Source organism: Engraulis encrasicolus, chromosome 14 (assembly GCF_034702125.1).
Source record: "Engraulis encrasicolus isolate BLACKSEA-1 chromosome 14, IST_EnEncr_1.0, whole genome shotgun sequence".
Classification (NCBI taxonomy): Eukaryota; Metazoa; Chordata; class Actinopteri; order Clupeiformes; family Engraulidae; genus Engraulis; species Engraulis encrasicolus.
Window position 1 is genome coordinate 1,864,979 of NC_085870.1, and position 127,500 is coordinate 1,992,478.

Below are 127,500 nucleotides of genomic sequence, written 5' to 3' on the forward strand. Positions count from 1 at the left end.
ACAGCCGACTGTCACCCGCATGTCAACCAGCGTCAAACGCATGTCAATCAGCGTCAAACTGCTGTCACCTACCGCCCCCTTCACCCAGGCAGGTTGGCACACTGTGCTAATCGCTGCCACCCCCAGCACGGTGCCAACCTGGCGCCAGAGCTGGATTAATGCACAGGCTGGATATGGCTGTGGCCTAGGCCAGTGTTTCCCAACCAGGGGTACGTGTAGCACTAGGGGTACGCGAGCACACTGCAGGGGGTACGCGGAAAAAGGTAATAATAACATATATATTGAGTGTAGTCACATTGGGATAGAGGAACAGAGTCTGAATGAGGACGAGGGGGTACTCATCATATGAAAAAGTTGCTAAGGGGGTACGCAAGACAAAAAACGTTGGGAAGCACTGGCCTAGGGGCCTAGGGGCCAGTAGTTTTGGGTAGGGCACATCCAAAAACACTTGTTGCAGGTGCCAGACAAAAAAGTCAGACTGATGAAAAAGGTAGGTCTGCACACTGCCGATCAGCTCCAAAAATAAACTTTATTATTTAGAAAGCAACGTTTCGATCATGCTGGATCTTCATCAGGCCTAGGGGCCCCCACCTGCCAGGGGACCCCTGATTGCCCAAAAGTGAAAAATTACAAAATTGGAATGAGATACAATCTTGAAAAATTGATCCACCATGTTGAGAACAGTTGGCAGACACGTTATCCTGAATTTCTAGCTCTTGATTATGACCCTGTCTACGTACATTTTCGTGAAATTTGCCTTCTGGGGGGCCCCACAGCAACCTGTAGCCTAGGGACCCCGGGCCATCTTATTCCATCCCTGCCTGGCGTATAATGCCAACCTGGCACATCATGCCAACTGCTCTACCGCTGTAAGCCTTTTGCCATGCCAGGCAGGTCTGGCACACTGTTTTGGCAAAGGACACGCTCAACTTCTTGGAAAAACGAAAGTCTTTGGGTGCGCAATAAAATCAAGAAAAATCCGCACTCACAAACTTCGTCTCATTATTTATTTATATTACCACCATGTCCAAAAAGCAAACGCGTTTCGGCTATCAAGCCTTCATCAGTGCGTGGTACCAGGTCTGGCACACTGCACACGACAGCCTCACACCCCCCTCATATCACACCCCAAGCAGCCTCTCTCCCTGTGGCATCCTCCTCCTCTCTTGTCTTCTCTGATATCCCTTCTATTCCTCCTCTTCTCTTCTCTTCTCTTCTTTTCTCTTCTCTCTCTGAAATCCCTTCTATTCCTCCTCTTCTCTTCTCTTCTCTCTCTGAAATCCCTTCTATTCCTCCTCTTCTTTCCCATCTTATTCCTCCCTCTTTTCCTTTTCCTCTTTTCCCTTCTATTCCTCCTCTTCTCTTCTCTTCTCTTCTTTTCTCTTCTCTTGTCTTCTCTTGTCTTCTCTGATATCCCTTCTATTCCTCCTCTTCTCTTCTCTTCTCTTCTTTTCTCTTCTCTTGTCTTCTCTTCTCTCTCTGAAATCCCTTCTATTCCTCCTCTTCTTTCCCATCTTATTCCTCCCTCTTTTCCTTTTCCTCTTTTCCATCCTCATCCTGCTCTCTGCCCATTGTCTTACTCCTGCTGCTTCTTTTGCATCCTCCTCATCCACAAATTAAAGTGACATTGCATTACATTATACCATTACATTGCATTACATTATACCATTACATTGCATTACATTATACTATTACATTGCATTCCATTATATTACATTACACTATACTATTACATTGCATTACATTATATTACATTACATTACACTATACTATTACATTGCATTACATTATATTACATTACATTACATTATACTATTATATGGTGTGACGTCATCGGTTGAATGCTCCATTCATTTCAATGGGGCTCCCCAACGTTCGCACGTCTGATATTTGAGATAACGGACGGGTTGGTCTATATCAGACCGCTGTCAATGGCAACAAGACTTTTCACTGCTAAAGCGACTTTTCAACAAGACTCTAATCAGCTGCTGTGATAGACAACACCTGTTGTCTAGGCTACCTGTTGCCTAGCGGTGTTCCACAACGACACTGTTTTGTTTTGCGCAACAACAATCTTTTGACATGAAAAATTATAATAAACTTAACATTAAATAAAGAAATGTCCCCGCCATGTGTGAATCATTTAAGTATTTTCATATAATAAGCGGGTTAACGTTCGGCGAGTCGATCGCTTTGTGGAATAGCAGCACTTCAGAGAGAACAAGACCCCTCCGCTCCGCGTCGGGGTCTAAAGATTCTCTCTGTCGTGCTGCTATTCCACGGTAGCGACCTTCTCGCCGTAACCCTTACCTATTACATTACATTACATTATACTATTACATTGCATTACATTATATTACATTGCATTACATTTAGCTGACGCTTTTATGAATCGCCACTTACAATTATTTACGTACAGGGTATTGGTTACAGTCACAGAAGCATTGTGGGCTTAGGTATCTTGCTCAAAGACACTTCAGTCATTACTTCTGGTTAGGGAACATCCTTCTTCTCCTCCTCCTCCTCTTTTTCCTCCTCCTCTTCTTACTCTCTACCTCCACATTTTTTCTACCTCCCTTCTTCTCCTGTCCTCTCTTTCTACTTCTCTCCCTCTGTATCCCCCTGTTTGTTAGCTATGGTTAAACCATAGTCACCAACAGGGCTCTAAATTAACTTTTTCCACCACCAGCCAATTTGGCTAGTGGACATTTTTTCTTACCAGCCAAACAGAAGTTCAACAAGCCATTTTATTCTCTCGCCAAAATAAACTATGCTTTAGGCTAGTTTTTTTTTTTTTTTTAAATTATGGTCATTTTGTTCAACTATTTCTACAACACAGATACACCATAGGCCTGCATAAGCTACTATATGCCTACATAATAAGCATATTACAGGCTATATATTTTTTTCATTTTTTTTAACTTCTGCTTTATTTTTTACTTTCATTACTTAGGCATAATCAATTTGATTAGTTTTTGTTCAATTCCTCTGAAAACAGCTGAATCACATCACACAAGCCACTCACATAACAGACCTTTAACATAGGCCTACAGTAACCAAGCACACAGCTTAACACTACAAAACCTCACATAGGCCTACGCACACCCCAAGGAAGGAGAAGAGATGAGAGGAGAGAGGAGGAGCTCTTCTCTACCATGCGCAACAAAATGACAAGAAGCCTAGTTTAACTGAAAGTAAATATTATCTCGGGAATATTCGCTTCCGTTGTTACTTCGACAGCTTCGTCGTTGGTTGCTTTTTTCCCTTTCCGATGGCGTGGGCTTTCCAACTTAGTTGCGCCAGGACTCGGAACATTTCAGAAGACAACTGAACTGACAGCTACGGTCACACTACTCTGACAGTCAGCTCTCCTCCTCTGCCCTTGTCGCTATTTCGTTCCACAGCCACTCATTTTTTAACGTCACTATTATTACGGTTACACCAACGCACAGAACCTTGCGCTAAGCCCCGCCACATTCTCATCACTCGCACAAAACATAAGTCTACAGAACAGAAGTAGCTCTATGCATAATCTGCGTAACTCCTGTTATTGAAACGGCCAGGGCCTCGCTGCTTCAAAAATGCAGCCTGTTACAGCAATGTTCATATAGCAGTAGTGACGTTAAAAAGGTTGTAGCGAAAGCGACGAGAGCATAGGAGGAGAGCTGCCTGTCAGAATAGTGTGAGCGCAGCTTAGTTGACAGAATGTTTTCAATCCTGGCGCGCGCAACAGCATGGAGTTGCCGCTCGCTGCACTGGAAAGCCCACTGTGGGAGGCTACGTCGTGACGCTAGTGTCCATGGGTAATGTAGGAAATCTCGCCGTCTAACGTTCGTCAGAGCAGCGGTTTACCGTTCATAATTTACTGTACTCGGGAACTACTAGCCAAATTGGCGGGTAGGTATTTTTTTCTACTAGCCAAAATGAATTTTCACCCCTGTTTGGCGTGTTGGCGTGTGTTAATTTAGAGCCCTGGTCACCAACCATACTGTTGGTTAGTTGGTTAGTTTTCATAGTAAAACAATGGTTAAACCATAGTCAGGAACCACTGTTTTCATGGTTAACCAAAAAAAAAACATGGATAAGCCATAGTAATACTATGGTTGGTTCCGAGAACTTAGAGTAACCATGACATACCATGTTAGAACCAGGGTTACTACATAGAAACCATGGTAGATTTTCGTAAGCCTGAGGCATTGACAAGTTCAATATACAGGGTGCGTTCCAATATGCGACCTTGCCTCCTCCACTTGTGCTTGTCTCCTCGTCCCACCTCCTGGCCCCTACTCTGTGGAGAAAACGATAAAGATTCCCAGCTGTCAGCCTAGCCACAACGACTTTTCAGGGACTGTTTTTCATTCACCATCCCAATTTGCAAATGAGAAAGATATTGAAACATAATGCTGTTGTCAGTGATGTCATCATGACATATTACTTCCTGGTACGAGGAGACAAGCACAAGTGGGGGAGGCAAGTGGAGGAGGCAAGGTCGCATATTGTAACACACTCACAGGGTGCCCAGCAGCACCCCATAGTTACGTTGGTCACCATGGCAACAACAACCTACACCCTTCACTACGCCCCCTGATCAAAGTGGTAGGCTAGGTGTACAAAATGTTGACTTTGTATTGCAAATACTTTGTATAATTTCCAAATTTGTGTTCCATAAAATATGTAGTTTGAGAAATTCATATAAAATCCGTACTTTTCCAGTGACCAAAGTCTGACACTGGCTAACCGTCCCACCTTGACTTAAATTGTTTTGGGGGAAACACTGCGGTGAATTAAACAGGGTGTCTTGTAGTGGTGTCAACAGTGATCGATTCGGCAATGCAATCCATTGCGGGGCATGGACGATCCAGAATCGATCCGGCAAGTTCCAGAATCGATCCGGCAATTTTTTAAAGTTTCAATTACTTCCATGGATATTTCGGGAGCAAATGAATGTTAAATTAAATAAAAGCACTGCAACATTGCAAGACTGATACAGACTGATACAGACTGAAACAGAAAACAGCCAATAAATTGTTGCTCAGTATCTACTTGTATTGCCTCATCATGACTAATTAAACATTTGCTTTGCTTTCAGTAGAAATGTAATGCATTGCAATGCATTGTAGAATTGAATCGGATCGGATCGGAACGCATAGAATCGAATCGAATCGAATTGCTACCTCCCGAATCGTGATCGAATCGGATCGTGAGGGCAATGCCGATCAACACCACCAGACTGTCTTGCCTGTTGCTCCTGTGGTCTATTGGGTGAGCCAACATGCGGCCAATGCAGAGGTCAAACAATGAGTTGTGCCGGGCACAAAAAAAGAGTGAGGGCTCCAAGTCTTTTCTCCAGGTATGGTAGAAGGGTTGCATCTAGCTATCCCTTTAAGGCACTCGCCTCCAAGTCAAAGTCAAGGTACACTTTTATTAAATATTATATATTTTTAAAATTCATGACGAGCATTGATTTGTCTCGTCTTGTCATTGCCAATACCTTAAAGATGCAGAGATGCTAATGTGTATCGAAGTGTCAAAGTCTAAGGTGCAAAACTAAGGGAATGGGGTATGATGCAAATACATGCTATATCAGGGGTTCCCAACCTTTTCCAACGTGGGGCCCACTCGAAATTGTCACAAATGTTCAGGGCCCACTTCTGACCCAATAAAGAATAAAACTCAAATAAATCAATAGCATCACACACCACAATATGATAATAATTTGCAGAAAATTATTTCAAGGTACACTTGGAATACCTTCAGGCCCACCAGTGGGCCCCGGCCCATAGGGTGAAAATCACTGTGCTGTATAATCAGTGGAGAGCGTAGTACGCACAGTCTAATACAAGAGCCATGGTGATCTATTGGACTTGGCATGCTGACATACACACTTGGACAAGCTTTGGGCAAAGGAATTACACAGTAAATTATGTTGATTAGTTTGTTGTCAAGTCATCGGCCCCCTTTTTGACACAGTCATTGAATTATTAGGAGAATCATGTCCTTCAGTTTTGGGTTAAGAAGATGGACAGAGGCCATTAGACTCGTTCAGCAGTAAATAAAGAGCCAAAACAAGCATTAATTACAGCTCCTCAAATATGGCCTAGCCTAGCCTAGCCTGGCCCAGCATCACATGCTTATTCATGCAGAGACTCACAACACAGTACAGACTGAATAATTGGTGCACACCAACAATTCCTCCTCTCCTCTCCTCTCCTCTCCTCTCCTCTCCTCTCCTCTCCTCTCCTCTCCTCTCCTCTCCTCCTCTCCTCTCCTCTCCTCTCCTCTCCTCTCTTCCTCCTCTCCTCCTCTCTCTCCTCTCCTCTCCTCTCCTCCTCTCCTCTCCTCTCCTCTCCTCCTCTCCTCTCCTCTCCTCTCCTCTCCTCTCCTCTCTTCTCTCCTCTCCTCTCCTCTCCTCTCCTCTCCGCTCCTCTCCTCCTCTCCTCTCCTCTCCTCCTCTCCTCCTCTCCTCTCCTCGTCTCTCCTCTCCTCTCCTCCTCTCCTCTCCCCTCTGCTCTCCTCTCCTCTCCTCTCCTTTCCTCTCTTCCTCCTCTCCTCTTCTCCCCTCCTCTCCTCTCCTCTCCTCTCCTCTCCTCTCCTCTCCTCTCCTCTCCTCTCATCTCCTCTTCCCTCCTCTCCTCTCATCTCCTCTCCTCTCCTCTTCCCTCCTCTCCTCTCCTCTCCTCTCCTCTCCTCTCCTCGTCTCTCCTCTCCTCTCCTCCTCTCCTCTCCCCTCTGCTCTCCACTCCTCTCCTCTCCTCTCCTCCCCTCCCCTCTCCTCTCCTTTCCTCTCCTCCTCCTCTCCTCTCCTCTACTCCTCTCTTCTCCCCTCTTCTTTCCTCTTCCCTCCTCTCCTCTCATCTCCTCTCCTTTCCTCTTCCCTCCTCTCCTCTCCTCTCCTCGTCTCTCCTCTCCTCTCCCCTCCTCTCCTCCACTCTCCTCCCCTCCCCTCCTCTCCTCTCCTCTCCTCTCCTCTCTCTTCTCCTCTCCTCTCCTCTCCTCTCCTCTCCTCTGCTCTCCTCTCCGCTCCGCTCCTCTCCTCTCCTCTCCTCTCCTCCCCTCCCCACATCCTTCTTCCTCTTTCTAAACGAAACAGCATCCAATTTTGCTGCACTCCTCCCAAATCCCCTGGCAGACTTCTGTGTTTGGAAACTTTGGCGCAGCAGAGAGAAGGCGTAAACTCTACATACATCAGGGCCGGATTAAGATGAACTGGGGCCCCTAGGCTACAGGTTGCTGTGGGGCCCCCCGGAAGGCTAATCTTCCATGGTGTCATAATTATGAATTAGGAATTAAGGATAACATGTCTACCAATTGTATTCAACACAACAGATGTTTTTTTCAATATTGTGTCTTGTCACAATTCTGCAATTTTTAACTTTTGGCCAATCAGGGCCCCCCTGACAGCTGGGGGCCCCTAGGCTGCAGCCATATCTAGCCTGTGCCTTAATCCGGCCCTGTCTACATACATCAGGGAGGCCCCTAAAATATACAGCAGCATCTCCACAGAGGCTACAGAACTCATTTACGGTAACTCCTCTGTGTACATACAACCATGGTAACCTGGAACGCAATCACCCGACCTAACCTAAGCAAATGACAAAAGAAAACATCACACTCATCATGTATACATGGGGTCACACTGCGTGACCAGTGGCTGGGTTGTGTGCAGCAAGCCTCAATATTTACTCCTAACATGATGCCTGAAAGTTATTGCACATAAAAGGTTTCCTGGGACATGAGTATGCATGGGCAGGAGGGATAGAACAGCACATGAAGCTGAAGTCAAGGCACAGGCTAAATGCTGTGTGTCCCATCACCACACTCATGTTGCACTGACAAAATGTGAACATTGTTTGTAACAAGATTAACAGCACTGGCTTTTGTCTGCATCATGACATGCAGAACCCTTTATTTCACATATTGAATATTGAAAATGCCTTTTCCAGGAACACAGTACACTATGATTGAATTCAAAACACAAAGCAAATCTATGTCCTCCAGTTTGCACTACTCAAAAATGCCTAGCTATGAGGTTTGCTTAAACCTATTTCTAATTACTTGTAAAAAGACAAACTCTACAGCTTTTGAATCTCAGCATCTCTATTATGTAAAACATAAAACAACATCCAGACGATTCCCTTGAAAATACTAAATCTAAACACATCACAGTACTCACACATTCTAAATCCACCTCAATTCCCAAAGTATGTACACATCACAATCTCAGACATCGTAAATGTAAACAGTGCTGTTTATTCACTTCCCAGTCAGTCACAGTCTCAGCAAACAGTAGAAAGCCTCCGCATATAATCCTGCCGCATACCCCCACACAGTTCAGCCCCAAAAAATCTCTTCTAGAGACAACCAAGCTGTCCTGTACACACACCTCTCACTGCAGATGAAATAACCGCTTGGGATTAGCAGGTGGGGGAAAAATGCAATCTCCTAAAAAGAATAAATCAATTGACTCAATTGACTGAATTCACAGCCTAAACCAATTGGGTAATCTACTTTAGGAGAGAGTAAGGCGCTTTCCCTCAACTCATACAGCCGGATTAAGCTCACGGGGAGCCTCTCTGTCTGTCTACCCACGATGCATTTGGAAAGAGGGCCAACAAAGAGCAAAGGTTTGGGCTCAACTCGCATGATTAAAGAAGCAATACCCCCAGGTATCCCTGAGCAGTTGACAAAATGTTGGATTAGAAATAGCCTAACACACATGTACAGTACAGTATATGGGTATTTTGTGGGTTCGTAGGGATTTCTTGTGTGAGGCAATTTATGAATTTTCTTTAAGATATTTTTTGCTCTTTATTATGGAAAGGACAGGACGAGAAGTAGACAGGAAGCGAATGGGGAGAGAGACGGGGAGGGGTGTTCGGCAAAGGACCCGTGCCGGGAATTGAAGCCGGGTCAGCTGCATGGCAGACGAGTGCCCTACCGCAGTGGTTCCCAACCTATGGGTCGGGACCCAACCTATGGGTCGCCAAAGATCCACGGGGGGTCGCGAAGCCCTCTTGAGTTTTAAGGGGTTTCATTTTAATACCATATGTAGCCCATGTTGAATAAATGACAAATGCATAGAAGCAACAAAGTTTAAGTGCATTAAACATTTATTCTGTTTTTGAACAAAGACGAATTGAGGAATAAAATGATGACTAAAATGAGTTCTCGGAGGAGACAGAGCGTATCAAGTGACTTCCTCTCATGCGGGCGCTGGGTCACCAAAGCTTACAATAGTAAAAACATGGGTCCCTGAAGAAAAAGTTTGGGAACCGCTGCCCTACCGGATAGCCACGGCAGGGCCAACTTATGGATGTTCATGGCGTACACAAAGCACAACACAGTCACAGATTTGGAGATGTTTGTGACTACCACTAAATCCACTAAATCCCAAAAGGAGGGAAATTTCCTCCACACCAACAATGCACTCAGACTGCTGTACAGAAACATCCCAAATGTGATTTTTCAGTGCACCAGGACATGACAGTATGACCATGGCTAGCTTTGTGGGTTCACTATTCTTATCCTGGCGCCAACTAGCCGGGCTCTTGATAGTGGCCAGAGCCCTGGTTTGGTATCCTTGATTTGAATGCAGGTGTAGCAACTAGTGGTGTGGATCGGCACTGCCCTCACGATCCGATTCGATCACGATTCGGGAGATAGCGATTCGATCATTGTTGACACCACTAGTAGCAACTCTACTCTGCTACACAAACCAACTGCAGACAAGAGCCTGGCCAGGAGGATGAAGCTGAACCCTCATTTCGTGAGGTGAAGCGAAAGCCACAGGGGACAGTCCAACTCCTATTGTCATTGTGACACAGCACTCCACAGCACACAGTGCTCTGCACACAATGAAATTGCATCTAGGCCAGGGGTTCCCAACCTTTTCCAATGTGGGGCCCACGCAAAATTGTCACAAATGTTCAGGGCCCACTTCTGACCCAATAAAGAATAAAACTCAAATAAATCAATAGCAGCACACACCAAAATATGAGTATTGTTTTTGGAAAATGATTTCAAGGCCCACTTGGAATACCGTCTCGGCCTACCAGTGGGCCCCGGCCCATAAGTTGAAAATCACTGATCTACGGCTCACTCGTGCAAGGGGGCAGCCCCCAATGGCGACCCAAGGGAGAAGCGCGGTGGTTGGACGATACCATGCTCAGGGTACCTCAGTCATGGAAGAGGATGGGGGAGAGAACTGGGTTCATTTCTCCCCACAGCAACCTGATGGGTCAGGAGTTGCCACTGGCAACCTTTGGGATACAAGTATGACGCCCTAACCGCTTACCCATTTTTTACCTCAAGAAACAAACCTAGATCAAAGAAAAGTCTTTGGGATGACTCTTGGGCAGTGATTCTCTAGCCTGATTATCATTGATGTTCAAATCTTTTCGAGACTTCGTCTGACCAAGAGCGTAACAATTCACATTTCCCAAACAGCATGGTTGACCCGCCTGCCTCCATTGGTTTGTTTATGGTTGTTTGCTTACAGACAAAGTGGGAGGAGCTTCCATATTTTTGGGAACTCTGAAAGTAGGCTACTTACATTGCTCTTGACCTGACTAGTTGCAACGCTAACGGCTGTGATACATGTACTTAAATTCCACCCGCTCTCAACCTGCTCGCTCGCCTCGCGTGGTGACGTAGCATCGTTTCCCGGTCAAATTAGCTTAGCTTAGCAAATGCTGTGGTCAAACAACCATCTCTCTTCAATCACAAACACTGTATGTACAAATAAAAATGATGAAACAGGAGCGAATATATTGGTCACCTTAACCCAAGTGTCATTTATTTTAAAACCATCTGTGAAAAACGACCGGCAGATTTGACACCACCGAAATCAAAACAGCCTCCATTTTTAATTATCCCAGTACTGCTGGTGGTGACGCACGTGACGTCATGGCGTTGAAAGCTCTCCCATTGGTTAACGCTTTGCGGTGCCGCTACATTTTTCAGCCAAGCTCAACTTTCTCGCCTCGCTCGCCCACCGCCCGCCACCCTCGCTTCCCTACGTCACCACCTCTCGCCTCGCTGCCGCGTCCCAACGGAAAATAATGGAAAGCCACGCTTCTACCGCTTTGGAAGCGCCCATGTAAATCAGGCGTAAAAGTGTTGCGTCACTAGGAGGGCACTGCCTGGCTAGTGATACTCAACTTTTTTTGAATGAACGCTCTTTTCACCTCTTGGATTCTCTTCTCTGTAGAGGAAATAACACCTCACCCCACCCACCACCTCTCTGACACAAGCTCCAGAACTACCTTGAACTACCTTTACAGCAATGTGCAATAATGCGCAAAAGTTCAAAGATCCATGCACAGCTTCATTGCTGGTATTGCAATGTGCAATAATGTGGTCTTTGTGTATGCTTTGTTATTTGTGTATTTATGTAAGCTGTCACACACCTTAATTTCCCTCGGGATTAATAAAAGTACTCTACTCTACCTCATCATAAGCCTGCCAACGTCTAACCTGACCTGCGAGCTCACGAAGTGTAACGAAGATGCACGAAGCACTAGGGGTCTCGCGAGAGCCAGGCTAGCCAACGTCCCCCTTAGTATTAACAATAAAAAGAACGAATGTCCCCCAATGGCAACTAAGCTCCGCCCCCTCTCAGCTATATCCTTCTCAACGTCCCCTTAGGGCTCCCCTATGCCCCCTGGGGGGGCTGTAGAGCCCCCGTTGAGAAACACTACACAATTAACCCACAGCCGTAGGCCTTTTATAGCATGGGTTCCCAACCTTTTCCAACGTGGGGCCCAATCGAAATTGTCACAAATGTTCATGGCCCACCTCTGACCCAATACAGAAAAAAGCTCACATAAATCAATAGCAACACACACCAAAATATGATAATAATTTGTAGAAAATGATTTCAAGGCCCACTTGGAATACCTTCAGGGCCCACCAGTGGGCCCCGGCCCATAGCTTGAAAATCACTGTTTTATAGGATGGTCCCTCTCTACGGACACTTATGCTGAGCACGCACCCAGCGGGGTTGGAACTACCCAAGCTTGATGTCCAACTCACTTTATTCACCCCACCCCTCTCTCCCCCCCTCTCTGTCAAATAGGCAAAAATATGAAGTTCACACCTCAGCAGGTAACTAGTGCCTGCCTGACTGTCAATTTTTGCTCACACACAAAAAAAGAAAAAACACATTATTTTTTCGCTACTCTTTCCCTCACTGTAAACAAACAAGAAACACCTGCCAAGGACTGCTAACATAGCATAAAGAAGGGCCAGGTGCAGGGTTGCCAGATGAGGCTGATGATTTCCAGCCCAAAAAATGCTCAAAACCTGACTAGAAGCACAAAATCCCGCCCAATTGTATTGATTTCTATGGCAAAAATTGGGCGGGTTTTTCTGATAAATGCCATTTTTACCCGCACACGACCATCCTAAGCAGCCCAATTGGGTGGGAACCAGCCCAATCTGGCAACACTGGCCAGGCGTGCTAAATCCTCCGCTGCTAAGATGGCACTCTGGCAGGCTGGATCCACTCTGACCTATATAGAAATTACAATAGAAATGACCCCATATCATATCACCCAGGGTTCACACAAAAATCCTTTCATTAAAATTTACTAGTAGTAGTAAGTTAAAAAAAAAACAATATTTACTGGTCTAACTAAAGTACAGCAAGTTTTGCAGTCAGATGTCTAACTTTGAATGTTAATTAAAATTGTCGGACATGGTGAAGATCCACATATTCATGCATGAAAGTGCATATTTTCAAGTCATAATAAATACTTACGAATTCATGATTGTGATAAATATTAATGGAAAGACTATTGTGAATGGACAGCATCAATTCTGGAAATGAACCTACTAAAATAAATTACAAACTCTACCATTAATGTCCAACCAGGGTACCAAAACCTCATCATCCTGTATCATCAACCTTCAGCATCATCAGATATCAGACAGCAATTAAAGGAAGGATGTCTTGCGCTTCAGCCCTTGTGGTGCTCACAGTCCAGACCGTAGAATGAAGAAAGACTGGGCTACTTCTCAGTGACTAGACCCAGGGATGACCGGAGCACACAACATACTATTCGAGGTTTTTTATTTTTTGGTGCACAAAGTGACTGACGTTTCGACGCACCTGCGTCTTCTTCTGCGTCTTCTTCAGCACCTGAAAAAGACGCAGGTGCGTCGAAACGTCAGTCACTTTGTGCACCAAAAAATAAAAAACCTCGAATAGTATGTTGTGTGCTCTGGTCATCCCTGGGTCTAGTCACTGAGAAGTAGCCCAGTCTCTCTTTATCATTCAGCAATTATTCAGCTTCACCTTTAAAATGGCAAATAAACACGTGTGTCTCTGCTATTTTGTTTTGAGCGTTTATTTTTTTTATTTATTTACTGTGTTTTAAGTGTTTTATTTTTCATAACACCCAGTTCTATTTTTGCGGAGAAGCTTGGGGGAGCACTCACAGATGAAAAATAGCCTCGAGACTAGAACTGGATGATGCATCAACTGTTTTGGGTTTGTTATAATTGCTTACCGTCGTGACTAAAATAAACCAAAACAGGTCCTGAAACCAAAACACTGTGCTTGTGCTTGTGCTTGTGCTCGTGTGTTGTGCTTGTGCTTGTGCTTGTGCTTGTGCTTGTGCTTGGCCGATAACAAAGAAAGACCAAAAAGGTAGGGGCACGCTTCACTGAGGGTTTTTTTTTTCACTAAAGTGTAAAATAGGGGGCTCATGAACTGAGGTCCATGCTTAATTAAATCAAAATGTGCCTCAAATGCTTCTGTTTTTGTGTGTCAACAATAAAACAATAATCTGCAGACAACACTACCAGCTGGTCATCAACCCTGGCTGCGCTGTGCTGTTGTTGTGCTCCATGGTCTGTGCTGTGCCTTGCCGTGCTGTGCCGTGCCATGCCGTGCCATGCCATGCCGTGTCTTCCCCCTTGCGAGGTTACACTAGGGTGGTCGCCCAAGTGAACTGAGGCTTGGCCAAATCCTGTTTATTCCCTAGCCTGCATGTCGACGGATGAGTGCACAGACTAGAGGCTCTGGCTTTGGGATGGAGATGTCATTACTACAACCCCTTAATGATGGTGTGATGGTGGTGGTGGTGATGGTGGTGGTGATGGTGGTGGTGGTGGTGATGGTGGTGGTGGTGGTGGTGATGGTGGTGGTGATGGTGGTGGTGGTGGTGATGGTGATGGTGATGGTGGTGGTGGTGGTGGTGGTGGTGGTGGTGATGGTGGTGGTGATGGTGGTGGTAGTGGTGATGGTGGTGGTAGTGGTGGTGGTGGTGGTGGTGGTGGTGATGGTGGTGGTAGTGATGGTGGTGGTGATGGTGGTGGTAGTGATGGTGGTGATGGTGGTGGTGGTAGTGATGGTAGTGATGGTGGTGGTGATGGTGGTGGTGATGGTGGTGGTAGTGATGGTGGTGGTTGTAGTGGTGGTGGTGGTAGTGATGGTGGTGGTGGTAGTGATGGTGGTGGTGATGGTGGTGGTAGTGATGGTGGTGGTGGTAGAGGTGGTGGTGGTGGTGATGGTGATGATTATAATAATTATAATTAATAAGCTGATGAGGAGGAGGACATTTAGGATGGTGAAGAAGCGGAAGACGATGATGAAGATGGTGAAGTAAGATGATGGTGGTAATTGTGAAGAAGAAGCGGAAGAAGGAGAAGAAGAAGAAGAAGAAGAAGAAGAAGAAGAAGAAGAAGAAGAAGACAATACAACAATGATGACGAATATGACAATGGGGGGGGGGGGGGTGCTAGAGGGGCAGTGGCAGATTGGCAGGGGAAAGTGTTAATGAATTTAAAAATAAAATTTTATAAATTGAATAACTAAAGCACACCAAAATAAACCAAACATTAACAATCCAAGTGGGGCACTGCTTCACACACTTAGACTACTGTAGGCTTGTGGAAGCCTTAGACCAGTGTTTCTCAACCCTTTTTTAGGCGAGGCACCCTTTCAATTGCTGGAAATTGTCAAGGCACCCCAAAGCAATAAGCCGTAACATGGCATTGCATCGGATACCACAAAAGCTTAGAAAAGTAACACATATGAGGACGTCACACAACCTACGTTCGAAGTTGCAGCTTACTGGGGCAACCTAAATTTACTTTATTGTGTGTAAATGGCAGATGAAAGACTCCACTGACAAGGCAATACTTTATTAATTTAGACAAATTTGTATTAAATTACATAATTTATTTATCAGCCACGTTTCCGCGGCACCCCTTAGGGGGGCCTGCGGCACCCAAGGGTGCCCCGGCACCCTGGTTGAGAAACACTGGCTTAGCCTATACTATATGTCCTTGTGCTGCCTGCTGTTTGAACATGATAAGAAAAGGGTAGACGCACTAAGCGCCCCCATATTTGGGCTTGCATGCCCACGGGGACCCCGGTTCAAGTCCATGGTCATTTCCCGATCCCACCCCGTCTCTCTGTCCCACTCGCTTCCTGTCACAATTTCAGACTGTCCTATCAAATAAAGGCATAAAAGCCCCTAAAAACATAATTAAAAAAAAAATAAAAAGTTAGACAATTCTGGGGCCCTTGTCTCCCGGGGCCCTGGACAACCGACCCATTTGTCCCCTCCTGTCCTGTCCTGTCCTGTCGGCGTCCCTGTTGCTGTGGTCCACCACCACAGCCATCCACTTCAGTTCCCTGCAGCCTGACAGCCTGAGCGCGTTGCATTATGCGATGATGACATCACTGACCACAGCATTATATTTCAATATCTGCAAAAAGCTCAATTGTAAAGCCTTCTTCTCATTTGCAATTGGGATGGTGAAAGAAAAACAGTCCCTCAAAAGTTGTTGTGGCTAGGCGGACAGCTGGGAAACTTTATCGTTTTCTCCACGGAGGAGGGGCCAGGAGGTGGGGCGAGGCCACAAGCACGAGTGGAGGAGGCAAGGTCGCATATTGTAACGCACTCTCAGTGTGACATGGGCTGGGTCTGGGTCGGGGTTGGGGTGAGCATCTTATTTATGATGCCGTGTGATTTAACATGCCGTGTGGTGTGTGTGTGAGTGCAACTGAGCTGCTGCTGGTAGAAGGAACCACAAGGAAAAACAACAGCAACAACAAAGAGCAGCAGGGGAAGGAAATCAGATGCACAGGCTTACTTACTGTACACACATACAGTAGAAAGACAAGAAGACAGGCCTATATGCATCTTCCCCCTAAACACATGAACTCTCTCTCTCTCTCTCTCTCTCTCTCTCTCTCTCGCTCTCTCTCTCTCGCTCTCTCTCTCGCTCTCTCTCTCTCTCTCTCTCTCTCTCACACACACACACACACACACAAGCCCTGCCAGGGAGGGAATGTGACATTAAACATGCACACACATACGCACACACACACACACACACACACACACACACACACACACACACACACACACACACACACACACACACACACACACACACACACACGCTCCCTTATTTAAAGCAGTATAAATAGAACTCCAAGCGAGCCCCTATGGAGCAGGTGATGGTGGCGGGGGTGGGGGGGATGGTGATGGTGATGGGGATGGTGGTGGCGGGGGGCATGGTGGTGTGGGTGGTGGCACATGGGGGTAGGAGCACTTAGGAGGGGAGCAGGAGGGGAGCACAGGACAGGGGCACATCCTCTCGTACAGTGAGTGGAGTGGAGTGGAGTGCACATCACATCACATCACAGAGGAAGGCACGGGCACGGGCACCGTTGATCAAGACAGAGTGGAGTAGGGCTGGGAATCGATCCAAATTTCCTGGATCGATTCGATTCCGATCCAGCAGGTCACGATCCAATTCGATCCTCAATCCGATCCAATTCGATTCGATATCGATCTTCTGGTATTGCTGGGTTGTCATTTCAACCCATTTATGCCTAGAATTCTAAGACCGGCTATAAAAACCCTAAATATCTCAGCCTTTGATGCCCACACAAACATGAAATAGCATGGTAGCCTACATAAATGTGGAAGAGAGCTACAGGATGTGCTTGAGAAAATAACGCCTATAATCATCTGCAAAAGATCGACTCACAAAGTTGTGAATCGATATCACACTTTTCGAACATGAATCTATATTGGATCGCGATTAGAGATGCACAGGATCCAAGATCCAGTTCCGGATCCGGCAGGATAATGGGGTTTTTCACACGATCCGGATCCGGCAGGATCTTAAGCAGTGGATCCGGTATCCGGCAGTTACCTAAAAATCAGGATCTGGTGCATCTCTAGCCTAGGTTTTTCAGTCAGTCTTTCACAACCCCAATTGCTGCATGTGAAACAACTTTGGAAGCGGCAAAGTGCAGGCAGTGTGGCAGTAAGCCAATGAGTCTAAAAAATATTTTTTGAGCCTAAGTAATAAAAAGGGCCCACGTGTGCGAGTAGGCTATGTGTTTCAACCCTTTCGTAGGATCCGGTATACGGTTCCGGATCCGGCAGGATCTTAAGCAGTGGATCCGGTATCTGGCAGGATCCTAAAAGTCAGGATCCGGTGCATCTCTAATCGCGACTCGATCTTTTGAAACCCAGCCCTAGAGTGGAGTGCCACGAAGACAACTCATTCTCAGCACTGAGGGGAGAATTGGGAAGATAAGAGCCATACAATGAGGACATGAGATGGTGGCATGTTATAAAACATTTCACACAAGGGGTAAAAATAGAAGAGAAGCGTGCATGAGTTTACTGTAAGTAGTCACTCATGAGAACACACACACACACACACACACACACACACACACACACACACACACACACACACACACACACACACACACACACACACACACTAGCAAGTGTGTAGTGAGTGTGCAAACACATGCCTATTAGGCTACTTGAATGAAGACAGAAGACATGCTGGAATGACAGGACGGAAGAAAAGCCACAAAACACTGAAAACTCCTTCATGTAGTCGTCTGCCACCTCTTCCACCTCTTCATCATCCCCTCTTGATGATCTTTAAAGGGACACTGTGCAGGAAATGGTCAAAAAAGGTACTTCAACTATGCTGCTCGTTGAAACTTTGGCTATGGCCAAATTTGATATTTACATGAAAGTTTACGAAGTAATAAACAAATATTTTCTAGTATGGTCCAAGTAGAGTCATTTTTACAGCTAAAAATGGCTATTTTTGGAAATTCAAAATGGCGGACTATGGAGAAGATCCCCCTTTTAATGTATGAAAAATTCATTTTTTTCCAGTCAAAATGAATACTTAGAATTTGATAGTGGTGGTAAGTATTCATGAAAAAGGTAACATTATTGAATGGGTAGCATAAATTCTGGAAATAAACAACTAAAAATCTCACACAGTGTCCCTTTAACATCCTCTCTATCAGCCAGGGCTGGAGTGTGGGAAAAATAGGGCCCGGGCACTATTGGGTTAATGGGGCCCCTCATAATTAGCGGCAAAGAACTGACTCCCAAGTGTGCCCCGCACCCTCGTGGGCCCCTATTTTCAGAAATGTAAAAAAAAAATGGCTTTTTTTTTTTTACATTTCTGAAAATAGGGGCCCACGAGGGTGCAGAAGTAGGGGTCCACCGGGAATTACCCGCTATGCCAGATGGCCAGTCCAGCCAATCAGCAATCAGCAGCCCACTCTTCACAACGGCACAGATAAGAAGCTTCAGCTGTCTTTCAGATAAACACTATGGACATCAGATCTTATCTAGCCAACCCCTAACGTTCTCCACATGTGTTTTAGACACACACACAGACACACACACACACACAAACACACACACACACACACACACACACACACACACACACACACACACACACACACACACACACACACACACACACACACGCATGCGCACGCACACACACACACAATTACAAAAGAAAAGAAAAGGTTTTACCTCTCCCTACACCTCCATCCATGGCTGAAGTGCCCTTGAGCATGGCACCTGACCCCACATTGCTCCAAGGTCTGTCACCAATACGCACTCTAATTTTTTATCGTCAGCTAAGTGTAATTTAATGAATAACTATTAACCGTGGTAAAAATTTGAATTTGAGCTGCTCCCCTCAGGGAGGCGCTACAGAGCACACATTACAAGGAAAAACAAGCATTCATTCATACCCAACGCAATCTCCATGGTTAATAATCAATGGAAAAGCTAGGCTGGTGTAACAAAAACAATGGACTGGATCTGGTACTGTATGTGGTGTGTGTGCTGGGAGGGGTGGCTGGAGGAAGGGGATATGTGCAATGTTTTTATGTGTATTTATGTTTTTTAGAGTGTGAGTTTTTTTAATGGAGTGAATGTACATTTATGTTTTTATGGTGAGACGAAAGATACATTTCATACTTGCATGACAAATAAAGTATATATTCTATATTCTATTCTAAAAGCGTGTGAAGTTCTCCAAAGCCAAGGGAAGTCTCCTCCCGGCTGCTACCTGCCTCAGCTGATGAGACACCATCTCTTTTATCATCTTCCTCGCAAGGGATCTGTGCAAGTTGCAAGCTCAGCTCGTAGAAACACCCAAAATAAAACAAACAAAAAAGTGTTTCCAAAATCAATTCAGTGCTTTAGCAGCTTCTAACGCAGAGAACTACTCTGCTGAATCTGCAATCGACGCCCCCCATGTACTGTAAGGAGGGGGCTGTCTCTCTGTGGTTACAGCAGGGAGGGCAAAAAAATAAAACTACGTAGTGTTGCTTTAATGATTGACCAGAGTGTTTTTAAACCATGCCCAGAAAATCTTCCCATGTTTATGTTTCGTGTATCTCACCCATCCTGTATCTCACCCTGACTGAGGTACCTTGAGCATGATACCGTCCCACCACACTGCTCCCTTTCGGGCACCATTGGGGGCTGTCCCATTGCACGGTTGGTTGAGACATGAATGCAATTTCGTTGAACACTTGTGTGCTGTGTCACAATGACAATGGGAGTTGGAGTTTCATAGCTTGCGCTTTCACTTCACTTGTATGTGCACCTTCCAGCCAATCAAGAGAGCCTCGATGAAAACAGGAGACCTGACCAAGCGGCTATTCCGATTGGATATGACCTCCTAATTAGAGCTCCCCCATTGGACCCTGCCGTGGCGTAACGGTGGGACAGTGGTCTGCAATGCGGCCGACCCGGGTTCTATTTGCAGACCCCTCCCCGTCTCTCTCCCCATTCGCTTCCTGTCCACCTCTCATACTGTCCTGTCATCATTAAAGTTGTAAAAGACCACAAAACAATCTTTAATAATAAAAAAGAACTCCCGCATTGGAATTTGCTCCCAGAATAATATGACAAATATGTAACCAACGAAACTCTGTACGAGGGAGTAATGAGCGAGAAAATTGCTGTAAGGCGAATGAGACTTGCAGGACACTGCCAAAGGCACCAAGAACTGCCAGCCAACAAACTGGTGCTGTGGGAACCGTCGCATGGGTGCCGGTCAAGAGGACGCCCCACACTAACATATGTGGACATACTTAAGAAGGACGCAGGAACCCAGAGTACCAGTGAATTGAAAAGATGTATGGAGAATCGGGAGGATTGGAAGCAACGATGGAAGGCTCGTCTGAGGATGACTTAGAGAAAATAACTGAAGGTCTATCCTGACCCACATGCTTATAAACAGAGATGATATGAGATTATGTTTAACAGGAAGGGGGTAAAGCAAGAGCGAGAGTGAGAGAGGAAAAAAAAATATATATATAGTATGACTCAGAGTCTGAAAACACTTACGTCCCCAGCACCTCTTTGAAGTCATAGAACTCCTTGATCTCGGCCGTCTTCTTCTTCCAGCCGTTGCCGTCCTCATCTCCCAGTGGCATGGTGGTGGTGATGCTGATGCTGCTGATGCTGATGATGATGCTGGTGGTGCTGATGCTGCTGATGCTGCTGGTGCTGATGCTGATGATGATGCTGCCCCTGTAGGCCAATGCCAATGCCTCTAGCTCTGGCTCTGGCTCTGAACAACTGCAAGAGGGGCAAGGCAAGGCAAGTTTATTTGTATAGCGCATTTCATACACAGGTGCAACTCAATGTGCTTCACAAAATTAACAAATGCAAAAAGAAAGGAAACAGGGAAGAAAGAAGGAAATAAGTTAGAGTCAAAGAACATTTAAAACATTAAGATAAAACATAAGGTAAAATGATAATAATAATAATAATAATAATAATAAAATAAAAAAATAAAATAAACATAAAAAAAAAAAATAGAATTTAAGCATCTGAGAACATGGTGGTGATGATGCTGCTGCCCCTGTAGGCCAATGCCTCTGCCTCTGCCTCTGGCTCTGCCTCGGAACAACTGCAAGCGGGGGAGAGAAGGACATCAGCATCGTCGCTCTACAGTATATCTATCTGTCTATCAGCCTTTAGTTTCCTGCTAAGGAGTGAAGTGAAGTGAACAGGGGAGAGGCTACAAAACAGAAGCTAGTAGCGACTAGCGACGCGCCACTGAGCACAGACAGACTTCTAGAGAGAGAATGAAGATGCTATCAGTGGGGCTGTGTTACTATCAAGTGGTTTGGAAAGCTCTGTGTGTGTGTGTGTGTGTGTGTGTGTGTGTGTGTGTGTGTGTGTGTGTGTGTGTGTGTGTGTGTGTGTGTGTGTGTGTGTGTGTGTGTGTGTGTGTGTGTGTGTGTGTGTGTGTGTGTGTGTGTGTGCGTGTGTGTGTGCGCGAGTGAGTGTGTGTGGAAGTTCATAGCATTTGCACAGGCATCTGATTTAGTGTCTGCAGTAAATATCAGGGTTGTGCCAAACAGAGATTGTAATCGTGTTACGCCAAAGAGTGACATTTCATTTGACTGTACATGTGATACGTTTAGCAGATGACAAAACAAGAATTATCAGACATGAGAAAGTAGCTCCCTGGCCATCGACAGATGCAAGTGATGTGTGTGTGTGTGTGTATTTGATGAAGTGTGTGATTGCCTCCGGCAAGGAGGTTATGTTTCCGGTTACGTTGTTTTGTCTGCCTGTCTGTTTGTTTGTTTGTTTTTCTGTCAGCAGGATAACTCAAAAAGTTATTAACGGGTTTCGATTGAACTTTATTGAGTTGTTGGAAATTACAAAAGGGAAAAGTGATAACATTTTTAGTGGAGAGAGAGAGGCTCCGAGGCACTCTGCAGTACGTGTTAAAAGTCCTTTATTGATACATGGATATGGATATTGATAGCAGACGCGTTTCGGTCGGCTTTGGACCGAAACGCGTCGGCTATCAATGTGTGCCTCTGACCTTCTCTCTCTCCACTACAAGTTTGCAACTTTTGGATACCGATGAGTACCTGAAGGTTTTTTCATACTACTACCCCACAGACGCAACTCATCTTTTCTCCTTTTCTCTACACAGTGATTAAATTTTGATGGTGATCTAGATCACTATCCGGGACCAGTATTTTAAAAAAAAAGATCCTTCACCATTGCGGGACAGGGCGAATTTTGAAATTTGAGTTTCTAACTCCACAAACAGAAGACAGAAAGACTTGGGGAAAAAAATAGGTTGTAACAGTCAAATGTTCTATCAAACAGCTTCCTTGGCGGAGGTCTGCACTCTGTGGGTGCATTTCTAGTTTGGTATGTGTTTTGCGCCCCCTGCAGATGACCCCTGACCGCATACAGACAAACACAAACACAAATAGACAGACAGGGTCAAAACTTTACAGATAAGGTTGAGCAATATTTCACCCCAAATTGTAATACTTACAGGGTGAGTCCAATATGTGTTTGAATGGATGAAGGTGTATTTTATTGCCAAGATTTTTAGGATTTTTAGGTAGTCTGTATGTTATTAACGCCTATGAAAACAGGCATGAAGCGGCCTTCTGAACCACACTATCAAACATGATGTAAACCTCTAGCAGGGCTCCACCCTGGTGATGCAACGCCTTCGGCTCAGCTACACACAGTAGGGCCAGGAGCTTGCTCAATCCCGCTACAACGGGAACTCCACCCACTTTGTCTGGAACCAATCAACTGAGCATTTCCAACCGTCCTGGGTAGAGGCGGGTTAACGCGTCTGTGTAATAAAGAAACCTATGCATGGTGCGAACTTTTCTCATTTTTCAATTGAGGAAAACCAGACCATGTGCTTGACGCCTATGGTGAGAGGAACTCTTATCAAACACTTTTTTTCCCCTGAAATTTTCAAAAGCAGCCCACCGGGAAATGCCCGCTATGCCAGATGGCCAGGGGCCCATGAGGGTGCAGGGCCCACCGGGAAATGCCCGCTATGCCAGATGGCCAGGGGCCCACGAGGGTGCAGGGCCCACCGGGAAATGCCGCTATGCCAGATGGCCAATAGGGGCCCATGAGGGTGCGGGGCCCCCGGGGAAATGCCCACTATGCCAGATGGCCAGGGGCCCACGAGGGTGCGGGGCCCACCGGGAAATGCCCACTATGCCAGATGGCCAGGGGCCCACGAGGGTGCGGGGCCCACCGGGAAATGCCCACTATGCCAGATGGCCAGGGGCCCACTAGGGTGCGGGGCCCACCGGGAAATGCCCACTATGCCAGATGGCCAGGGGCCCACGAGGGTGCGGGGCCCACCGGGAAATGCCCGCTATGCCAGGTGGCCAGTCCATCCCTGAGATATCACCATAGAATATATAGAATTTCTTTCGTCCCAGAGTACTCTCTATATAGGGCTGTAACGATATTGTATCGAACCGAGAAATTGCGATACACAGAGTCACGATACTGTATCGTGATACAAGGAGGCAGTATGATAGACCTTTTCAAAGTTTTGTTACCATCAGTCCAGAAAACAACCACATGATATGAAGTGATAGTGCATCCAAGCTTCAAATCATCATTATTATATTTAAACTTTTAAAAAATTGCAAGTAGCCTCTTGTAACCTATTCTACCTATAAACAATTATAGTTTTTATTCATAATTTTCTTTTACAATGTTATCGTGGGGTGTATCGAATCGTAGGACATAAATCGTGATACGAACCGAATCGTGAGCGTGATCGTGATCATTACAGCCCTAGTACTCTCTAAGAGTTGAATTAATACTGCTTTTTACTGTGTACCTGTACCTCTGGGGGGGGGGCACGTGTGACCCCCCCCCCCCTGTTGACTGTAATCAAGGCTCATAAACAAGAGCTTCCTTTACGACACCACAGAGGACACAGCAGGAGTGGAGGAGCGCATCCAGGCTTAATGCCGCACGCTCAGGCGCTGACACCCTCTGCTCCACTCCGCGCGGCACGCTGCTGTATGACCTCTACACACCCATTACATTTGATTAATCCCCCCGTTAGTTTGCTGCATTAGGACTGCCAAGTGCAGTTAGGCTTTACACAACTTATTTCCAACACCATGACTAAGGTCTAAGTAGCGTCTTTGTGCAGATGGGATAAGCGGTGGGCCCATTCACTATTTGCTAAAAAGACTCAACTATCATAACAACATTGCTATGACAGTACCGAGACCCTTAAGTATAACAGATTAAGACATAGCCATTACAGTTTTGGTGACAGTAAGGTTATTACATAGGCTCTGCGCTAGGGCTGCACAATTAATCGTAATAATCGAAAATTGTGATAAATTTGTGAAATCGAAGTCGTTATTTCAATCGTGATTCAATCGTGGCAATACTGATACCTTTGAGGGCGTCCTTGAAGCCAGAACATACTGACAAGCTGGTGTTTCTGGACAGAAATCTGTCCACCCAAGTTTCATGCTATTGCCTTTACATAATCATTGCAATTCATTTTATTTTGCTCATCCTGTATATAATTCATTCTTGGTTATATTTCATCTTGCTATAAGTTTAAAAAAATCAGCAAAATCCAATAATCGTGATTAATAATCGTGATTACGATTTTGACCAAAATAATCGTGATTATGATTTAATATAACCTTGCAGCCCTACTCTGCGCTAAGGTTAAATAACAGATTAAGACCTGGTTATTACAATTTTGGTGTCAGTAAGGTTATACGATAGACCCTGCACAAAGGTGGTAGCCTCTTACTACAGATGGGGTCGCCGGCGGGCCTATTCACTACTTGCTGAAAATTCTTAACTACATCATAACAGCATTTCTATGACATGACAGAGAGCCTTAAGTAACAGACTAAGACATTACAACTTTGGTGTCAGTAAGGTTATACGATAGACCCTGCGCAAAGGTGTTAATAGGTGTGATGATGTTCTATGAGGAGCAGAAGGAGTAAGGTGGTCAAGTGCAACGCAGTCTCACCCCAAGTAGTCAATTTCTGACAACCTTGGACCAGACTGCAATTTTTGACGTCTTGGGTATTCCTTCCACGTCACATTTTGACTATGTGGCCTAACCCTAAACCTATTCCTAAACCTAACCTCAATGACGTTATGCTGCCACAAGGGGGCGCCTTTGAGGACATAGTCAAAATGTGACGTGGAAGGAATACCCAAGACGTCAAAAATTGCAGTCTGGTCAAAGGTACTCAGATATTGACTACTTGGGGTGAGACTGTGCAGTCAAGTGAGGTGTTCATTCACCACATGCATCATCTAGTTTGTAGAGTATGGCGTTCTCTTATCCAGATTGTTTGTTAGCTTCTTGGGTTCGGGTGCTCTTTAGTCCAAGGTGTAGTACTTCCAGGATCAAAAAATGAGAATGAATTCTCTGACTAAGGCACTCCAAATTAAAATGTCTTTATTAATATGACAGGTCCTAGTGCATTTGTTTGTTACACCCCTAACAAATGCACTACTCTGTTCTTTTGTGTTACTGCCCTGAAGAAGGCACTCATGCCGCTACGCGTGGGCCTTGTTTTTAATATGTCCATGTAGGACCTGTCATATTAATAAAGACATTTTAATTTGGAGTGCCTTAGTCAGAGAATTCATTCTCATTTTTTGATTCTGGAACCACATACATCATCTTAGAGAATCAGGCATCATTGACATACTGTAGATATACTGGCCTTCACTTCAATTTGTCTGCAAATCTGAACTGGTATAGCTGTGTGTGTGTGTGTGTGTGTGTGTGTGTGTGTGTGTGTGTGTGTGTGTGTGTGTGTGTGTGTGTGTGTGTGTGTGTGTGCGCGTGCGTGTGTGTGTGCATACGAGAGAGCGAGAGAGAGAGAGAGAGAGAGAGAGAGAGAGAGAGAGAGAGAGAGAGAGAGAGAGAGAGAAAGCAACAGACAGACAGAGAGAGAATGTCTCTGTGTGTGTGTGTGTGTGTGTGTGTGTGTGTGTGTGTGTGTGTGTGTGTGTGCGTGCGTGCGCGCGCGCGTGTGTGTGTGTGTGTGTGTGCGTGTGCGTGTGCGTGTGTGTGACAGAGAGAGAGAGAGGGAGGGGAGTATAGGCCTACACAACATTATGATGTGCTTGTTGTGTAATTTCCCCCCATCATTTAGTTTTTGAGATTGCTTATTTCTACACCCATAATGCCCATGCTGCTTATCATTATGATACAGACTATTCATATCAGTCTAAAATGTTCCCCAGGAAACTCCAGTCCCGTGGCTATCCCCGAATAAATCCTAGACAGGAAGCCAAAGCTCTTACTAAATCATTATCTGTTTCATTTTAATATCGCCACATTATTTCATTATATCTCCATTCATTTCATTAAGTGATCCGTGGTGTCCAATGCTACAATGCTAGACAATTAATATGACGTTTACGGCCAGTGAAGCACGCACGGGCTTCTCTTGTGGAAGAAGGCATGCGCTTAACAAGAAGGCAATGCATGCAGTCAGAGCGCAATTCATTCCTCACGCAAGGTGTGTGTGTGTGTGTGTGTGTGTGTGTGTGTGTGTGTGTGTGTGTGTGTGTGTGTGTGTGTGTGTGTGTGTGTGTGTGTGAGAGAGAGAGAGAGAGAGAGAGAGAGAGAGAGAGAGAGAGAGAGAGAGAGAGAGAGAGAGAGAGAGAGAGAGAGAGAGAGAGAGAGAGAGAGAGAGAGCAAATATAAGAGTATAGTTCTGCGGATTATGCTACAGTATGCTCCAGTATGTCTGCATTCGTCCTTGGTAATTGCATTTGAACAAACACCCGTGCGGATACCATCAAGACCGTGCAATGCAAACACTGATGCGTTCAGATATCCGCCAAGGGTATGCATATCCTCACTGAAAAATGCCATAAACTAAACGCATCTAATCCATATGCATGACATTATGAGCATACACACCCAATGCTGAATGCTGTGTGCCATGGAAAATGTGAATACATTGCAACCGCTGCCTAGATTTACTGACAAGTGACTTGGTAACGCGCATGGTGTTATATTCTACCCTAACTCTTGCACGACATTGGGGGAAAAAAGCGTTTCAATTTTCATAAGACATCAAGCACATTGGAAGAAATTCTCCGTTACCTGTGTGGTGGGGGAGACGCCTCCTGTGTGTCCGTGTACGTTTCCGCAATAATCCACACTGCGCTGCTCACCGGTCCGAGCTGCTGTTCAGTGGCTAGACCTAGAGCTCTATATCTGACGTCAAAAAGCCACCAAAAGGAGGTGGCTCTTGTCTGGCGGACTTCACTTCAGTGCGCAATTCTGCGATTTGAGTCTATCGCATCCGCATGATACTGCCGCGATGCCGCTCTGAACCTCTCCACACGCGTGCAGTTGCTGAAGGCAGCGGCACAAATGACCCGTAGCCTACCCTACCGAGGCTTTGCCTTCTCGGAATAATTGCTGTGTGACAGTGTTTCTATTCTTATGTCCAAATGCCGACGGCATCACATCCTAATGCATGCCTTTTAAAGACGCAGCCCGCGCGCGAAACGTGCCCGAACGGTTGTTAATATTTGTGCGTACCGCGACCAATGGGATTATGCCGCTGTCTACCGTGGTTAATAGCAGGCTGTGTTGATTGGCTGGGAATACTTGCAGCTCCGACCCAGCCTCCCGTGCATAGATAGGCCTACCGTCAAAAGTTGTGTGTGTGCGTGTGTGTGTGCGTGTGTGTGTGCGTGTGTGTGTGCGTGTGTGTGTGTGTGTGTGTGTGTGTGTGTGTGTGTGTGTGTGTGTGTGTGTGTGTGTGTGTGTGTGTGTGTGTGTGCTTATGACACAGCCCATCACACCAACATGTAACATGTAACAATAAAGGAAACAATAAAAGGTAGGCACACTTGAGCAGGGGCGCTGCCAGAAATCTTGGGCCCCATGAAAGATTCGAATTTTGGGCCCCCTTAAGGGCCCCTCTCAGTGCTTGGGCCCCCTTAAGGGCACCTATCAGTGCTTGGGCCCTTAGAATCTGTACCGCTTTCCCCCACCTAGCGGCCCCACTGCACTTGAGTCTCATATTATAGCCCAATGCTTAGAGCGTGGATCATGGGAAAAGGAAAAATGTGCCAAGGTGGCCAAGGGTGCGTTCCAATATGCGACCTTGCTTCCTCCACTTGTGCTTGTGGCCTCTTACCAGGAAGTAATATGTCATGTTGACATCACTGACAACATTATATTTCAATATCTTACAAAAGCTCAATTGTAAAGTCTTTTTCTCATTTGCAATTGGGATGGTGAATGAAAAACAGTCCCCCAAAAGTTGTTGTGGCCAGGCTGACAGCAGGGAAACTTTTATTGTTTTCTCCACAGAGGAGGGGCCAGGAGGCGGGGCGAGGCCACAAGCACAAGTGGAGGAAGCAAGGTCGCATATTGGAATGTAATCCAAGATTGAGGCTGTCTCACTTGGTATTCAATGTCTAAAGCAGGCAGCTACATAAACGTTGCCCTAGAACTTAATAGAACAAGGAGAACCAGCAGTTCATCATTCTCCTCCAGAGGCCAGTGTTCCGTCTGCAGTCTGGACTTTGTGGTAATCACAGCTGACCCAGTGCCAACAGCAGAGCCACTTAATGTGTCCATACAGTAAAAAAGCTGTGATAATTCCAAACTTTAAGTTTATTATTAAGTTATTAAGTCAATTTAACATTGTCTGGGTTGTATTTGGTCCCAGTATAATCTCTAAGTGCTTGAATTTATTACTATGCACCAAAGAGCATGTTGCAGTAGACCTACGTAGCTCTTGCATATTTCTGCATTGCTTTAAACAGATGCATTTAAACTACACTGCTGCTATGCTGTGCTGTGCTGTGCTGTACTGTGCTGGGCAAGGCATCACAGTACCGCAGGATGTTTCTGGCGAGTTTTGCTGTAGGCCACGGGTTCCCAACCTTTTTCAAATTGGGGCCCACTCGAAATTATCAAAAATGTTCGGGCCCACCTCTGACCCAAATAAGAATAAAACAACACACACCAAAATATGATTATTATTTTTGGAAAATGATTTCAAGGCCCACTTGGAATACCTTCAGGGCCCACCCGTGGGCCACGGCCCATAGGTTGGGAACCACTGCTGTAGGCTCTATTGTATGCTGCTAAATAACCTGGTCCCAGGTGAGTGCAGACTACAGCTGACTGGGTGCCGCTGCTCAGAGGCGGACTTTCCATTAGGCAAATCTAGGCAATTGCCTAGGGCCCCGACCAAATCTGTCCTTGCCATAGAGGCCCCGACTGTCACACTGGTCGCAATAAACACAAAAGGAGTTGGCTTGAGCTTAATTTGTCACTTATGTAGTCAAAGACATACAGTATGTCATGGGTGAGCGGTTAGGGCGTCAGACTTGCATCCCAGAGGTTGCCGGTTCGACTCCCGACCCGCCAGGTTGGTGGGGGGAGTAATCAACCAGTGCTCTCCCCCATCCTCCTCCATGACTGAGGTACCCTGAGCATGGTACCGTCCCACCGCACTGCTCCCCATGGGGCGCCACTGAGGGCTGCCCCCTTGCACGGGTGAGGCATAAATGCAATTTCGTTGTGTGCAGTGTGCAGTGTTCACTTGTGTGCTGTGGAGTGCTGTGTCACAATGACAATGGGAGTTGGAGTTTCCCAATGGGCTTTCACTTTCACTTTCACTTTCACTTTCACTTTCAGTATCTAAGACAAAACACTTAAATAGTACCAAAGCACAGAATTGTATGTCTTGTATAATGAGCGATGCGATTCAAGCGACAGAGAGCAGCAGCAAGCGATACGAGCGATTGAAGAGACTAGAGTATGTTCGTACAGGCAGAAGGCAAAGCATTCAAGCATTCCCATTGGCTGTGGTCATTGACCTCTATACAGTCATTGGCTGTCGCGGCTTGTCGCCGAACCGCGTCATAGAAAGTTGAAAGGATTTCAACTTCAAACTGTCGCGCTCGTCGCGCAAATCGCTCTAGTCTCCAGAATCGCTTTTGTCGCGCGACTCAATACAAAGTCAATCACTTCCGTCGCTCGCCTCGCTCTTGTCGCGGTAGGTGTATTTCTGCGGTAAGGTGGCCAGGGGCCCCTAGGCTACATGTTGCTGTGCCAAGTCAGGGGGGGGGGCCCTGGCAGGTGGGGGTCCCTAGGCTGCAGCCATATCTAGCCTGTGGGGGGCCCTGGCAGGTGGGGGGCCCTAGGCTGCAGCCATATCTAGCCTGTGGGGGCCCCTGGCAGGTGGGGGTCCCTAGGCTGCAGCCATATCTAGCCTGTGGGGCCCCCTGGCAGGTGGGGGTCCCTAGGCTGCAGCCATATCTAGCCTATGCATATAGCCGGTACTGAATATACTGTACTTGTAGAGTTAGTTGGGCACAATCCCTGGTGCTGAACAAAAAAACGAACTTTTTGTGGAAAAAAAAAGTTTGCACACTCCGCGAACTCAGAGGGAATGTAACAATTATTTTGCTGATAATAACTATAGCCACTTAATAATGTGTAGGCTGATGACTATATCGGGGGTGAGGTCATGTATAGAGTAAGTTCTGAAGAGTTCATTGAACAATGTGACCCTGATGGGCCGTGTGCAAATGAACTTTGGTGATTGGGGTTTCACTGTGCAGACTTCTAATGGGCAGTCATGGGTAGGGCGTCAGATTTGTAGCCCAAAGGTTGTCAGTTCGTCTCCCGACCCGCGTGGTGGGGGGGAGTAATCAACCAGTGCTCTCCCTCATCCTCCTCCATGACTGAGGTACCCTAAGCATGGTACCCTACCCTCCCACCGCACTGCTCCCCTGGGGCGCTGCAGACTTCTAGTCTTTCCACTTCCTGCCGATCCTACAATGGAAAGAGAAAAGAGAAGAGAAAGGGCTACATGGTCATTGAGGCTCATTATAATTATTTAATTGCGTGTAATAACTATATATTACATGGGTAGAATGCCCTAAAGTGGGACGATGCCTAATGTGGGACACCTTAAGGTTTAAGGGGTGTAGCTTTGCCCCAAGTTGGTAAATGTTTACAAAACTATAACCAAATAAAAGCCCTATCATCCTGTTATCATAATATCATGATTTAGTAAATGTATAGTAATTCTCCGGCGAGGGGTTACAATCAAGAAGAAGGACCCTGGGTGAAGTCCATCAAAATGGCAAATTACATAGCATTTGGGCAAATTTGTCTTTAGGGTATAAATCAATTCCAATCAAAGCAATATTGCCAATTTTTTGATAAACATGTTGGATAGGTATATGTTCATCAGAAAATAATGTGTGGTATATACAAAATAATGTTATATTTTATATTATTAGTGTCCCACTTTAGGATAGGTGCGTCCTAAAGTGGGACACAAGATTTTCCTAATGTGGGACAGTTGTAAAAGTAGTAATTTAATAAGTCAAACAATTACTATGAAGTCAAACACCATGTCCACATAAGAAAATAGATATTTAAATCTATATCAAAGGTGTATTTCAGTCTTTCTGCCCTAATCTACTGGAGCACAGCTATCAACACAACATTTGGGTCCAAAAAACGGAAGTTCTCTCCTGAAATAGAGCTGCCATGTTGAAGTGACCAATTGTGTGCAATGGGTTCAAACAGTCTCAGTCATATTTACCAATAAAAGAAAGTAAAAATGATTCATAAAACATGCTCTAAATGTGTAGCTGATATGTCTTAAAGAGTGGCAGATAACATTTTGAATTAATATTTTACACAAACATGTTTTAGAGACCTTTTAATATTCACTGTCCCACATTAGGAACCCGATTGTCCCACTTTAGGGATAACCATAGTTTTTGACCAACTTACATTGATATCTAAATTATTGGAATTAGAAACACTTAACATGTTTTTAAAGGTTTTATTTGCTTAGAGCATAACTAGAGGATGAAAAGGGTGTAATTTGTTTGTATTGAAATGTTGTCATTAAATTTTAATAAACCACCAAAGTCGAAGTGACAAAAATTGTCCCACATTAGGGCATTCTACCCTACTTAACTAATTACTCTACTTCACTTTAAGTGTTTGGCCTTCACTGTCATAATAGGACAGTCAGACAAGAAAAGATGTGAGAGCTACATGTACATCCGGATGGAGAGGTGACCTTGGCTGAGGGATTGATTGACAACTATAGTTGGCGCTGCCCCCCCCCCCCCACCTCACTCCACCCATTTTGCAGTGTTGATTCAACTCTTAGAGAGTGGAATTTAACACTCATTAGAGCAACCTTGCAGTGTTGCCAGATTGGGCTGTTTCCCGCCCAATTAGGATGGCCGTGTGCGGGTAAAAATTTAATTTTGCAGGAAAACCTGCCCAATTTTTGCCATAGAAATCAATAGAATTGGGCGGGATTTTGTGCTTCTAGGCGGGTTTTGAGCATTTTTTGGGCTGGAAATCATCAGCCTCATCTGGCAACCCTGCACCCTTGGTCGTTCTCTCCTTAGTGATGAGCTGTCACTATAAAGCTTACTGTGCATGACTTCCTAATGGCATACATACATATATTGCAGCCGATGCCTATAGATGACACTGAGAGAAAAAAAGAAGAAGGACAAAGTGTTAACTCCACGAATGCGGGGCAGGACGGCCTGCTTGTACAGTATGTACAGTGTGTACAGTCTCTGGGGAGAGGATACGGTAGATCAGGGGTGGGGAACCTATGTCTCGAGGGCCGTTTGCGGCCCTTGAGGCCGTTTTATCCGGCCCCCGATATCATTTTAATGTTATTCAGCTTCACATGAAATATGACATATTTTGTAAAGGAATCTTAGAAAATACATTTGCAATACAATTAAGTTATATTCAGGGAACCTGAAGAAGGTGGTGTTTGTTTAAATGTGGCTGCCTTCAATATAGGCCTAAAGTGAAGGGGAAAATACTGGTTTGTGTTCATAGCACTGCCCTTGGAGGACTTTGTAAAACTTGAAGTGGCCCCTCGAATGAAAAAGGTTCCCCATCCCTGCGGTAGATAGAGAGATGCCCTTTACTGACACGAACACGCTGGAAGGACAGCAGCCGGCTATAGTAGAGAAGTGCCGTGAAGCCCAGGGGTGGGCCGCACGCTGCAGCAAGGGGATAATTGATGAGCAATCCATGACGAATCAATGACCAATCACACGGATGGAAGAGCTTCACATGCCATCGCTGATCCAGAGGAAGCCGTAGTGGCTGTATGCATGGCCGTAACTACCATTGAGGACACAGAGGTCATGTCCTCTGTATTTTTTTTTTCAGTAATCTAAAATGTATCTATGATGAAAATCGATATATATGATCAACAATGATAAATTCAGTATGTATACGCCACCCCCATTTATCCTCAAGACATTGATTAATGAAAACAAACTTTAAGTGTTGACTGAAGTGTTTGAAGCATTCTAAATGTACAGCATGCAGTAGGCCTACAGCACAGTGTTTTACCTCGGTATTTGAAAATGTCTGGTTATGGCCCTGGCTGTATGCTTTTGTATGGGAAGTCATGTGATTGTCTTATTCAGGGGTGTCAAACTCAGGCCCGGGGGCCAAATATGGCCCGCGGAGTCATTTTATTTGGCCCTCGAGATCATTTCAAATGTGTATTACAGTTGGCCCTCATATCTCATTAATGTACAGTGTACCAAGACTTGAACACGAAATTAAGTGTTTCTCAGAAGTATGAGCGGGCCCAGGCCAATGACACAGCTCACACTCCTATGCAATACAATATGTGCCAGTGTGTGTGAAATTAAACTATGAGTATTAAGGGCGTGCCTGCACGATTTTAGTCCATTTATTAAAAATAAATCTTGAGCTCGGCCCGCGACTTCGTTCCATATTTTGATTTTGGCCCTCGGTCAATATGAGTTTGACACCCCTGGTCTTATTGTTTTGTTTGATATGCAAAACGCATTTGGCAAATCTTAAGTTAACTTCAGTGGGTTATAATAAAGGATCATTTTCAAGTCCATTTTGCCAACTTGGTTGGCTTGGTTACTAGTTACATCAGTGGTTCCCAACCTTTTTTTCCAGGGACCCATGTTTTTACCATTGTAAGCTTTGGTGACCCAACCATGCGAGTGCCCACACGAGAGGGAGTCACAAGATGGCCTCTGTTTCCTTTATTCCTCAATTTGTCTTCGGTCAAATATAGAATAAATGTTTGATGTAGCACTTACATTGTGTTGCTTCTATGCATGTATTAGTTCAATGCTTTGTCATTTATTCAACATGGGCTAGGCCTATATATATTAAAAATGAAACCCCTTAAAATCAAGAGGGCTCCACGATCCTCTGTGGGTCTTTGATCTTTGGTCTTTTGATATTGCCACTTTTTCTACATGATTTTAATGGTGCTGTAAGTAACTCCATTGATAATTCTTAAAATCTGAAACATATCCCCCTTCTGGTTCTTCAACAAATCACACCCTGTATGCATGGTATGCAATATTACGAACAGAAATATGAAACACCAAACCAGATGCCCCCAAATCAATTCAAAGCCTGGAATATATTAGAGAATTGACCAAACAATAGACATTTTACTACTGTAATTCAAGCAGGGAATTGATTGTCTGTTTGTATGGTGTGCAGTCATCAGAGTATTCAGGAGAAGCAGTCCTAATGTTTGCCGCTAGGTGGCAGTAATGTGCCACTGTTTGAAGACTTCCTTCCTTCAGCACGGATGTTCATACAAAATAATGCCCTGGGTTTCATGAAGCTAGCTGTTGCCATCGGTGTGTGCTAGCCAGGCGATTTTTACGGGTAAATATATTGGTTTTCTAACATCATTTTGGGAGATCCATGTTCATTTGACGAATTCTTGAACTGCGGTTAAGAAAAGGGAGAGGCTTTTATTTTGGACTTGGTAATATTGTATCATGCTACTACTAGCTGCTACAATGTTACAATGATAAAGGAACGTTGGTCATTGTTGTACCAGCTTGCTAGCTAGCACGGTACAGTAGGCTACCAAGTTGAATGAAAAAGTTGTGCGCGCTTAGATTCTTGGATCCATGTGGTCCAATTAATCAATGTCTGTTAGTACAGTAAGTCCGTGTGCAAATCAGGCGTCTTGGTTTAGGCAGTTAGGAAGTTGCACGCTGTTTGGCTGTAATGTTATTGTGCTACATCAACTAGCTACCCCCATCTGCCACCACACCAGAGTTGGGGGTTGCAGCGACTTTGGATAGCAAACTGTCAAGTTGCTTCGTTTTCGGTATGAAACATACAGGCCTATGAATTAAATGTCCCGGGCTTTCAACTATAGTCTGTTGGTCTCACTGTATGAAAGAACAGTTCGTAGACTAACAAACTTATGAATTTCAAAACGTTATAGCTAAGCATATTGTGTACAGTGTAAACCGTGTGTCTCCCAAAATATGGGTCAGTGGCGCACGGCGCAGCGCGCTATCTCCACCAGGCATCATACTGTCGCTTCTAAGAAACCGCTGCTTGCTTGATAGATGTATCAACACAATACGCTGGGTAGAAACGAGTTACAGAAGAAAATAAGCTTTTCCTAGTCACAAGTTCACCCACATAGGCCTACTGACTCCGTTAACCCAGCTATTTTATTAGTAGGCCTGTGGATTTACCCTCCCTGTTGTTTGTTTGTGGAGCGTGTCTATGTTCCCACAGCCCATTGGTCCCACATCACTAAGATTTTTTATGCCTATTGGTTCTCTTAGTTGACTTGGAAATGTGGGAACATGGAGTTGTAGAGCATATGGCTTATATTTGATTAATTTCTTAAAACTGGGAAAACGGAGCAGCAGGAATAAGCTGGGACTGTCGTGCCAAAAAGCGAGTGCCTGCCAAAAAGCGAGTGTCCTCATTGAAACCAATGCATTTTTTTGAGGGAAAATTATACTATTTTTTGCAGAATTAATTACATAATTTATGAACTAAAAATATGCTTATGAAACAGTACTCGTCCTCCACTTAATATGAGCTATTTGAATGAAACTGTATAATTTGTTATGACAATTCTTAGATTCTTTTATGGAAATAATACCGAAATTGTAACCAGTTCTTTGTAATACTTCCAGAAGGAATGTAGATGCTTTATTGATAGGCTTTCCATCTTAAATTGTGTTGGATTTATCGGCAAAAATGGGTAAAAAATATCTGAAAAATTGGTCATTGGTTTCCATTGGTTTCAATGAGGGCACTCGTGTTCTGGCAGGCACTCGCTTTTCGGCACGACAGGACCAATGGGCTGTGGGAACATAGGGCTGACCCCGTTTGTTTGTGTAGGCTACTGCTTATTGCTCTGTTGTTGTGTCGAATATCTGTCAGGTACTGTTACAATGGGTTCCAAAAGGCGACGGGCCACCTCTCCCTCCAGCAGTGTGAGTGGCGGAGATCTGGATGAGTCCACCTCGTCCACCCCAGGCAGCGGGTACAAGCGGAGGAGAGCCGCCGCCAGTGGTCCGGGGATGGATCAGGTGGGGTTCTTTCTCACACACACACACACACACACACACACACACACACACACACACACACACACACACACACACACACGAATGAACGTTGCATAGAAAAACACGTTTACCATTTGATTCATCCTGTACATGTTATAGTGCGGCTGATTGAAATGTCTCTCATTTGCCTTTGCCAGATGTCAGTGTGCCAAGATCTGTACAACACTGTCCGAGACTACAAGGACGAGCATGGCCAGCTGCTGTGTGAACCATTCATCCGAGCTCCCAAGAGAAGGTAACCCCACGGCTTCTCTCATGGCTAATTACTAACTTATCACCCTGTGAGCAGACGGAACGTCTTCTGATTGTCTGAGCAGGTGTCCTTTATTCCCCAGTAGCAGGACACCTATGATGTCATGCGGGCATGCAGGCGTCCAAGTTGCTTCTTTTCTAACTTTCTGGCGAAGGGCCGTTACTAATTCTATCGCATCTGTTTGTCTAGTCAAGACCGCGTTGTTAGTTCTATCGCATCTGGTTGTCGAGTCAAAAACCCAGTCGTCAATTCTATCGCATTTGGTTGTCAAGTCACCCCAACGTTCTGCGCGCGTCCTTACATGCCTCCGATAGAGGTGCGTCTCACTAGATTAGGAAGCGGTGCCCATAGCAACGTACCAAGCGCAGTGGTTAATCTACTTTCCTCACGAAGCCTTAGCTCAACATATTAATAAATGAATACTTTAATGCTGGTAACCGGGTGATAAGCGGAATAGTGGCCTTCGAGGTGTCCCGATACCAAGGGAAAATCGACTTGGCGAAGCGAACAGCCCTTCGGCTGCGCCGTCGGGCTGTTAAAACGCTCTGCCTCATCCATTGTTTCCCTTGATATCGGGACACCTCGTCGGCCGCTATTCCATACTTAAATTACATTGCATTACATGTAAAGGAGGCGCCTATCCCAACGGACTGACAGCCATTTATGTACCGGTATACAGCAGGTCCATTTCTCCTGTGGCAATGTGGAATCCTCCGATTCATCCATCATGGGTACTGTCCAATATCCCAACTCCCATCCTCAACTTGTGCTTTTGGACTCGTGTTTCTGACACCTGTAGTAGAGAAAGGATAAGGTGGGGTCAGCCTAGGCAAAACAACTTTTGGGAGAGATTCCCTAATTCAGTGGTTCTCAAACTTTTTGTTTCTTTAAAGTACCACCCGAGAATATATTGAGCTCTCCGAGTACCACCTTGACAACCAACATTAGAATATCGCAGCAAAGGCCTTCCATATTCACTTATGCCAGTCAATACAGGAGAGGTTCATAACGGCATCAACAGCTACGGTCACATTCAGTGCAAGTTTTTTTTTAAATTTCTTGCCTGCCTAGTATTATTCTGCATTATGTATTCAGATGTATACAGTTCAATATTACAAAATGTGAGACCAAAGACATTTTCCACTGCAACAACTTGATCAGCCTTCAAATCAATCAAGCTTAGGGCGCTGCGTCACAGCAACCCCCCACCACCCCCAACCCCCCCTCTTCAACCAACTTTTCTATATACGTGCACCAAGAAAACTTCTCTGTTTGCGTGTAATGTACTGTATGTTATGCTCTATGTTTTCCTCTGTGAGTCAAAAACATCCCCTATGCTCCTATATCCAGGAATCAGCCAGACTACTATGAGGTGGTGACGCAGCCCATCGATCTGACCAAAATGCAGCAGAAGATCCGCACTGAAGAGTACCAGGATGTAGACCAGCTGACCTCCGACTTCCAGCTCATGATCAGCAACTCAAAGGCCTACTACCCGGTAAAAGAAACGGAACCATATCTTAATGTATCCCTCTCAAAAGCCTACTACCCGGTAAAAAATTGAAACATATCTTAATGTATCTCTCTCAAAAACTTTCCACCAGGTAAAGAAATGAAACATATCTATGTCTTTCTCTTAAAGGCCTTCTATGTGGTGAAGAAACAAACCATATCTTTATGTGTCTCTCTCAAAAGCCTTCTATGTGGTGAAGAAACAAACCATATCTTTATGTATCTCTCTCAAAAGCCCACTACCCGGTAAATAAATCATAGATGTCTTGAGTTTGACCTTTCTCCTGTACTTTCAACCGTTCTCTAAGTATGGCAGTGCAAATTTTACCTCCATACTAGCAGTTAACATTGAGTCCTATGAAACCAGCTGGCGGCTAATTGGTCTCATAGTCGCAAATTTTGCACTGCCATACCCAGAGAACCGTTGAAAGTACAGGAGAACGGTAAAACCCTATTATTTAACTCAAGTAGTGGAGGTGTAAAATAAGCTTATCTCCAAAAATGAGACGGTATCACTTTAAGACTGTCGACCGTGTGTCTCTTGTGGTTGACAGCGGGACAGTTCTGAGTACAGCGCTGCGTGTCGTCTGTGGGAGTTCTTCCTGAACACGCGGAGTACACTCCTGGGGGAGCAGGACGACGACGACGACGGAGATGGAGATGGAGATGGAGACGGGGATGAGGATGATGAGGATGATGACGACGATGACGAAGAGGAGGATGACACAGCTGAGAACCCTGGCACCTCTGCTGAGGACGAGGTAAGACTGGCACGTCACATTGCCAAACATGCATTTATTTATGTTAGGGATGCAAATGATTAATCGACTTTAGATTAATTGTCGAGCAAGAGGTTGCTCGATCAAAATGTATTAATCACGGTTAATCACTAGAGGGCGCTAGAGACTGTTGAGTAGTTCTAGTTCTAGTCCTATTCAAATGCATGGTGCGCAGATTTTATCTATTAAATCGTCATTGCAACTTCTAGAGTTCTTGTGGGTCTTTTGGAGATGTGTACTTGAATCTGTGATTATGCCAAGCCCAATGGTGTAAGTTGTTACTGTTTGAATTATGAGAAAAACGATCTTTCAAGACAGGCAAATGTCACTGCAAGCAGCATTTCACTGTAGGGTTAAGCTTGCTATGTTAGCTTAGCGTGCTAACTAGCGAAATCACAAACGTAGTCATTTGAGCTGTAATTTTAATCACTAACACCCTGTCAGATATCAAGACTAGTATTAGCTGAACTGGGCATGGTAATATATGACCATGCATGAAGAGGAGCACCATCTGTTCAATTTCAGGTGAATCCATGTTAGCTGTAAGTGTTGTTGTCATAGCTCCATTCATTCTCAATGGAGCCTGTTAGCTTATTAGCTCTCCTTACAGACACAGGAAATTAAATAGCTTTTTTTGTTCAGAAACGAACTTTGTTGACATTACTATGCATTATGGACAACAACACACCACCCAAAATATAGCATTTCTTTACTTTGAAGTAAGGGTCGACCGATATATCGGCCGGCCGATATATCGGGCCGATATTTGCGTTTATTAAGTGTATCGGCATCGGCCGATATGCCCACCCCGAGATTTTGACTACAGACGGGCAGCTCTGTGTTGCTGGCAGACCCGCAATGCACGCAGCTGTGTCACCCCTCCCCCACTCATGGAGTAAAGTAAACAGCCTTACAGGCTGCCACAAAGTTTTAAACTTTCAGATGCATCCTATTTTAATGTGGACACTGAATGACATGGCATGTGCATGTAATAGGCCTAAAGGGAGAATGTTTCAGCTCCATCCATTTTCTGTACTGATTTTATTTCCCTGGTTCATTGTTCAGTCAATAATCACCACCTTTTGCCATCTTTTACCTACCGTTGTAACTGAGTGTCTACCGGCATGTTTCAGTGTCTAATTTCCACCGCCTTTCAAAACGCGCATTTCATACCGTCATTCATTTATCAACTTCAATCTGTTTTAGCGACATCTATTAGGTAGCAAACATCACTTGCAAACTGGCTAAATTAAAATATTGTAAAACATTTCTGTAGCATTCAACTCACCAGCATGCAGACTGCATAATGCAGCCATCTCGTTGAGCAAGCAACCAGCTCTTCCAACGAGGGTAAACTAGGCCTACTGCTTTTATTTCCCTGGTTCATTGTTCGGTCATTTATCACATCCATTTGCCATAACTCTTACCTAGCGTTGTAACGAGTGCCTTCCAGCATGTTTCAGTGTAAATTTCCACCGCGTTTCAAAATGCGCATTTCGTAGCGTCATTCATTTATCAACTTCCATCTGTTTAGCGATCTCTAATGAGTAACAAACATCACTTGCAAACTGGCTATTTCAATTCATAGAAGTTTATTTGGTTAGAAATACTGTGTAAAACAGTTCTGTAACATTTAACAGATCAGGTCACCGGCATGCTGCCACTTCCTCGTTCAGCAACAAGTGAATGTTCCAATCTGAGTAAAATAGAGGGGTGTCCATTTCGAACAGGGGTGTTTTTACTGGTGGGATTCTTTGCCATGTATTTTATAATATGAAAATAAGAAAATGGTTTTACTTGTCTATGTGTTTTGTTTGCATTTCTTTGGTTTGTTATTTTGGGCTTTTGTTTGTTATTTAGTTTATTTGATTTATTTTGTGAAAGGCCCTAGTAAATCAAGTACACCTATACAGGTGAAAAAATAGGCATACATATTTAAACCCATAATAATCTTGGTCATCCCCAACATTTTTCAAATTTACAGTCAAGCTCTATGCTATTGTACCACTGTCAAGCCACAGTCCTTTGAATTTTTAATGCCTTATGTATACCTTTTTAGGTGGCTATAATACAGTATAGGCTACAGATGCTTGAAAAACTAGTTGCTCAGTGTGCTTTGTAAGTTACATGTTATTTTCCTGTTATTCATGTTATGGTGTGATGAAAAGGTGGGAAAAAAGGATTTTTTTAAAAAAATGATACAGTACTGATTTTTGTTATTTTTAACACTTTTTAACAATATCGGCATCGGCCGTATCGGGTATCGGAAATCGGGTATCATATCGGGTATCGGCCAAGGGTGATGGAAAAAATATCGGTATCGCATCGGCCATTAAAAAACCTGTATCGGTCGACCCCTATTTTGAAGCGTATAAAATTAAAATGCTTGTGGTTGATCATGCTGGCTGGCACACCTATATGCAGACAAGTTCTGAGTCTGATCACGTTTCACTCAACATTGTCTGTCATCATATCTCAGGCAACTGCAAGGCGACATAGAGGGGACGTGGGGCTACTAGTTCACTCCTGGGTGAAACCAAGCAATGCCCCCCAAAAGGTGGTGTGGAGATGCCATAGAAAACATGTCTGCTTTCTTTTCCTAATGCATAATTACTTGAGGAATATATAATATAATATAACATAATACAATAAAATACAATATGGGCTTAATGATCATAATGTAATTCTCATAATTTAATATAACAATATAGGCCTATACTTTTTGAACTCAGTGTTTTAACTATTTAGCTGATATTTTAAAAGGCCCTATGAAATTCAGGTGAAAAAACGCCGCTTATCAATTAATCGAAAGTCGATCGATAGCACTATCAACTAATGATTAATGAATTAATCGATAATTTGCATCCCTAATTTATACACAAAGAGTGCATTCCAATATGTCACCTTGCGTCCTCTACTTGGGCTTGTGGCCTCACGTTTTTCTGATGCCCCGCCTCCGCGGAGAAAACAATGAAGTGTCCCCGCTGTCAGCCTAGCCCTGCACAATTTTTATTTTATTTTTTGAGTTTTTGGAATCCTCCAAAAATTATCGATTTCGTGTGGATGGTTGTTCAGATGTCTCCGTGCCCTCTGCTTTCTAATAATGTTTCTATGTCCTGTGCCAAGATAAAAAAATTAAAAAAGTCCACTTCAACCAGGGTTTTTCTGCTCCAACCCCAAAAAAAAAATCATAATGTTTAAGGTGAAAACCTGTTTTTCACCCAAGATATTATGAGGGGGAAACAGGGGGAGCAGAAAAGCCAGGTTAAAGCAGACTTTATCATTTTCTATCTTATTATTTGGTTGTCCTGTTCCCATGTCAGATGTTTTGGATGTGCGGGCTTTAACCTGCTCCTCCATGTCCTGTGCTTCCATTCCTAGATGGCGCCCTCTGGTGGCAGCCTGAAGGAGGTGCTGGAGACCCTACTGGAGGCTGTGGTGTCCTACACAGACCCCGCAGGACGCACCATCAGCGAACTCTTCCAGAAGCTACCTTCCAAACTGGTAACCCGGCAGATACATTTAGTGTTTACATCTGTAAAGCCTCTCATTCATCCGAGGTAGTATTCCAAGAACCCGGCGAAGTAGTAAACCTGGTTATATTGAAAGCCCATTGGGAAACTCCAACTCCCATTGTCATTGTGACACAGCACTCCACAGCACACAAGTGAACACTGCACACTGCACACAACGAAATTGCATTTTATGCCTCACCCGTGCAAGGGGGCAGCCCTCAGTGGCGCCCCATGGGGAGCAGTGCGGTGGGACGGTACCATGCTCAGGGTACCTCAGTCATGGAGGAGGATGGGGGAGAGCACTGGTTGATTACTCCCCCCACCAACCTGGCGGGTCGGGAGTCGAACCGGCAACCCCTGGGATGCAAGTCTGACGCCCTAACCGCTCACCCTTGACTACCCTTAGCCTTGAGGTTGTGGTAAATCGCCTAATAGAACTCCGGGACTCCAGTCCTCAGTTTCGTAGCTAAAAGACACGCGTGTACTATGTAGTTAGCAGCATGTTCACCACTTCCTGTTAACTTGGCCGGGTTTGTCAAGATTCAAGAGAGAGATTCAAGATTCTTTTTAATAGTCCCGAAGGAAATTTGTCTTGGACATACATAGCTGCCACATACACACAACATACACATGACGCCAAAAAACAAAAACAACAATAAACACACACATACATAGAAACACTCAAGTGCATATCCACCACAGCCCACCACCAGCATACATACATGGCATTACAGGATGGTAGTTGTTAATGACCTGCGTTCAGTAGGTTAACAGAAACAGGGACAAAAGAAAACCTGTACCTATTCAGAAACCTTTTCTTGTTCTCTGTGCCAGAGGGTAGCAGCTCATATTCTGTGTACAGAACATGTGATGGATCCTCAGTTATTTTTCTAGCATGCCTAACTACAGACTCTTCATATATTGCTTGGAGGGTGGGGTAGTCCCTCACCCCCACTACCTTCAGTGCAGTGCGGGTCATTTATCACTTGACCCTGTTCTTAGAATGGTATTCGGGTCATATTGTCCAATGAGTTTAGCTGTAAAGCAACTGGCATTCATGATCGTGAAGAAGTTCCACAACTCATCCAATTTGTGTTCACAATATACTCTAACTGCTCCCTTATGGAAAACGAAAACAAAACGGCCTTAGAATCACTTCTCTTACATTGAAAAATTTGTTCTTGTTTAAAGTGCTAACAATTATCGACAATGTTTAAATTAGTTCTCATTTATATATGACGAATAAACCCCCTTGTTTATACCCCCTTGAATGAACACCCTCGTATTTTATTTAGTGCAGTTGTTTTCTGAGAGTGTTTGGTAACATTACCATTGTGCCACCTCATCACCACCAAATGTGTTATTTTGTTTACAGCAATATCCAGACTACTATGCCATAATCAAGGATCCAATTGACCTGCGTGCCATTGCTCAGAAGATACAGGTACATTGCTTTTGTCTGTCCCTTTAGGGACGGGCATTGGAAATTAGCTTTTGGCTATACATGGCTATGATGCTTGCTGTTTGGTTGTTATGCAACCTACATGTTATGTATCTGTCCCTATCAAATAAACTTAATTTTTAACATTTGCTTATTTAACATTTTGAATGGTTTTTAGTTCTATTATTTCTTCGAGTAATACTTCTTAGACATCAGTTCAATATTGAGAGGTCATACATTGTTTTGTTATTGTTTTTTTGTTTTTTTTCAGCTGGGTTATTACAAAAGTGTTAACGCCATGGGAAAGGACGTTGATCTTTTGGCGAAAAATGCCAAAACCTACAATGAGCCAGGGTCCCAAGTCTTCAAGGTAAGCCTTCTGGTTTCCCTTCCAACAGTTAATGGTCAAAGTGGAGCCATAGATTCTGAGGTTAAACAAGGTATATCCTTTTATCTTTTTTTAAAAACAAGGATGCAACTGCCATCAAGAAAATCTTCGCTCAGAGAAAGACCGAACTGGAGCAAGCCGAGCCAACAAAGACAAGTGTTCGCATAAGGTAATCATTTTATAACACCACAAAGACAAGTGTTTGCATAAGGTAATCATTTTACATCTTACCCCACAAACAAGGACGTTCTAATGTAGCGGCATCAGCAGCATCAGCAGCAGCAGTAGATTTGTCCTTGACTGAGGTCTCCTTTAAGGACTTGACCTCAAAGTCGAGTCGATAAACATACTGTAGGTGATCAGTGCACTGGCTTCCCGGTTCACCTATGTTGTGATGTGGCGTCTGGGGTGTGGGAGAATGAGAGCATAAGGGTTGTACAGTATATTGATGTGGCGTCTGGGGTGTGGGAGAATGGGAGCATAAGGGTTGTACAGTATATTGATGTGTATGTCTAATATGCCATCTGAAGGACATGGCCGTGTTTTGGTGATGCACATGGAAAGGCCAACGTATTGCAGAGGGAGGCTTTAGATGTACAGTGGCCAACCTTCATTTGTCATTGGACTAATGTGTGTGTGTGTGTGTGCGTGTGTGCATGTGTGTGGGCGTATGCTTCCCTGTGTGTGTGTGTGTGTGTGTGTGTGTGTGTGTGTGTGTGTGTGTGTGTGTGTGTGTGTGTGTGTGTGTGTGTGTGTGTGTGTGTGTGTGTGTGTGTGTGTGTGTGTGTGTGTGTGTGTGTGTGTGTGTGTGTGTGTGTGTGTGTGTGCATGTGTGTGCATGTGTGTGGGCGTATGCGTGTGTGTGGGGGGGGTGTGTGTATCTCTGTGTGTATCCCTGTGTGTGTGTGCGTGTGTGTGGGCGTATGCATCCCTGTGTGTGTGTGTGTGTGTGTGTGTGTGTGTGTGTGTGCGTGTGCGTGTGTGTGGGCGTATGCATCCCTTTGTGTGTGTGTGTGTGTGTGTCCTGTTCCAGGAACCGCAGGTCAGCTCAGGGAGACCGTCTATCGGCCATCACCATGGCTCTGCAGGGAGGCTCCGAGAGCGACGAGGACTCCACGACCGCAGGTAGCGTTGGCCAGCCCAATCCCCTGCTCGCTTGGCAGCGTTGACCAGCCCAATCAATCCCCTGCTCGCAGGTAGCGTTGACCAGCCCCATCCCCTGACCGCAGGTAGCGTTGACCAGCCCAATCAATCCCCTGCTCGCAGGTAGCGTTGACCAGCCCCATCCCCTGACCGCAGGTAGCGTTGGCCAGCCCAATCCCCTGCTCGCTTGGCAGCCTGCTAGGCACGTCTATACATGGGCTTGACACTGGCACCTGCAAACCGGCCAAGTGCTGGTAAAACTTGGCTGTGGCTAGTAACAATTACAGTGCCAGTAGCCAATGTCTGCCAATGGTATGACATATCAGAATAGCATTTATTCTGCGTTGTACACCTTGTGTATCAATTGTTTCTATTCTAAGTTCAAGAAAAAGCTCAGTTACTCGGTTTCTACTTGTTTGATATATTTCCATGTAGAAATCTATATGCACTCATCTTCTGAGGTTAGATGATTCAAGAAAAAAAACAATATGAAATTTGTGGCTAGTAGAATAGCAAGATGGCTAGTGACTCAGGAAAACCACTAGCCACATGGCAGGCAAGCGGAAAAGTTAGTGTCAAGCCCTGGTCTACACATGCAGGGCTTCTGACAGCTTTGGCCGGGCCCAGGACTAAGTCATCTGAAAGGGCCCCTCCCTTTGTCCTCCCCTGTCGGCACCCCTGTAAGCATGCTCTGTAGACATTTTTGTGGACGTATAGACCATGCAATGGTTCAATAATTGATTGATTGATTGATTTTATTTGACCATCTCAGTTCTTGAATGAAAGCAATTACATTATTTAGTTTTCAGTAAACCACATCACGTACTTCATTAAAGAGATTTCAAAAGTGCTACTGTGCTGCCCCCTACAGGCTCGGTGCGGTACGACGCCAGCGAGGCGGAGGCCGAGAGTGGGCAGTCGCGTATCTCCTCTGGGGACCCGGTCTTCCTGCTGTACCAGGCCATCCGCGGGGCCCGCAACCCCCAGGGGCAGCTGCTGGCCGAGCCCTTCCTCACCCTGCCCTCACGCCGAGAGTACCCCGACTACTACCAGCAGATCAAGCAGCCCATCTCCCTGCAGCAGATCAGGTAGGTGGGCAGGGAGAGAGGGAGGGGGGATAGATGGATGGAGGGATGGAGGGATGTAGGGATGGATGGATGGATGGAGGGATGGATGGAGGTGTGGGAATTGTATAGCTTGCAAGGTAGGCAGTAGATTAAAAAATTTTTTTACTTTAGCATTAATTCTCTTTATTTTCATGGTTCACTACTACAGTGGATCTACCACATAAGGTACAGTGCAATAGCCAGTGTAACACTATTTAATACCATGTAATACCACTGTATACCATGTACCAACCCTAACCCTAGATGTAGGCCTAATGTACAAAATGTACCCGGACTACTACCAGCAGATCAAGCAGCCCATCTCCCTGCAGCAAATCAGGTAGGGGGGGCAGGGATGGGGAACCTCATCAGGTAGGGGGGCAGGGGTGGTGGGGAAGCTTTCTCATTCGAGGGGCCACACTTAAAAGTCCTCCAAGCAAGGGCCGTATTGTGAACACAAACCAGGATTTCCCTGCACTTAAAGTGATACTGTCCCATTTTTGGAAATAAGCTTATTTTACACCTTCACTTGAGTTAAATAATAGGGTTTTACCGGACTGTGCTTTCAACCGTCCATGCTAGCAGTTAACATTGAGTCCTATGTGACCAGCTGGCGGCTAACTGGTCTCATAGGACTCAATGTTAACTGCTAGCATGGAGGTAAAATTTGCACTGCCATACTCAGGGAACAGCAGGAGGTACAGGAGAAAAAAAAACTCAATTATTTAACTAAAGGGGAGGTGTAATATGAGCCTATTTCCAAAAATGGGACAGTATCACTTTAAGGCCTATATTGAAAGCAACCACCTTTAAAACAGACCCCACCTTCTTTAGGTTCCTGTAACTGTATTACACATGTGTTTTCTAAGTTCCCTTTATAAAATATGTCATGTTTCATGTGAAGCTGCATAGCATTAGAACTATATCAGAGGCCGGATAAAACGGCCTCCAGGGCCGCAAACTACTACCCTCCAGACGTTGTAGATGGCAGTAGCGCACGTCTTGTGCAAACACCACGAAAAGAGAAGAAGAAGGAGGGACAACGCCCCCAGAGATTCTCTAAGCTATGAGAAAGGCATCTCTCATTGGCTCCCATTATAGCCCCGTTGGCGAACGCAGCCAAGTAAAAGATGAATGGGAGCCTATTGGGCTAAATGGCTCAGCAGGGATTTGTGACGGTTCTGTTCTCTGGTTTGTAAAGATGTGTGCACATTCTGTACCTTATCATGGAAGTTGTATTAGAAGTGAAGTTAAAGGTTCCTGACATGGCTTTGTTCTCCCAAAGACGTGTTAGTTTTGTCCTGCAACATGCTAGCATTCGGCTAATACCTGCTGGCTGAGGAATCTCTGCGACTATTCACGACCAGAGCTGACGAGAGACGTACTCTGACTGATCCTAGCAGAGACATCTACGGTCACACACCTCAAAACCCCCCACCACCGTCCAACATGTTAATTGAAGGTGCCCAAATTCTTAAGGATGAGCGCAGTCATTTCCTTTACCCCATGTACACATGCCGCTTTTCCACCACCTTAAATGCAATAAATAATAGGTGTCCGCAACAATCCTAACATAACTTTAAACACATCGACATCTGAAGTCAGACTTAAAACTACAAAACAAATGGCGTAGTGCCGTAAAGTCGATTGTCACATGTTATGTCATTGCTATAGTTGAAATAAGGGTAATTGTCACGAATCTAACACTTGACAAGATGCAAACGTGTCGGCAAATGCTTTCACTTACTCATATCTATCGAACGCGACTCCAGGGAAAAAATCACACGGGCAGATAGTTCTATGAGAACCATACAGCCCCATTGGCACCCATTCATTATTTACTTAGCTGCGATAACATAGCTGCAGTGCCACTCCTGGCCACCAGCTAGTGGTCGTTCTTGTACAATATTCCATTTTCTTTGACGCCCCCTTAGGAGACCGAATTTTGAGCACACTCCCAGAGAGGATCTATGGGTAGTACGAGAGAGGAATCTCACAACTTTTTCCGGGTGGTACTGTCCACTAAGTGACGCCATCTATACAGCGCAGGAGCGCCAAGGAGCGCTGAGGCTGTTAGAATGAATGGGGTCCCATGGAGCTGCTCAACCACAGATGCTGCCATTGCTTTGGGAGAGAATTGGTATCATCGTTTCATTAGATTTTTCTCAAAGGCAGGATAAATTATCCTTTCAAACTGCACTTAGTTTGAATGTATAAACTCGCTGGATCTTTGTAAAATACGTCTTAATTGTCAATATGATGTCACGAGTGGCTTCACACACTGCGTTTGGATTGGTCGGCCGGCTGCATTGCGGTGATCACGAGGGCCGTAAAGCAATTTTGTTAGCAAGAAAGCTGTAAAGAATGCCAAAGCTGTAAGAAATCAGAAGGACATACCTCACAGGTTATTGTACATTTCATTTAAATCCACATTGGTTTCTCAGAACTTACAGTAACATTGTCAAGTTTCAGCCGACAGCGAGCACTATTTTCAGTTATTAGCGCCAGCCTTATGGGCTCTGCTCTCTCCACAGCGCTCCCTAGGTGAACTGCAGGCACGGGTCGGAGGGCGAGATTGAACACTGTATGTAAACCCACTGTGAAACTCCTTTGCATTGGATGGGCGGGTTTTGACATATCTTCCTCTCTTACACGATATTTGATGGTACTATTCCCACACTTGTCCTGACCGCTTTCTCCCTGCTGGTGTGTGTGTTGGTCTGGCCACATTGCCAACTCCACTGTATGGATGACTTGAAGCAGATTAAATATGAGAGTGAGGTTTTAAGCTTGTACTGTGGTAATAAGACTGCATGGGATTAGAAAGCAAGAAGGATTAGAAAGGAGGCTTTGTTCTCAAAAAGAGATTTGGGTTTTTATTTGCATGAATGGAGGAACGTACAATGACAAAATGTAGCTCTAGCACCTTGGCTGGTGTCATTCATATGATTAATTCATTCATTCCTCCATCCATTCATGGTTGCAGTAGTGTTTTCCCCTGTTGGTCGTTTTTGTCACAGTGTAGGCCTGTTTCCGTGGGTCCTGTATCATTTCCGACTTTTCTACTTCCATCAGGAAATTGTAATGAGGTCAAAGGCTTGAGCTTTATTTCAGCAAAAAGTAAACCTTAAAGGTGCACTGTGTAATATTTTTAGTATTATTATTACTATTAATTTAGATTATTCACAGTTTATTTACATTCATGCTGCCCATTCACAAATGTTACCTTTTTCATGAACACTTACCACCACCATTAAAATCTAAGTATTCATTATGACTGGGAAAATGGCACTTAACATACATGAAAAGGGGGATCTTCTCTCTTCTCTTGGACATTTCCAGAAATAGACATTTTAGCTGCAAAACGTACTGTAACTTTGGCCATACTAAAGTTGACAGTTGACATTCACATTCCCACCAGTCTACAATAAAGACTCTTTAAGTAGGTTCTTTACAGGTGAAGTGTGTGTGTGTGTGTGTTCTAGAGGATGACATTTTTCGGGAATTCCCGTGGGTCCCGCATGTCCCGCGGGATTACCACGGGATGGGAGTCAAAATTTTAAAGATGAACAGGAGCGGGCAGGAGCGGGAATAAAGATGAATGGGAGCAGGCAGAAGCGGGAATAACAATGAACGAGAGCGGGAATGCGCGTTTATTTTTTCATTTAAAAAAGGCTCGTTTTTTTATCAAAATGGGAGTGGGATTGATTTTGAGTGGGAGTGGGCAGGACTGGGAAACATTCTTTTCAGGAGTGTACGGGATGGGATTTGTTTCTTTTACTCCATTCCAGGATGGGACGGGATGAGATTTTTTTTCTGGGACCGGGATGGGACGGGAGTGAAAATCCACTCCCTTGCCATGTTCTAGTGTGTTGACTCTGTCTGATATATTTTGTGTTTTGCGTCGTGTAGGGAGAAGATGAAGAACGGGGAGTATGAGGGTACTGAGCAGATGGACGCGGACCTGAGCCTGATGTTCGAGAACGCCAAGCGCTACAACGTGCCCAACTCTAGCATCTACAAACGAGCTCAGAGACTCCAGCAGATCCTTCAGGTCAGCAGCCAAGTAGTCTTAAAGGACCAGTGTAGTTAGAAGAGCCACAGTTAGTAGATCAGTGAGTTAGCAGAATTATAGGTGAATAGTTTAAAGGTGGGGTTGCAGGTATGACATCACGTTGGGGGAACTCCCCCAGGATTCTAAGATTCTACATAGACTCCTATGAGCCTGGGGAGCCCCCAACGTGATGTCATAATATTCTTAAAATGGTTAACCTGCAACCCCACCTTTTAAGTTTAGACTGAAAATGGTCTTTCATTACACCTCCTTTATCTTGTGACAAAGCCACATGGTCCAAGTGTGTCCTATTTTAGAGATGGTGTTTTGTCCAAATTTGTAGTAACTACAATATCCAACCTAATGCCAAGGCTTTGAAGGTCTTTTTCTCAGTTTCAATGTTGACGTAGATACTGCACTTTGCCTTTGTAGGGCAGATCATAGGGTAGGTAACAGTATACTTAATGCCAACAAATAAAGAGATTAATATAAGAAATTAAGAATAATTTATTGGTGGTCTTTCAATAATCCTCATCTTTTACTATCAATCTTACCTTAGCCATGTCCATTTCAATGGCACCTTTGCAAACTTGTGTACAGTGTGCAAACTTGTGTACAGTGTGTAAACTTTTGTAAACATAATACAAAAATGGTAAGTGACTGTTTTGCGCTGTGCTGTGCTGTTGTTGTGTTCAGATGAAGAGGAGGGATGTGCGTGATGAGGACGGGGACAGCATGATGTCCACGCCACCAGACACCGGCAGCGCCAAGAGGAAAAGGTACATCCAGGAGGCTGTTCCAATGTTCGTACTTTCCGCCCATCCTGCACTGTGTTTGGGTACGCAGGGCGGTTCCATTTCTAATCGTGGCGGGTTGAAGTGTACTGTAAACTACCCGGATAACGCCCTGAAACCGACCATTTTTTCGAAGTGTGGAGTTATGTACACTTTTCGCACTCAACGGCCGCCAATTTTGTTACGTAGTTTCCTCTCTGGTTGAGTGTCAGATCGTCAAACTGCCGAATCTCTGTGATGACAGCATAGTTTTGATTCCAAAGACAATTGCCATGTGTATAAGAGAAAGGGGTAAGTTAAAAAATAAGGAACAGTGTCTTCCGTGATGAATTGTATATTGGCGGTTGGCGGGTGGTAAACTCTGATGACACGCGACAACCGCCATTTCCGTGAAGTGTATCAGACAGAACGTGAATTGGACCTGCACTTCACCCTCAAATTTAGCCGTTAAGTTTAGGGTGGAAAGTGCACTGTATCACAGTACACAGGGCACAGTGTGGAGAATGGAACACGCTCCAGGACCGTGACCTTGACATTCACTTTTTCAGCACCGACCTTGACATTCACTTTTTCACTCACAGGCAGCGCTCTAAATTAATTAACACACGTCAACCGGCCAAATGCTGGTGTTTGGCTGATAGAAAAGAAAACTTATTAGCCACTTTGACCTATTGGTGTGTGTGTTTGGCCACTGAGATTCACGTCTTCTACCCATTTTGGCTAGTGATGAACAAAGTTAATTTAGAGCCCTGCTCACAGGCCCATTTACGGGCTCCTCCCAGACGACGGAAGTAACGTCTATAAGAAGAGAAGTTATTCAGCTTGTGTTGATGATGATAAACTCCTGGACTATGTACAAACTTCCAAACTTCCGTTTTGTGAGTACAGACCATATTTGTAGCCGCGCGGTCTAAAAAGTTTTTAAAAAGTATTTTTTTCCCTAAAAAAGGCCTAAAAAAGGTCTAAAATATCTCTCCCAGGTCTAAAATTTTTAACGAAGGTCTAAAATTTCTTTTGTCATTTTTCCCTCAACCGGTCTGCTGCGAAATGCAATGTACGAAACGTGGTCGTCAAACATGAACATTAATTTAGGAAAATGTGAACGAGTGTTAAAAGCGCAAGCGACGCTCGTGCATTCCGGTTCTGTTAGCGCGTGAGGCAGCTGGTCAGGGGAGGATTGTTTGTAGGCTATCTAAGAGTGGTTGTTGAGGATATTTGGGTCATCGTGGAAAATTGGGCATTTAAACCACGTTGTGCCAAATGTATTGCATCGTCCCGGAAGACCGAATTGTGTGGATTGATTTACAGTCAATCCGGAAAGTATTCACAGCGCTTCACTTTTTTCACATTTTATTATCTTATTCCAAATGCTACAAATGAATCTCCACTTTAACTCTCCTCATAATATCTGCACTGCCCCTTGGCTCAGCCGTGTCCAACCGGTAGGGGCACTCGTCTACCATGCGGCCGACCCGGGTTTGATTACCGGCCCGGGTCATTTGCCGACCCCTCCCCGCATCTCTCCCCATTCACTGTCTGTCCACCTCTCAAACGGTCCTGTCCAATAAAGTCGTTAAAGACCAAAAAAAAGAACATCAATAACATCTGCAATGTCTTAAAGCCTGGCTCCATGTCTGTCCCATAGCCATAAGAAGAACACCAAGAAGAACCGCATGAAGGCCCTGTTCGTGGCCGTGACGGAGGTCCGGGAGGCGGGTACGGGCCGGCGCCTATGCGACCTCTTCATGGTCAAGCCGTCCAAGAAGGACTACCCGGACTACTACAAGGTAGGGATGAAACGATTCGAAAAGACTTTAATCGATCAATGTGTTAATCGATTAAAAAAACATAAAACGCAATTAATCGATAATTCAACCTACAAGAGACCCAGGTGAAATGGGCATGTGAAGAGTGTGTGTGAACACAGGTGTGAAAATTGGGAATATTTAAAACGCCTTTGGATTAAAGAATTGAAATAGAACTAATTCAAATGTGGTATTTTATCTCAATTTTTAATAGTAGTTTTTTCGAGAAACATTGAGATTTCGGGGGGGGGAAAGCCGTTTATCAATTAATCGTAAGTCGATCGATAAGGCTATCAACTAATGATTAAAGAATTAATCGATAATTTGCATCCCGGATTACTACAAGGTGATCGGCCAGCCCATGGACCTGCGCACCATCGAGCACAACATCCGCGCCGAGCGCTACGCCAACGAGGATCTGCTCATGGAGGACATGCGGCTCATGTTCCGCAACGCGCGGCACTACAACGAGGAGGGATCCCAGGTACACTATACACCAGGTGTCACCAACGTGGTGCCCGGGGGCCAGGTAGCCCTCCAAGAGTTTCTGAGGTGCCCTCCAAGGATGATAATTAATAGTGACGACTACAAGATTTTAGTCACAGTTGGTGGTTTTCTTCATTCAAATATGAGATTATTTATTTGTAACCTATAAGCAAATTATCATTCAATCATACCGTGATTTGGGAATGATGTCAAGACATCAGTATAAGATTTTGAACAAAAGTAGTGTATAGATATGGCTTAGTGGGTTAAGTTATGAAGTATGAACGTGTGTGTGTGTGTGTGTGTGTGTGTGTGTGTGTGTGTGTGTGTGTGTGTGTGTGTGTGTGTGTGTGTGTGTGTGTGTGTGTGTGTGTGTGTGTGTGTGTGTGTGTGTGTGTGTGTGTTAGTGTGCGCGTTTGTGTGCGCGCACAGCAAAGAGATGGGGGGCCCTTTTATATGATGAATAGTCAGTGATTATTTGTTAATAATTTACGATTTTTTCATACGTACTGGTGAATAAGTCTTTGGGGAACATATTGGTCCTGTTTTCAGGTCTACAATGATGCAGATGTTCTGGAGAAGATCGTAAAGGAGAAGAAGAAGGAGCTGGGGCCTGTCCCTGAGGATGATGACATGGGCTCTCCCAAACTCAAACTGCGTAAGTAGACCTTATGGGCTCTCCCAAACTCAAACTGCGTAAGTAGTGTTTATGAACTCTCCCAAACTCAAACTGCGTAAGTAGACCTTATGGGCTCTCCCAAACTCAAACTGCGTAAGTAGACCTTATGGGCTCTCCCAAACTCAAACTGCGTAAGTAGACCTTATGGGCTCTCCCAAACTCAAACTGCGTAAGTAGACCTTATGAACTCTCCCAAACTCAAACTGCATAAGTAGTGTTTATGAACTCTCCAAAACTCAAACTGGGTAAGTAGTTTAGAATCTACCTGCCACAGTGAAAACAATTGTTTAAGGTGATTTTGAAAACATAGTTGGACATGCCCATAGACGGCCATTGTAAAGCCAATTGAGACAAAATCTATAGTAGCCAATTCACAGAGACAGCAGCAAACAAGAACAAGACGGCGAGGGGGACTCTAAAACATTGCAGACAACCCAGAAAAGAGGCTTAATATTGAAAATACTGCAGTTGCCCTTTTAAATGCAGACTTTTGTTTTATAAGATTTCTATATGCTCCCTTTCTGCTATTTTTCTCACAGGCATCACTTAAGGGACACACAAAAGGAATATATTTTTAATTGATTTGTTGTTTTAAGTGATATGATCTAATCAAAGATTGCAATAAGTTGTAGAGTTAACTCGTTCCAATGGTGTAGTTACTTGCACAGTGTAAATATTGCATTCATGTCATCCCTCTCGGGTGACATTGAATTTCTCCAAACAGCTGCTCTGGGGTTCTTGTACACGAGGTAATCTTTCCAATATTTGGAGCGTAGAGCCAAAATTGCTGTAATTCAAAAATGCTTGAATATATCCCAAAGGAAATGAACAAATACAAAGACTACTTCAAATGATATGGAAATGAAAATCAATTGCAGTGTCTTATCAGAGATGTTTTGCAGAAAGTTAAAGAAAAAAGAAGGCCTAAAGAGATCTTTCTCAATCAATAGTTTCTTCCAACAACCTGCTATTTGTTTGCAGACTTGACTGACTTGTGTCCCGGTTATGTTCACTGGCAGGAACAATCTGTCAAAATAATGTCCCAAAATAATTTATGTTAAACTGCACACCAATTTGTGTAATAATAATAATAATAACAACAACAACAATAATAATAATAATAATAATTGTATTTGTATAGCACTGTATCATACAAGGCATGCAACTCAAAGTGCTTAACAAATGGCAAAAAAACCATCATTGTTACAGATGGATTTAAAAGGAGAGGTAGAGAGGGGAGGCAGAAATAGCAGGAAGGCAGAGGAAGAAGAGATAGATAGAGATTGTAGAGTCATAAGGTCAACGTAGGTTAGGACCAGGAATCTTAGAGGCTTAAGGTCCATAGTGGCTGGGTCTAGATCAGTGGTGTAGACTTGACTGATTTGACCATGTTTGTCGTGGGTTTGTCCCTCTGATGTCCTCCACAGGCAGGAGTGCCGGCGGCGCCTCCCCCAAGAAGCCCCGTGCCCCCCACGCCCCCCACACCACCCCGCTGCAGCAGCGGCTGTCCGACCTCTACGAGGCGGTGCGCAGCTTCACGGACGCCCGCGGCCGACGCCTCAGCACCGTCTTCCTGCGCCTGCCGTCGCGAGCCGAGCTGCCCGACTACTATGCGGCCATCAAGCGACCCATGGACATGGAGCGCATCCGATCGCACATCGCCGGCGGGCGCTACCAAGTAAGGCTGTGTGTGTGTGTGTGTGTGTGTGTGTGTGTGTGTGTGTGTGTGTGTGTGTGTGTGTGTGTGTGTGTGTGTGTGTGTGTGTGTGTGTGTGTGTGTGTGTGTGTGTGTGTGGTTGTGTGTGGTTGTGTGTGTGGTTGTGTGTGTGTGGTTGTGTGTGTGTGTGTGTGTGTGTGTGTGTGTGTGTGTTTGTGCGCGCGCGTGTGTGCGCGCGCGTGTGTGCGCGCGCGTGTGTGTGTGTGTTATGTCAGTATTCTTATTGCACACTGTGTGTGTGTGTGTGTGTGTGTGTGTGTGTGTGTGTGTGTGTGTGTGTGTGTGTGTGTGTGTGTGTGTGTGTGTGTGTGTGTGTGTGTGTGTGTGAGACAGGGATGGAAATAAGCACCAGTCCAATGACGGAGGAATTTGGCCTTTGGCAGGTGAAATATGGGTGAAATTCTACAGGCGCCCGGGTTAATGCTGAACTATACGCAGCATCCAACATCAAAAGTTTAAGCAAACTGGTAATGAAAAGAGGTATTGGTATCACAATAACTGAATTTATGACCTCTGAAACAAAATTATTGATCAGAAAATTATCTTACTTGGCATTACAATGTTTGAACGGTTGAATATGAAAAATGGTGACTGGTGAAAATTGTGAGTAACTGATAGATTTTAGAATCTACCTGCCACAGTGACTGGTGGGGAAAACATTAAGTTCCACCCCTGGTGTGCGTGCGTGCGTACGTACGTACGTGCGTGCGTGCGTGCGTGCGTGCGTGCGTGCTGCCGGCGGACGCTACCAAGTAAGGGAATGTCAAGGGTAACCATGGTGAATCATAAACCATGATAAAATGTTGTCAGTAGGAATTACAGTTTAAATAAAACATAAAAATATGTTATTGCGATTGATTACTGCACCAGGCGCCATAGTACTGTGAGTCTTTCCAGTGTCTTGTCCGTGATGTCTGTGATGTTACCGCTCAAGCACACTTTTTAGCCTACAATCTAGTGTCGGAAGCTGGTATCACAGTGAATTCATATTATTACTATTATTTACTTTAATTTATTATACTTCATGATATACTTCATGAATTTAGACTTTATTTGACTACTTCTTTTTGGTTACTTCTATAGGCCTGATTCAAACTACGCAGTGTTGTTGCTCCACCCACAATTTCGTTGACTTCATTGACAATGACAACAAACTCCTTGAATCTTGAATCTTTGAATTGTTGACCCAGATCATGACTATCATCACTATTTCACTTTTTTAATGCTTTCAGAACACAGTTGACATGCTTTTGAAAAATATTGCAATAATACCAAAACATTTTGGTCAGATTCACCATGAGATAAAATGTTCACACCATGCGTCACACCCCACTAACTTCTTCTTACCAGGAGGTGGATGCGCTGGCCGAGGACTTTGCTCTGATGTTCCACAACGCCTGCACCTACAACGAGCCGGAGTCGCTGATCTACCGCGACGCCCTGCTGCTGCACCGCGAACTGCTGGGGACACGCCGCCGCCTGGAGGAGGAGGACGAGCGGCTGGGTGAGGATTAGGGATGCAAGATAAGATACAAGATACAAGATATTTTATTTGTCATGTGTATATATATGAAAAATATATATACAATGAAAAGCTTCCCTGCTCTGAGTCCCAAAATAACGCAAAAAGAATGTAAAAAGGCAAAAAAAAAGTAGGAAAAAATATATATTTAAAAAGTTGAATGCTGCGTAAAGGGGAGAACCTGATGAGTGGATGCACCGATACACATTTTTTTGCTTCTGATCTGATCCCGATATCTAAATTTGGATATCTGCCGATACCGATACTACTCCGATCCAATACCAAAACCACATATATGCATGGGTTTCAACTTGAGGTAGGCCCAAGTAGACTATTTAGTCAGAAAAGGGAGTCAGAAGAACAGGAAAACAATAAATAAAAAGTAGTGAGTAAAAAAGTAACAATCCCATCCTGAAAACTAATATGCAAGTGATATGATTGGCTCAACGTCAGTATCAGGAGAATTCCGATATTTTGGGAAAATTCCGATCCGATATCTGAATTATTTTGATATCTGAACCCGATACCGATACACCGATACCGATATCCCATCCGTAGGTGAGGAAGGCCTGGGCGGTGGATCCAGAGCCACGGCAGCCCCCCTGGTGCGAGAGCTGCTGCGGAGCCTCTTCACGTCCGTCATGGCTCACCAGGACGACGAGGGCCGTTGCTACAGCGACTCGCTGGCCGAGGTTCCGGCTGCGGACCCGTCGCGGCCAGAGGAGCCGCCCCTGAGCCTGGAGATGGTGCGGGCCAACGTGGAGCGCGGGCGCTACCGGCGGCTGGACGTGCTGCAGGAGCACGTGTTCGAGGTGCTGGAGAAGGCACGGCGCATCAACAGGTGAGTCCCATCAAACAACATGGCATCATAACATTATATAAGAAGGCGCGCCGCATCAACAGGTGAGGCCCATTACACAGCATGGTATCATACAAGTATGGAAGATAACGCGACGCATCAACAGGTTAGGCCCATTAGACAACATGGAGAAGGCACGATGCATCAATAAATAATAATAGGGTTTTACCGTTCCTCTGTACTTTCGACCGTTCTCTGGGTATGGCAGTGCAAATTTTACCCCCAAGCAAGCAGTTAAAGGGACAGTTTGGTCAATTTCAACATGCAGTTGAATTGCTCACGCTACCCTTCACTTGTCAGTACCTGGTGATGCCACATTTTTCAGCTCAGCCCTTTCTGAGATATGAGCAATTCTAATGGGGGCAGCGTTTGTTTACATTTTTAAAAAATGAAACATAGGCCAACTCCAAATATTTTCCCAAAAGGAACTGCTGTTTGCTAGTTGTTTGCTGATGTTTTATAACCTTTTGGATGTTTTTGGGAATAAATAAAAATGTTTTTTTGAAATGTAAACAAAGAGCTGCCCCCATTACAATGACCAGGATCTCGGAAATGGCTGAAGAAGAAGAAAAAAAAATCTCAGGCACTGACAAGTCCAGGGTAGTGTGAGCAATACAACTGCATGTTGAAATTGACCAAACTGTCCCTTTAATATTGAGTCCTATGAGACCAGCTGGTCGCTCTTCCTGATCAAACGCTTCAGGTTGAATTGTTTGCTGCATTCAACGCCCCTGACGTGTGCTTTCCAGGTGGGAGTCAGCAGCGTTTTAGCTCTTTCAACGCCGGCCGGCTGTGTCCGGCGCACGGTTAATGTCATTTTAATTGTGAAAATGTTCCCTTTTAGTGGAATTTCCTCCCGTAAACAATAGGGCTGAGAATTCTGTATTGCTGGGTTGTCACTTTAACCCATTTATGCCTAAAATTCCGGCTATAAAAACCTAAATATCTCAACCTTTCATACCCACACAAACATGAAATACCTTGGTATGAGAGAAAGAAGTGGGAAACTTGGTATGAGAGAGAAAGGTGGGAAAACACTGGCACTATTTACTTGAACAGGCCGTGTGTATTTGTGCATGTAGTTTACATGAATGTGGAAGAAAGCTACAGGATGTGGTTAAGAAAAAAGCACCTATAATCATCGGCAAAAGATCAATCTACAAAGTTGTGAATCGATATCACACTTTTCGAACGTGAATCGATATTGGATCGCGATTCGATCTTTTGAACCCAGCCCTAGTAAACAACAACTGTCTCCTGTCCTGTTCTCAGGACCGACTCTGAGATCTTCGAGGACTCGGTGGAGCTGCAGCAGTTCTTTGTGAAGATGCGCGACGAGCTGTGCAAGAACGGAGAGATCCTCATGTCACCGGCCCTCAGCTACTCCGCCAAGCACCTCCACAACGACGTGGAGCAGGAGAAGAGGGAGAAGCTGCCCCGGGAGATGGAGGAGGACCGGCTGAAGAAGGAGGAGGAGGGCGAGAAAGGTGAGAGAGATGGAGGAGGAGGAGGAGGGAGATGATGGAGGAGGAGGAGGAGGGAGATGGAGGAGGATGAGGAGGAGGAGGATGGAGAGAAATGTGAGGGAGATGGAGGAGGAGGAGGAGGAGGAGGAGAGGAGGAGGAGGAGGGCGACAAATGTGAGGGAGATGGAGGAGGAGGATGAAGAGGAGGAGGAGGAGGAGGGCGAGAAAGGTGAGGGAGGAGGAGGAGGGCGAGAAAGGTGAGATACTGGGGTTGGGTTAGGGAGATGGAGGAGGAGGAGGAGGAGGGAGAGAAAGGTGAGACACTGGGGTTGGAGGAGGAGGAGGATGGAGATGGAGGAGGATGGAGGAGGAGGAGGAGGGCGAGAAAGGTGAGACACTGGGATTGGGGTTGGGTTAGGGAGATGGAGGAGGAGGAGGAGGAGGGCGAGAAAGGTGAGGGAGATGGAGGAGGAGGAGGAGGAGGAGGAGAGGAGGAGGAGGAGGGCGAGAAAGGTGAGAGAGATGGAGGAGGAGGAGGAGGAGGAGAAAGGTGAGAGAGGCACTGGGGATGGAGGAGGAGGAGGAGAAAGGTGAGAGAGACACTGGGGTTGGAGGAGGAGGGAGATGGAGGAGGAGGAGGAGGAGGAGAAGGAGGAGAAACGTGAGGCACAGGGGAGGAGGAGGAGGAGGAGGAGGAGAAAGGTGAGGCACTGGGGTTGGAGGAGGAGGAGGAGGAGGAGGAGAAAGGTGAGGCACTGGGGTTAGGGTTAGTAGAAGAGACAAACGAGATTTGGGCGACAAGAAGCGACTTGAGTGACAGTTTATAGCTGAAGTTGAGCAAATATTATGTACGGTATGTCATATTAGTGCTAGCCTAATCCATGTCTAAGCCCTATGCACGAAATTAGTACGAGTGTATAGGTAGTTTGTTGATATTGGTCATTGCTTGATGTTGCAGAGGAGGAGAAGGTGGCGGTGTTGGCTGCGATACCCAGCCCTAGTGCATAGTTTGTTGTTGCCATTGCTCATTGCTGGATGTGTTTCCTGGTCCGCAGAGGAGGAGAAGGTGGCGGTGCTGGCAGGTACCCGCAGCTCCTACAGCCAGGACTGCAGCTTTGCCGACAATTTATTGGCTGTTTTCTGTATCAGTCTTGCAATGTTTTGAAGTGCTTTTATTTAAGTATAGTGTGTTAGCATTGCTCATTGCTGGATGTGTTTCCTGGTTCCGCAGAGGAGGAGAAGGTGGCGGTGCTGGCGGGTCCCCGCAGCTCATACAGTCAGGACTGCAGCTTTGCCAACAGCACCTACAGCGTGGGGGACTACGTCTACGTGCAGCCGGCCGAGGCCAACCTGCAGCCGCACATCGTCTGCATCGACAAGCTGTGGCAGGACGAGGCCGGTAAGCTAAGCATTCATAGCCTCGCGAGCCATCCAACGCACTTCCGCCAAAGGATTGGCTCCACTACTGTAGTCTGGCCGTGCTTCTCTGTGGAGTGCCTGGAGCAGTAGAATTTTGATCGCAACGCCCCCCCAGAAAACAGCCAATAATCGAATACGCCCCCCACGTGGGGGCGAAAGGGGGAGGACGCTCGTGACAATGACGTACACATCTGCGCCAGAGCCATTGGTCTGCGCTATGTTGTTGTTGAGTAACTGCCAGCGATTGGGTGAGAGGTGTCCAATAATTTCAAACCATAACTGAATGCAAGCTTCCTGCTTCCTACAATTGCTTCAGAGCAAACAAATGCCAGACCATAAATACGAAATGAAATGGTAGTATTATGGGATGGTCAGGACCAGGCTAAAGCCTTCACTCCTTCACTCCTTCACTTCTTCAGCCCTTCTCTGATTTTTTTCTTTTTTCGTTTTCCATTTATCCTTTATGTAGCCAGGATCGTCCCATTGAGACTAGAGCATAGAGGTAGAAAATAACACTAGAGAGGACACAGCAATTTGCGACAGCACTGGGAAATGGCAGCTGGAGCTTCCCAACTTCCGTAGGTAGTGTAGGTACTTTCAGGCAATGCAAGTCAATGGAGAACACGCCCACCCCTGTCAAGAAATTAACTAAAACTGTGTAAATATAAAGTAACACTTTAATCAAAGACCAGATTTGAAATGTCAGGCTACATATCTACTGAAATCATATGAGTCGATAAAATACATTTAAAAATCAAATAATATATTTTATGAACATAGTTAGCAACACACTTCAACTATTGTCCTTGTATAGTGTGTTGATGGACATTTTCACATGATTAAGCCATTTTTGACAGTGGTGAGCCTCGTTCTCCGTTAATTTCCATTTCTCTGATCTACCTCCAGATAATGGCCGCTACAGATTGCCGTAAAAGGGGGGGCGGGGTCCTCTCTAGTGTTATTTTCTACCTCTATGGACTAGAGTCTCTTCTGCCAGGGAGTCCTGGTCAAAATGGCAGCATACATATAGTTACAGCTGTGGCGCAGCGCACTAAGCCCCCCCACATGTGGGCTTGCATGCCCACCCACGGGGACCCCGGTTCGAGTCCGGCAGGGGTCATTTCCCGATCCTCCCCTGTCTCTCTGTCCCATTCGCTTCCTGTCACCATCTTCGACTGTCCTGTCAAATAAAGGCATAAAAGCCCCTAAAAATATATTTAAAAAACCAAAAAACAAACAAACAATGGAAAACAATCTGCTTCATACTGTAAAATCCGCATTTGGTGTGATGGCAGCACTCTACTCCTCCCCCTTCACTTCCTCACCTCCTCTTCATCGTTGCTTTACAACGCTCCACCAGGCACCTTCAGCCGCACTCTAGACTTCAGGCACACTCCCATCTTTACAACGCTCCAGGTTAGGTCTGCACGATATTAGAAAAATATGCGATACACGATATCATAACTGTAAACCGCGATATCGATATTACTCGTGATATTTAATATATACATATATTTTCCCCTCGCTACTTGCCATTCTACACTTTATCATGTATAAAACAAGTGAGAGCAATGTGTTAATTCCAACATTATTTTTTATGAGGAAAAAACATGGCTTATATACAGCATCAACTTAAAATGCCAACGTTTTTAATAATTTTTTTAACCTTTCACCAAATCTGCTATTATTACAAATTAAAAACTTCTTGCGATACGTGCGCAACTTTTGCGCTATGTGTATCGCAAGCCGTGATATCGATACATTTTCGATATATATCTTGCAGCACTACTCCAGGTACCTTCAGCCGCACTCTAAACCTCGGGCCCACTCCCATCTCTCAGACATGTGCCGTTAACTTAGAACATATTTTCCTGTTTTTTCTTATTTCCTCCTTTCTTGCGTTACTCCTTTCTCCCTGTACTGGTGTTCTCCTGTTCTACTCTGACTTGCTCTTCTAGTCTGTATTCTTTTTTTCTGTCAGTTCTGCTCCGATTTTCCTATCTGATTCTTTTTCTCCATACCCTTTCTCATATCTGTTCTTCTGTTAAAGCCCTTCTTTTTTCATTCATCTTCTCGTTAAGAAGTGCCTCCACCAGCCTCTCTCAAAACCTCTTTCTCAAACCGTCCGTCACTTGTCCCATTTTGTGCATTTTGAGTCCATGAATTGTCATTGTTATTATTTGTTTCTTTCTTTTTGCCATTATCCCATCTTAATGACAACACCGCCTCATATCTCACTGCTTCACGTGGCCGGCCTCAGGAGAGAAGTGGCTGTATGGCTGCTGGTTTTACAGGCCCGGCGAGACCTTCCACCTGGCCACGCGCAAGTTCCTGGAGAAGGAGGTCTTCAAGAGCGACTACTGCAACCGCGTGCCCGTCAGCAAGATACTGGGCAAGTGCATGGTGGTGCCCGTCAAGGTAATTAAGCAACTGGCCTGCTTTTTAGAATGACTTACTTCAGGGGTGTCGAACTCATATTGACAGAGGGCCAAAATCAAAATCTGAGCCAAACTCAATATATATTTACAAAAACTAACTAAAATTGTGCACACAGACACACCTAATAGTCATATTTGAATTTCACAAACAGCTTCCCATCATGTTCAAATGTGCCTGCACATATCACAGTGCATTTTAGTGTGAGCTGTTTCACTTGCCACTGCCCATTCATATTCCTGTGATGCTTGAATTTTCATGTTAAGAAATATGCTAATACATTATGGTGTAAAAAATGATCTCGCGGGCCAAATAAAATGACAGCCAGATGCCAAAGCATATACAAACTATGACATCCCCGACGGTACTTAAAAGGCAGCCATACCAATGTTTTCCTCCTTATATTGGTAACGGACAGAGCTATATCTGGCACTTGTGAGCATCATTATAATGCAGTTTTCAGATTTATCCAAACGGCACATGAACTTAAACATTAGGTTCCTCAGTAGAGTAGAGTAGAGCTATTTAATTCATCCCCAATGAAATGAAGGGGTCCTATTGCAGCATAATACAGCAGAACATGAGAGAAGGAGGGAGGAGAATACCTAAAAAGTAGTTATCATGCCATACAGTATGCTCAATAGTCAGATAAAAGATTGTGGACAAGTGTATGGTGAGGTGAAAGCAGCTTTTTTTTGTGCATCATTGTGTCACCACAAGAGACTTATTGGCTAAGCGTTCACTAAAACTTGTGGATAAAAATAAACACCTGTACATTTCTTTGTCTGAATGTCTACAGGCATGTCACGCGTGCTGACTGAAAACCCACACACAGTGCATTGTCTTTCTTGGAATGGCTAGAGAGAGCCAGTTGATTAGTCATTGGTGATACCAATATTACTCAGGTGGACTCTCAAATATTTGGGAGTGTACTTTGATAATAATCTGTCCTGGAATGTTCATGGTAACAATGTGTGTACTAGGATCCAACAGAGACTCGTTTTTTTACGTAGACTCTGTGTTTGGTGTTCAACAGAGGATAATGTTACTTTTTTACCGTGCTGTTGTTGAGAGTGTAATACGCTATGCAATCACTGTGTGGTTTGGAAACCTGACGGTGAAAGTGAAGTCTCAAATAGACAGACTGACCCGCTCTGCACTGAAGGTAGTGGGGGTGAGGGACTACCCCACCCTCCAAGCAATATATGAAGAGTCTGTAGTTAGGCATGCTAGGAAAATAATTGAGGATCCATCACATGTTCTGCACCCAGAATATGAGCTGCTACCCTCTGGCAGGCGATTCAGAGTACCAGTTAAAAACAAGAAAAGGTTTTTGAATAGGTATAGGTTTTCTTTGTCCCTGTTTCTGTTTACCTACTGAACGCAGGTTGTTAACAACTACCAATGCCATGTATGTGTGTAGTAGATATGCACTTGAGTATCTCTATGAGGGCAATTTATTTATGTATGTATGTATGTATGTATGTTTTTTTGTTGTTGTTGTTGTTTTGGCGTCATGTGTATCAATGTTGTGTGCATGTGGCAGCTATGTATGTCCAAGACAAATTTCCTTCGGGACCATTAAAAAAAATCTTGAGAATCTTGAGATTGACGAGCACCTTTCCTCAGTGGATAGCCTCCCTGTTTTGCATGTTAGTACAAGTGAAGGTTAATTGAAATGCATTTTATTGGGGGCGCTGTGGCGCGATCCTCCCCTGTCTCTCTGTCCCATTCGCTTCCTGTCACCATCTTCAACTGTCCTGTCAAATAAAGGCACAAAAGCCCCTAAAACATATATTTTTTTAAAAAGAAATGCATTTTATTTATCTATCCGTCTCTCTCTGTTGTAGGACTACTTCAAGCTTCAGCCGGAGGGGTTCAGACCGGAGGACGTGTTTGTGTGCGAGTCCCGCTACAACACCAAGACCAAGTCCTTCAAGAAGATCAAGATGTGGCCCATGCCAGCCAGCACGGCGAGGATGGTGCCCCGCGAGGCGGCGTTGCCCGTGGTCCGCGTGGCATCCATGTTCGTCAGCGCGTCCAAGCGCAGCCAGGACAAGCTGGCGGAAACCATCGAAAATGGAGTCGGTGGATTCATAGAGAAGGTCAGTCAGTGTTTACTACTGTTGCACTGCCATCGTGGGAATGTTGTGATTAGATGAAAAGATCTCAAATGAATAAACTTGAAGATGGAAAGTTCTGGAATGTTTGGTTGCATTTTAATATTATATGGAATCTCTGAACCTTACACAGCTGTAGAATGCATTCTTTGTCAAAAGAGTCAAAAGGGGGACGCTGCTTAGCCCCCACGTATGTGCTTGTATGCCCAGTGGCACCCGGGTTAGAATCTGGCCTGGGTCATTTTCCAGTCCTGCCCCATCTCTAGCCTGGGCGAAAAGCCAACTGTTGACTCTGTCAAACAGTCTGGCAAAAGCCAAGAGGAATCCGTCTCCGTGGAGGGTGGGAGATGGTCTGATCTTACTCTACCATTTAAATTCATTGGAGTTCAAATTAAAACGCGTGTTGTGCTTTATTAGCATGACTGTTACGATATAGCGTCGCAAAAGCATACAAATAACAAAACGAAAGTGTGAATATAGTTACCTTAACCAATCAATAACGGACTTCGCGAGTGAGTTCTGCGTCACCACTCTCAACTGTTTGCTGATTGGCTAATCGCTGAGAGAACCCGAGCTGGAGGCTTTTGCCAGACGATGTGCGGAGCCAAAATCTTTGGGTGGAGTACATAAGATGGCGTCGCCAGGCTACCCCATCTCTATCTCCACACTCACTTCCTGTTAACCGTTACTGTCCTATCAGAAGTAAAGACAAAAAAAATGTGTTGGTAATTCAAGAGAAACAGCATTGACAGATTGTGAAGCTGTCAAAGTCAGTTGTAGTTGTGGTTGATGTAATGGCAATACTCTGATGGTAATACTGCGGTGCTGGTTGAGTAACTCTCTTGCTTCTCAATAGGAGCGGGAGGACGTTCCCGTGGAGATGGCCAATGGGGACGCAGGCTGCCAGTATTTTGACCAGCTGCGTGTCAATAACCTGTGGCTGAAGGTCGGGGACTGTGTCTTCCTGCGGGCACATGGGTTGCCGCGACCCAGAATTGGAAGGTAATTCGCTCAAGTGTTTTTTTTTGTTTTTTTTTTGAAAAAAGGTTTGCACACTCCTTTTGGATTTTTTTTTCTTTTTTAAGTTATTTTTTCTTCTTTTTATTCATTCATTCAATGGCACTGCCTGTTATAACCATAATTTCTAGCACAAAGTTTATCATTACAAGTGATTTGCAAAAGAAGTGAGTACTTAATATGTTTTTCAATTTGAAATACCACAGGTATTCCTATTTATTTCTAATAACCATGTAAAAATACCAAGTAAAGGTTAGAAAAATATGGTGATTGGCCGTTTATGAGTAATGCAATAGAAATGGTAGGCCTGCTTATATTACAGTGAGATGAGAAACTATCAAGACCGCTAAAGCCCCCGGGCCTTCGTTTGGGGACCCCTGCATTAGCGAATGGGCAGCATGAATTCTGGAAATAAACAACTACAAATCTTACACAGTGTCCCTTTAAAATACACCTGTTTGTATCTTCTACTACATATGGACCTTTCACTTCTATCTGGCATTAAGATTTATTTTGTAGGTGTTGCAGTGGTAATGATTTTGTGTGTATGCATGTTGTGTGCCGACAGGATTGAGAAGATGTGGGTGCAAAATGGAGCCGGGTTCTTCTTCGGACCTGTCTTCATTTTCCCTGCGGAGACCGAGCACGAACCCACCAAGATGTTCTACAAGAGAGAGGTCTTCCTCAACAGCCTGGAAGAAACCATCCCCATGGGCTGCATCACAGGTAATGCTATCTGTCACATAGTAGTTCATAAGCACTAAGAAAGAAAGGGAAGTCACGAAGGAAGGAATGGGAGGAAGGTCGTAGTGTTGGGGAACAGTAGCACATTCAGGATACCTTACCCCAGTGGTTCTCAAACTTTTCCCATCATTCCCCCCCCCCCAAACACCAGCAGTACTGACTGATTTTACGATCGCTGCGCTGCACAGAATCAAAGGAAAGGTGACTGGTGCGATAAAACAAAGAGGGACGTGTGTTAATTTCCTTTGCTATTCAAATTCATGACAATTTTTAATGTAGTGTTGGTGAGGGCTTAAAATGTATATTTTAAAAAGAATACTTTGATCAAATCACTTTGCATGGGCCGTTTCTTATACCTGCCATCTGTAAGCTTTCCTGTTGATGTGCATAATGCCTCAATTCTGGAATTTTGGAAGTTGTACGTGCATTTCAGAACACCCGAAGTTGAAAACCAATAGGTCTGCAATCGCTAAATGCACGTCATTCCCAAATATAAAAGAAGTATTCCACTTACTGTCCTGTCCTCCAAAATACCAACCAAGTTGTGTGATTTGACAGCTACCCACACCCCCAAACCTGTTTGGTAATGCTAACCAAGGGAGGGCTGAAATTTTGTAAACAAGACTACAGTCTTTGGTGGGAGCTAGAGATTTAGTCTTTTTTTTCCGTAGTTGGCCATTTCATGTACCGGTAGTACTGCTTTTAGGATCCCACAACAGCTGAAAACAAGTTGAAGTCTTCACAACAAGTTGATGTCCGATGTGTTGAGAAATGTCAAATATCATCCGATACCGATACATCTGGACGATACATTGTGCATCCCTAATATCTTCACAATCTGTCAGTGGTATTGGTCTCTTAATCCCTTGCTCTGATCCTAATCTTAACCATTCTTCTGTTCTGCTCTGATTTGTTTTTTTTTGTTTTTTTTGTTTTTTTTAAAAAGGCAAGTGCGTGGTGTCCTCTTTCAAGGACTTCCTGTCGTGCCGGCCCACGGAGTACGCGGAGGAAGAGGTGCTGGTGTGCGAGAGCCGCTACATCGCTAGCGAGCGGCAGATGAAGAAGTTCAAGGGCCTCAAGCGCTTCTCCCTCTCCGCCAAGGTGGTGGAGGACGAGCTCTACTACTTCAGGTACGAAGAGAAGTCCTCTTAAACAAGTCCCAACAGGCGAACAAAGATGCGTCCGTCCATGTGTATGCTCTGCCGCCTTGTGGACAGGAGGGAATGACAACTTAGAGAATGCGTTTCAGACGGACAGACAGACCGACGGACCAACGGACGGTCATACCGTCTTATAGAGATGCCAGGACGCATCTAAAAATATAATGATGACATACAGTGACATTGTACTTGTCGCTTTGCATTTACTCATTGTTGAATTTTGATCAGTGCAGTGCAAACACTGTCCTGCTGGAAAGTCCAAACTCTGCTCAGCTCTAATTTTGTGTCCGTCACTTAAACATTCTTTTGAAAAATATGCTATTTTAAAAGAATTAGTGAGGCCCTTAACTGTAATACGTTTTACAGTGTGTATACTCTCCACGCAGACCTATAGTAGGGTGTGTTTTAGACCAGAGGTTATAGAATTTATGGGTGCATTTTTTGCCATATCCACTTCCCATTGTTAAGGTCAAATAACTCTAACTCAGTCTCATCTGACCACACTATGATTTCCCAAAATGTTTTTAGCTTGTCCAGATAAGCTTTCTGCACAAGTTTAACAGCTTATTTCTGATGGATACACAGGAAAGCCTTTTTATGCATCACCCATCCAATGAGCTTTTGCCTTGTGAAAAGTATACGTGGAAGGACCCATGTCTAAGTCTGCACTATCAGCAGCTATGGTCTTGTAATTCTATGGAGGTGTTCTGTAGTGTGCCTGTTACCATTCTTACCATCCTTTAGCCATGCCCTTTTAACTATTTTTCAACAAACTACAGTTTGTTCAGAGCCCACCATATTCCACTCTCCAAGACAGAACTTAGGACAAGCCTCATCTGCTATTTTGTATGATAAATAACATTTTAATGACCAATCATGTCTGTCTTGGTGACTGAAGGGATTCCAAAGTCATTAAAACCAGTTTGTGCTGCAAAGGTGAGCTCTACTTCATATTAATGGTATACCTTCTTTGGGTGCCCATATTTATGCACACGCCTATTTGTGTTTAAATCCACGTAAAATTCTTTCTATAACACCTATTAAAATTCTTCCACTGCTGAAATGTTTCTCTTTCCCAACAGTTTAACATGTGTTAAAAGGAAGTTGCTACTTTAAAAGTTCAATGAGAAATAAACAGATGTAATGATTTTCCAAAAGGGTGCCCAAACTTTCTGATGGCACTGTACATTTACAAAATGGCCACAAAGGTAAAGAGAGGGAGACAGAAAGGAGTTGGGAAGTTCGATCGGGCCCGAATCGAACCTGGGTCCCCATGAGCTACGTGCATGGTATGCTTCATTAGGTCCTCATGAGCTATGTGCATGGTATGCTTCATTAGGTCCCCATGATTGTGCATCAAGTGTCTTTTTTTTCGTTTTTGCCTTAAATTCCAACCCAAACGCATCTTCCAAAACCACCTTCAACATTACTCGAAAACCACTACAAAAACACAGCGTCCAATAATAATGCCGTATCAGAATGAAGTCCAGTTGGAGTGCTTCCTGGAACTGTATAGTTTTTTAAGATGGTGCTCTTTGGTGACAGGGTTGATTTGATTTTAAAAAAAGTTTTAGAAATACCAGGGCACTCATCTTCTTTGTAATTAAAATGCCTTTATTTTGTTGGGCATAGCATGATTAAAATACTTGAAGTATTTTAATCATGCTATGCCCAACAAAATAAAGGCATTTTAATTACAAAGAAGATGAGTGCCTTGGTATTTCTAAAACTTTTTTTGAAATAATGCCGTATCGCTGCCGTTGCCCCAGGAAGCCGATCGTGCCTCAGAAGGAGCCGTCGCCGCTGCTGGACAAGAAGATCGAGGAGCTGGAGGCCAAATTTGCCGACATGGACGACGCGGACGAGGAGCTGGACGACATGGACGACGAGGAGGAGGAGGAGGCGCCCGCCACTCCCTCCATGCCCCAGATGCACGCCTCCACCCCCAGCGACATAGACATGCCCTACACGCCTCCTCAGGTACAGGTACTGTGACCTAAACCTACACAACACCAGAGTCGTCCGTATATCAAGAGAGTCTGGCCAACTCGAATCATGGACGCCATTTTCGCTCCCCACGGCGAGGATTCTACAGTGTAACCCTATGGGCAGCATACCGTCAAAATCGCTGGATTTAAAATACAAATAAGGCTTCATAGACCATCAAACTTGGGTTGTAGTATTATCAAGATCCCAACATATGAAAACAACGTTAACAAGTTTGTTCGTATAGAAGGGGCTTGCTTAAAAGAGGGTTTTGTCAGCATAGTTTTGATGTGCTCAGCAGTGCATTCAAGCGTGACTTCCGTGTTGTTGTTGCCTAGGCAGGGCCAACGTCAAAGTAGATACTTAAATAATGTACAGAAATAATATTCACAAAAATGGTCAAGTTCATGTACAGGGACCCTGGTGATACTTGCGCCAAAGTTTCACGTTGTGTCGAGATTTAGTAGTTTAAAAATAATGATGTGCTCAGCAGCGACATAGACATGCCCTACACACCTCCTAAGGTACAGGTACTGTAACCCAAACCTACTCAACACCTCAGGTGATATAGCACAGGGTTTCCCAAACTGTGGTGCGTGCACCCCTGGGGGTGCGGGGCCTACTCCAAGGGGGTGCGCAAACTGAATAGAGCAAATTTATACAGAATTAATGAATATTACATAGTTTTTAATTGTTTGGTGAATTGTATGCTGGAAGGATCCATCTGAAGTGTAATTTATAACTTGTCATGCAACAAGTTCCATTGTAATGATGGCAGAAAAAACGTCAGGTCTATTGGAAATGAGGATTGCCCAAAATGTGCGGCTGTGCAACATTCGCTTAGGGGGTGCGGAAAACACATTGAAATGTAAAAGGGGGTGCGCAAAAGTTTGGGAACCGCTGCTATAGCACATATCACCTAAACCTACACAACACCTCAGGTGCTACAGCACACATCCTACACCTCCATAGCCAGTGATGTAGAGTAGACATGCCCAACACGCGACCCCAGGTACAGGTGCTGTGACCTACAGTGTCGTGCGTGGCCCCTACTGATTTTTTTTACCTTTTTGCACATTTGGCACACCTAACATTTTCAGATCACCACACAAATGTAAACATTAAACAGTGATGACTCTAGCAAACATAAAATGTCGTTTCTCTGTGATTATTTCATTTGTTGAGAGAATAATGCCATAAAACCTACATGATGAGCCTGTGTGAAAAAAGTAATTTGCCTTCTTTTCTTTTTCTCTTCTGTTTGTCTTCCTGCCGTTCTTCGCATCCATCGTCCTCCAGTCGACGCCGAAGATGAAGGGTCTGTCGAAGAAGGAGGGGGCGAAGAGGAAGATCAACATGAGCGGCTACATCCTGTTCAGCAGCGAGATGCGCGCCGTCATCAAGGCCCGCCACCCGGACTTCTCCTTCGGGGAGCTGAGCCGATTGGTGGGGACCGAGTGGAGGACCCTGGAGGCCACCAAGAAGGCCCAGTACGAAGGTCAGAGCAGCTGCTTTTTTAAAGATATTTGGTTACACTTTTTATTATTTTAATGGTTCACTATCACAGTGGATGTGCCACATTAGGTACAGTGTAATAAGAAGTGTAACAATATGTAATACCAGTGTAACACCATGTACCAATGTTTTACTTAGATCTAGGGTGGTTAGGGTTAGGGTTGGTACTGAACGTGTGCTTGTGCGTAATTTCAATTTCCTTGTATGACCTGTGCATATGAAGAAACTGACAATAAAAGCTGACTTGACTGACTTGACTTGACTTGTCTCCCCAGAGAGAGCAGCCAAGCTGGTGGAGCAGCAGGAGCGTGAGAGGGCAGCGCAGGAGGCAGCGGCAGCAGCGGCGGCGGCGGCGGCGACCCCAAGAGAAGGTACCCCTGTTGGAGCTCTGGGGGTAGTGCCTCCCCCTACAGCCATGGGCATGATAAACCAGGCCATGCCACCCATGCCAGGTAACACCCCTGTGGTACCTATTACCCCTGTGGTACCTAGGAAGAGACAGAGGGCCCTTCTCAAAACCTAGGACAATGTCCTTCCAAGTGTATCAGCCTAATTAGTCACACTCAGTGATTGGATACTCTTTGGTGAACTCTACGGAATATCCAATCACTGGGTGTGACTAATAAAGAGTATCCAATCACTGGGCGTGACTAATTAGGCTGATACACTTGGAAGTGCACTGCACTAGGTTTTGAGAAAGGCCCAGAGACAGCGTTTTGGGCACCCTCCAGCACACCCCCTTCCTCACTCCACCCCACCCCATCCCACCCCTGCACTCCACTCCACTCCACTCCACGCCCACATTCTCCCATTGCCCTCTTGTGGGTCAAAGACGTCCAAAATGAAATTGTCCTTCAGTGTAACGGATACCTTCTGCTGACTGTAACTGTAAAAAACATGACCCTTTTTTTATTTATTTATTTTTTCCAGTGAAATCATGAAAGTCTCGGCTGTCATCCATTCACTTGAAGCAATTTAAAAATCATGTTTTTTTTACAGTTGCAGTGAGCAGAAGGTATCCGTTACACTGAAGGACAATTTCATTTTGGACATCTTTGACCCTTGTGCATTCAGGGCTATTTGCTTGAACTTTTTTGTCCGTCCCATCATATGTGTTTTGCCAATCTTGCCAATGCATCTTGATATCTTGCCAGTGCATCTTGATAGGGTGTTGTGTCGGTAATATGACTGTCTTTGGTTTTACCATTTCAAAGGGCTGCAACTGTGCCTGCTCTATAGGACAACGAAAGTGCATGACTTGCATTGCATCCCTACATTAACTCTTAATGGGTGTTTAAAAGCACATTACCCATTCTCCTCCTCCTCTTCTCAGTCTTGTTTATTTTATTTATCCATCAAACTGTTTTTTAACTCCCATTGCTCTTGTTGAAAGTAGATAACCAATGTAAAGTAATTGCCGTGTTGCATTTTCCATAGTTTGCATGATGTCTATCCATAGTCATTTGCATGACCGTCACTGCATGGACTTTTGTTTTTGTTTTGTTTTTGTCTCTCCTCTCCACTCCTCTTCCTGCTCCTCACCCCAAGGCATGATGGGACATTACGGGCCGCCCTTCATGCAAATGCAGGGCCCTCCCCACGAGGGCATGATGGGCATGGGCGCTGTGCCACCTCATCACCCCATGGGGGTGCCCATGCCGCTGCCGCACCACCAGTACCCGATGCCACCGGGTATGCCCGCCGGTTACCCTGGCATGCCACACATGGGTAAGGAGCAAAACGACCAGACAGCCGGCCAGCCAACCGACAAACCAGACAGCCGCTGTGGCGCCAGCAGAAATAAATCTTCAGCTAGTTGGAGCTAGTCAAAATCCTGGGGTGGCAGACCCGACGAAAACCCCCACAAATGTATTGATATAAAGCCTACTGGGGTTGTTAGATGCTCAGCTGGCCAACCGACAAGCCAGCCAGCCAGCCTGCCAGCCAGGGGCACGGTTCTCGACAGCATTGTTGCTAACTAAGTTAGCAACTTAGTTGGTTGCAATGCAATTTCCTATTGCCGACATACTAAGCTGCTAACTGGTTATGCTGGTTAGAATGCTTTTGAGAACCAGGGTCCAGTGTTGCAGCTTTTCTCCAAACTATTGTTGCTAGTAGCCAGTTGGTTGACAATTTTGTTGGTTGTCAATGGGTAATTGGCCCAAGGTCTGTTTTTACCCCACCAGTACCAGATGCCCCCGGGTATGCCCTCCTGCTACCCTGGCATGCCGCACATGGGTAAGGAGCAAAAGCGACCTGCCAGTAGGCCAGTAGGGGTGTAAATTATAATCGAAATGTATCGATATTAATATCGCAATATAATCTGACAATTGAATCGAATCGCATCGCATCGTATCGTGGGGTATTCTTAAGTATCGAAAATAATCGAATCGCTGGCCCCTGCCCAATGCCCTAGCTCCATAACGTAAGTGGAAAAGTAATTGGAAAAAAGTATCGTATCGTGCGGCATTCTAAGCTGCTAACTGGTTATGCTGGTTAGAATGGTTCCGAGAAACGGGGTCCAGCATTGCTTTTCTCCAAACTGTTGTTGCTAGTAGCCAATTGGTTGGCCAACGTAGTAACCAATGTAGTTAGTTGTCAATAGGTAATTGGCCCTTTTCCCCATGGCGACAGACAAGGTCTGTTTTTGAAGCGAAGCAGGAATAACGGACAGCGGTTTCTATAGAAACCTGAAGGGTGTAAGTTTATGTCTATGCCACCGGATGTCACTTTTCCTACTTCAGATGAATTGAATTGAAGGAGTCTGACGTCACGTTCACCAGCTATTGAACTCTATGTTTCTGGCAACTATAGTTTTGAGAAACGCCCACAGTCTTCTCCCCTTCCTCCTCCTCTCCCTCTTCCTCTTCTTTCTTCTCCTCCTCTTCTTCTTCTTTATTCACCTCCTTCTCCTCCCCTCCCTCCTCCTCTTCCTCCTCTTTCTTCTCCTGCTCCACCTCCTCCTCTCCCTCCTCTTTCTTCTCCTCCTCCACCTCTTCTTCCTCTGATGGCTTATGCCAGAGAATCGTATATGAGAGTGAGATAAAGCAGGCGTTTTTTTTTTTCCAGTATCCACTTAACGTCGGGTGAACGCCCCTTTGGGAGACCTTCGATTAGGAGACCTTCGGAGTCTTGAGGTAGAGAATAAATGGAGTCCCCTTAGCGCTGTAGATGGCGGTAGCGCACGTCTTGTGCAAACACCACGAAAAGAGAAGAAGAAGGAGGGACAACGCCCCCTTAGGAGACCAAATTTTGAGCACATGCTTTTGCATTGAGTGGGCATGTTTCGATTCCTCTTATTATATATCCAACCTCTTTGGTCGCATATTGCAACGCACACATGGTTGCTTAAGTGGTCTCCTGGCCTGGTATTGAGGACTTCACCTGCCCCAAAACTGGTGATGTGATCTGCGGGAAGTAAAGAGGGTCAATTTCATCTTCAACAACAGGCCTAAAAGCACTACACCTCTAGCCTGGGAACACCCATACTGCAAAGGCCTAAAAGCACTACACCTCTAGCCTGGGAACACCCATACTGCCTTGCGTTCTACACAATCGTTTCGATCTGAAAGTCTAAACGCTGAGGTTTTCATTTTACTTTGGGGGGAAAATGATCGCGTCGTCTCCTTGGATACCATCTGTTGTGCTGTCATCTTCTTCTTTCCTCGTCTTCCTCATCGCTCTAACCACGTCACAGGGCACAACTGACATGATTGGCCGCCAACAATCGTAAACCACACCCCCCTACGGAATTTAGAATAGTGACTCGCCAGATCTAATCTCACTTGTGATTAGGTCTGGTGGTAACCAGGCAACTACACTTCCACCACTGTATTAAAACACCCCACACTGCATGATTTTTTCCTAATATTTATTCTCTATTCAGTGTAAGTGGGTCTGGGTCAACATACTAACTCACCTACTCACGCATAAAATCCTTCGGTGTTATCTCACTGGTCATTCTAACGACCTGGTCTCCAATATCTGCCAGAACCTCTCTAACACACCACAGTCATTTCTGCCGTTTAAATTCAATTCCATTTGAGTATTGTTACTTGATCGCTTTTTTATTTTTGTTTATTGACAATTTATAGCATTTTAAAACAATGAACTCTAAATAATGAAGTTTCCTAATTGTCTAGTGATTACTGTAGTATGAATGTGAGTGCCTGTGATGTGTACTGATGTGTTGTGTTTGTTGTGGCGGTGTGGTGTAGGTGCGATGCCCCCAGGAATGAACGGCAGTCCGGGCCCGGCTAACCATTACCCCATGCAGGTACGGTAACCTCTTATTTACTATTTAGCTTATCGGCTAACCATTAGCCCATGCAGGTACGGTAACCTCTTATTTACTATTTAGCTTATCGGCTAACCATTATCCCATGCAGGTACGGTAACCTCTTATTTACTATTTCCCAGGCTTGTACGAAATTCCAAATTGAATGAATTTCCATTCAAAATAATGCCATAATACGAACACTAGGTGGTGCCAGTACCTTGAATTTCTTTTAATTTAACCTACACCACCCACCCAGTGTTCGTATTATGGCATTACTTTGAATTGAAATTCTTTCCATTCGGAATTTCGTAGGAGCCTGCTATTTACCTTATCGGCTAACCATTAGCCCATGCAGGTAACCTCCTATATACTATTTACCTTATCGGCTAACCATTAGCCCATGCAGGTACGGTAACCTCCTATTTACTATTTAGCTTATCGGCTAACCATTACCCCATGCAGGTACAGTTACCTCCTATTTACTATTTACCTTATCGTCTAACCATTAGCCCATGAAGGTAACCTCCTATTGACTATTTACCTTATCGGCTAACCGTTAGCCCATGCAGGTAACCTCCTATTTACTATTTAGCTTATCGGCTAACCCAGTGTTTCTCAACAGGGTTGCCGCGGGCCCCCCTCAGGGGTGCCGCGGAAACATGGCTGATAATTAAATTATGTAACATAAAACATATTTGTCTAAATTGATGAAGTTAATGCTAGTCAGTGGAATCTTTCATCTGCCATTTCGGAAAATTAAGTAAATATAGTCAGTCAGCCAGTCAGCTGCAACTTCGAACGTAGGACGTGTGACGTCTCCAAATGTGCTACTTTTCTAAGCATGTGTGGTATCAGATGCGGCTTGTTACGGCTTGTTGGTTTGGGGTGCCTTGAAATTTTTCATGAATTGAAAGGGTGCCTCGCCTAAAAAAAAGGTTGAGAAACACTGGGCTAACCAATACCCCATGCAGGTACAGTAACCTCCTCTCCTCAGGGCTCTCGGGCAACCTGGGGCCTAGACTACAAAGCTGCTTCAGGATAAGTTAAGGTTAAGTTAAGAGGTAAATCATCTAATACAAGAGCTTTTCTGAAGTGAGGACTCCAGGCTCTTCTATTACATGATTTACCTCTTAACTTAACCTTAACTTATTCTGAACCAGCTTAGTAGTATAGGCCCCTGTAATGGTGTACTTTTTATTTACCTTATCGGAACATACCAGCCCAGCAATATTGCATGCGTGTGTGTGTGCGTGCGCGCGCGCGTGTGGATATGTGTGCCTCTGTTTGCGCGTGTGCCAGTGTGGATATGTGCCTCTGTTTGCGCGTGTGCCAGTGTGGATATGTGTGCCTCTGTTTGCGAGTGTGCCAGTGTGGATGTGTGTGCCTCTGTTTGCGAGTGTGCCAGTGTGGATGTGTGTGCCTCTGTTTGCGAGTGTGCCAGTGTGGATATGTGTGCCTCTGTTTGCGAGTGTGCCAGTGTGGATGTGTGCCTCTGTTTGCGCGTGTGCCAGTGTGGATATGTGTGCCTCTGTTTGCGCGTGTGCCAGTGTGGATATGTGTGCCTCTGTTTGCGAGTGTGCCAGTGTGTGCAGAGCAATTACTGTATGTCTGTGTTTGTGTTCAACAGATTAATCTAGCGGCAATGTGTTCTTATCTCCTGTTCTCGTAACTGATCACTTTCGTGTATGTATGTGTTTGTGCGAGTATGCGAGTGTGTGTGTGTGCTTGTGCATTTGCACCAGGGGTGGAACTTAAGTTTTTTGCCCACCAGTTACGGTGGCAGGTAGATTTCAAAATCTACCAGTCACTCACTGTTTTTACCAGTCAAAGTGACTGGTGGGTTGAAAAATGTACCAGTCACCACTGAAATGTACCCGTCATTGGCAGGTGGACGGGTGCTTATTTCCATCCCTGATTTGCACACGTGTCTGTACGAATGACATTGCATGTATTGACTCCTGGTGTTGTCGGTTCCCCAGATGGGTGGCTTCCCCGCGGGTCACCAGCCCCCCCCTCCGTACCCGGGCCAGGGCCAGCCGGGCCACCCCGCCCACCAGCAGCCCAGCCAGCCCATCTTCGTGGCGCCACCGCCCAAGCCCCAGCGCCTGCTCCACTCCGAGGCCTACCTCAAGTACATCGAGGGGCTGCGCGCCGACTCCGCCACCGTCAGCAAGTGGGACCACGCTCTCAAAAGTAAGGCTGCACAGTTGGCGTAGTTAACTATATAATAATATAATATATATATGAGTTTGGCCCATGACTTCATCCCAGATTTTAATTTTATTTGAGTTTGATATCCCTGGTCTTCAGTAAGTGATGTAAGTATGCCACTATTTTGGGGCTTAATACAGTTAAAATCGTTGGCCAGGGTTTACAAAGGTGGTAAAGTGTCTTATTTTTCATGTTAAGCGATGTCTTGCTTTAAGACAAGTTAAAAGAAGGGAGTATGTAGTTTCATGCTATTGCCTTAACGTAATTATTACAAATCATTTTATTTTGCTCATCCCGTATATAATTAATTTTTGGTTATATTTCATCTTGTTATAATTTTCAAAAAAATCTGCAAAAAAATCAATAATCATGATTAATAATCGTGATTACGATTTTGACCAAAATAATCGTGATTATGATTTTTTTTCCATAATCGTGCAGCCCTACCCTGTTATTTCTGTTACCTGAGCATGAGTGTTTTTTTTTTCTTCCATTGTTTAGTGGCTAATCCTCCTGTGCTCTCTCTGTGTGTCTTCCCTCCAGCCAATAGAAGAGAAGCACGTATGACTAAAGAGCAGGAGAGCAGGCTGCCAGCCCATTGGCTGAAGAGCAAAGGGGCGCATACCACCATGGCCGATGCTCTGTGGAGACTGCGAGACATGATGCTACGGGACACGCTGAACATCCGCCAGGCGTACAACCTCTAGAGCCCCCCCGGTGCATCAAGGGTGCATCAAACGCCCCAACGTCTGAAAAGCCTGCTCTGCTTTTGCGAAATATTTCCTTTGGATTAACATAACGCCCGTGTAAAATCTTAGTCAATTTGGTTAATGTTAATTAAGGGTGGCACAATATGCTTGAAATTTTGAATGGCAGTGGATGGGCTATTTTAACAAAAATCCTTGAAAAGTGTGTTTTTACACTATTTTGGTCAAAACTAGTAAAGAGGGTCATTTGGAATAATGCTCCAGTTCAATTTGCACTTTCCCAGATTTGAAATTCTCGGTGCCTGTTTTTAGAGCCTTCCTTCAGGAAGGCTTTAGGCCTAATTTGCTAATCTTTTCGCCACGTTCAAACACCCATGTATCCATTATTTAGCCATTTTGGGGTTTTTTTATGTCTTGGGGAAGTGGAAAGACAACTGGAGCATTCTTCCAAATGACTGTCCTTACTGTTTATGATCAAAACGGCTTCAAAGTACCCTTTGCACAGATTTGGTTAAAAATGCCCATTCACTACCATTCAAAATTTCAAGCCTATTGTGGCACCCTTTAACAACAATCAAGTTTTCTAGAAATTGACAAGGGAGTTATGATGGTGCAAAGGAACAATACTGCAAGAGCAGAGTGGGATATTCCAAAGTTTTCATTTTCGAGGGGCGTTTGATGCACCCTATTGATGACTCTCGTGGCCCCACCAGTAACATGGCACTGGGAAGCTGCGGTCTTCAGTTTTAAGCTTGAAATACCTGATGACAAAGTTTTTTGATGCTATTTGTGTTTAGTATGTTACTATTGGACAGGACAACTAAGATAATGTTGCAGCAATGTGTGGTATTTGTAATAGTATGTAATAATGCATTATATCCTCAGACCCGTGAGGGATTTGTAGTTTCACAGCTATCAGAGAAGTATTTAAGTATGTTCACACAGCAAGACACTGGAAATAATGTTTACTTCGCTCCACACCTTGGCAATCACGCCTGTGCTCTTTGACACGCTGAGGTCTCAGAGCAGGGGTGGAGCTATAGGGAGGGCGAGCAGGGCACTTGCCCCTGGGCCCAGGGCCCTCCCGTATTGGTGGTGGGGGCCCTATTGTGAGATTGGCAAGCTGTATAGGGGGCCCTATAAGTGTCTTGCCCTGGGGCCCTGTGTGCAGCTGTTCCGCCACTGTCTCAGAGAGAGAGAGAGAGAGAGAGAGAGAGAGAGAGAGAGCCTTAGTCTGCTTCCACACTAAAAGGAAAATAATGAAATCACAGAAAGATGTGCGTGCACTTGTTGCTACTGATGAGGTCCGTAGTTCTCAGCTTCAGTGTTTGTTTCCGGCTCAGGTTATGAAATATTTAATGCTTTAGAATAATGGTGTGTTCTAGAATAATATAGGGTTCCTGTAGGAACCTCAAGTTGGTTCTCTTCTCTTGCCACTTCCCGCCTATAAAGGGCCCCCAGATGGAACTCTGTCTGTTAAGGATTATTGAAGTACCCTCCAAGGTATATTTTTTATTCAGTGATTTTATATAAATATAAGCCCAGTTTTTTTCTCCTCTGTTATATATTTTTGCATAATGTGTGCTGAAAACAAACGTGTGATAATGTGCATTAAAAATCTTTAAAATGAATTACATCATACAATGTCTCGCGTCATGCTCTTCCACCTCCGTAGAAATTATTAGTGTAAAGTTTGAGTTTCCATACAAGCAGACTGTGGCTTATGACGTTAACGTGTGTGCGGTGCATGTGTTTCTCTACCAATGATGCAGTAAGTGTAGACCTCCTTGGTTTCTACAGCTGGAAAAACCTACTTCTGCTATAATCATAAAATACATATATTTTTTAATCGTCTCATTCCCAATGTGACAATTAAATAGATTTTCAATTTAACACATTTAATAGACAATCTGTTATCACAAAAACTATCGCAGACTTTCATTGTTCTTCTGACCATATGTATGCATTATATGTAATGTCAAGTATCATTTACTTGATATTATTTATTTATAAACAATCACACGATGCATTATCTCGCTGTTTGCGCAAACATAAATCCTTTCTCCAAAGTAAACTAGTCCTAGCAGACCTACTATACTGAGCGTTCTACGAGTCCGTACTGTCTGCATACGCGGTGGGCTCTGATTGGACAGCCTGCTAACCTGTGTACCGGAAGTGCATCTGATGCGGGAACTGGTGTGTCGGTAATTTTTGCGGTCGGTGTGAGATGGATACACTCAATAAACTGAAACAATTTGACGCGTATCCAAAAACTCTTGAGGATTTTAGGGTGAAAACATGCGGTGGCGCTACAGGTAAGTAACGAATGAATCATTTTGTTTTTGTCATTAATTAAAGGCAACAGCACAGTGAGCTTGCATGTCAGCACTGTGGTGGCCGTCAGTTTGTATTGGTTCCGAATAGCGTTGGGCTGCTAGGCTAACCGCTGTAACATGATTTTACTACCACGAAGTCTTAATGTATTATGTCTTGCAACGTTTCGAACAATAGTTCTGTGGGTGCATTTTAGACCGCCTTCATTTTTTCATTCATTCCGCTATTCCGTTTGTCAACAGTGACCATCATAAGTGGTCTCATCATGCTGATCCTGTTCTTCTCCGAGTTGCAGTACTATCTGACTAAAGAGGTTGGTAACAGTTCAACTTATAACAATGAGAGGCACAACGCCACACGACCCTGTTTGCTCCAGTTTCACAGTAACAAGTCCATGTATTATTCTTGTTGGGAATTCAAGGTACACCCAGAGCTGTTCGTGGACACATCAAGAGGCGACAAGCTAAAAATTAACATAGACGTCACCTTCCCTCACATGCCTTGTGTCTGTAAGTTGAACCAACCTCGTTACACGTGAATCTTCTACATAGCCTACTTATTAACAGGCAAAGGTTTTTCCAACCTAACACCTGTCTCATCATCACCCAGATCTCAGTATTGACGCCATGGATGTAGCAGGAGAGCAGCAGCTGGATGTGGAGCACAACCTGTTCAAACAGAGACTAGACAAGGATGGCAACGCTGTGACTGAGGAGGCAGACAAGCATGGTAACCGTCAAGCTGTCAACTCAGCCGTGGATTAGTTGTTTATATTCCTTCATACTATAGATGCTCTTACTTTTACATGTGATCATTGTTGTTGTTGGTAGAAGATGGTGGTTACTGGTGACAGTCTCTTTTAAACATGCTAAAGCAGGGGTCCCCAACCCTTCTGTGTCTGAGGGCTACTGAGAGCTACCCGAGGGCTACTTTTGTTAAAACTCCACTGCTGATGTCTTGACATCATTCCCAAATCACACTGAATGATAATCTGTTAATACACTATAAAGAAATATTAATTGTGACTAACAACATGGACTCGTCACTATTTATTAACATCCTTGGTGGGCACATCAGAAGCTCCAGGAGGGTTACCTGGCGCCCACGGACACAACGTTGGTGACGCCTGTGCTAAAGTGTTTGTGTTGTGAATCCTATCCACAGATTTAGGGAATGAGGAAGCTGAGGGGGAAGAGGTGTTTGACCCGAGTAAGTTAGACCCCGACCGCTGTGAAAGCTGTTATGGAGCTGAGACAGAAGACTTGAAGTGAGTGGCCCCGTTTCCTTTCTTCTGCTGTTGGGTCAACGACGTGCAAAATGGCATTGTCATTCAGTGTAACGGATGCCTTCTGCTGACTGTAACTGTAAAAAACATGACTCTTTTTATGTATTTATTGTTACAGGGAATTCATGAAAGCCTCGGCTGTCATCCATTCACTTGAAACAATTTAAAAATCATGTTTTTTTGCAGTTACAGTCGGCGGAAGGTGTCCGTAACACTGAATGACAAAGACGTCTTTGACCCTGTTAGATACCCAGCCAAGTCATTTTACCGTTACTTTACATTGCATGTTTAGATGTACCGTAACTACTCCTCCAGCACCTTAATTATATTGCTGTATGTTCACTTAATTGGGCTACCATATTAGTGCTGTGTGCAGTGTTTTTCTGCTGTATTCTCCCACTGTAAACCAAGCACTGCCACTGACCTATTCATTTAAAAGTGAAAGCCCATTGGGAAACTCCCACTCCCCATTGCCATTGTGACACAGCACTCCGCTGCACACAATGGAATTGCATTTATGCCTCACCCGTGCAAGGGGGCAGCCCTCAATGGCGCTCCAAGGGAGCAGTGCGGCAGGACGGTACCCACTCAGGTACCTCAGTCATGGAGGAGGATGGGGGAGAGCACTGGTTGACTACTCCCCCCACCAACCTGGCGGGTCAGGAGTCGAACCGGCAACCTTTGGGCTACAAGTCTGACGCCCTAACCAGAGAGAGTAGATAAGAAAGAGGTTCCGCTGGCCCATTCTTTCTGGGTTCTACTGTCGCAAGGGGGAGGGGGGGGGAATCCCCCTTTAGGCAGACCTAAGCACTGTATTATTCATTCTAGGAGCATTATGACACACCCCTTTAGGCAGACCGGAACCTGGTCATGTTAGGTGCCCATAGAAACCTATTATGTTGGCATATCTCTATATACTTAAAGAATCTCTGCCCTAACCGCTTACCCATGACTGCCCATGATTTCTGCACCGCTGGTGTGTTGTTGAATGCTGAGTTCAAAAGGCTCTAGTCAAGAGTGCCGTAGCTCTTCCTTTCTGGTCGAGCAGCATTCTCCCGTCCTGAAAGACTGCTTACTACTCATGGTGTTCGGGGGCGTGTCTGAAGCTTTGCATGGTCACTCTCACACACACAGGCTTCTTCATGCCTGTTAAACATCCCTCCTTCCCTGTCCTTACAGCGCCGGAATGTCATTGTAGTATTATATTTTTGTCCTGTGCCATTTGACAGTTTTGTGTCAAATGTGAGCTGACACAATACAATGAGGTGACCAGTCTTTGTGATTCTTACATGAATTCATTCCTGAAAACAGTGATGTTGCTGTTGTATTCATAGATGAAATTGATTCAATTGAGACACAAAGTGGTGTTTAGAACTTTGAAAACACTGCCTAGTTGACATAAAGTGCTAGACAAGACGCCTATTTATTTATCTATTTATTTCCTCTGCCAAGGAGGTTGTTTTCGGTCACATTGGTTTGTTTGTTTGTCTGTCAGCAGGATATCTCAAAAAGTTAAGGACGGATTTTGATTACATTTTGTGGAGTTGTTGGAAATGACAAAAGGAACCAGTGATTAAATCTTGGTGATCCGGGATATTACAGGCGTAGGCTCCACAGCGTGTAGATGCTATGGCATCAGTGACCACATGGCCTTGGCAGAGGTCTGCACTCTCTGAGTGCTTCTAGTAATATAAATATAAACTGCCAGAAGTACTTAGCCTAGCCTGGGCGAAAGCCGACTGTTGACTGTCTGGACCAAGCTAAGAGGAATCCGTCTCCATGCAGGGTGGGAGATGGTCTGATGTAGGCCTATCACGGTTTTCTTGATGAAAATTTATATCACGGTTCTCTGCATGATTTTTTTTCATAAGCGGCGATTTTCCCCCACATCTCAATGTTTCTGAAGAAAAGGCTGGAATTAAATTTAAAAATTAGATAAAATCCTGAATTTTAATTAATCTCTATTTCTATTTTAATAACTTTTTTGGGAAAAAAAACTTTTAATAAAACCTTCTCATCAAAAAGAGAACCTTGTGTAGGTGAAACCGTTATCACAGTTTTTTAACGGTAAGCTTATACCGCCCAGCCCTAGCATACAGTGTTGCCAAAGCATACAGATAAACAAGACAAAAGTGTGAATAGTGTTACCTTAACCAATCAGTAACGGACTCAGCAGCTGAGTTCTGCGTCACCACTCTCAACTGTTTGCTGATTGGCAAAACCGTGAGCAAACCGAGCTAGGAGGGTTGGGCCAGACTATGTACAGAGCCAAAATCTTTGGGTGGAAGTACTAGTGTTGCACCGATAACGATACCAGTATCGGTGGATCGGCACTAAAATGGTGGTATCGATATCGGCGAGTTCCAACAAATATGGCACCGATACCATTTACAGGTGATTGTATGACACTTAAACAGCCTTGAAATTAGTTATTTCATAGAGTTATTTGAAAAGTATAAAAAGTTTTGCTGGATTAATTTTGTATTGGTCTTTTTCCTGTTTCACAAAGGTAGGCAGCAGCCTGACACAGCCATGCAATGATCTTACATCCAAGTAGTATGCACTACAGCCCTTCATATATATACATTTCAAATAGGGTGGTATCGGTATGGTATCAGTATTGGCTGCCAGGTATCGGATATCGGTATCAGGGACAAAAAATGGTATTGGTGCAACACTAGTAAATACGTAGGATGGCATCGCCAGCCTATACTTAACCCCCATAGCCTCCATACCATAAATACTGTAAGCTCATGCCCTCAATTAATAGCCCCAGAAATTCTTATAAATAAATAACCCATTGTAGTCATTGTGCAGTGTGGGTGCCCAATTATGTGTGTTTTTTTGTTTTTGTTTTTTCTCTCTGTAAAGCGGCTCTGAGTACCAAGAAAAGCGCTATATAAAACCGATCTATTATTATGAATAATGTTCATTTGCTTCTCTGTCTGTCTGTCTGTGTTTTTGTTGGGAAGATGTTGTAATACATGTGATGACGTGCGGGAAGCGTATCGGCGGCGCGGCTGGGCGTTCAAGACGCCGGACACCATCGTGCAGTGCAAGAGGGAGGGCTTCAGCCAGAAGATGCAGGAGCAGAAGAACGAGGGTTGCCAGGTCTTTGGATTCCTGGAGGTCAACAAGGTGGGCACTGCAGGCCACTGTTCCACATTCCCTTCTAAAATATTCACACGTGGGCAAAATGATTTGAGGACTTATGGTGCATTCCCCAAGGATGGGAGATGGGATGTTTCTGACCTCCTACTTGCTGAAATGCATTGGAACGCCTGTTGAAGCAGAATGTTCAAGTCGCTAACTGGGGCCAAATTGAAGTAATCGTGAAGAAATCGTGACGTCGTGACGTCACAGCAATGACAGTGCACAGTCAAAGGGAAATTGTGTAAGTTTGACTTGCTGGTTGGAACGCTTTCAAGTGGGAGGTAGCTGCCTCCTGGTTGCATATTGGGAAGCTCCTACACCTGGGGAATGCACCATTAAAAGTTTGGCCAGATATTCCTATTACATGACATTACATTACATTGCACTCGGCTGACTCTTTTATCTAGAGCGAGATGCAGATATTACAGGGTATTGGCTACAGTCCCTGGAGCAATGTGGGCTTATGTGCCTTGCTCAAGGGCACTTCAGCCATGATGGGAGGAAGGAATTGGTATGGTAAGGGTGGGGATTGGTAACCTGGCTCTCACGCAGATGGATATTCATCGAGCGAGGTCACAAAGTTTAACGAAGATGCACGAATCGCGAAGGGTCTGCGCGAGAGCCAGGCTAGGGGATTCAAACCTGCAACCCTGTGGTCTACAGTCCAGCTCCCTAACCACTACACCAGTGTTTCCCAACCTTTTTTGTCCTGCGTACCAGAGAACCTCTAACAGGGAGAAGGCTCAGTCTCATTGGTTCCCATTGTAGCCAGTTAGCTTTGCATGCATAATGCAGTAACGAGCGTGGGCCAGTCCTTCATGTGGGAAAATGTATGGAATGGAAAGGGGAACCCATGCTAAATACATTGCTACTGCGATTTCCAGTCACAAATATCATCAACAAAACATTCCTGGTAAGCACTATGACTGTTGTTTAACAATAGGCTGTATTGACAAATCGCACAGGTGTGTAGTTTTACAGCAGGTTAGAAGATTTCAACCTGTACTCGCTAGCATCGCGCTAATGTTTATGGGTTTGGCCCCATAAAAATTGAGCTTTGTGACCCAGTATATAATAATCTAGTGGCGCAAAATAATCGAAACGCTACTCAAATGGGGTCTTATTATTTCTAGCTTCGAACTTAATATTAATATTTCAGGACAAAAAATTATAAAAAATCACAAAAATGATAATGGTAAAAAACTCCATTGACACCCATTCATTTTGCACTGTCCCGTGGTTAGGGTTAGCCAATTGTGGCTAACAGGAAGTTCCGTGAGTGAACAGCCCCTGCTGCGTACCCCCTAAGCAATTTTGTCACATGATGAGTACCCCTTCACTCATGCTCTATATTTGTTCCTCTATCCCATTGTGACCACACTCCATACATTTGTTATTATTACATGTTTCCAAGTACCCCCTGAGGTGTGCTCTAGTACCCCTAGTGGTACACGTACCCCTGGTTGGGAAACACTGCACTACACCACGGCTGCCTTCCTTTTTTCTGTCTTGGCTGTAATTAGTCAAGACAATAGGAAAAAAGGAGGCGCGCACAAGGCTTGTGTGAAAAAGTGTATTAAAGCCGAAAATAGTTATCAACTGAAGTCTGAGGTTTAACTGGAGAAATAAGACGTTTCGGAGCTAGTCCATTCTCAATGTCTCCAGTAGGTAATCTTGAGTGATTACTACTTTTTGGGAGTGCAAGCACCAAGCAATACACGGGTGTTAGGTGAAGGCGCAGATGCCGACCTTGGTTTGTCTTTTGTCATTGGCTGTAATTAGCCCATTTACCTGGCTGGAGAGGTGTACTAATTGGGATCTGTGGGGCAGCCATGATCTAATGGTGAGTGAGTTTGTCATAGGATTTAGAAGTTGGCACGTGGGATCAGAGGGTTGTAGGTTCAAATCCTTCACCAGCAGAATGATGTGGGTTCTTCTGCCCCATCCTACATGGCTGAAGTGCATTTGAGCAAAGCATAAAAGCCCACATTGCTCGAAGGATGTTAACCAATAACCTGCTGCTAATGAACTAATCCATCAGCTGATGGAGGGTAATGAACCTGCCGACGCTGTGAATTGGTTGAAAAACACATTTTCTGAACCAGTGAATGTCCACCTCCTGCTTTCAATTTACTTATTTACTGGAGTTATTTATAGACTGGTGCTGTGTGCATGCAATGAAGAAATGCCTGGCAGGTAATAGTCTTTCGTATCGTATGTGACTCCATTTAAACCATTTAAATTGAGAAAGATAAAAATTCCACATCCTCCCATATTAAAGGCAAATGCTATGAAAGAAAAAAAAATCCACCTCCTAAAAAGATATAACCACATATAAAAAGCTATGTGTTAAATTATGTTCAAACCTGACCACTCATTGTCGTGTGTGTGTGTGTGTGTGTGTGTGTGTGTGTGTGTGTGTGTGTGTGTGTGTGTGTGTGTGTGTGTGTGTGTGTGTGTGTGTGTGTGTGTGTGTGTGTGTGGGTGTGTGTGTTTTGTGGTCATTCAGGTGGCTGGAAATTTTCATTTCGCTCCAGGAAAGAGCTTTCAGCAGTCTCATGTCCACGGTAAGAGAAGCCTTGTTGAAGTGAGCACTCAAGTCATTATCAAGCTCCCCTGTACTGTACTGTACATCAAATCTCCATTCAGCTGTCATACACCACTCATAACTCATTCTGACACGCTGGTTACCCAATGCTTCTATTCATAGTGTGTGTACAGGCCCGGATTAACGCACAGGCTTGATATGGCTGCAGCCTAGGGGCCCCCTGATTGGCCAAAAATGAAAAATTGCAGAATTGTGACAAGATGCAATATTGAAAAAAATCATCTACTATGTTGAGTACAGTTGGTAGACATGTTATCCTTAATTCCTACCTCATCATTATGACACTATCCATGTGAATGTGCCGAGAAATTTGCCTTGCGGGGGCCCCCACAGCAACCTGTAGCCTAGGGGCCCCAGGCTATCTTAATCCGGCCTTGTGTGTGTGTATAGAGACATAATTACAGTTGTCAGGATGATGGGCGTAATCAAGATCCAACATGATGTGCTCAGAATTGTCCATCATTGGTGGTGCCTGAAACAGCACTTATGCAACATGGTTCGGTGTATATACTATAGGGGTTCTACCCGCCCCATACCTGTCAGACAATGATTAATGAGTTGATTACTAATGGGGTAAAAGCTGGTAAGTTCTTGCCTGTGTTGAGTCCAATGCGGTATAAGAGTTTTAAGCAATAGTCTGTTGTTCTGTGTGAGTATGACGCCCACCAACCAGGGACGGATTAAGATGGCCTGTGGCCCCTAGGCTACAGGTTGCTGTGAGCCCCCACACCACAGAAGGCAAATTTTGCGACAAATATACATATAGTGTCACAATTACAAGGTGCCCAACACGACATTCATTTCCCAGTACTGCATCTTGCCTCAATTCTGCCACATTTCACTTTTGGCCAATCAGGGGGCCCCTGGCAGGTGGGGGCCCCTAGGCTTCAGCCACATCTAGCCTGTGCATTAATCCGGGCCTGCCACAAATGCTTGCTGCTGTGCTCTCCCCTTTTATCTTCCGCTTCCTCTGCTTTCTCTCTCCCTCTTCCTGTGTCCGTACACCGTACCTCTTTGGTTTTTGTGCGGTGTCCTTAACCCACAACCCATCATCATCACACATGTATTCATCCTGTTTTAAAAATGAAGAAACTAGGTCAGAAAACCTATAGATCATGACAAGGTTTAAATGCCGTGTTGATGTTATGGGCATGTGTGGGTTAATGAATGACCATATAATCACTAACTGAACTGAGGCTTGCAATCTGTGTGAAAAATCCACTAACTTTGTCTTACAATGAAGTGAGTATATTTTGTTTGCATGTTGCAAGTTTGCCACTTTAGAAACTTGACAATAGTTCCTCCAATATGATTCATCTTACTGCTCTACTTAGTGTTATGGATATATCTTTCTGAATCGGTGCTGCCAGCTTAACACAATTGAGCATACTGCCACTAACATCTACAGTTACTTTTGTCTGGCTATTGACATAAGAAACAAAGTTGGTTATTATTATCCTTGTGGATATGACAAGAAGCGAAACAATACGTAGTCGACTACAGAAAAAAGAGACAATGAGCCGCTTAAATGTGAAATTTGGCTTCACTCACGCACAGCTATTTGTTTTAGTCCTGAATACTGCAAAAAAACAGAATACTGGAATGACCAGTGTTCTCCAACTAGAATACTGGAATGACCAGTGTTCTCCAACTAGAATACTGGAATGACCAGTGTTCTCCAACTGTCTGTGCTGTTGGACTAGAACGTTCCGCCCTTCACCCCTCTCTTCTCTGCTACTTGTGTTTCCAAATCGTGTGGTGACTCTTTTTCTCTTCTTTCTGCAGTGCACGCTGTGGAAAGTAAGTTATTGATCCTTTTTGTAGTTTGTTTCTTGTTATCTTATTTGACAAAAACATTCTCTCCTCAAATTCGGAAAGAGTTCAGAACCATGAACTGCAGTTAGAGTATCGATGTATAAACCTTCATGGCACTAGCTAGTAGAAAAGAAAAAAAAACTACTCCTAATCTAACCTCTGTTCTTGCTGCTTCTGCTGTTTCTTCTGCTCTATGAAAGCTTTAACTATTTGGCTTCTCCTAACCCTGTCGCTGTGTTTTAAATGAAGGTCCCGTCACATTTCTGCTTCAACCTTGTTCTTGTGACTGACTTTGCTGACGTAAAGAGATGTCAAGTCAATTGTGTTTATTTTTATTTCTCCATTTTTCTCCCCTCAGTTCATGATCTGCAGAGTTTTGGACTAGATAATGTGAGTATACAGGTTTTCTCTGTTATGTTTTGATATGGCAATGCTGATAAACCCAAGAACAAGGCCAAGTGATAATCCAGGTTAAGTTAACCAACAGAACGTGGTTAAGAAAACGAGAGATAACAAGATAAGTTACCACTACTTCCACGTTAACTTAATCTGGAGTGTCGCTGATCGAAATTCTTTGGAATTATCCCCAAATTAAGTGACTGACTTGTTGCATTTCCGTTTACCTCCGCAGATAAATATGACACACGTGATCAAGCACTTATCCTTTGGTAAAGACTACCCTGGCATTGTCAACCCACTGGACGGAACGCACGTAGCAGCCCCGCAAGGTCAGTAACTACCATCCCATTCATCACCTGCTTATTGTGTGTGTGTGTGTGTGTGTGTGTGTGTGTGTGTGTGTGTGTGTGTGTGTGTGTGTGTGTGTGTGTGTGTGTGTGTGTGTGTGTGTGTGGTCATTGGTGTCCCATACAGCTGGGTCCATAGAATTACAGGATGATGCATCACAAACTTTGTTTGAAAGCGATTGGCTGGACCTCACTGAAATACTGCCATACTAGGATACTACAACCTTACCCTACCATATCCAACTTGGGGTAGATCACCGAAAATTGTCCAAAAACACCACTTCAAGCACAGAATGTATGAGATTGAGTCTGTCACACACCACCCGGTCCATTCCAAACAAGCAGAAAGTATCTACTCCCCTGCCTGCTGCACACATAATTGAAGACTCTAGCTCCAGCTAATCTCATGAGATAACAGGACCTTAATTACATTCACAGCCAGATGTGACTCTTTTCAATGGCTCCAGACCCGTGGGCCATTACCAAATCATTCCAGATTCTAGAACAGAACACTCTACAGTCTTCGGCATAGATTCTACATCAGACTGTAAGCTTAGCCCCCCCTTTCACCGTGTGCTGAGGAAATCAATCCAAATTCACCCTCACTTAAAGCCATATGTGTTTACCAATCACAGTCTTTATTCAATGCCCTTTTCCTGCAGCATCTGGGTTGATTACTATCAGGGTGGCATCGGGGGCAGAAAAAGGGAAACAAAGTACAAAATCATATCGACAAGTCCTCCATGATGCAATGGCATGTATGTTTGTGTGTGTGTGGATGTGAGCTGGATTTCTAGCATCGGATCCCCATTCCAATAGACATAAATGTGCCAAACGTGCCGCCGCTCTGCATCATGGTCTTCCCAACTCCGCCCATCAGTTCTCTGCCACGCATTCCAATCCTGGGGGACAGGAGAAGAGAAAAAAAATATATAAGAAAGTCAGTCATTAGAAAAAAGGACCCCAACAATTACCATGGTTTTTATCACCACCTAAGTGCAATTTGTGGAGCAATTGTGCATTCACTAGCAGGCAGCATGCACACCAGTGAAAAGCAATCAGGCTTTAGAAAAGTAAAGCGCAGGGGGCATTGGGTTCCATCTCATGCTGTGCCACCCTTTTGTTTTCCTAAGTAAAGCACTTAGAGTTTTTCCAGTAAATTCCTTCATAGGAAGACACATAACTCTTCTCTGATTGGGATTGTCATATGAATAACAAACGCAGAAATCCTTGTATTGTTATTTTGGCATATTAACACATTGCCGGTGGGAGATCCCAGACTCTATTCAGGTGCAAAGCTTAGCTCACCTCAAGCAGGAGAAGGTTCCGAACATGGCACCCGCTGCCATTCCAACCGCGAAGCCCATCATGAATCCCATCTTGACTCTGTCGAAGCAGCTCGGCTGAGCCGCCTGTCCGTGTCCGTAGGGTCCCATAGCGACCGGCATCTAGAAGACAGCGACAGGACAAATTACTGTCATCATCAAACCAGCTTACATAACAACAGTGCATGGCTGGCTACGTTTGTTATCAACTTAGCCAGCTCTGCTAGCATGATTAGCTAATCAAGTACTGTGTGCTCACGGGCCCACATTTGGACCACTGCGCACACATTCAGTTAACAGACAAAGCATACAATGTATGTGTTGATACACAAGTCCGTGTTAAGTCTCTTGTCAGATGTTTGAAGCAGCAAACGATGTGTTGTATTCCGTAACCTATCCCTGGCCTTGAAAAACATACACTTGCTAGCTAGTTAGCATAGCCTGCAATCATCTCCATATGCACTGTTCAAAGCGCCTGAAACCTATTTGGTATGTCGGTGAAGCATTACTCTACCTTGTCTGTGCGACTGTGTTTAGATTCTTCAGTAATTTAATCCGGGAGAAAAATAAGCTTGATGTACTTCCAAGCAGTCAGACAGATAGCTTCGTCCTACCGAGACTCCATTACTTGAGAGGAAATGTCTTTGGCGAAGCAGACGGACTTTGGTATGTGTGAGAGAAAGATGGGTGCACAAATTTGGGTAGCGCCCTCTGTGTGCTGGCTCCAGTAAAGCATTTTGCAAAGTTCTTTGTGCAGATGTTGCAGCCAAATAATCTAACCTTGTCAATATTTGCTCTTCCAGCCTCCATGATGTACCAGTATTTTGTGAAAATAGTGCCAACTATCTACGTCAAAGGAGATGGCGAGGTAATTGATCATTAATTTGTCAAAAAACATTCTTGGAGTTAATAATAATTGCAACATTCACTCTCAATTCGTCATGTACACTAGTAGTGTAGGCTAATAGTCTATCTATTTTTGGTCCGTCAGGTGGTGAAAACCAACCAGTTTTCAGTGACTCGTCATGAGAAAGTGGCCAACGGCCTGATTGGAGACCAGGGACTGCCAGGCGTGTTTGTGCTCTATGAGCTCTCGCCTATGATGGTCAAGTTCACTGAAAAACAACGGTATGTATGTTACCTATGCACTGAACAACACTGTGCTCATGCTTCATATTTTTCCAGAAAAAAAAAGTTTTCAACATGCACGATAAGAACTTATTTTGTGTCAGTGTTTGATTTTATTTATTTTTTTTCTATGTGTTTGGTCTTTTAGGTCTTTTACTCATTTTCTAACCGGAGTTTGTGCAATTATTGGTGGAGTGTTTACAGGTGAGTTGCATTATCATTTGAAATTATGTCTCTAAATTGTTTTTGTTTTTTAAATTATTATTATTATTATATTTATTTATGTGGTCCGTATCTGTGAAATGTGGGACCTAACGAACCAGAAAAGTAATTTACAAAATACTTTTTTAGATGAATGAATTACCTGAACTACTGTACACTAATTAAGTAATGCAGTAATGCAGCATACAAGTGTCAGTTGTGGACGCAATCAAACTCAGGACAGTAGTTGTTGCCGTCTTAAGATGAATAAAGGTCATCAGGAAGAGTAGAATCCTTTGCTTATTCTTTTCACGAAAAACTTAAACTCACCATGTCCAGGTTACACAAACGTTTCGACCTGAAGCTATCTATCCTCAATGTGTGGACAGAGGATGGCTTCAGAGCAGAACGCCTCTTATTATATCTGGACATGGTGCACATTAAACCTTTTAGTGAAGAGAAGAAGCACAAGGGCAGGGCCGGATTAAGATAGCCTGGGGGGCCCTAAGCTACAGGTTGCTGTGGGGCCCCCGAGAAGGCAAATATATATATATATATGTATTTTCAATAATGCATCGTGTCACAATTCTACAATTTTTCACTCTTGGCCAATCAGGGGCCCCCCTGGCAGTTGGGGGCCCCAAGGCTGCAGCCATATCTAGCCTGTGCATTAATCCGGCCCTGCACAAGGGTGCTGTTGTCTTCTACTTTATCCAATAATACTGATACTAAAACTAATTGACGATTGTTTTCTACTCACTAACTTCCTGATGTCTTCTTGTCCTTCTAGTGGCCGGCCTCATCGACTCCTTAATATACCACTCAGCTAAAGCCATCCAGAAGAAGATTGAGTTGGGGAAAGCCTCGTAGCCATTCATTACACTTTTTTTCCTTTTTTTTTTTTGCTGATTATTATTTACAACTGTAATTAAAATCAATGCAGTTCTGGTTCCAACAACGTCTCTCTGTAAAGGGGCAAGGGGTACAGTAGGCCAGGGCCACAAGGGGCCACCGCTCACCTTGCGTTAGGATTGGATTTGAGCAACATCCCTCAATACTTCTCCCTTCTCGATCGGAGAGAGGCGGCTTGTTGGACCAAAGAGATACCTCTCGCTTTATCGAACACAGTATTTCCCACTAACATATCAATTGGACTAACATTTTCTTTTCTGTTTTTGTATTATTATTTTTTTACCTCTTTTTTAAGAAACAAAGTTGTTGCATTGTCTGCCCACTGTTCCCCTCTCTTCTCAAGAAAACAATTCTTCAAGAACCATGAAAAACGTAATATCGCGTACCAGTTTCCCGTTTGTTTTGTTTTGTTTTGTTTTGTTTCGCTTGTCGTTTTTTGTGATTACATGGAAATTGCTGACCGTTTACAGAAACGAAAAACAAAAAGATGTGGGCCATCCTGCTCCTGATGGTGGCCATCTCCGTGTTTTTGTTTTGTTTTTTTTTTTTTTACCGCAAAACTTCTGTGAAGGTTTAATTCTTATGGGACAGGAGAGCCCATCTACATTACAGCTTGCCGCCCTACTGTCTTAGGACAGGAGAACACATCTACATTACAGCTTGCCGCCCTACTGTCTAAAACCCTGTCGGCTCCAGTCCACCTTCCGTCTACACTGTAAGGGCCTGCGCACATTGGTTCTGACAGCACTGCGGCGGAGCACTTTCGCTTCCGACACAATTCGGAACCCCCAAACCCAATTTCACACGACGAACTTAGCAGCATGGTTAGTCAATGGGGGTGGCTCTGACAAAATAGAACGCGGACACCTGAGCCAGTGTGTAGGGTTCTATTAAAAACAATGGAGTCTAACTTTTGCGGAGCTGCAGTGCTCTGCACTTTCTCGCAGTCGGTGTGCGGAGGCCCTAAACCGCACAAATACACCAAGCGCGAATAGAGCGAGGCGAGCGACGGAAGTAATTGACTTTGTATTGAGTCGTGCCACAAAAGCGATTGTGGAGACAAGAGGCGATTTGCGTGACGAGAGCGACAGTTTGAAGTTGAAGTTTCAACTTTCTATGACACGGTTCGGCGACCAGCCGCGACTGCCAATGACTGTATAGAGGTCAGTGACCACAGCCAATGGGAATGTTTGTTTGAATGCTTTGCCTTCTGCTTGTAACGGACATACTGTAGTCGCTTCAGTCGCGCGTATCGCTCTGTCACTTCAATCGCGTCCCGCTAGGTGTATTTGTGCGGTAACACTGTAACAGGAGTCGCAGCGTCAGGAGGAGCTGACTGGGTTGGTGGGGTCAAAACACTTGCATAGGAGCACAGAGGGTGCCATTTGTGGATTTATGTTATTGTGCTGGCACCTTCACAAATAAATCAGGAGTTGTGTGTGTCTGTGTGTGTGTGAGAGAGAGGGAGAGAATGAGTGAATGAGTTTGTGACTGTGTGTGAGTGAGGGTTGAGTGTGTGAATTTGTACATAGTTCTGTACAGGAATGAGGGTGATTTTGTGTGTGCGTGTGTGTGTGCGTGTGTGGGGTTTGGGTGGGTTGCGTTGGGAAGAGTGGGAAGGTGGGTGAGCTACTTGTTTGGCTGTTGCAGCCTGCTTGGTCTGTCTTGTGTGTCTGACTGTGTGCAGGGTTGCCAGATGAGGCTGATGATTTCCAGCCCAAAAAAATGCTCAAAACCCGCCTAGAAGCACAAAATCCCGCCCAATTCTATTGATTTCTATGGCAAGAATTGGGCGGGTTTTTCTGCTAAATGCCATTTTTACCCGCACAAGGACATCCTAAGCAGCCCAATTGGGCAGGGAAACAGCCCAATCTGGCAACACTGACTGTTTGGTGCATCAGACAGCCTCCGGTGTGTCTGGGGGGAAAATGTATTTATATTTTGATTGTCCTCTGCAATTTTTAAAAATGAACATAAACAATTGAAAATCCTTAAGTCTGTGTTGTCCTTGTGTTGTTCCTTTTGTTTTCTGTGTGTATTACAAAGTGAAACAGTGTGTATCACGCTCTACAACAGTGGTTCCCAACCTTTTTCTTCAGGGACCCATGTTTTTACTATTGTAAGCTTTGGTGACCCAACCACACGAGTGCCCGCACGAAACGGAGTCACAAGATGCCCTCTGTTTCCTGCGAAAAGTCATTTTAGTTATTTTATTTCTCAATTCGTCTTTGGTCAAATAGAATAAATGTGTAATGTAGCACTTACACTTTGTTGCTTCTATGCATATATTAGTTAAATGCTTTGTCATGTATTCAACATGGGCTATATTTAAAATGAAATCCCATAAAATCAAGAGGGCTCCGCGACCCCTTCTGGATCTTTGGCGACCCATAATTTGGGTCCCGACCCATAGGTTGGGAACTACTGCTCTACACAACAGTGTTTGGGGAGACAGCTGACTGCTGACACAAAACAGATGCCGAAGCCAAACTACTGATTTAGCAGGAAAAAGGTTTGAGATTGGGCAACCCCAAAGATTTATACAACATTGGGTGGTGCAAGAAAACAAGAAATGTCATAAGACACTTGGGCCAAATTTGTCCAAGAGAGGACTATGAACATACACAAAAGGAACACTTGTGGCTGGTGTTTGTATGGAGACGAGTCCATATAGCCAAAGGAAGGTTCTGAACTCTATGGAACGCCGCATTCTAGAATCAGATGATGGCCTGGGGGAGATGGCTTCCATCAGCTTCATGAAGTGTTATTTGTCTGCCACTAAATGTGACTGATCCAATGACCCCTCTCCCTTGACACTCCTCATCCACTAGCACAATGTCCTCCTTGTTTGGGGTCACTGGGGTAGCCTGTCTTGTCATTTCCAGAGGGCTTTGAAAAGTTGAGAGATACTTTCTTTTTTAAAACCACACACACAATACTCATTTTTTCCACAAGGGGGCGCACCAGTCATGTGTAGTAAAGTAGCAGACAGCCCCCTGGAATGACTGTTACTGCGGTCAGTTTTGGTGGTTGGGGGGAGGAGGATAGGGCAGTGTAAAAACGGGAACGGTTTTTATGACAAATCATGCACAATGCAGTGACTAATTTCCGGGTAGTGCCACAGTAACTCTATGAATGCTGTAGCCAAAAAAGTGTGTGTGTGTGTGTGTGTGTGTGTGTGTGTGTGTGTGTGTGTGTGTGTGTGTGTGTGAGAGAGAGAGAGAATAACTGTCTACTGTATGTGTGTGTGTGTGTGTGCGCCTGATAAAACATTAGTTGTAGACAACTCCTCTAGGGAGTCTACAGCTGGAATTCCTCTTCTACTTCCAGTATTTTCTTTTCCTCGTTTTTGGGAGATTTTTCCTTGACCTCCCACATCCGACTCCAAAGTGACGTACTCCACATGAGAGAGAAGGAAAACCACTGTGATTGTTTGCGGATGTTTTGAAGCTTACTCAAAGCCGATTCAATTTCCTATGTTACTCTGTGATTAATTGGGTCGGGAAATACTCGTTGTTTCTGTATCAGGACCCAGGCTAAGACTTTTTAAAAGCCTACTTAGAAATTAATACCAGAGTATGTGACAAACAGAGTATTGTTACATGAATGTAAACAGTGACAAAATAAAGTAGTAAATGGGTTTTGGATGAAAATACTTAACTTTATTTTTTTTTAAAGATTTATTTCCCAAATGTATGCTGCCCATTCACATCTATTTTATGAATGTTTGCCACCACCATCCATATCTAGGTATTCATTATGGGTTGGATATGTACACTTTTCATACAAGAATGGGTGAATTTTCTCCATGTCCGCCATTTTGAAATACCAGTCATATGTTCAGCTTGGAGCGGGCATCACTCGTGCTGGCTCAAAAGTTTAACTCAATTTTATCAAGACAAGAGGCTGCACCTTGTATAAATTGTGTGTTTTTTTTATCACAGTAAAATGTATTGACAAAACTTATTGGTCAGACCAGTCAATGGTAGTTTATTATTTAGTGCATACTCATGGAAAGATGTGACTTAGCCAGCATACATTTTGAAAATGAACTACTAAAAATTACATACTAGACCTTAAATAACTAGTTACCCTTCATTGTAAGCTATTCAGCTATAGGCCTACAGTACCACTGAATGACAACAGCTGTCACTATTTGGCGAAATATTCACCCGTTTTTTACCGCCTTTAACACCAGTGTTACGACTTTCCCCTCAGAAACGTGCCGGCAGCGACACTCATGGACGTGTGTGTGTGTGTGTGTGTGTGTGTGTGTGTGTGTGTGTGTGTGTGTGTGTGTGTGTGTGTGTGTGTGTGTGTGTGTGTGCGTGCGTGTGTGTCAGCTATTTCACTCTCGCCGGCCGCAGCATTTGTTCCCCGGGACAGTAATCCAGCAGGAATCCAACAGGCTGCCTGCCACCAGGGCCGGATTAAGATGGCCTGGGGCCCCTAGGCTACAGGTTGCTTTGGGGCCCCCCAGAAGGCAAATTTCCCCACAAATTTACATAGATAGCGTCATAATTATGAGCTAGAGATTGAGGATAACATGTCTACCAACTGTATTGATAAAAACGATATATTTTTCAATATTGCTTCTAGTCACAATTCAGCAATTTTTCACTTTTGGCCAATCAGGGGGCCCCCTGGAAGGTGGGGGCCCCTAGGCTGCAGCCATATCTAGCCTGTGCATTAATCCGGCCCTGCCTGCCGCAGTTCAAAGCGGACGAGACACACGGAGGCCACGCAAAGCAACTATTTGGACTTGGGGTCACCCACACGGCAGCATGATTGGAAGCCATTAAAAATCATGTTCATCACGTTACACACAGTAGAGCGTGAAGTGTGGACACTACAGAGAGGAGAGCTGGCCAATCCATTTTTAGGACAAGGGTGTTGATTAGTGGGAGTGGGAGACCTTAAACATCATTGGAAATCTATGACGTGGGGCTTTGGATCTGTGACATGCATTTATTTTCAGATAGATTTTGTTTCTAGCACTGGTGTTGATGCGGATGAGAATCAGATGAATTTAAAGTGGTCATTGACTTTTGGCATCACTGTAATCCATGCAGGTAATGCGGCCTCCTCACCCACACGCTTCACTTGCCAGGTTTTTAGGGGAGGGTGTCGGGGGATGGTGGTGGTGGTGGTGGGGGGGAGGGGATGATGGTTGTGTAAGGTTTGGGGTGGGGGGGCATTGGATAGTTTAGCTCAGGGATGGGGAACCTTTTTAATTCGAAGGGCCACTTCAAATTCATCCGAGGGCCGTATTGTGAACACAAACCAAGATTTCCCCCTGCACTTTAGGTCTTTATTGAAGGCAGCCACCTTTAAAACAGTCCCCACCTTCTCTAGGACCCCTGAATATCACTTAATTGTATTACAAATGTAATTTCTAATATTCCGTTACAAAATATGTCATATTTCATTTGAAGCTGCTGAACATTAAAATCATATCGGGGGCCGGATAAAACGACCTCAAGGGCCGCAAATGGCCCTCGAGACAGAGGTTCCCCACCCCTGGTTTAGCTTGACTGCCTCGTAAACGCAGAAGACTCCCCACCACCACCACCACCACCCCCACTTCAGACACCCCACCCCACCCCACCCCCAACTCGCCCCCTCTGCTGAGTCAAAGGTGGGGGAAGGGGTGGGGGTGGGGTGTGGTGGGGGGGGCTAAATATTTAAAAATAGCCTACTTATCCTAATGCTTAATGCATTCCTCATTGACGTGACAGTGCTAAAGCCCTGGGGGTCCCTGGGGGTTGCAGTGGGGCAGTCAACTCACGGCCTACACAAGGACACACAATGGGGCATTGATCCACTCACTCGCAGACTTGCATATGCGCATAGTGTGTGTGTGTGTGTGTGTGTGTGTGTGTGTGTGTGTGTGTGTGTGTGAGTGTGTGTATGGGCAGGAGAGGGATAGCCAACACTAGTTAGTCTGATGGACTGCGGTGGCCAATTGAGAGGCAGTAGGGGACTACTTTACTTGAGCTGCTGGGGACGCCTGCTGAGGTACTGTGACGTGACGCTGGACGCGTTGGGTCCTGCAAACTACTGAAAGACCTGACAAGTTGCTTTTTACCTCATCGTCTTCTTTAATGCAGGCGTGGGGAGCCTTGGTCCAGAGGGCCGTTTGCGGCCCTTGAGGTCATTTTATCCGGCCCCCTATATGATTTTAATGTTATGCAGCTTCACATGAAATATGACATATTATGTAAAGGAATATTAGAAATTACATTCGCAATACAATTAAGTTGTATTCAGGGGATCTAGAGAAGGTGGGTCTGTTTTAAAGGTGGCTGCCTTCAATATAAGCCTAAAGTGCAGGGGACAATCCGAGTTTGTGTTCATAATACAGCCCTCGGAGGACTTTTACGGCCCTCGGATGAATTTGAAGTGGCCCCTCGAATGAAAAAGGTTCCCCACCCACCCCTGCTTCTGCTGCTGCTGCTGCTTCTGCTGCTGCTGCTGCTGCTGCTGCTGCTGCTGCCGCCGGCACCGCTTCCCAAACGAGGCCTAATGGCTATATCGAGAGACAGGAAGAGAGAATTTGAGAATGTGAAAGAGACAGAGAGAGAGAGAGAGAGAGAGAGAGAGAGAGAGAGAGAGAGATCACTGCTGCATTCTTGAATAAAAATGCTTAAGTTGACAAGTTTCGCCTAAATTCTATGAACTTGTCCCTCTATGCCATGGTGACATTTTTAAAAGAGGATCCAAGAAGTGGGTTGTGTCTCCCTCTTTGGCGGTACACACGAGGCACATGGGTTGTACATGTGAACAGTAGAACAAGTGGTATGTATGTATGCACTTCTCTCCTCAGGATCTTATTCTGAAGTGGCATGGTGCAGGGCCACTGCTAGGCATAGGCAGGGGAAGCAGAGAGAGCGCTTTAGGGCCTCAACCACTTTGCCCCCAAAATTGCGGCCCCCTAAATAGATATTGACCCAAAAAAAAACATATTGTTATTATTATTATTATTTAATAATGGGGGGGGGGGGCTCCTGACCAGTTATTCTTAGGGCCTTCAACCTTAGCAGCGGCCCTGGGCATGGGAGAGGGTTGGGGGTTGGGGGTTGGGTGGGGAAGTGGTGGTGGCCTGAGCTGTGCCTAGTATGTCACCCATAGATAGAGGCTGTTCTCAGAGGCCAGCGGAGTGGAGTTAGTCAGGGTGACATTTATATGGGGCATGGCACAGAGTGTACGGTAACTTGGTTCCTGCCTCTTCGGAGGAACCCCACAGCGCTCTAATGGTGCCTTCCCCGAGGGTGGGAGATGGGATATTTCTGACCTCGTACATGCTGAAATACATTGGAACGCCTGTTTAAGCGGAATGTTCAAGTCGCGAGCTGGGGCCAAATCGAAGTACCCCGACTTCGAAATCGTGACGTCAACACAGCAATGACACAGTGATAGAAATGGTTCCAGTTTGACTTGCTAGTTGGAACGCTTTCAAGTGGGAGGTAGCTGCCTCCTGGTTGCATAATGGGAAGCTCCTACCGTCTGGGAATGCGACATTAGCTCTCCCTCCAGCATGCAGCTTTGGTTGCACTCCACCTGCATTGCATTACACTGCATTCAGTCCAGGCCAGGCTACAGGCTATCTATTAAGTTCAGTGGGTCATCTGAATTCAAGGCCTCACTGCCATTCCATCACCGGTTCATGGCCACACGCACGCACGCACGCACGCACGCACCCACACACTACGAAGTGAACCTTTTGGAACCTGCATGGCTGAGCTTGGCTGTGTGTAGTAGTAGTAACAGATTTGATGTTTAAAAAGTGGTCAAGGAAAGACATTCAATTACATCATCTCTTCAGAGTTTCACTTCAGAGTTAAAATCTAAGTTTCTCCTAAAAATCTCATTCTCAAATTTCATGTTCTCCCTTGTCTTTCTTTGCTTTTTTTCCCCATCCTTTTATTTTCAGAAAGTGAGATTATCATGCATCCTCCATGACATGTACAGTACATTGCCAATACGCAGTACAGCGTGGAGAGGAGAGCGGAGAGCGGAGCGGAGAGGAGTTGAGAGCATGAGCTGTGGCCTGCAGCTGGAGTTGTCCATATAAGACTGCGGGGTGCGGGCCGGCCGGGCCGGGGGGGGGGTGCGGGGGGCGCGCCGGCCGGGCCGGGCCGCTTTTCTGGGAAACTGCCACAGGCGGGAGGCGAGCAGAACAAGCAGGCGCGCAAGCGAGGGAGGGGAGGCGCGCAAGTGAGGGAGGGGAGGCGCGCAAGTGAGTGAGTGAATGAATGAGGTAGTGAAGTGAACGTTTCGCTGCTGGCACGCGTGGCGGCGTCAGGTTGCAGGTCAAGTGTGGACATGGCCGTCACTACCATTGAGGACACAGAGGTCATGTCCTCGGGATTTTCTTTTTTTTGTCATGTAAACAAGTAAAGCTTTTTTGCACAAAAATAGACCTGAAGTGTGCGGATTGTCTTCTTTTTATACAGAAATTTCTACTGAATCCTGCACCTTCTAAACAGATGAACGGTGGCCTATCACAACTTCAGTAATGTAAAATATATCTATGATGACAATCGATATATGATCAACAATGAAATATTCTGTATGTATACCCCACCCCCATTTATCCTCAAGGCTGTGATTAATGAAAACAAACTTAACCCCTTAGCGCAGCACTATGGCTCTCTGTAATGTCATGGCAATGTTGTTATGATGTAGTTAAGCATTTTTAGCAAGTGAATATTGTCGCCGGCGACCCCTGCTGCAGTAAGAGGCTACGAGTCTGCCTGAAGTGTTTGAAGCATTCTAAATATACAGTATGCAGTACAGCACTTGACAGTATTTGACCCCAGTGTTTGATCATGTCTGGTTACGGGCCTGAGTATGGGCACCAAATGACGGGGGGGGGGCTTGCCAATACGCCACCCTACATGGCGATGCACATGTTACATGTCGTCTGCAGCAGCAATAGTTGCACACGGCTCACTTGCAGCTGAACGAGTGAGTGCCAGGCGTTAGTTAGGGGGGTACTCCTCCTGGTATCTGGTGGTACAGTCTTTTTTCTTTCTGCTCCAAACTTCTTTCTTAACACCCCACTCGTCCCCTCCCTCCCTCTTTCTCTCCTGCTCTCCATCTCTCTTTCTCCCCTCCCTCCTTCTTTCTCTCCTGCTCTCTCACTCTCTCTCTCTTTCTCCCCTCCCTCCTTCTTTCTCTCCTGCTCTCCCTGTCTCTATTTCTCCCCTCCTTCCCTCTTTCTCTCCGGCTCTCACTCTCTCTCTTTCTCCCCTCCCTTCTTCTTTCTCTCCTGCTCTCCCTGTCTCTCTCTTTCTCCCTTGCTCAATCCCTCTTTTAAAGCACCACTAAAAATAGTCTTGCTTTGGTAATGCCCTCATTGCACCCCTTGACTCGACTCTCTCTCTCTCTCTCTCCCGCTCTCCCAAACGGGCTACTCTACTACGCCAGTGGTTCTCAGACTAGGGGCCAGGGACCCCTGGGGGGTCGCGAGAGGATGCTAGAGGGGCCGCGCCACGGCGGGTTGAAAGGAAAAGTATGGCGAAAAACAAAATGCCATAGTCAACATTACTGCCATAGTCAACACTGCTGTATTTATTACAGTTTCTTTTCGAGCAGCACGAAAAATTAGTGTGGCACGGCCCCATATCGGGGGGGGGGGGGGGGGGGGGGGGGGACTTGGCTGGAATCTAGATGCACTTTGTATCTGCAAGCGATGATGGCTGATCATGTCCTTGTTTGTAAGTCGCTTTGGTTATAAAGCGTCTGCCAAATGCAAAAAGTGATGTAATGTGATAACTTTGATATACTGAATGTATATAGGATTTTTTACATTTTCATTTAATTTAATTATTTATATTCTGCCAGGACTATTTTTATTTTTATTTGAATATTTTGTATGTTTTGTTTGATTTTTAGTCTTGTCCATGTACTGTATAATGTCATAATTGTCTGTATATTCAAGTGTTCCCAAAATGCAAAACAAATACCCCCCTGGAGCAATAAAGGTACATTCATATTCAATGTAATGTGTATATGGGGGGCTTTGTGATGAAGCGGTCTGCACACTGTGTATTTACTCCAAAAATACTTTATTTCATTTTAACATATGGCAACGTTTCGATACAACAGAGGGATCTTCCTCAGGCCTGAGATCCCTCTGTTGGATCGAAACGTTGCCATATGTTAAAATGAAATAAAGTATTTTTGGAGTTAATACACAGTGTGCAGACCGCTTCATCACACTACCTACTACCTTTTGTCTGGCATCTGGACAACTACTTGTGGATGTGCGCACCCTACTTCCGAACACTATATGGGGGGTTTTGTGATGGTGAGGTTTGGGAACTCCTGCTCTACGCTCCGCTACTCTACTGCCCTGCGCCAGGGTTGCCAGATGAGGCTGATGATTTCCAGCCCAAAATATGCTCCAAACCCGCCTGGAAGCACTATATCCAGCCCTATTCTATTGATTTCTATGGCAAAAATTGGGCGGGTTTATCTGATAAATGACATTTTTACCCGCACACGGCCATACAAAGCAGCCCAATTGGGCGGGAAACAGCCCAATCTAGCAACACTGCGCTGCGCTGCGCTTCCCTGCCTGGCTGCCGGCGAGCACTTCCTGGAAAAGCTGGTTGCCAGAAGTACAGCAGCCAGGGTGGAATGTTTGCTCTTGACATGATGACACATGTGTGATCCATGTGACAACCTTTCTTTTTTTTTGGCAGTTGTGTTCCTACTAGTACCTACCCGGCCACATGCCCTTAGGCTCGAACTCTTTCTTAGAAAGAAATTATTCTGGCCCCGGGCAGAACCAGTAAAACCTTAACCCCTTAAGACACGGCATTATAAATTAGCTGTTACCAGAATGGCAATGACCAAGTCATACTGTATTACTAAAGGCCCTGTGCACTGTCACAGTAGTGTAGTACTATAGTAGTTAACTTTCAATGTCTATTACAGCGTGCCTCAGGAGGTACGACGTGCATTAAGGGTCTACAGGGACACTGTGTGAGATGTTTACTTGTTTATTGCCAGAATTCATGCCGCCCATTCACTAATGTTACCTTTTTCATGAATATTTACCACCACCATCAAATTCTAAGTATTCATTTATGACTGGAAAAATTGCACTTCTTCATGGTCCGCCATTTTGAATTTCCAGAAATAGCCATTTTTAGCAGCAAAAATGACTGTACTTGGGCCATACTAGAAAATATTTATTACTCTGTAAACTTTCATGAAAGCATCAAATTTGGCCATAGGCAACCCAGTTTCAATGAGCAGCATAGTTGCAGTACCTTTTTTGACCATTTCCTGCACAGTGTACCTTTAAACTGTCAGAGTTCACCTATGTTGAGTTCGTGGTGAAAAACAGTCTCTCCTACCGAGCTATATGGGGCATGATTCCCTTATCATGACATCAAATGCAAATAGATGGATGACGTCTCTCATATGAAGCACACAAAAAAAATGAAATCAGTAGCTTGAGTGCTTTATTGATTTAGTGACATTTTGAAAGTGACTGTATTCTTGTAAAAATCCAAGTTAAGCTTAGTTGGCGGAAAGGTTTCCCCAAGCGTGTACACACAATGCATGATTCAAATGCAAATGCACACATTGATGACAGCTCTCATTTGAAACAAACAAAAAAAAGATTGTTTTTGTTGATTTCCTGGAAATGACTGTAGCCTTGTAAAACAAAAAAGCTCCTACCCCCCCCATACCCAGGCCAATACAAGGCCCCCGTGCTGGGTGTGTGTGTGTGTGTGTGTGTGTGTGTGTGTGTGTGTGTGTGTGTGTGTGTGTGTGTGTGTGTGTGTGTGTGTGTGTGTGTGTGTGTGTGTGTGTGTGTGTGTGTGTGTGTGCATGCTGGGTGTGGGTGGCAGTGGGTTGTTGCATTTACAGTATAGACAGAGCACATAGGGCAGCACAGCACAAGACACCCTTTGGCAGGAGACTCCCTGCATGGAACAGATGTTCGCTAATGCAGAGAGGAGAGGGACAGACCTGTGTGTGTGTGTGTGTGTGTGTGTGTGTGTGTGTGTGTGTGTGTGTGTGTGTGTGTGTGTGTGTGTGTGTGTGTGTGTGTGTGTGTGTGTAAGTGTGTATGTGTCTGAGTGTGTGTGTGTGTGTGTGTGTGTGTGTGTGTGTGTGTGTGTGTGTGTGTGTGTAACTTGTGTGTGTGTGTGTAACTTGTGTGTGTGTGTGTGTGTGTGTGTGTGTGTGTGTGTGTGTGTGTGTGTGTGTGTGTGTGTGTGTGTGTGTGTGTGTAAAGGGGGGGTTGAGACTGGAGAAGAGTGAGAGTCTGTTCCCCATTCCAGTACTCACTGAGCTCCCTCTGTTCCGCCCGGCGTCCTTACCGACAGATGGAGCTTCAGAATGCTATAGCTTGGGCTTGGGGGGTTAGCGACCGTAGTGTGTGTGTGTGTGTGTGTGTGTGTGTGTGTGTGTGTGTGTGTGTGTGTGTGTGTGTGTGTGTGTGTGTGTGTGTGTGTGTGTGTGTGAGAGGGAGAGAGAGAGAGAGAGAGAGAAAGGGGGTTCATTGTTGGTATAGTACCCCCAGATCCCCTTTTATGCACTGCTAATAACTCCTAAATGCCACGCGCACTAACTGTTTTGGCAGCATTACACACACACTAATAATCAGCTGCAGCGGAAACGGCACAAAGAGGCGTCCTCTTGAACAGGGATTTCTCTGAAAAGAAGCTATTTGGAAGAGATTTAAACGAGCCCTCATATGTCTCCCTTTTTTGAAGCCCTTTATTAATTGCCTTACTAAACACCCTAATACAGTGTTTCTCAAACTTTTTCAGACCGAGGACCACTTTATCCCCCCCAAAATGTTCAGGGACCACCTGTCAACTGAATTGAGAGCTGACCGTTGCTAATTTGACACTGCTGATTTTAATGCAGATCACTTCATTTTTATTCACATTACAAGCGTGTCTTATTGTGGTGAAAACATGACTTCAGCTATGTTTAGCGTTGTAATATTGTTACAAATATAGCCTACTTCTAGCTTGTTTTGGAAAAGTAGAAATCCCCTAGCGGACCACCTGAGCTCTGTCGCGGACCAACAGTGGTCCCCGGACCACACTTTGAGAATCACTGCCCTAATACACCATGCTTTGAATGAAGTGTGTCTCTGTTCCATCAGTTCACAATATAGTATAACCCTTCACCCACTTCAATAGTTTTTTAATAGTTAAAAAATAAAGTTTGCAGCATCTTTCATTCATTGCTGCACAACATGCATATTTACACATGCGCAAACATCTATCCATTTCATATACTAGATACGAAAACTTTAAATAGTTAATGTGATGTGGTATTGAAAAATAGCTCAAATAGAGAAGTGAAAATGTGTGAGGTACACTTTGGTCTCAAATGTGACAAAGGGGGCCTCTTCCTTAAAACTAAATTCATGATAACGATCAAACATGTGACCTTACTTTTTAAACCCTCCAAGGAGAGCATGTCTACTGCATGTGATGTGAGCGCTCCATTTAAAGACTTTATAACGCTAATCAGAAACATGCTAACCTGATTTGGGGTCTATTTTTAGTGCTCTAGCTAACTATGGAGTACATCACACTTCCAGAATTAGAAATGTCTGAAATATGTGTTTTTTTCCCCCTTGGGCTACAAACAGCCGGCCTTCCACTCTTATTCTCCTTGAGAAAGAGCAATCTTGCAAATATTTGTTTTGAAATAACACAGAACAAATTACTTTCATTTCATATTTGGCCTGACACAAACTGAACTATGTAATGAAATAATTCTGTTGTAATTTTTCCACGTTCTACATGGGACCTCTCTTGTCGGACCAACTACAGAACGTAGGCTATATCTTCCGGTGTGAGGCCAGCCGGCATTATGCATACTACTAGGCTGCTTGGACATTTGGAGGGAACAATTAGTTCCCAATTACCACTCAACAGACAATGAGATAAGTGAAATCCCGTTGAGGGGGATGTTGGTTTTGACTGGATAAGGCCAGAGTACCATGAGGAGAGAGAGGGGCAGTAGGCAGGGCCGGACTAGCGCACAGGCTTGATATGGCTACAGCCTAGGGGCCCCCACCTGCCAGGGGCCCCCTGATTGGCCAAACATGGCAAAAAGAGAGAAATGTTGACATCTCTCATGTTGAGTACTGTTGGTAGACATGTTATCCTTAATTCCCCGCTTGTAATTATGCCACTGTCTAGGTAAATTTGTTGTGGAATTTACCTTTCGGGAGGGCCCACAGCAACCTGTTAGCCTAGGGGCCCCAAGGGCCATCTTAATCCGGCCCTGTCAGTAGGAGAGCGCCCGCTCGGCCGGCCGGCTTGGGCCTGATTCCTTTATCAAACGGCTGCAGGCGGGGCTGCTCTTCCTGTGACACACACGTATCCAGGGCCAGATTCAGATGGCCTGGGGCCCCTAGGCTACAGGTTGCTGTGAGCCCCCCCCAGAAGGCAAATTTCCCCACAAATTTACGTAGATAGCGTCATAATTACGAGCTAGAAATTGAGGATAATGTCCACCAACTGTAACTTCATAAAAACTATATATTTTTCAATATTGCATCTAGTCACAATTCAGCAATTTTTCACTTTTGGCCAATCAGGGGGCCCCCTGGAAGGTGGGGGCCCCTAGGCTGCAGCCACATCTAGCCTGTGCATTAATCCGGCCCTGCACGTATCTGGAGAACGTTGAGATGCTGCCTGGTGTTGAAATGATTTCTTAAGAAGAAGAAGAAGAAGCAGAAGAAAAAACTTAAAGCTAAGTCTGTTTTTTTTTTCAATCTGCACCCCCTGCCATCTTATCCCAACAGCCATATGTCTGCTGCTGTATAGGGGTGGGGTTATCAAGGCAAGGCACAGGGGTGATGTCGAAAGAACATTGGAGACCCCAAGTTACAAAATCTCGCCACCACCACGGAAGCCCCAAGTCAGGAAGCAGCTACCACCTCTCGGAAACTGACTTGGCATGTTCAAAGTCTGTGCTGTCTTGCAAGAGTGGACCTTGAAAACAAACAAAAAAAAGACACCGGGCCCGTATTTCAGCTGACAAGCACCTCGGTTTTGAAGAGCTTGTAGTGGGCCTATCTAATTTTCTCATCTCATCACTAACGCTAATCACTAACGCTAGTGCACCATGTCTCTTTGATAGGATGCACTAGGTCACTTTTGGTATTATCCACATGTTCATTGTGGGTTGCTTGTATGTTATGTGTGTCCTATGTCCTGAATGTTTTGTATGAGCGAAGCTCACTTAACTGCAAATCGAAATTACCCTTGGGTACCAATGTAGTTATCTAATCTAACCACGTAATCAATCAAAATATGTTCTGCCTCTAAATGATAATGGTCCTGGATGACACTTGCATTTAAAGGGAGATTAACAAGATTTTTTTTTCTGAGCCATCAAAGACCTTTGAAAATTGTCTGTCCAAAGGGCCATTTAACTTGCAGACCCCACCCTTATAACACACTGTCTGCTGTTCACGCTGCTGACACACGACTGCACAACGACCCACAGCACTAACCATCTAGTGAAGTTTGCGGATGATACAACACTGGTGGGCCTCATCACCAAGGGCGATGAGACTCACTACAGAGAAGAAGTAGACCTGCTGGCCAGATGGTGCAAAGACAACAACCTCCTGCTGAATGTCAACAAGACCAAGGAGATTGTTGTCAACTTCCAAAGGGTCCAAAAACAACTGCCACCACTGACCATCGACGGCGATGCTGTGGAGAGAGTGAGCAGCACCAAGTTCCTTGGAGTGCACATCAGCGACGACCTCTCTTGGACCACCAACACTACATCACTGGCGAAGAAGGCCCATCAGCGTCTCTACTTCCTGCGCAAACTAAAGAAGGCAAGTGCTACACCCTCCATCATGACAACATTCTACAGAGGAACCATAGAGAGCGTCGTGTCCAACTGCATCACAGTGTGGGGAGGAAGCTGCACGGAGAAAAACAGGAAGACACTCCAGCGTGTTGTGAACACAGCGAAGAAGATCATTGGAGTACCACTCCCCTCCCTGCAGGACATTTACACCACACGCCTCACCCGGAAAGCACTGATGATCATCAAAGACACAAGCCACCCTGCACACAAACTGTTCAGCCTCCTGCCCTCTGGAAAGAGGTACAGGCGCCTCCGTTCCCGTACCACCCGGCTGGCGAGCAGCACAATGCACCAAGCGATCAAGATGCTGAACACTCAACCCACTCTCCCTCCACTGTCAGCCTCTAGCCAGCAAGGCCACTGACAACCCCCCCCCCACTGTCAGCCTCTAGCCAGCAAGGCCACTGACAACCCCCCCTCCCCATCCCCCACCACCATATCTGCGACTGAACATTCCACCTGCACTACTATACTTGTGACTGAACTTTCAACCTGCACTAACTCAAAACATGCACACACACACACACACACACACACACACACACACACACACACACACACACACACACACACACACACACAAGCACACTGCACTTTCTGCACTAAACCCAACATACACACACTGACACACACACACACACACACACACACACACACACACACACACACACACACACAGACACACGAACACACACACAAGACGCACACCGCACCTTCTACCTGCACTAAACACATACACACACACACACACACACACACACACACACACACACACACACACACACACACACACACACACACACACACACACACACACTGCTGCTGGTGTACTTGACAGACCTTTTTATATTTATTTTCTTCAAAATGCTACTATTACCATGTCAGAACGCTATAAAGGACTTTTTTTAGGAAAAGCACAAAAACACAACAAATACCTCTTAATGTATGTCCTCTACAAGTCTTCTGTTGTCCAGTCTTGCACTTTAAATGTCTGTATGAGCACTGTCTATGTCCATACTGTCTTAAGTCCATGTATAAGTACTGTCTATGTCTATACTGTCTATGTCCTTACCTTAATTAGTCTATGTCTGTATGGGAAAGCAAGAAATGTAATTTCAAATTCTTTGTATGACCAGTGCATGTAAAGAAATTGACAATAAAACCTACTTGACTTGACTTGACTGCTAGGCCCATACCTGTCACCAATACACACAATGAGGTTGCGGGTCAAGTCATTGCACACAGGCTGTGTATCTGAGTATCTGGTATATGTTAAGCATTTGCAGACGCGATCCCTGAGTTAAGGACTGTGGCGTGTTTACTCAGTGTTCTGAGTGGGGCTCATAAATCCATAAACGTCTGTGAGATTTATTTAGAGTCTGACAGATTTTAACAGTCATTAAGCTTATTGGCACTCTTGGTTGCAATATTTGGATGAACCAGTTGAACTTTTCCCCTGCCTGCCTGCCTGCTGCGGCAAGACTAATCTTTCCCAAAGGCTTGTTCCCAAGGGCTTGAGCATGTGGGAGCTATTCTTGAGATAATATCTTTGTGAGTTAGCAATAGTAGCGACCGCTTGAGTATAAGAGACATGGGAGTATATATCCCTGCTGCTGGAAACTGCTCATGAAGTGTTCCGCAAGGCATGGCGACCACACGTTGCCTTCGCCACATGAGACACAAGAGACAGAGCCAGAAATGTGCAGCCATGATAATTTAGGCGTTAGACGTCCTCACACTACCCTCTACTCAGGGTTGCTTAAAAGCTCCAAAATAGCCTAACCAATCTGACGTCCACATTCCACCATATCAAATTATTATTATTATCATCGTCATTTTATTATTATTGAATGTAAGCATTATCTATTTAGAGGTAAAGTGGACTGAGTTTCTAGTTGCAGCAGGCCTAGTTGTATTAGTAGTAGTAGTAGTAGTAGTAGTAGTAGTAGTAGACCCAGTTCTAAGCAGCCTATTGGTGGAAGTGATCTGATGCGCAGTCCATCTAATTTGTGAGACATACACACCTGCTATAAATAAAAGTAGGCCTATACGCTTGCATTCAAAGTGTAAGGATAACTAGAACTGAAGCTGACACACTACCGGTCCGGCCGCCCAAGATCTGTAACTGAGGAGGGCTGCAAACAGGGTTGCCAGATGTGACTGATGATTTCCAGCCCAAAAAAAAAGCTCAAAACCCGCCTGGAAGCACAAAATCCTTCCCAATACTAATGATTTCTATGGCAAAAATTGGGCAGGTTTTTCTACTAAATGCCATTTTTACCCGCACACTGCCATCCTAAGCAGCCCAATTGGGCGGGAAACAGCCCAATCTGGCAACACTGCAGGAGGGCTGCAGAGCCACACTACCGTCTACCCTGTTGATCGTCCTCTAGGTGGCATATTAACCTACTGAATAAATTGCCTTTCAGTTGCTTCATGCAACCGTGTGTGTGTGTGTGTGTGTGTGTGTGTGTGTGTGTGTGTGTGTGTGTGTGTGTGTGTGTGTGTGTGTGTGAGAGAGAGAGAGAGAGAGAGAGAGAGAGAGAGAGAGAGAGAGAGAGAGAGAGAGAGAGAGAGAGAGAGAGAGAGAGAGAGAGAGAGAGAGAGTGAGTGAGTGAGGCGGGGGTGACGATGCTAATTTTAAATGCCACAAGCACTGCAACAAACTAGGCTACTTAAAAAAAAAACGATCCCCAAGCACTGCTTCAAGAATCCTCAAAATCCCACAAAATTAAATGTCTGCGAATACTGCTGTCATCCACTGCGTTTTTCAATATGAACAGCATAGCCTACCGCTATTCGAGTAAACGCCAGAGACGGCAACAATGGAATCGGAAGACAAGTCATGGGCATTTCAATGTTCACGTGCACAGAGGCTGATAGAAACACCCCCCGCTTGTGATTGGGGGATGCCCCCGCACGTGTAGTGCCGGATGCGCATACAAGCCAGTTGCTGCGATTTCTTATGTAACCGGTGTGCATGAGCCGGGTTACCTGCGGCAACTAACCCAGTTTTATTCCGTAAAATGGTCTCCATTCATAATAATATTAAACCACATTTAAAATCATGCAAGCATGGCGCCATTTTTGTGTCATAGTGTTGCATTACAACATCTTCTGGGAAACAGCAGAGACCAGCGTTAAAACTGGGCTACGTCGTCAAGGCACTCGTTTGTAGGGTAGCTACAACGTGACCTGCTGGACTCATTCACATACCGGCTCCAGTTCTGCTGCATTGCTTAGCAGCGAGCAAGGCGTACCCGATGACTTTTGTTACCCACGTGTGCGGCGAACCCGCCTTTAATTCTTGGAAACGCTGTCTGGCCGAATGTTCATCCGCAGAGGGACTATATCGTCGTTCCGAGGCGCTTTTGTAGCGATACCCAGTGATTTCCATTTTGCGTCAAAGGTTTTCCCTTGTAATCGTACGCAATCTAAAATTAGGCATGGTAGTTGAAGTATTAAAAAGTCAAGTTTTGAAGATATATTTTGGCGCGTTTTTGCGGTGTGGAAGGAGACATTTCTCAGTCGTCGTATATAGTTAAATGCCCCCCCTCTTGCCACACCTACTGTTGAACCGTATTGCTCATGGTAGGCTGCCATGTGTCCTGGAAAATCAACGATATCAACCCTTTTCCACCCTTTTTCAACTATAGAAGTGCGATTGATTGTTAATCGTTTGCTAATATCGCTTCGACGGCGTAGTGTCCAGCCAATCTTTTTTTGCTACCCGAGCTGATACGGTAAGATTTTTTCGATGCTCTCAGTTAACTACTGCCATGCTCTTGGACAAATGCATTGTCGGCATAATGAGCCGGCTGTTCACTTCTGTCGTAAAGTCGTCATGCCTGTATCATAAATGAAGCGTTTCAATCGACTTTAATTATAACCACCTAGCGCAGATTTACATTCTCTATATGTGACATGTGGGGCTTTTGTACCGTTTTGTTGAACTTCGTAGTCGCTGTCCTCCATGCTGTTAACGCCTCGGTTTCATCATGGGTGGCTTTTCATTAGCTGCCTCGCCAAGCAGAACATTGCTGCGTGCATGAACCATATGGTTAACACAACAAGTGAGAACTTTCTTTTGTTCAGTCAATTCAAAGATCAGATTTATATTGAACGGTAACAATAATGATAATGTTTTTTTTTATCATTTTATTTAAAAAATAATAAAAATAAAAATCACTATGCATGACATGAAGCATAGGCTAGTTTAATTGATCTCCGAATAGCTGTGAACAAGAATTGCACGAGAATGTGCATTCTTTTTCCTCTCGAGGTACTTGCAGCTACCTGGAATGCTGCGTGGACTGTTCCCCATTCATTGTAGACAAGCATGCTTGAATCCACCCTGTTGCATTGGGAAGAACTAGACAAAACTCGGGGAGATCTAGATGTTGGGATTTGAATATTAATTGTGATCATATGATTTGCGGATTATTCACTTTTTTTATTTTATTTGAAATAGTTATGCTTGCCTACTAGCATAGGAATTGTACAGCCAGTTATTTTTTATTATTCATTTTATGTGCTTAATAGTCATAAATCAAGCTGGAATGTCGCAGTAGTTGTATTGCCCTTCGTCTGTGTATTCTGTACATCGTTTGGTTCTTTGTTTGGAGGAGAAAGTGTTTTGCCTTTGTTGTGGTGATCATAAAAAAAATTCCGGTAAAACCGGGGACTAATCCAAATGGAACCCCTGTACTCCAGCTGTTAATATGATGTCATTTTAACGTGGAAGAGAGACCGGCTTTAGAACCTGCCCACGATGACGACTGGGCGGAGTCGGGGTTGTAAACACGAATAAAAGTACTGTGTGCCGGTTTTTAGGCATTGTGGAGTTGTGTGTGGACCAGGGTGTAGAACTTACACGTGTTTAAGTAGGCCAGTTCGAAAGTTTGAATTAACTTTCCTATACATTTCTACAAAACCGAGGGGAGTTTATTTTTTTGACTGAATGCTGAGCGGATTGTCTTTTTCTGATTTTTCTTCAGATTCTGCCAAGATGTTGCAGAGTTTCTCCCCCTCGCGCGACTGGTTCTACGACTCGGAACCGCTGCTCTTTGACGAGGAGTTATGCCAGAGTCTGATGCAGTCGATACCCACGCCGCCACAGTCCCCACCACTCAAGTCGGATTTAAGTAAAGAATTATCCAAAGAGGATCAGTTGGAACTTGTCTCAGAACTTTTGCTGGAAGATCAGGACTTTCTTCATCTGTCTCGTCTTTGTGATTTTATGCACGACAACGATGCCTCTATTGTCAAAGACCAACAGATCGGCGTTTCGGATGCGGACGATTGCTTGTGGCATTTGGGAGAGAAATCAATGGACAAGTTACCTGTGCTCTCAACCAGCCCACTGCTCTCAGACATCGACACCTACATTTTCGAGGAGATTGCCGGCTCTACGCTGCAGTGCCACGACGTGTCGCTGGAGAGCAAGGCTTCTTCGGAAAAGGAGGACTTCTTGTTAGACAGCCAGGAGCAGAGTGAATCGTCCTCGGATTATGGCTCTCTTTCTGCTGGTGGTGATTCATCGACAAGCGATTCTGGTGAGTAATTTATTTTAGTTTTTTTAAGGATGCAACTGTACTTGCACGACTAGTCTTGTGTGTTTTAATTGAGAAAGTTGTTGGTGTTAATGAATGAATTGCTGTGGGGCCACGTGTCCTGCTGTATTTTCAGCAGCCTATGTTTTGGTGGGTAATATTTGGCTATACAGACCATAACGTTGCGGTCGCTGTAAATAAGTGCACGAGAGCAGCCGGATGCTAGTAGCATAGTTGAGTTTGAAGCTCATGCCAAGCTCCCTCTCATAACAACGGAGAGAAACGTGACGAATTCGGAATTATGTCGTGATTTTAACGGTCCTGCCATCTCCTCTTTTTTTGTTTTGCAGAGGAAGAGATTGATGTTGTAACTGTCAGAAGGTCCAGCACGCGAGCCCAACAGCGCGAGCAGCAGGAGGAGAGTCGGCGAGAGCAGCTGCGAGCTCTGAAGCGCTGCCACTTGGAGATCCAGCAGCAGCACAACTACGCGGCGCCTCGGCCCTCCTCCCCCGTCCGGACCGAACACCACTCCTCTTCCAGCAAACGCTCACGCACCTCGGACCTGTCCCACCACCGGCTATCCCTCTCTGGTAGGCCGCGAGGGATCGCTGCCAGGCACTCGGCAGAAGTAGAGGACGAGGAGGAGAGGCGACGGACGCACAACGTGATGGAGAGGCAGCGGCGGAACGAGCTGAAGAACTGCTTTCTGCGCCTGCGAGACCACGTGCCCGAACTGTCCAATAACGACAAAGCGTCCAAAGTGGTGATTTTGAAACGGGCAAGGGACAGTATCAGAAGCCTGGAGGTAGAGAACCAGAAACTGAACTCCAAGAAAGACAAACTGAGAGACAGGCACGATTGGCTCAAATCCAGATTGGAGCAGCTGAGGAGGTCATGATCCATGGGGGTCATGTTGTTTTTTGTCGGACTTGTAATGGACCAGTTTGAGTCTTCTGTGTTGATACTGCCTTCAAGCAAAGTGTCCCTGCTGACTGTTAATATTTCTTAAGAGACTTTACATTTGTTCAGTGTTGAATTTGAAGTGTATGTGCATGTTGGGCACAGCAGGAATTGTTCTCATTCATTCATTCATTCATTCATTCAGTCATTTATTTAGCCTTTTGTCAAATTGTTTTTGTCTATTTCCACAAGTCTTAATGTTTTTACAAACTGCATTCTGTGTATAACCCTAGTCAATTGGCAGGTTTTTTTTTTTTTTTACAGTGATTCCTTCAAGTACTTGACATGGTGACGACGCACGTCTTTTGACATTCCCCCAATTCTTGTTACTTTTTTGTTTTTGGTTTTTGTTTTCTATCTCCTTTTGGGCTGGCACCAATTTGTATGATCATGAGGGGGTCGAATGTGATTTCACCAATTCAGCTACTTGATCGACATGAACTGATGTGTAATAACTGATTGATTAGGAAAAGTATATTAAAAGTAAAACGCCTGTATATTCATTCGTTGAGAGTCCGCTTTCATTTGTCAATCTTATGATGGATTATCTACCTCCATTAGGAAAGACCTGGGATCCCGTTGTGGCAACTGTAAATGATGTTTTTGGTTTTAATTGTTTTATGTGTAAATTATTTAGTGTATTTTTCTTTTGTTCATTTGAAGTAAAAGTTCTGTTCTTTGCAGCACTTTGTTTTATAGTATAATAAAAAAGAATGAACAAGAGCTTTTGTTGTCCAAGTCCTAATCATTTTTCTTCTCTCTCCCCCCTGAATGCTGTCTCAACCTTTTTCTTTACACCACCTCCTCAACACACCAGCTTCAGCCCTTCAGTGCAGGACAAGAGGAGCTCAGGTTTCCTTTGTTTACCTCCCTCTTTGGCCAGATAAAGTGGCACTCCCTCCCACTTTTTATGGTATGTGCTGGATGAAAGGAAGTGTCCTCTACAAGCCTCCAGTCCCAGGCCAACAGTAGTAGGCCATTGGTTGTCTTTGAGCTCTGAAGAGTCACTCGCCCTATTGCCCAACACCAAAGTTAGTTGAGAGGCTTTGTGTTTGTGTGTGTATAGTGGTTGTGTGTGGTATTTAGGTCAAGGTGAGTGGGTGGCTGACTTAAAGACATGTGCATTCAAAAGAAAACTGTACCTATTGTGGCTGTAAACGCCCAGATAAGAGATGAGATGATTTTGGTGTGTCCGATAAGAACTGCTCTGCAGTTATAAACTAATTGCCAATTAACTAACCAGTGATGGTTGCTGTAAGGGGGTGGTCTTGGTGTGTAAGCTTGTTATCCTTGCTTATTAGTATAAACATTAACGATACATACTGATGAGGCCTTGTGTAAGCAAAGATAAACCGTTTCCCAAGCTTATAAAGCCATCAGCAATGAATAAAACTAAACTGCAGGCTGAAATATGCAGCAAGTGGCTGGTGGGGGATGAACTAACTAAGCGCAGTAATGAGCCTGTTATAGATTTGATTGTTACGTAATACATAAACATTGCGGAGTGCTAACATCAGCCAACATCCAAGGACCTCTCATAAGGGAGCTGCTGTTTATTACTGCAGCTGACAACTTCTGCCGCTCTTCTAGAACCAATCGGGAAAAAATGTTATTTCATTCTCTTGTCTCCTCTCGTAGCACTACTATACACACAAACACACAAGCAAACAAAACAGCTCTGGGATACAGCATGATCTTGTGTGTTGTTACACTGATGGCATGCTTTGGGCAAAGTTTTGATGCCGACACAGGAGATGATGGTTCATGTTTTAAAATGCGGCCCACTGGGCAGCTGAGGTACCGTAAGTGCCACTACAGGCCACTGGGCAAAAGCTTATATCCAAAGTGTCTGACAGGGTAGGGCAGGACTTCTCACATTCAGGAGTACAGAGTAAAACAAAAGGTGTGATGCAAGTGAGTGGATGTGGAGGTGAACCAATACCCTTTAGTAATAACTGTTAGTCACTTTAAATAAAAGCGATAGCAAATGATAAAAGACGTAAGTAAGTAAGTAAGCTAGGAAACTAGGGTGCAGTTATTTTGAGGGGAAAAAAATCAAGGACCACTCTTGATATGGGCAGCCATGGCGTAATGGAGATTGGTTTTAGATCAGAAGGTTGCGGGTTCAAATCTCACCCTCCTAACTTCCTACCGCACTTAATGGCTGAGGTGCCCTTGAGCAACAAGAGACCTAACCTCACACTTCTCCAGGGACTGTAACCGTGTAAATAACTAAGCTGCTTTGGATAAAAAAAGTTTCAGTTAAGTGTAATGTAATGTAATGCCGTGATTTAAACAATGTCAGATCAAGCTCATTCCCCCTCCCCAAAGCAGGCTGAGGATACTTTCGCTGGTTGTTAATGATTGTCCCAAAACCTTAATCCCCATACAAAAAACATACTAATGTAAAGCCTCTGCAAGAGAATAGCTGTGGCAGGCAGGCAGTCCTTCACCAAAACCCCGAATAGTCTCTGAGGAGGCTCAGCTGAGTGAGGATGCCCAAACAAAAACAACAGAGAAATCAGGCCCAGCGTTTCTTTCATCCTTTGTGCCAGATCCACATTTGGCCGTGGATGCTGTGTGTCAAGCTGCCTCTGGTATGGGGAACCTCCTTAGGCTCCACATTGTTAGAGGGGCATTCCTCGTTGGAGAATACAGGATATTGTGTAGTGAATTGGGGGGCCTGAAGACAGGTCATGCTTTGATATGCTAATTGGCCTGCTTTGGTTCCAGGCTTTGGCTCCAGCGAGACTTCAAACCAAGGTGTTGAAAGACTGGAGGAGTGCTGAAACCCACGGCAGTTAGCGGGACGAGTCGACAAGACGAGCATTCATGCATATATACGCCCCGGTCAGACAACGCAGACAACGTAGCACGGATCTGATAAGAGTAATAGTGGTGGTGCTGCTATGTGGCTACGCTAGTTAACTCCTGCAGGGTTGTAATGTGTCCTTAACTACTGACCCGCATGGCAAACAAAGACGCAGAGCAGACTCCTCTCACTGAACTAAATAGGCAGGATGCTGGGTCTGTAGGTTAACAAAGGACATGTTTTGTCCCTTTCAAATAAAGTTGTTTTTTAAATGCTGCTTAACTGATCTGAGGTGTTTGGATTCAACGATGAAGACGAAAGGCTGGAGAGTTTGCACACACACAAAGTTGTGCAAAAAAGACCAAAAGCAAAAATCTGAGTGAAAACATTTGGGTTTGCACGTTCTCCATCCTCTTCTTAGATTTTCTTTGACTACAAAAGCTGTATCAAAAACATGTAAAACAACTATTTTAACATTACTCTACTCTCCTTCAGAAAGTACAGTATACTTTTCTTTGCTGCAAACTTAAAAACTGCATCATTTTGAGATGAATGTCATCAGTTATAGCAGTGAGGGAGGACAACACTTCTGGGAATGCCTGCAGAGCAAAACGCCGGTACAGTTTTAAAGCCTGTCATTGCATTGAGCCATGTCAAGAAGATGAAGACTTGAAAGGATCACTTACTAAACTCTGTCAATGTTTTATTTTATGACTGTTTGCCTGGAATGTGCAGAACCACCTGGAGAGATGCGGTGTTTGTGCTGGTGGCCTGTTTGTGTGTGTGTGTGTGTGTGTGTGTGTGTGTGTGTGTGTGTGTGTGTGTGTGTGTGTGTGTGTGTGTGTGTGTGTGTGTGTGTGTGTGTGTGTGAGAGAGTGTGTGTGTGTGTTTGGTATGTACTGTATTTGTGAGGAGGGGGGCTCACAGCCTGCGGACGGGACGACCATACAGTGTGTTGGATGAATGCCCTTAGGCAGGGAAGACGACAGCCTGGGACAAAGGGGTCCGTTTTCTCAGGCCCAGGGAGGGACAGGCGAGGGGCCCCAGAACTGGGCCCTCTTGACATTGTATGTATTGGATGGGGGGCCTTTTAGATGAGCTGTCAGGCCAGCGCCCCCCCCCCTGGGCCTCAGAGCATCTTCAGTATGTGAAGTAGGCTACAATACGCTATATGAAGTTGAAAACAGAGGTGTAGTCTACGTAGAATGCAGGTATACACACTCAGTATACACACTTAAAAATTTCCGGGATTTGAGTATACCCACTTAAAATTGATTGATCCATTATTTAGAATAGCACAAATGTATACAGTATACCCACTTCAAAAAATGTTCACATATACAGTATACCCACCCAGCGGTCGATTCTAGGGTCAGGTGGGGCCCCAAGCGAAAATGCAAAAAAAAAATGAGCATTTGAACCAAAATCGCCACTACTGTGGTAAAATGTGGCCTGTTATTCACTATCTAGGGCCTTGGGGGCCCCAAACGGCTGCCTGCCTTGCCTGGTGGCAAGATGCGCCTCTGCACCGGGTAACCCACCACAAAAAAGTAGACTACACCACTGGTTTAAAACATAACTCAGTAATAATGTAACCAAAAGTGATTCTGTGCTTACAGGTGTTACTTTACATACTCTGCAGTCTGCAGCCCCCGTGTCTGTGAAGAGGCCACTCCTCCTCCTCGGCTGCGTAGTGCAGTGAAGTGAACTGGAGTCTTGGTAGAAACTCCAGTGAGTCATACAGGCACTTGTGTGTATTTTTTTTTTTTTCAACTTTTACTTGAGTATGATTTAAGCAAAGTAAATATACTTTTCTTGAGTAGAGTTTGTATTCTGTACTTTCTCCATATCTGGTAGTACGTGGGCAGGCAAATGCTGTATACCAGGGGTGGGGGGACCTATGTCTTGATGGCTGTTAGCTAATGTTATGCAGCATCACATGAATGAAATATGACATATTTTGTAATAGAGTCTTAGAAAGTACATTTGCAACACAATTCAGTTATATTCAGGGGACCTGGAGAAGGTGGGGTCTGTTTTAAAGCTGGCTGCCTTCAATATAGTCCTGAAGTGCAGGGGGGAAGTCTTGGTTTGTGTTCATAGTACGGCCCTCGGAAGAGTTTTATGGCCCTCGGGTGAATTTGAAGTGGCCCCTCGAATGAAAATGGTTCCCCACGCCTACTGTATACTCAGGGCCTTCTCTTGTGTATCAGACTGTTGAAGAAAGGGGGAAGGCACCGGCAGTGTTGCCAGATGTGTCTGACCAAATCCCGGCCAAAAACTTCTCAAAAACCGCCAAAATGCGCTAAATTCCGCCCAAATTCAACAAATTACGTTTACTTCTATGGGCCCAAAACAGCTGAAAAAAAACGCCAAATGGCCAATTTTTCCGATTTTTACCTGCAGACGCTCATCCCAAGTAGCCCAATCCCAAGTAGCACCCGCCCAATCTGGCAACCCTAGACACCGCTAACATACAGACACACATTACAGTTTGGTGTTAACAGGCTTAGCAGCTCCTTGTTTATCTGTGCTGGGGTGTTACCAAGGGGGGGTCTAGGAGATGCGGGGGGGAAGACCATATGGCGATGGCCAATCACTCTCTCTACGATGCAGAGTTTAATAGAAATGTCCCATCGCCGTATAAGCCATCAACACATGAAAGGGGTGCCGTAGGTCGGTGAACCACACAGACTGTCCCACCAGCCAACACCTTTCTGAATAGACAAGCTTTCAAAGTAGTCCTATAGGCTACGGCAGTGTTTCTCAGCCTTTTCTTAGGCGAGGCACCCTTTCAATTCATGAAAAATCTCAAGGCACCCCAAACCAACAAGCCGTAACCTGGTATTGCATCCGATACCACACAAGCTTAGATAAGTAACACATTTGGAGACGTTCAAAGTTGCAGCTTTATCTCCGACAGGCTATGTGTAGGCCATACTGGGGTGACCTAAATTTACTGTAAATAAATCTGTGTAAATAGTGGATGAAAAATGTAAACGTAAATGGTGGATGAAAGATTCCACTGACTAAGCATTAATTTAGACAAATATGTATTATATTACGTAACTTATTCATCTATTTAGGTCAATTTCACATACCGTCAGCCACGTTTCCGCGGCACCCCTGAGGGGGGCGTGCGGCACCCCTGTTGAGAAACACTGCTATACGCTACGGCAGGGTGGAAAACATCTCCAGAATGTCTATTGGAGAAAATTACAGTGGTGACTGCCTACTGTACTGTATATGTTTGTTGGCCAATTTTGAATGGCGGATAGTAAATCATGCCTTCTAAAATGACACAGTAATGGATGGATTTAGGCACGGCCATTCACACTTTCATTCTTATGCAACAATGCAGCTGCATTCTTTACTAAGCCTCGGCTTTAACGTGCGGTAGTTGATAATATTCGTCCCACTCAGACTCGTTGTTGAACCACTTCAGCTTCATCAAGTGCCTCTTCAGATGAATACAGCAGCGATATGTTGCAAATCACCGAATTGAGATTTTAAAGTACTGTTTCTCAACGGGGGTGCTACAGCCCCCCAGGGGGGCGTTGGGTAGCCCGGGGGGGGGGGCGTTGAGAAGGATACAGCTGAGTGGGGGGTGGGGCTTAGTTCCCATTGGCGGGCATTAGTCTATTTTATATTTCAATACTTAGGGGGGGTGTTGTGATGAGGTCAAGGGGGTGTTGGGAGGCTTATGATGAGGTCAAGGGGGCTTTAGTTCAAAAAAGGTTGAGACCCACTGGTTGTTTCAAAGCATACAACACTTACACAACACCACACTACCCTCCTCCGTCGTCGGCCGTAGAGAGAGAGTTCACATAAAGATAAGAGAGTGGCACATGTGACACCGAGCGTTAAAAACTGCCATCAAGGTGAGGAATGGCTTTATTACCAGTGGCATCGACACGGAATTTCGTTTTTGGCTGTGGAGTGCAAATACTAGGTTAAACACACAAAAGAGAAGAGAAGAGAAGAGAAGAGAAGAGAAGAGAAGAGAAGAGAAGAGAAGAGAAGAGAAGAGAAGAGAAGAGAAGGGTGTGTTAGTTATGGGGTGGGAGGACAAGAATGACAAGGAGAAATGGTTTTGTTTTGTTTCTCCCAGAAGCATATCAAGTACGTGGCACCTTGCCATCCTAGTCACAACACCGCGCCAACGGCACAACACCAAACGCCCGCGGTGGAATTCTACAGGTGTATATGTCAGATGGTACGTAGGCCACACCAGACCAGGGACCACTTCAGTCCAGATAACATGATGTAGTATTGTCTACACCAGTGATTTTCAAAATATGGGCCGGGCCCACTGGTGGGCCCTGAAAGTATTCCAAATAGGCCTTGAAATCATTTTCTACAAATTATAATCATATTCTGGTGTGTGTTGCTATTGATTTATTTGAGTTTTATTCGCAATTGGGTCAGAGGTGGGCCCCGAACATTTGAGACAATTTCGAGTGGGCCCCACGTTGGAAAAGGTTGGGAACCCCTGGTCTACACAGTGGTACTCTTGGTATGTGGTTGTATGGTAGACGCTCTCAGTTGAAAACAAAAAAAAACTTTTGAAAATGTTTACTAACTCCTCAGTAGAGGAATAAACCTGTAAATGTTGATGTCTACAAAGAAATGGGGATCAAACTCAGGTTCTTCTACGCAACAGTAAAGTCCGTCCTCCTCTATGGCAGTGAATGCTGGACCCTGAAACCAACCCTAGAGAAGTCCCTTGATGGCTGCTACACCAGGATGCTGCGTGCAGTGCTTAACATCAGTAAAAGTGTTCCTGTAACCAACGAAATCCTATACGAGGGAATACCAAGGGTGAGCGAGAAGATAGCTGTAAGGAGAATGAGACTTGCAGGACATTGCCAAAGGCACCCAGAACTGCCAGCCAGCAAACTGGTGCTATGGGAACCATCACATGGGTGCCGGTTAAGAGGACGTCCCACGCTAACATTTGTGGACATACTCAAGAATGACGCCAGAGCCCAGAGTACCAGCGAACAGAAAAGATGTAATGGGAATCGGGATGACTGGAAGCAACGATGGAAGGCTCGCCTGAGGACGACCTAGAGAGAGGGACGGGGGGGTGTAAGTGGGCTATAAGTGATATAAACCTTTAAATGTTGAGCCCACAGGAGGAGGGGTAAGTCGGCCACATGCCGATGGGCAATATACTGTATATAAATGGCGACTTCTACAACTTTGTGTGTTACAGACATGGTCAGATTGAGATTGAAACTGACTGCTGAAACACAGACTTCTTTTTTTTTTTAAAAAAGAAAAAAAGAAAAAAAAAGCTTCATCTTGCTGAACATGCTAATTAAAGGCCTGCTGCTGTTTCGCAATACCAAGGTAGGTAGGTCCTCTCTTGGGTGTGAGCCAAAGTTAGGTACCTGAAAATCCACTTGACATTATGAGACATTGTGAACACTGGCTCAGAGGTGATGACGATCAGAAGTAATCTACGGCACACACACAAATCCTGTATACAGTGAGTGCTGGACTGGCCATCTGGCATAGCGGGCATTTCCCGGTGGGCCCTGCACACCCTTGAGGGCCCCTGTTTATTTATTTTTAACATTTCTGAAAATAGGGGACCACAAGGGTGCGGGGCCCACCGGTAATTCAGTTCTGCGCCGCTAATTATGTGGGGGCCCCTATTTTTATATATATATATATATATATATATATATATATATATATTTTTTAGGGGCTTTTATGCCTTTATTTGACAGGACAATCGAAGATGGTGACAGGAAGCGAATGGGACAGAGAGACAGGGGAGGATTGGGAAATGACCCGTCCGGACTCGGACCGGGGTCCCCGTGGGTGGGTATGCAAGCCCAAATGTGGGGGGCTTAGCGCACCTGGCCACAGCACCCCCCATGTGGGGGCCCCTTTAATCCAAAAGTGCCTGGGCCCTATTTCTCCCCCAATCCATCCCTGCCTGTTTTTCAGGCAGAATGTACAGGGGGGCAGGGTTGCCAGATGAGGCTGATGATTTCAAGCCCAAAAAAAATGCTCAAAACCCGCCTGGAAGCACTAAATCCCGCCCATTTCTATTGATTTCTGAAATTGGGCGTTTTTCCCTGCAAAATGCAATTTTTACACGTGGATGGCCATCATAAAGTAGCCCAATTGAACGGGAAACCGCCCAATCTGGCAACACTGCAGGAGGCCTATATGCTTTTCACACGGTGTGACTGAGCAGTGCTGAGGCTGTGGTGTGGTATGTAGTGTATGTCCATACAGTCAGTTTAGTGTGTTTAAGGATTTAAAACGACAACACGGTGACCTACATTGCTTCATGATTCAGAAGAAAAGCCTTTCTCATTCTCTCTCTCTTTCTCTCTCTCTCTTTTCTCTCTCTCTCTCTCTCTTTCTTTCTCTCTCTCTCTTTCTTTCTCTCTCTCTCTTTTCTCTCTCTCTCTCTTTCTTTCTCTCTCTCTCTTTCTTTCTCTCTCTCTCTCTCTCTCTCTCTCTCTCCCATAGAATTCCACCCAGTCATCACGCACATTTACAGAAATAACATATAAGCATAAGCATAGACACAAAGGCGCACAAACACACAGGACCTGAGAAGTCACACAGTGCACCTAACCCAAGGAGATGGTTAACACCATATCATATAGACTGTAAAAAACCTACAACAGCTTGTGATCAGTATCTTATCAACACTGAGCAAGGTTCACAAGAGCTGTGCGAGGAGATAGAAACAACTTTGTGATTTCGAGCAATTTAAGTCTTTTACACACAGTCACACACACACACACACACACACACACACACACACACACACACACACACACACACACACACACACACACACACACACACACACACACACACACACACACACACACACACACCTCTGTCTGTCTGTCTGTCTTTCTGTTTCATTCTTCTCTTACACACACACACACACACACACACACACACACACACACACACACACACACACACACACACACACACACACACACACACACACACACACACACACACACACAAACACACACCGACTAAAGGACTCCTAGGTATTTGATGACCCCGAGGGTCAGCAAGTCCTAAACCAGTAGAG

The 127,500-nt window shown here is 44.8% G+C and overlaps 5 protein-coding genes across 10 annotated transcripts in view; 3 read left to right on the plus strand and 2 right to left on the minus strand.

Annotated features, from left to right (window-relative positions):
* camk1a (calcium/calmodulin-dependent protein kinase Ia) overlaps nt 1–20,761 on the minus strand; it is a 91,229-nt gene extending 70,468 nt beyond the window's left edge. Inside the window, exon 1 of the mRNA XM_063214779.1 lies at nt 20,673–20,761. Within this exon, the coding sequence (XP_063070849.1) occupies nt 20,673–20,761 (89 nt within the window). The remainder of the gene's footprint in view (nt 1–20,672) is intronic.
* Nucleotides 20,762–34,772: 14,011 nt separating this feature from the next.
* Nucleotides 34,773–81,328, plus strand: pbrm1l (polybromo 1, like). 5 transcript variants are annotated; one of them, XM_063214780.1, is made up of 33 exons: nt 34,773–34,860; nt 36,397–36,545; nt 36,722–36,819; nt 38,188–38,335; nt 38,904–39,110; nt 42,510–42,632; nt 44,019–44,087; nt 44,356–44,454; nt 44,556–44,641; nt 45,506–45,597; nt 46,487–46,703; nt 50,634–50,775; nt 51,472–51,554; nt 53,215–53,356; nt 53,721–53,858; nt 54,413–54,518; nt 55,967–56,217; nt 57,607–57,760; nt 58,337–58,619; nt 59,910–60,124; nt 61,335–61,502; nt 63,783–63,940; nt 65,809–66,063; nt 66,935–67,080; nt 67,664–67,821; nt 68,786–68,969; nt 70,769–70,985; nt 72,285–72,483; nt 72,776–72,952; nt 74,049–74,228; nt 76,718–76,776; nt 78,759–78,972; nt 79,534–81,328. In XM_063214780.1, the coding sequence occupies exons 2-33, from the start codon at nt 36,408–36,410 to the stop codon at nt 79,695–79,697; spliced, it is 5,070 nt and encodes a 1,689-aa protein (XP_063070850.1). In that variant the 5' UTR covers nt 34,773–34,860; nt 36,397–36,407; the 3' UTR covers nt 79,698–81,328. The 5 variants fall into 5 exon arrangements, with proteins under 5 accessions (XP_063070850.1, XP_063070852.1, XP_063070851.1 ...); XM_063214782.1 differs by having other exon boundaries at nt 72,776–72,871; XM_063214781.1 differs by having other exon boundaries at nt 70,769–70,979.
* Nucleotides 81,329–81,797: 469 nt separating this feature from the next.
* ergic3 (ERGIC and golgi 3) lies at nt 81,798–97,194 on the plus strand. The gene is made up of 13 exons (XM_063214785.1): nt 81,798–82,012; nt 82,274–82,344; nt 82,453–82,540; nt 82,641–82,760; nt 83,196–83,298; nt 86,289–86,454; nt 88,979–89,036; nt 91,251–91,282; nt 91,524–91,620; nt 93,767–93,831; nt 93,955–94,091; nt 94,240–94,295; nt 95,083–97,194. The coding sequence occupies exons 1-13, from the start codon at nt 81,925–81,927 to the stop codon at nt 95,160–95,162; spliced, it is 1,161 nt and encodes a 386-aa protein (XP_063070855.1). The 5' UTR covers nt 81,798–81,924; the 3' UTR covers nt 95,163–97,194.
* On the minus strand, nt 92,256–93,673 carry romo1 (reactive oxygen species modulator 1). Its single transcript, XM_063214787.1, has 3 exons — nt 93,478–93,673; nt 92,947–93,086; nt 92,256–92,540 (listed from the first exon to the last, which is right to left on the minus strand). Exons 2-3 carry the CDS (start codon nt 93,084–93,086, stop codon nt 92,432–92,434), a joined length of 249 nt encoding a protein of 82 aa, XP_063070857.1. The 5' UTR covers nt 93,478–93,673; the 3' UTR covers nt 92,256–92,431.
* A 17,110-nt stretch (nt 97,195–114,304) lies between the features above and the next one.
* mych (myelocytomatosis oncogene homolog) lies at nt 114,305–118,327 on the plus strand. 2 transcript variants are annotated; one of them, XM_063214789.1, is made up of 3 exons: nt 114,305–114,835; nt 116,090–116,647; nt 116,995–118,327. In XM_063214789.1, exons 2-3 carry the CDS (start codon nt 116,101–116,103, stop codon nt 117,540–117,542), a joined length of 1,095 nt encoding a protein of 364 aa, XP_063070859.1. In that variant the 5' UTR covers nt 114,305–114,835; nt 116,090–116,100; the 3' UTR covers nt 117,543–118,327. The 2 variants fall into 2 exon arrangements, with proteins under 2 accessions (XP_063070859.1, XP_063070858.1); XM_063214788.1 differs by lacking the exon at nt 114,305–114,835 and having other exon boundaries at nt 115,301–116,647.
* The last annotated feature ends 9,173 nt before the right edge of the window (nt 118,328–127,500 follow it).

Coding starts and splice junctions, on each gene's coding strand:
- pbrm1l (XM_063214780.1), top strand. CDS start 36,408: ATGGGTTCCAAAAGGCGACGGGCCACCTCTCCCTCCAGCAGTGTGAGT. Junction 53,859..54,412: donor ACAACGAGGAGGGATCCCAG/GTACACTATACA, acceptor TCCTGTTTTCAG/GTCTACAATGATGCAGATGT. Junction 68,970..70,768: donor GACGAGCTCTACTACTTCAG/GTACGAAGAGAA, acceptor CCGTTGCCCCAG/GAAGCCGATCGTGCCTCAGA.
- ergic3 (XM_063214785.1), top strand. CDS start 81,925: ATGGATACACTCAATAAACTGAAACAATTTGACGCGTATCCAAAAACT. Junction 82,541..82,640: donor CCCTCACATGCCTTGTGTCT/GTAAGTTGAACC, acceptor ATCATCACCCAG/ATCTCAGTATTGACGCCATG. Junction 86,455..88,978: donor GATTCCTGGAGGTCAACAAG/GTGGGCACTGCA, acceptor GTGGTCATTCAG/GTGGCTGGAAATTTTCATTT.
- romo1 (XM_063214787.1), bottom strand. CDS start 93,086: ATGCCGGTCGCTATGGGACCCTACGGACACGGACAGGCGGCTCAGCCG. Junction 92,541..92,946: donor GGAACCTTCTCCTGCTTGAG/GTGAGCTAAGCT, acceptor CCTGTCCCCCAG/GATTGGAATGCGTGGCAGAG.
- mych (XM_063214788.1), top strand. CDS start 116,053: ATGCTGAGCGGATTGTCTTTTTCTGATTTTTCTTCAGATTCTGCCAAG. Junction 116,648..116,994: donor TTCATCGACAAGCGATTCTG/GTGAGTAATTTA, acceptor TTTGTTTTGCAG/AGGAAGAGATTGATGTTGTA.